We start from the raw sequence: 144,179 nt of genomic DNA on the forward strand, positions 1-144,179 counted from the left end.
TTCACTGTTACCACACAAGCGAGGTATGGCTATCAAATAACGAGACTGGTCTCATGAGAATAAAACCCTGTGGTTCAGTCACACTGAGTGTTATAGATTAAAGGTTGGGTATTAACGCACAACTGCTGTAAGTTTCCAATAAGTGACTTCTCTAGTTCACTGCTAGCTACTGACTGATGGGCACGTGTTTTTGCTAAAGTGTCAGAAAATGATTATCTTAGTTAGGCATGATCTACGACTCAGTACAAGAATAACAGCATAAATGGTCTCCATTGATAACGAGACAGTTCAGCAAATTTTGTATGATAATTTGACAAAAGTGGGTACCAAAGTTGTCCCAAAACTTTTGACTGCTAATCAAAAAAAAAACAAAAAACGAAAAAAAAAAAAAAAAAGAAATGCAAGAAAATCATCTAAGACATTTTGGAATAAACTGAAGGAAAAACAATTTTTTTAGGAGTGATTACATGCAATAAAAATTGGGTCTTTTAAGTTGATCCTAAGACAAAATAGCAGTCAATGCATTGGAAAACACACCATCACCACCAAGAATGAAGAAAGCATGACAAAGCAAGTCCAAATTCAAGCCCATGTTGATTGTTTTCTTTGACATTAAGGGTCTAATTTTGGAGGAATGGGTTCTAGGAAACTGCAAGAAAGAGTCCAAAGAAAGAGACCAAAACTGTGGAAAAAATGCTTTCTTCACTAGGCAATGCGCCCGCTCACACTGTGCTCTCAGCAAAGCAGTTTCTGGTCCAACAACAACGCTAGCTTGATCACCCTCCTATTCACCTGATCTACCACCATGTGACTTTTTCCTTTTTCCAAAGATCAAATCTTTTCTCAAAGGAACACGTCAGAGGTTCTGAGACAACTGTCTGAAGAAGACCTACTGCACTGCTTTGATCAGGGGAAGACGTGAATGCAGTGGTGTGTTGATGGGGGGTACATTGAAGGAGAAAGACATTGAAAAAGGTTTATGTTAATAACATTGTATTACTGCATTAGTCTTGTCTTTAATAGCCATACCGCATATATCAAATTATGCAAAGCATTAATGTAAAGGCAAGTCTCTTCAGCTTTGTCCAACCCATCTACTGAGGTATATAAGTGAACGCGCATCTGAGGGAGACTTGAGGTAACCTGACACATGAGATAGACTGTTCATCTGGGTAACAGTCCAAACATGGTGTTTGGGAAGGGCAGAACCTTTCAGCGTAATTGGACTGTCAGTCACATTCATTACTGGCCAATCAGAGCAACTAAACGTATGATGTAATAGATGTATGTGACTTTCAAATTAAATGACTTGGCTCTACTAGATTTAACTCGGCATAGCAGCCCAGCAAGGCAGGAGATTTGCTTTCCCACCACAACCAAGCCAAAAGTGTATAGAGCTGATGGCGCAGCATTTTCCAGCAACTATGTTACATAGCTGTGCTTTAGTAAGCATTGTTTTGTTCAAGAGATGGCCATTGTCTCTACTCCAAATTTCCTTTTCTTCCTTCTATCGGTAATCTGGCAGGTATTTCAAAGTTTGATGGAGCTGTTGCTACTTAAAGACATTTGCAAGGCGTCGCTGGACAATGACGAACTGTTGTGAGGTCCCCGTGGTGCGCTTTGGCCCTACTCCAGAGTAGGACCATTCTGGGCGCCTGGCTTGGTGTAGCCCAGCACAGCCAAATGGGTGATAGAAAATAAATCAGCACTGCTTGTTTGGATTGACATGGCCAAAAGTCAAAGTGGAAAAGCCCTAGAACTCTACTTACATGAGTGCTCCACTGTTTACTATCAGTGGAGCCAGTTAGTACGTCAAACTCATACTAAAGCCAGTCAATAGAAGAGCAAGAACCCAATTTTTCACCAAGAAAAAGCCTTCTGTGTGGTACTTTGCTCTACCTTTTCTAAAGAAATGTCATATAGTTCAAATGAAACTGCTATAGCTGGATTCATGCTAATCTCCTAACTGGCAGCCATTGTTCACAGATTGGCAGTACAACTAAACCACACTGTAGCAACTGCCTCATTCTACTCGAATGACACTAATTAAACAATTTTTTCCCCTTGACCAGAGCCAAACATTTTATATTGAAGGTTTGCAAGATAAATCTGCCTGATGTCAGACATGGAATCTAGCCAATTCCATCAGCTTTGCAAGGCTTTTTAAGAGTAGCCTGGCTGAAATTTTCCAGAAATGCATGTGTGCAAACAGATACTGTTTCAAAGGGCACAAGTACTGCCAGAGGAGTAAAACAGAACACGAACTGACAGGATTTCTCACTTTAAGAAAAGATTCTAAGCAAACATGAAGTGTTGAGCCACAGGGGCTGAGGGATGAAAGAGGCCATTTGTTTTGGCCTGAAAATCGGCACTGAAAGTCGCATAGAAAGCCTTTAAACTTATTTAAATGGTTTAATACAAACTTCAGCGGATCACGACTCGTTCATTCCCCATCTCTCCAAAAGCCTTTTCCTGCAGTATATAACTAATGTCGAGCAGGTATTACCACCTGGCAGAAGCTATGACACACCTCTCAAGCAGTAAGCCCTGAACACAATCACTTTCCTTAACTGTTGTCATCTTTGCATCTTCAGCAGGGATATCCACGCAGAGCCAAAGACACTAAAGCAGAGAAGAGCGACCAGGTGAATCTTGGACTGGCTTTCACTCTTTGGTGAGGTAGTGGATCGCAGAAGAGGTACAAAATCCTAAAAGATACCTGTTCTTGCATAATGTTTCCTTAAAGGGTGGATGGATAATCTTATGAGCCATGAAAATATCTTGAAGATATTCCAAGTGAGCCTCCTCTCTGTGACATCTAGGCTCAGCCTTAGAGATAAGGAGAGGGGCTCAGACGTCCAGGGGAGGAACTCAGAGAAGAGCCACTGCTCCGGAGGAGAGACAGTAGAGGTGATTAAGTCATCAGATCACGAGGTCAACAGGTTGCTTTCTGGTGTTTTTCTTCAAAGTTCAACTTGTTGGGACACCAAAACTTCATCCAGGGCACATTGGAGCGTTTATGTATCAAAGCTGGTTGGGATTAGCAGAGGGAAAAAACCTAACGATGGAAGAGTCATTACGATTTATTGCTTGTTATCTCAGCCTGAGTCCTTTTAAGTGCCTGCCAATACCAAAGTGTGAGCTAATAATTGATTGTATTTTTTGATTAATTGTTGAACATCATAAGCTGGACCATGCATACGGAGGTTACAGTAAGCTCACATCAAAATGTATATGTAAGATAGCTGCGCAGCTCTTCTTTAAGAAGATATGACCTCCATCACAGGTTTCCTTTGTTTCCTACAAAATAATATTCACCTTATTAAAAAATAATACTGTATTATATAATAATAAAAATAATAAGATCCAAGGTGTGATGTTTTTTGCCATTTATGCTATGTATAAAATTATACAAAAATTCAAAATATTCTGTGTTATTCAAAGTATGTTTAACGCATTAAATACATTTGTTCTTGAAGTCCATACTGATGAAAAATGTATTTGAAATAATATTCCTCAACATGTTGATTCTAACATAGGTTCACACACTTCATTGTTCTCATTTGGTTCCTTTAAGTTTTCCTCTGTAGTGTCATATTTGGTGTCATCTTGTGGTTGTGAAGAGTACTGAGCTTTCACATTAAAAACATCCCATTTCTCAGGAATCAGGCCTTTGTTGAAGAGCACAGATGCTAGGTAGGAGAAAAACAAGATGGACACCACGGCAGACAGCATGCAGATGGTCCTGATTGGAGAGTGCTGGATGTAAACACCATTTACCAGAGTGCATCCTGGGAATTTGATAATGGGTGGAATCCGAAGCAGCGGCTCCCCGCACAACACCCGCAAAAGCATGCCCACCGCACAGCCCAGAACGGCTCCGTAACCATTAGAGATCCTGAAGAAGAGGACGCATACGATCTGCGGGAGCATCAGGGTGTAGGTGAGATCTGATCGAAGCATCCAGATCATCAAGACGCTGTTGTCAAGGAAGGTGAGGGACGTACCGGCCAATCCCACAACTACAACTGAGAAGCGGATCACCCACTGGATCTCCTGCTCTGATGCCTGGAGGAAAACCAAAAAAAAAAAAACACATCAAAACCATTTTTTCCCCAAATCTAATCTGACTGACTCCTCTTCCCTGGACTTAAACTCTTTTCACTGTCTTTCTTTTCCTCACCTGTGTCCTCAAGATGTTCCTATAGATGTTGGAGGTGAAGATGGAGGCTGCGGACAGTAAGGCGGAGTCAGTGGATGACATGACAGCAGCAGCCACCGCCCCAATACCAATGATGGAGATGTAGGTTGGGGTAAGGTGCTGCAGGACGATGGGTAGGATGAGTCCCATCTCCCCACGTTCGATTGGAGATAGAGGACCGTAAGTGGTCAAGTTCCAGTCTGAGGAACATGAAGACAGTTTGACAAACAGGTGAGTGGAACAGTAACGGCACATTTTACATGCACTGACATGCAGACAAGTGACAGCATGTTATAAGAATTAAGTGTTTGGTTTTCATTTTCTGCCACACAGTCGTACTTGTTGATGCAGCCACTGCACCCAGCAGTATGGGTGGGATTCCTAATGTGGGAACAATGAACGCAGCAGCAAAGCAGGTGATCTTAGCTGTCGCTGAGGAGGCGGCTGACAGCGTCCTTTGGTGAAAGTTCTGAAGACCCAGATTCCCCAAACCCTTGAAAACAGACAAAAACAAGGAGAGAGAGTCAGTAAGCAGATTTTAATGAAATATACATTAGTTTATTTCTAAAAAGTAAATCTGACTGGAAAGTGGCTGTCCATATGTACTGGAAAAGACCAGTATGGTGATCTCTTCTCTTACTGTGATCAGAGGTGGAGTAAGTATCAGACTGCTGTACTGAAGTAGAAGTACAGTAACTCTAGTAAAATTTACTTGAGCAGAAGTAAAAGTACTAGTCTGTAAATCTACTCAAGTAAAAATAAAAAGTAAGTCATTTAAAATCAAAGATCAGTACTCAAAGTACTGAGAACTGAGTAGCTACTTTTGATACACGTTGCCTGGTTCAGACAGAAGCTCCGCTGCGGCTCAGTCCCTGCTGACAGGCCTGCTTGAGTCATTAACTGGGACACAACAACTCATTAGCCGTATACAACAACTAACCCTTTCCCCATAACTATCACATAGTCATGCCAAAGCGGGGTGGCAGAAGAGCGACAACATCGTTTTCTGTCGCAGAAAGCTTTCCGTGTTGCTCTCAGTGGTAACTGTGATGAAGAAATGTGTTGGTCTGGCTAAGACTGAGCTAACGTTCAGCTAGCAGGCTGTAAACACAAGCACTCACACAACAAGTAACCCTTTCCCCCTTTTACTATTACATATCATGCTGAAGTGGTTCGGCAGAAGAGCAAAAACATCCTTTCTGTAACAGGAAGCTTCTAGTGTTGCTGTCTTTGCTTGTTTTAATAAAGAAATGTCCAGTTTTGACTAAGTGCTGCTGTGATTAATTCAGAGCTAATCGCTACACGAACAGCCAGCGTACACAAGCATTCACACAACAAGTTACCCTTTCCCCCTTAACTATCACATAGTCATGCCAAAGCAGGTTAGCAGAGGAGTGAAAACATCTTTCCAAACATGAAAAGCTAATAAGGTTGTTTTTATTCTTTAGTATTATAATATTTAGAGTATTTACAGCAGTGGAGGCAGCCATTAGAGGGCTTTCAGCTCAAGTAAACCCCACCCATAGCGCAACTCTGAATCTTTGGCTCTAGTTAACACAGTGGAGACAGTCATGACCGACATCATTCAGTCCAAGCAAACACAACTCTGTATTCTAAGGCTTATAAATTAGCATCACTCTCTCAGTCAGTTACTTACTCAGACATAGATAGAGGCATCTGTACCAAAACATCACAGTCTAATTTCACAGTTAAACCATAGAAAATGCTAGAATAGTGAACTTTGTTCGGCGTTATGCTATCATTCAGTGTAAACCAGTTGGGTTTAAAACTGTTTATTGAGGTGCAGCTGATGATGTTTCCCGAAGTCACAGTAGCACCATTGCAGCAGGGCTAATAAGAGCTTCCTGACCGTAAATGTAACATTACTCATTTGTTTGAGACCAAGTTATTTCATTTTATTTAACGCAAACAACAGTGTTTAATGTCAAGTCTCTTATAATTGCATTGAATTTCTTAAAAATTTCTTAGCTAGTTCATCATTTAAGCAGGTGATTAAACAATAATGGACAAGTGTTTTTCTTTCACTAAACATATTAGAGTTTCCTGCTAACAGTAACGTTGCAAAAATGTCCTGAAGCCATTTCTGCTTATGTTAAAGAGATAAGGGGAATTCCTGCTAAAAAGCTAAATAGCTTATGTCTCGCTAAAAGTCAAGATTCTGCCCACAACAGTTGGATTGTAAGGTCAAAGTGTGGAGAAAACACAGAGAGTTCTATGCTGATTGGTGCACCAATAGAGTCACATCTTTTGGTGGAGGTAGTGTGATGGTGTGGGGGCGGCATCCCCCTCGCTGGAAAAATGAGGCTTCTCCTCATTGGAGGCAATCTCAATGCAGAGCTATTGAGATAAGATTCTGTAACCAGTAGCCATCCCATATCTCGACAGTCTGGAACTCATCTTCCAAGATGACAACGCTCGCCCCCACAGAGCGGGGTTTATCAGAGACTACCTCCAGATTCTGAGAGTGGAGAGGATGGAATGGCCTGCCAGCAGTCCAGACCTTAACCTCATTGAACATTTGTGGGATCAGCTTGGGTATGCTGTTCATGCCAGAGTGGCCAACACAGCCACATTGGCTGACTTGCAACAAATGCTGACTGAAGAATGGGATGCCATCCCACAGTAGTGTGTGACCAGGCTAGTTACCAGCACAAGGAGGAGGTGCCAGGCTGTTCAGTATGGTTCTTCCACACACTGCTGAGGCTCCTGTTTGTTAAATGAATAAATTGTTAAATTACCAATATGTATTGTTGTCTCCTTTAGGGCTGCAGGGGAAAAGATGAGGTACACCTAGTGATGCACGATAACAATTTTTTTTAACCGATACGATAACCGATAATTTCCTACTCCTGATGGCCGATAACTGATAATAACTGATGAATTTTTTACAGTTGTTGGTTTAACAAAATAAGTTTATTTGATGTTTTTATGCACATCTGGGGGTAAGAAGGGGTCACTATGTAGTGAGCAAAGATATTTATAACTAATTTTAACTAATATCACTCGTGTTTTTCAAAAACATAGAACTATTTTGACTTTATAACTGTTATAGTTAACTTTTTTTAGTTAAACATTTGTGTACCAAGTACAGCATACACAAACAACTGACATAGGTTTTCCCCCATAAAACCAAATGATAACAGGCTGTTATGCTTAACAAATGGAGATATTTGGGGGTCTGTTTTTTTTTTTTTTTTTTTTTTGCTTAAGCCAGAATTAAAGCAAGCTGATGTTTTACATAAAGATTGAAAAAATATGCACTGACATAAGTCATATCTGAGATAGGTTAAGAATGTAAAGTCCACCGTGGTCTAACTGAATGAAACCATGTCAAACAGAGCAGGCAGGTATATGTCTATGAAAGTAGCGATGGATCAGGAGACTGTCAGACTGATTTTGTTACTATAACGTTGCGCCTTTTGGCTCTCGCAAGCTTTCTGCAGTTTTCAATGCCTGCTTAGGATCAGAGCTCCGCTGACTCGGTCCTGATGCCTGCGGATGAGGCTAGTGGCTGCTGTCGCTTCGTTTTAACGTCTTTAGGATGATGACTCTTAAGTGACTTATAACATCCGTCGAGGACTTCTTTCTACTCTTTGCGACCATTGCAGGGCAAATTCTACACACACGGTCATGTTATCCTCCCCGTATATACTGAATAACGCCACCGTGTTGATAGCATTTTAGCACAGGGGATGCTGCTTTCTCGTCTTCGCTGGTGCTTTAACAGCGGGTCGTGTTCTGTGGCGCCACCTGCTGTTTCGGAATGTGTAGTCTCCTAAGAAAGAAAACAAACGCCAGCACTGCCATGCTGACAAATATTTATATATATATATATATATATGTTATCGGGACTCGTCGTCATGTTATCGGACCGATAAGTATGACGTAATAATTTCCTGTGCACCCCTAGGTACACCATAGAGTGGTGACCAGTCAATCACAGTGCTGACATGTAGAGACAAAAACTTAACTATGAGCAATTTAGGGTCACCAATACATAGAGTAAGGGACTGGGATTTCAGTCGGGATCCTTTTAGCTGTGAGGCAGCAACGCTGACCGCTGCACTACTGTGCAGCCCCATTTGCAACTCGGTCTTGTAAAAGTTCTTCAAATGACCTCAGTCTGCTGACACAGCTTTGCATGTTGGTGGCACAATATGAGTTAAAGTAATGCAATGATACAACTGAAACCATGACAGTTAACAGTGCTGATGGGAAAAGAAGAGAGCATTTCTCACACGTGGTTAACACTAGAAACAGTCAGTTTGGCAAGGTTGAGGCTTCAAAACTTCTTGCTAAGGTTAAGAAAAAATAGTACATTGGGTAAAATAATGTCCTTCAATCAATAACAACAAACTGTCCCTTTTTCCAAATATGACTAAAATCAGAGATCTTCTAGCCCTGGTTTCAAAGAAATTTAAGGAGAAAGGTTGTCTTACAACTAAGTACAGTATATACTTGAGCTAGATCAGGCAGAAATTTGAAGAGAAAAGGCAGCATACACTGCATTGTGCCAAGGTTACCCTCTGAAGGGGAGCATTTATCCCTGCACTAAGCATAGAGATACTGGATGTGTCTAAATAAGGATGTTCTTCATCCGGCATAAGATGTGTAAAGATTCTATTTGATCTTGGTTTTAAACAAGGAGTTATGTTCACCTAAGTTACCCTAAGTCACGTTGTTTGCCTTCAGGCTACATTTGGTGCATGTCATAGAGGAGACAGGGTATTAATGTGGAGACTGAGGCAAAGAAAAATAGAAATATTGCTCTGGTGAAACTACTAGGTTTTAACTGAAAGTTACCAGGACAATCATATAACCTAAAATAATCAGTGAAGGAAAATCCCTTACCATCTTTTCTGCCATCTTTGTATTAAACTGAGTCACGACTGGGAAACAGGTGACATTCAGTGCAGCAGAAGAAAAATATTTTTTTAATCTTAAACCGTGGTCTTAAAGGATCTGTTACCTAAATGTGAAAGGCACGAAATGGAGCTGGAGCCGCTCAGTCATCCTCACCTCAAAGCGTCTAACTCCAGACAAACTCTCAGGAATGCTGCGAGATAAAGTCCTTTAACCTTCTCCACCAAAGCTTATTAAAAGATTTAGCTAGACCTCTGTACAGATTGTCGTTATTAACAGCTGTTCTGAACTCGAGTTAATAAAGTTACAAAAGAACTCCATCAAGTTGCAAAAGTGGAGGGATTCTCATTTCTGCAGGTGCTATGCAAACATGAAACTGAAGGAGAATGTTTGTGTAACACCTGCAGTGCGGTATACTTCATTTCACAAGATGGATCATGGAGGGTGCATGAAATCCAGCCTCATAGTTGGATCCCGTCCAGTCCAAACCTGAAACTTGATCTACTGTACATGATTTAATAAAACAGTGAGGCAGAGGACATCCTTGTGGGCGTCCTTGACCAAACTTCACATTCAACAAAGAACCCCTCCAGACTTACCAGAAGTAGAAAGTTATCGATCCATTTCCAGGCTCTGTCCGCCTTCAGTGTACCGACCCACGGAGACAGGAAGGTGGAGTTGAAAGCTGTCTCAGTGATGTCCGTTACAGCAGGACTCATCATGGCGAAGGGTACACACAGCCACTGAGAAAAAAGCACTGAGTGTAAGCACACTGCTACAGTACTACAACAACGAGCCCTCCTGACCAACCACAAAAAGAAAAATATTTGCTGGCAGGTATTTCTCAACTCATATTTAATGGGCCCTTCTTTAAACTTGTGGCATTGCATGAAATCCATTTTTAAGTTCATTAGACTGTATAGAAGAATTGGATATTACCATAGACTTTATTTAACGCAGTCTCAGAGATATCAGTCTTTTTAAAAAGATGTTATGAAGCTCAAATAGAGCGGCAGCCATTTGGAAATGCTAACTTTAACTTTAGGATAATCCAAAAGCAGGCCAAGAAGTTGAAGCTCAGGTGAACCCAATGAATATATTGGTTGCTGAAATGCCCATCCAGCTTGTCAAGCTTGTCATCTTGCTAGCATATTCCAAATGATGGTAACAAGATGAGCAAGTGCCACAGTGTATGGTCAGTAGCAGGATATAACCAAGGTGAAGCCTAGCCTCCTGGCAAACTGCTACACTATGCCCGCCTGTCAGTCAACTCAGCCACATCTTTTTAATGCCTTGTCATGCATTACTCTTTGCCTTTACACGCTCAAAAAAGATGAGTTATAAAAACTTTAACCAATGAAAAAATAAGCTATTGTGACCAAAATCATTCTTCTCTTTAGTACCAGGCGGTAAGCCTGTTTATTATTGGTGTCAATGGGACTTGGTGGATTTTTGACATCCGCCTCAAATGGCCACTCAAGAAACGGCAGTCTGTGTTTGCATTAGCTTCAAATTTTAACACTGGAGCAAGTCAAATGAATATCTTGGTTGCTGAAACAAGATCATCTAACTTGGCTAGCTCATTTTCTGACTGGCATATTCCAAATAATGCCAAAGAGTTCAGCCATCTGTCAGGCAAATCAGTCACACTCAATGATAATGAAAAATGTTAAATGAACTGCAATTTATAATAAAAAACAGATGGTTTGAACAATTTCACCCCCAAAGAGTTTCAACCCATGAAGAGATGAGCTATAGACCTTTTGCAGTCAACAGTTATAGTGTCACTTACTACATTGGATGGTGGAGATACCGGTGTTGGCCATAAAAAGCTTTGCATTTAAGTTGACAGTTAAGTTTTAGGCACCAACAAGAAAAGCAACATGAAGACTGGACTGAAAGAGAGGGTTCTCCATGCAAAAAGAGTGATCTTAAAGCATACTAAAGCCTTGATTCCAACATAGCTGTCCATGCTAATGCCTTTTGATGAGGTTTTCATTTAAATGACAGTTAATACTCATCAGACTACACAGTGAAGTTGAGGTCTGCTTAACAGCAAATTTTGATGTGAAAAACTGCTGAATGGAAGTTTAGATGAAACCAGAGTTGTGTATTGGAAAAAGATGCTACTATCACAGATTCAAACTGTGGTTGTTAATCTACACGGGCAGAGTGCAGCAGACCTGGACTGTCAACAAAATGATAGCAACTAAGCTAACTAATGCAACCCTAAGGGGTTCACCAAAGTTTATCTCTGGGTCTACGAAGACCCATTAACAAGCTTCAAAGCAAGCAGTTTAAATTCTCTTTGCTGCAGATACTATTTTGTACTTGATGTGTTTGTCTCCTAGTTAAGTTTGCAGTTTATAGATATTACTGCTCAGCAACTAATAAATTGTAATTTACAAACCATTACAACTAAGTAAAAATATTAAATAAAACTACAGTTGACCATACTTGTACTTCTTTTATCTCAAACCAAAACTAAAGTAAATGTTTGCATTTTAAATGTAGAATTAATCATGATTAATCACTGCATATTTATGTGATTAACTTGATTAATGTTTTTAATTAATTATCAGCAATAATTCAAGGACATCTTAAAATGACATTTTAAGCATTTTAAATGTTCCATGTGCAGAATGTGCTCTACACAGATAACTATGGGAAATTTCTCAATAGAGGTATCTATTTAGTACTAGCATTCAGTAAGTAACATGCAGCTTTAGCCTACAGGCATGGGCAGGGCTGGATGGAAGAGACTGTGTGACGTTGGATGCAAAAGGTCTATAGAAAGTAGAGATTAATTGTAATACTTTATAAATTAAGGATGTGAGCAGTTAGCTGGCTAAACAAAGTCAAATCCTTTAGTTGTTGCCACTAAAATTACTGGAAAGTTCAACTAATTGCGAATATTTTTATCAATTCAGGCCTGCTACCCATCAAACGCCCTTTCTAAACTGTCACGCAGCTTCCCCCCTTAGTAGCCACTGTAGCTCCATTAAATGGCTACTGCCATGCTGCCATAATGCTCCTCAGCCTGGGTGTAAACAAGCACAGTGAATGTATTGCTTCAATAGCATCTTGTTTAAACCGCATGGTTCGGCAGAATTTTGTTCTGGAAAATGGAGGTCCAGTTGTATGGAGGCCATGTCATGTGCATACTAAAAGGCCTTCAATTGAGGTTCTTTGTTTTGAAGTTAAGCATTTCGCTGGCACCACCTTATATTTGACACCAGAGAAGACCATGTTGTGGATATGCATTGCTACTTGTTTACAGTTCTCTGAGGTTGAGACATGCTTTAGTGTCTTTACTCTTGATGGGACCCTGAACGCAATAACAAAATATCATGCTGTGCTAAAGCAGCCCAATAACTGCTGATTGAGACCATTTTTAATTTTTTCTAATAAACTTCTGTACAATTGGAAATGTTCAAACAACCAGTAAAGAAACCCCCAGCTGAAAATTAAAAATATGCAAGTTTAGGGTACTTCTGCATTGGCTTTACTTTTAAAACCAAGATGGTACATTAAATTCTCATACACAGTCTATAGTTCTTTCACTAAATAGTGTTTCTAATTATCATTTAATCACCTGTATAGATTCAAGATTCCCAGGTGTACAGACAAGCTTATAAAGACTGCCATTTTGTTCAGTGTTATGATATACAGACATACAGCCACACTCACATTCGCACATGAGTTTACAGTTCACCTGATTGGCATGTGTTTGGATGACACATGCTAACCACTGAGCCACCGGCGCACCATGTAAGACTTTTCCTGGACACCTAAAGATGAAATCATCAGGGCACACAATGGCTAAACAACAGAGTTTTAATTTAGTTTTTAGTTTTACAGAGATTGTTTAGAATGAATGACACCTTCATTCAAACGTCTTTATAAAGCATAAAAACAAACTCTTAAAGGAAAAGGTATTTTCCTCACAGAAATACAAAACAAGAATAGTTAAACAGTTTAAGAAATAGCCTTTTTGCTTTGTTTCCAAAAGTTAAAGGGCAAAATACACAAGACTCATGTCTGTGTTAAATTGAGACAAATCTGCTGACAATAATGTAGACTTAAAGCTCTAGTGAGGAGTTTTAGCTGGTTATGAAACATATTTATATTATTTCTGATACCATTTTATTACCTAAAAAAAATAATAGGCATAAAGACTGATAATTTTTCTGTAGTTTTATATATTGTCTCAAATTGCTGCTGTCTTGGTGTCACATAAAGTGAATAACCTTGATCTTTTTTCCACTCTAACCAGCAATGGTTCTCCAAAAATCTTCCATTAAAAGACAGCAGGGTAAGAAGTTTTAAAAACGTTAGTTTTAGATATGCCGGACAAAATCAGCACTGAGGTAACACGTAGACCTTACTCAGTACCAAAATCAATACAAACAAAACACGCCTCAAAGGAGCTTTAAGTTGTAACACTAAATGCTTAAACATAACTGTAGGATTTTTTTATACCTTGCATTGACACCAGCTGTCGATAACAGTGATACCCAAGCTGACTGCACTTAGTACATGCGTGCACACTACGTACATCTTCAGTGATGGCCTGCAAAGAAACTCTCACTTGCTCATCTTTTTGCAAGTCACAGCTCTTCTATCATTTCCATGATGTAGGTATCCCTGCATGCTGTGTGCAGTGAAGCTGCTGGCAGCACAAATTAATGGCAGTGAATCAGCCACAGGCTCAGAAGCTAGTGGTGCCTCTTTAACGTCTTTTTTGAGAGAGATCTGACTGCAGCGGTTAATCTGTAACGGCCACTGTCACAGATTGTTCATCTAAGACACCGTATATCCCAGAAAGGAAGTGCCGTAATTGCTGGAACAATATTTTCCAGTTTTATTTTCATTTTTTTTAATACAACTTGATTTGTAAACAAAAACACTACATGAAACACTACATTAAAAACATTCCAAACCAAGAAATATTTCAGAGGTAAAACAGATGAAACAGTCAAAGGTCTAATCCGGTATTAAATTAAACCTGTTTTAGAAGTAGTTACACTGATGGTGGCTCGCTTTAGCTATGTTAGCTTTACCTAAAGCTAACATAGCTGATAATAATTAATGTTACAACAAAAGCCAATGCATCTATGCTAGCTTTGGCAACATGAACTTTAGCAATGTAGCTAAAGCTCTCATGGCTACATAGTTGATTTAGCTACATAGTTAACATAGCTTGCTGTGAGCTTAGCTTTAGCTATTTTAGCTACATAGCAAAATAAGCTATGTGGCTCTGTTATCTATAACTAAGTTAGCTTTCTTGACGTGAACTTAAACAAACCTAGAGAAAGCTAATGTAGATACATGGGTTACGTTGCTGTTTTGTGAGCTTAGCCACGTTAGCTACATAGCTTCATCTGTTTCATAGCTATGTTGTCTGCTTAGCTTATGCAGGTTACAGAACTACTTTAGCTACATGGCTACCTTAAAATGTTTTTATGAAGGACAAGCTTTTTCCTGTAAGCAGACTGTTTACTCGGCTTTATTAAACGTTTTGTTATTAGGTTTTGCATGTAACACTTCTGACTTTTAACTTTTGGTATCCTAACAAAATTGTTATCCTAACCCCCCAACCAGAAGTTTAATCCCAATTCATTTTGAAAGTTTTGGCATGTATTTCTGTTCTGAGTAGGGATGTAAATCATTTGCACGTTACTTAACCGACCACTGCTATAATTAACGATCAACCAATCGATTAATTGATATTTGATTGATGTTAGAACATTAATGTTTTGCTTACACAAAAAAGAAGATATTTTCCCTCCTCTATAAAAGCTTTATTTCCACAGAAACACACTTTTATGACAGCACTAATCATGAAACATCAATATGCCTGTGTATTTAAAACGTTATTCCAGCCTCCTGAGTACCATGAGATGTATTACGTGCATTTATGAAAAAAAAAAAAAACATCTCGATAAAGCTGCATTTCCTTACAGAAAACATATTCTCTGACAACATCACATTAGAAAAACAACTGTTTAGCCTACAACATATCAAATAAGACATTAAAGTAAATATAGATTGGCACAAGGAGCACGGATTAAAAAAATATTTTAAGCTCGCTTTTAAACACAGGCCTTAACAGTGCAGCAACATATAATTGAAATGTATCATTTACAACTCATGGAGGCCGACTGCTGTCTGATGCTTGTTTTTGTTGAGGAAAAATAAGCATAACCACATGATCCAGGGTCAGACATGAATTATATTTAAACACAGAATCACAGTGCTTGCATGTGGCATTTTCTTCTTTCGGTTCGAATTGTCCCATTCGATTCGTCGCCTCGCTCGCTTCATTTTGAGATGAAGAGATGAAGAGATCAAGATGTTTCTACCTGGCTATACGGTGGTCCTCTTCACTGCCCCGACATGATTATCCTGCCATCATTGAAAACGTTGCGACATCTGCTGGTGAATGCCAGTAATTTTTACACACAACTGATAAAATGAGGTGAAACGTGGTTTTGTTATTGTAAATATCAATGGATCGAGTACATTTTTCACGCGTAAATTCTTAAGGACCAATCAATCGATCATCAATTAATCATTATCATCCCTAGTTCTGAGCTATACAGCGTCTCAGATGAACAACCTGTAGCCAGACTGTCTTGGCTTACTCCCCTCCTTTAGTCATGCTTTAGAAAGAATTGCTGACACATTATTTTTTAAATTACCTTAGAAGTGATGGGATTTTATAGTAGTTTCAGTTTCATTTGCAAAACCTTTTGAACAATAATGAGTACTTGCTAAATTATAGTGACTAAAACATAACAACTTTGTTTTCCGTGGTGTGCTGCTCATCCATAATTTAAAGCCTAGTTTTGAAAGAAATAACAGATAGTAGGTGATGTTTATGAGCTGTATGTTTACAGAAAACATCAACACAAAGCTCCGTAGTATGAATTAGACAGTGCAAACTGTTCCACAGACAAAACACACCACTCTGAGACAGGATGGCTTGCACAGTAACAGAGGGATCTGCTCACGTCTATAGTAACAGTCACTTTATCAACACGCTACTCTTCCTCATTCATCTATCCCATTTCGTACCTGTTGCTAGCTGTGACAGTGGCTTCACTCCAGTTCAGCAAACGTCATCACCTTGCTGAAGCCTTCTCCTTCCTCAAAACTGAATGTGAGCCTATCTCTAGCCACCAGCTCCGGTATCATTACAAATGGCATGTGCTAACCAGTACTAAAAAAGTCTTGTTTGAGTCATATGTCCCTTGAGAATTACAGTAGCTGTCATAAAGCAGTGTTTATTGCCATAATCCAGCTCACTGGGCAAAAACAGCTAAAGCTGCAACTGATGAAGTTATATCTCTGCGCACTGCTTATTATTTCCTTAACTCTGATTATTTCATTCTTTCATTATTTATTATTTAGCAAGTATATTCTCTGTCATGGATCCAGAAAGGGTGAGTACACATGTAGTGCTAAATCATTCAAAATTATGTGGCTCAAAACAGCATGTAGTAGTGTGCAAGGATCGATACATGACTCAAGTTACGATAGACACATCAAGTGCTTGAGTACGCTATAACTTGTACCCAGCATTACTGGTTAGATTGAAAGGACGACTCAATTCACCAGCGAGTACAGATGTGTCACACTGTAAAAAACCCCACTTGACAAATGTTGAGTGAAAAAATGATTAAGTATCAGGTGCACTTTTGATAATTTAACTAGTTGATACAACACATTATATTGAGTTACTTAAATAATGTAAGGTATATACCAAGTTAAAATAAGGATTTAGGTTAAGCCAACATTTTCTGAGGCTTCAACTTAAATAGTTGAAGCTTAATGGCAACATGAAGTATTAAGATTGGCCCCTCAACTCAAAAGCTGTGAAACTTGAGACTTTGTTTCCTTCCTTCCATTTTGGTTGTTGTGTAAAAGCCACAATGATACCAGATAAAGAGTCAAAACACCAGCTGAGCATAATGATCTGGATTTCTAAGAAGAGCTCCCATCACTACAAGATAGACTGGATGGACATAGTATGTTTTTTCTTACTAGTGGACTACTGCAGATTATGCCAGTTGACATGGCAGTCTTAAATGCATGCTATTGTATGCAAGCATCTAAACTACCAAACCAAACCACATGAAGGGATCCCAGACTGACTCCTTATGCAGTCTGAACTATCAGATAGCAAATCATCTCCAGCACACATTAAGGTGTGTCCACATCTAGTATCAAGGGTTACCAATTCGTATCGGATGGTAATACAAGGTATCTTTTATACTTGGGTGTGAGGTTACATTGGTGAAGAAAGACAAAGAGTCAATGACTGATTTTGTAATTTTCATTCAAACAGTAGTTTTTACATTAGATTTGTTGAAATTAGCACAAAGCTAATATGCTGCAAGCAAAACCAGACCAAGCAAGACTATAAAAGCAAAACTGAGCTTTTACGTGTTTAACAAAGTAAACAGATATAGTTTCTTCTATCGTCATTATTTTTATTGTTAAAGTGACTATTGAGGCCATTAGCCTAGCTTGGCATGAAAAGTGAAAGCAGGAGGAAATGACTTGTATGGCTGGCACGTGTCTTGTTCTCACAATTTGTGGCTTGACAGGAAGTTAGGTGTTGTGGCTTTATTTGAGTGAACAGCAGCTGCCTGCCATGACTTTTTTGTCACCATGAGGAAAATGCTAGGCATCTTTCAGAGAGAATGGATGCAGTGGTGTAGCCTAATCAGCATTTTCCACAAGGGATTGTTTCAGCACATTAAGCATTTTTGCTAAAGCATTTTTGATAAACTGAGTTTATCCCATTAAGAGACCTTTTGGTTTGTTTTTAAAAATGTACAAAAATGGTAAAAAAAAATGGCTAACCACCTCCGGTCAGTACCTTAGTGCAAAACAAACAATTCTCAGAAAGACAGCAAAAAGGCATTTGTCTTAAAATGCTAAACTATTTCTTCAAAGTCTTTTACAAACCCATTAACAACGGACACACAGCAGATATGAATACACAAGGAAGCTGGAGAAGCTGTAACTTACCAGGCTGATGAAGATGAGGATGAGCTGTATGATGTCTGTGTAGGCCACAGAGTAGAGACCTCCCAGCAGGGTGTATGTGATGGCCACAGCAGCAGAAATCCAGATGCTTACAGTGTAGGACAAGTCCAGGATCACACTCATAGTTACCCCTGTTAAACACACATATACAGATACTTTAATTGAGAAATCACATATTACTAATCAGATCTATTTTAAGATCAATATAACAGAGGTCTTAACGTCTCAGGGCTTGTGTCCATAGTCAGTGTTTCTTACACTGGCAGCACTCATTTTCAATTCAAAACCAATCTAGTCCAACGCGTAGCATCCTGAGCGCAGAAATGTCCTTGGCACAAGCTGTTTTTTTTTTTTCTTGGAAACTGCACTAACTTCCACTTTAAAATACTACAACTTTTGTAACAGTGCTGCGCTCATCAATGTCACTCCTCCCTCACTGAACAATCAAAATCAAGAAGGAACAGGAACTTCTGAAGTTGTCTTTGTTAGCAACATTGGCAAAGGAGAAACTAATCTGACACGGCTTTTCTGAGGATACAATTTCCAGGTAAAGAGTTGCTGCTCATGTCAGGACAGGATTACTTGCCATATTTTTTTTGTAAATTTCCTTGGAAAATAATACGCACCCAGACCTGTTTAAAACTGATCTCACTGATACCGCTAAGGGAAGTCAAAGTCAGCTTTTGTAACCTCAGAGTAATAAACTTTGGTAAGAAGTGCTCTGAAACTTACAGTGCCTAAAAAAATAATTACCCCCTTGGATGGTTTACCCTTTTACAATTTTCATAATCATTCACGGTCAATATTATTTGGCTTTTCTGACAGAAAACAACAATAAAATATAGCCGCAAGCTATTGGCGGGGTCTAACCCTTTCCGCCCTTTCCAACGGCCAAGATCAGCCCTATATTCAAACAGCCCGTGGGCTCCACGCCGCCCAGAAGCAATACGGGAGCGGTCCAGCACACGGTTTAGCCAAAAAGAAGCTGAGAAAAACACAAGTCTTGAGAACGGTCTCCAAGATCCTACAGTGCTTCAGAAAGTGAATGCAACAAAGTAGCAGTCCATGGTGTCAGCATGTTTGGATCAACATGTACATGTGAGTCAAGCTTCTCACACATGAACACAATAAAAAATGGCTGTCGTTGCTCCCACTTTGACAGCACTCTTCACCAGTGCCGTTGTAGTGACATTTTATGGGCCAAATGTCAGAAAAACAACGCCACTTCTCCCATTACGTGCTCCTAACTGTGACATACACATCTCACTTTATGTTGACATGTATCAAAGAAATACCTAATGATCACATGTTGTGATTTAACCCTATAGAACCCAGCGTAGGGTTGGCTAAGATACCACAGTAAGCATATCCATTTTTGATTGTGGATAGATTTGAAACTGCATGAGATACATCAATCATTCTTTTTGCATGTAAAACCTGGGGAGTTACACCAACATTTCACACATTCACCATGTTTCAGAGCAGAGGGGGTCATCACAGGCTCAGAGGGGGTTATTGCAGGCTCAGAAGGTCAAATCACAGGCTCAGAGGGCCTCAACACAGGCTCAGAGGGGGTCATTGCAGGCTAAGAAGGTCACATCACAGGCTCAGAGGGTCAAATCACAGGCTCAGAGGGCAACATCACAGGCTCAGAGGGGGTCACTGCAGGCTCAGAAGGTCACATCACAGGCTCAGAAGGTCAAATCACAGGCTCAGAGGGCAACATCACAGGCTCAGAGGGGGTCACTGCAGGCTCAGAAGGTCACATCACAGGCTCAGAAGGTCAAATCACAGGCTCAGAGGGCAACATCACAGGCTCAGAGGGGGTCACTGCAGGCTCAGAAGGTCACATCACAGGCTCAGAAGGTCAAATCACAGGCTCAGAGGGCAACATCACAGGCTCAGAAGGGGTCATTGCAGGCTCAGAAGGTCACATCACAGGCTCAGAAGGTCAAATCACAGGCTCAGAGGGCAACATCACAGGCTCAGAGGGGGTCACTGCAGGCTCAGAAGGTCACGTCACAGGCTCAGAAGGTCAAATCACAGGCTCAGAAGGTCAAATCACAGGCTCAGAGGGCAACATCACAGGCTCAGGAAATTGCTTTTTGAAGCGTCATAACAAATGAGCAAAACAAAACAAAAGTGATGATGGACAGTTATGTGGATGTTAAACTCATTCTTATGTTGACTTTTCGCTATTTTCTTTGGGAATAACTGATTGCCATCAAGATTCGGTTTCACATGTATGGCATTCAAGATATCTTAAAAATAAAAACTATTTTTTTCCAAAAAATGTTTTCAGTATTCTAAGTACCTTACAAAGATTGGGGGATTTAAAAAACATGTGAATGGACAACATTTTTTTTTCCGGGTAGTCAGGAGGATATGGCTCAGTTTTTGTTAAGGGTTAAAAAATTGACTATATCTCAAAAAGCAAGTTATGTAGAGACTCCAAATAAATTTCCTGTGGTTCCAAAGGATATTGTGCAACTTTTTTACATTGACAAATTTGAGGGATACAGCTGTGCAATTTCTGTATTTTGAAATATATGTGAAAAAAACAAAAACGATTTTCATTTTTTTTTAGGTTTATTGCACTTTTAAGCAATTTATTGCAGTAATTAAGACTTAAGTCAATACATATTATTACAATTTGGGATAAAGGGTTTTTTTTTATGTTAAGCAAACAAAAATACTCCCAAAAATGCCACTACAGTATGTAAAAATCTAAGAATATGTCCCGGCGGACTCGCATAATGGTGGGTTTTAAAGGGTTAATTCATCCTGTGTATATATGGTTGGGTTTTATGGTACAGGGGAGTTAACCATGTAACAAGATATTTTCAAAATAAATATTAGCCCACTTTTACACAAAATACACCACATTATGGCATGGCGACTCAAATGGCACTCAATACTCGGATTGACCCGGCTAAGTTTTTCAACCGATTGTGCTCATTTATAATAGAAATGATCTCGGTCCCCCGATGCCACATACCACTACATTGGTGTGGATAGCATTAATTTTTCAAAAGTTCTATTCATTTGACTGTTTTTAGCATTATGCATATTAGCCAAAAATCCGTAATAACGGCGTTGGTAGTGCAAGAGGATTTTTTGTAGAGACCTATCAGGTGAAGCTGTGTGAGAAATTTCAAGTCAACAGCACTTGCGGTGTGTGGGGGCGGGGCTTTTGAAGTTTTGCACTCTATGTTATAGCGCCCCCTTTAGGCCGATTGGGCTCAAATTTTAGGAGCAGTATTTAGACATCATTTATACTTGACGTACCAAGATTGGTGTCTCTAGGTCATTCCAGCTCACCACAAATGAAGAAAAGGTACTTAATGATGAATAGGCCAAGCCCACTTTCACCAATAAATATGCTGCTCAGGACATTAGTTAATACTTGCCCCTAGAACATGCACAGCAAATTTGGTGAAATTCCAACCAATGGTCTTTGAGATATAGACATGTGGTGTTTATGGTGCCCCCTATGGGTTGAGCTCAAAATGCTTTCACAGGCAGCTTCCCAGTCCTGTTGTGAACCTACATACCAAATTTGGTGATGATCGGGCAAAAGGTGTGGGAGTTCTGACCAATCATTAGTTGGCTCCGCCCAGTAGCAGAGATATTTTGGGGTCTAGCGGCCATGTTTTTGAACGGATCAGGCTCATTTATAATAGAAATTTCACGTTTTTTCCCCTGAGGCCATGTACCAAATTTGGTGCCTATAGGGTAAATATTTCCCAATTTCTATTCATTTGACTGTTTTTCAAATTATGCTAATTAGCAAAAAATCTAATTAGGCGGACTTTAAGGGTCCAATTGGCTTCTTTGTAGAGCATATTGAGCTGCATCTGTGGACCGATTTTCAAGTCAATCGGACTCACGGTGTGAGGGGCCTTCCCAAAAAAAAGATTTTAGGCCTTAATTGCAGCGCTACCATGTGGCTGACTGGGCTCATGATTTATGGAAAGTTGCTGCACATCATTTCCAATGTTTTGGCCAAGTTTCAGCTTTCTAGCGCATTCCAGCTCACGGGAATTTTAGCTCGAGCGGCAGAACGGAAATAATAATAAACCGGCAGGAAAACAATAGGGTTCTACCCCCTCCGGGGGTTAGAACCCTAAAAACTCTTTAATGTCAAAGTGAAACATTATTTCTACAAATCATGTAAATAACTGACCCAATTCAACAGTGGTACAGCCAAGTGGTGCTAGAAGTCTCAAAGTTACTGAAATGGGGATCACTTGAGTGCAGTGAATATTAGGTTGTCAACGACTAAAGTTTTTCATAGTCGAATCTGATTCGTCAGATTTTGCCTTTAGTCGACTAATAGTCGAACAGTGTTTCCGCTAGACTTTATTGTCCCCGGTCAAAATGACCAGCAGTCCTCGAGAATTCCGGCCATTTAGAACAACTACCAGACATTTGCTTTAACATTATTTTGCTGCATTAACAGCAGCAAAACACATAAATCTCTCTCTTATTTTTTTTGTGTAAGTGGTTTAAAGTAGCAAAATGAAAGCGTCACGCTTTTCCTTACACACTCAGTCAGTTACATAATATACGCCCACATTAAACACATAAACAACAACAGTTAGCTTCACATCAGCAGCATTAGCCTGTTAGCACATTGACCACTATCATAACTTTGCAGCTTACAACAGCTAAATATCATCCTCCTCCAACAACAACGAAGCATCTAAACACATAACAAAAGTGCTCTCTTAACTGGACACTGCATTAGAACTCTACATTTCAAATGAAAAATGAGTCTTACCATCAGCTGCTAAAATCAGTCCTCATGATGATATAACTGTAAACTCTCTGAAGAGAGACAGAGCCTTCGTTATAAGCTCTAAGTGGTCCATGCCATTCTGCACGATGTGATTCTGTGTTGACTACAATCCAACTTTATCTGAGGATTGGTCATACACATGTGGACAAAATTTTTGGTACCCCTCTGTTAATGAAAGAAAAACCCACAATGGTCACAGAAATAACTTGAATCTGACAAAAGTGATAATAAAAAAAAATTCTATTAAATTTAACCAATGAAAATCAGACATTGCTTTCGAACTGTGGTTCAACAGAATTATTTTAAAAAACAAACTCATGAAACAGGCCTGGACAAAAATGATGGTACCCCTAGAAAAGATTGAAAATAATGTGACCATAGGAACATGTTCAACCAAGGTGTGTCCTCTAATTAGCATCACAGGTGTCTACAAACTTATAATCAGTCAGTCAGCCTATTTAAAGGGTGACAAGTAGTCACTGTGCTGTTTGTTGACATGGTGTGTACCACACTAAACATGGACCAGAGGAAGCGAAGGAGAGAGTTGTCTCAGGAGATTAGAAAGAAAATTATAGACAAGCATGTTAAAGGTAAAGGCTATAAGACCATCTCCAAGCAGCCTGATGTTCCTGTGACTACAGTTGCACATATTATTCAGAAATTTAAGATCCACAGGACTGTAGCCAACCTCCCTGGACGTGGCCGCAGGAGGAAAATTGATGACAAATCGAAGAGACGGATAATACGAATGGTAACAAAAGAGCCCTGAACAACCTCCAAAGACATTAAAGGTGAACTCCAAGGTCAAGGTACATCAGTGTCAGAAAGCACCATCTGTCGTTGTTTAAGCCAAAGTGGACTTCATGAGAGACGGCCAAGGAGGACACCACTGTTGAAAACAAATCATAAAAAAGTGAGACTGGAATTTGCCAAACTGCACGTTGACAAGCCACAAAGCTTCTGGGAGAATGTCCTATGGACAGACGAGACAAAACTGGAACTTTTTGGCAAGGCACATCAGCTTTATGTTCACAGACACAACAATGAAGCATACCAAGAAAAGAACACTGTCCCTACTGTGAAACATGGAGGAGGCTCTGATATGTTCTGGGGCTGCTTTGCTACATCTGGCACAGGGTGTCTTGAATCTGTGCAGGGTACAATGAAATCTCAAAACTATCAAGGTATTCTAGAGAGAAATGTGCTGCCCAGTGTCAGAAAGCTTGGTTCAGTTGCAGGTCATGGGTCTTGCAACAAGATAATGACCCAAAACACACAGCTAAAAACACCCAAGAATGGCTAAGAGCAAAACATTGGACTATTCTGAAGTGGCCTTCTATGAGCCCTGATCTAAATCCTATTGAACATCTGTGGAAGGAGCTGAAACATGCCGTCTGGAGAAGGCACCCTTCAAACCTGAGACAACTGGAGCAGTTTGCTCATGAGGAGTGGGCCAAAATACCTGCTGAGAGGTGCAGAAGTCTCACTGAAAGTTACAGAAATTGTTTGATTGCAGTGATTACCTCAAAAGGTTGTGCAACAAAATATTAAGTTAAGGGTACCATCATTTTTGTCCAGGCCTGTTTCATGAGTTTGTTTTTTAAAAAAATTCTGTTGAACTACAGTTCAAAAGCAATGTCTGATTTTCACTGGTTAATTTTCATAGAATTTTTATTTATTATCACTTTTGTCAGATTCAAGTTATTTCTGTGACCATTGTGGGTTTTTCTTTCATTAACAGAGGGGTACCAACAATTTTGTCAACGTGTGTAGGTAGTTTATCGAAGTCCACTACAAATCTGCTCGGCCTAAGCCTCTCCCTCTCTGCTGCTGCATCGGTGTTTACAATGCTCAGCTATACAATTCCCTTTGTTTCAGCCTCTTCATTACTCGCAGCGATGACATAAAGTCCCTTCATACCGCCTATGATATTAAGCCTTTGGTTAACCAGGAAAACTTCACTTAGATAAAATTCCGCTTTATGACAAAGCTCTGGTCAAACTTTCCCATTTTCCCTGCATAGTCCCCAGCAATACTGAGCACCCACAGAGAGATAAATTTGCTTTGACGTCATCATGCATACATAATTAGCCATGTGCTTGCCGTCTGAGGAGATATACAACCCCAGCACCGCAGGACAGTAGATGTAGTAAGATTAGGCAACTTTTAGTTTATACTAACGCATTCTCGCAACATGTCTTCTAGGTTACACAAAATATAATATGCAAGTATTCAGTATTTACTTATCTAGTCATTGGCATGTTTTCTGCCAGACATTTTGACCGGTTATATTTTTATCTGCTGGACTTCTGCCCTTTTTACCGGCCAATGACCGGCAAATGCCAGCTAACGGAAACCCAGACGTAGCAGCCCCATGGAGTCAGATTGGTACGATCTTGGTTACATAACAACATGTGACTATGAGGTTCATAGTCGAATCAGACTCCTCCAAATCGAATCGTCGAATCACAGACTATTCCAGGTCACCCCTGGTGAATATATCTCAAGAGATTGTGGTATGAAGAAACCTGTGTCTGGAAGGTCAAGTCACTGGTTAATCAGTATTCCTAGCCACCATTACACCATGAGGACAAAAGAACACTCAGAACAACTCAAGAAAAAAATGTGATGGAAAGTATAAGTCAGAGGATGCAAAAAAAAAATTCAAGGCACTGAACATCCCCTGACTCATACTTAAATCCAACCTCAAGAAATGGAAGGAATATGGCACGTGTAAATCTACCTAGATCAGGCCGTCCTCTCAAACTGAGTGGCCAAGCAAGAAGGAGACTAGTGAGAGAGACCAACAAGACACCTATGACTTCTCTGAAGGAGTTACAGGCTTCAGTAGCTGAGATGGGAGAGACTTTGTGTACAACAACTGTTGTCCAGGTTCTTCACCAGTCAAAGCTTAACAGGAGAGTGGTAAAGAGAAAGCCACTGTTGAAGAAAACTGTCTAAATCTGGACTAGAGTTCGCCAAAAGGCATGTGAGAGACTCCATAGTCAAAGGGGAGAAAGTTCTTTGATCTGATGAGAACAAAACGGTGCTTGCCCACCAGAAAAGATGCTATGTTTGGGGGACACCATACACTGCACATCACCAAAAACACACCATCCCTACTGTGAAGCACCTTGGTGGCAGCATCATGCTATGGGGATGCTCCTCAGCAGCCAGCCACGGAGGTCTTGTAAAGGTCTTGTAAAATCCAAGATACAAGGAAATCCTGGAGACAATCTTTTTCAGTCTGCAAGAGAACTACAGCTTAGGAGAAGATTTGTTTTCCAGCAAGACAATGATCTGAAGCATACAGTGAAAGCTATGCAGAAATGGTTTACAGACAACAAGGTGAATGTTCTGGAGTGGCCGAGTCAAAGCCCAGACCTCAATCCAATAGAGAATTTGTGGCTGGATTTGAAAAAGGCTCTTCATGCTCGATCCCTGTGCAGCCTGACAGAGCTTGAGGAGTTCTGCATAGGAGAATTAAGTAAAATTGCAGTGTTCATGTGTGCAAGCCTGATTGAGACCTTTCCACACAGACTCAGTGCTGTGATTGCAGCCAAAGGTGCATCTACTAAATACTGGCTGTACAGAAGCTGTGTATAGCTCTGTCCAAAACCTACTACAGCAATTTCAGGCATAAGAGATTGTACCTCTTTTCTAATTTTACTAGTTTATTTATCATTATCTACCATTAAATAAATACAATAAATAAAAAACATAATGTTACATTTAGATCAACAACCAGCAGATGTACAGGGAAGAGGGATCATGTACATTTATAATCCACTGAAAATGGCAAAAAAAAGGGGCAAGTCAATGAAAGAGCTTGAGATTTAATAAAAAAAAAAACAGGCAAACAAGGATTATATTGTCTTAATTCCCTGGATCACCACAGCACAAATATTATGCATGAATAAGCAACTAGAAATGCCTCACAACCCTAACCCAAGCATTCTCTCCCAACCCCAAGGGCCCGATGATAGAAAAAACCTGTTCATACCTGTTCCATGCTGGCAACATTAATAAAATACAACCGATTCCGTATGGTAGTGAATGGGGAGGATTTCATCAACCAGCTATGAGTCTTTTGGTAGTAGTGAGGCCATAGCTCTGTTTAAGGGACATCTCTAAGTTTGAGTTATCATTAAGGGAGAGAGCATTTGGTAAATGATAAGTTAAATTCATTTTGTCTAGGCTTTTCTTGCCATCTGGCAATTCAAAGCACTTTTAGCATCACAGATCACTTTGACCTGTTTACAATCATTCACTCCATATTCACACACTGATGGTGAAGACTGTTGGTAGAGTAGCCATCAGTACTTACTATTGCTCATACAGTAATCTGAAGCTGGTCATATTTTTCCTTTAAAAGAGGTCAGAATCTAAAAGAACCTCTCCATGTTTTGTAAAATGAATATTTTTTATTTAAATAACGCTTAATGTGCAAGTAAAAATGCATTGGACTGGACTATATTGTTATTTCTTTTCCATTATTATCATGTTAATTTGAAAAAATGTTATGGATTTATTGATTTTAAACCATAAATGTGCAAGAAACCATATATGGTCTCTTCGTTGACCTTGATTTTCACCACAATGAAAAATATATATAGGTGACAAAAGTAAAAAAGCATTGGGATGTCCACCAATGACTTAAATGTCAAATTTCTACGTCTTGCAATGACTGTCCTATAAAGGGTTAAGGGTCTTGCCCAAGGACACATAGATTTTGCAGGGGATGGAGATCAGGCACCAGACCTTGAGAGATGACCAACTCTACCAACGGAGCCACAGTCAACCCTTGGTGAGGTTTGAATAGCTAGGACAAGATACTAACTGTCCTCCAGAAATTTGCAACCACCACATTTTCTATTTATCTTCTTCTCTGTGGTGATCATGTTTACTGAATTGCCCTTTTGGGGTAAATAAAGTTGACTAAAATGAATCAGCTTTTGATGCATACATCCCAATTAATTTCAGTCTATTTCAAAATCCAGTAAAAAAAATCTCACTGAAGCTTTCTTTCAAAATTAAAGATTTTTTCTTGTTGATGTCATTTGTTTAACACTAGGACCCAAAACATTATCTTCAATGCAATAAAAAAAGCAAAGAATCATAGAAACAATAAGAACAATAGTATTCTTCATTGAAGAAATTCGGCATATATTGGTTAACAATATGAGACATACTGTATATAAAATCGAGAAAAACATGAAAAAGATTATAAAAGACATAGAATACATGACATTAGATGGAAGGAAAACTATCCCAACCACCATGAGAAAGATAGGGAAATATAATAGTCAATATTTATACTTAACCTATGACTAACTTACTAATTTTAAAAAAACTTTTAAAACAAATAACTGAATGGAACATACACACATAAACAATTTAAAATATATATTTTTTTTTATGTGGAAAAAGTCAAATTTTCCTAAGAAAAGTAGACAATAAACTTGCATTTCTTGCTAAAATTAAATCATTTTTATACTGTTGTATAAAAAGTAGAAAATAACGTTGCTGCTCACGTTGCACAATCGCTTTTGTATTTGAGTTTTAGCAGACTGGATGGGATGGTGTCACATGACTAGTACTTCTTCTTTTCTTGGGTTTCCAGCAGGTTATGACTACTCAGCCAGTATTTTGTTTTTAAGGGGGTGTTGCAGCATTAGTAGAGGTAGAATCACAAGGGAAAAAATTGAAATAATTGACATGGCAGGTTTACATCGGTTAGAGGCTCTAAATGTCGCTTTGATTATTTTTCGTTTAATTGCCCAGCTCTAGTATGCTGCATGTTTTTTTTTCCCTTTAGTTTCTGGGAACCTTCGATAAACCAGCCAAAGATAATCACACAGTGTTCCGTAAGACATTGAATAACAGGGAATTAGCAAAATAGTTTATTCACAGCCCCTGTAGTGCTTAAATCCTATGTCAAATGTTACAGATGCAATGCAAGAGAGAGATTCTAAAATTTGTTAGATTATAAGTACACATGGGGTGTAAGAAGGACAAACACAGTTTGTGTCGTATGCTTACTGTTCAGCATGAACAATACTGATTAGTTTTGATAAAAGACACTTTAAATATTCAGTGATAATCCATCTGCAGCTATTATTTATTATATAACGTCATAACAAAATACTACTGATAAGAATCATTCAAATGTGATTTAAAATAAATTGTAACAATCTTCCTTACCACAGTGTTTGATTATAAAAATGTTGATTTTAATTATTCACCACCACATTATTGACACATCACTCCGGTGGTAACTAGTGTGATTTAAGCTCCTGTTCCATTGATGAGTTATTTCAGAGCAACTGTACAATCAGACAAAGGCTTGTGTTTCACTCACCTCAGCCAACGGCTACGATCAACAGCTGCTCTGCTGCCAGAGTCAACGTCCAAGTATCAGATGCATCACACCCACACAGAGAGGCATTCTTACCTAATCCTATGAGTGTTCCCGTCACCCACATAATCTCTGATACGAGCGAAGCCAGCGAGAGGGCCGCCGTCGGTACTTTTCCATATTTGATCTGGAAAGGATCCATCATGGTCACGTATTTATTGTTTCTCATGGGCTCAGCGAAGAACAGGCCACCTTCATGACGGAAGAGAGAAAAAGACATTTAGATTTATTGTCTTTAAATGCGTTAAAGGGATCATAACCAACATACATACTAACGGAGCTGACTAGACTGAAGATTTTTTATCTAATAATTCAACTTTCAGCTTGAATGTCCTTTTCTGATGCTTCGGATAAAATTAGATTGTGTATTTTGGTTTAAAAAGAATCTGAATCAGAAGTGATAAGCCTCTCAGATCTTATTGGATCTTGTTTATATTTAGAGAATAGACTGCTGCCTAAAGATAAACAAGTACAACAAAAAGAAAATTAATGTTTCTGTCAGGGTTATCTTTCCATATTCCTCAATTGTCTATTTTCTGACATGTGAGGATTTTTTAAAATCTGTGAAATCAATAGGGTGAAAAATTTCAGGCTCAGTGACTGACTGTATATAAAGAATAGGAGCTGTTGGTTGGAAGCCAATATTGAAGTGCTTAGATGCAGCATCCTGTAATGGCCAGTAATGGAGAGCTTAACTGTTAGAAATGTCTGATTGAATGGAAAGAGATGAGATGTTTACCCTTCTTCTCTTTTAAATTAACTAAGTTCAATTCAGTTAAATTTGCATAGCACATACAAATGTAAACTCAATATGCTACAGAGGAAATAAAACAAACAAAAAAAAAGAGAAAAAAAGGTCATTTTGAGATTACCAAGGACAATTAAGACATAGAACTGTGTATCATCAGCACATGAATAATATGAGACTTTGTGTTTCTGGATGACTGAACCACATGGGAACATGAAAAGGCAAAATAACAGTGGGCCAACAAGTGACCCTTGTGGAACCCCACAATCCAAACTGAAAGTTTGAGGAGAGAAGTAAAACTGAGAATTTTCATTCCTGTGTTATTTGGACCATTGGATGACTGAGTCTGAAAAAAAAGTCTGACTGAATGGAAACAGATGAAATATTTGACCTTCTTCTCCCTTAAATGCATTTAAAGTAACTCAATTTTATTTGTATAACAAATTTCATACAAATGTAAGCTCAATGCGCTTTTAAAGAAGATAAAAACAAAGAAATAAAAGCAATAAACAAGTTAAACAATTTACGGTAAAACAGAGATTATCAGGTAAGAGTGAGACATAGAACTGTGTATCATCGGCATATAAATGATGTCAGACTCAGTGTGTCTGAATGATTGAACCAAGTGGGAGCATGCAAAGGCTGGATATCAGTGGGCTGCAAACTAACCCCAAAATTAGGGCTGGGCGATATATCAAGTATACTTGATGTATTGCAGCTTTTGCCACGCACGATGTATAAAATTACTATATTGCGAACATTGAGTATAAATTATGTGGAAGCTTTGAGCCGTCAGCGTGAATTTCTCGCTGGAGTTTCGCTTCTCCCATTGTCCCTGAACACATCTCTCCCAGCAGAGCACTCTCTCTCTTTCTCTCTCCCCTCCGCGAAGCGAGAGAAGCAAGGGAGAGGAAGGTAAACAGAGTAGCGTGGCGAGTTAGCGGAGAGCTGCATTCACATACATACGAGAAGCAGCGCTGGATCTGCAGCGTTGAGCAGTCGTTCAACTTTGAAAAGGAAGAGGTCGAACTCACTCTGTATTTGTTAAAATACTCCACAAGATGACTCCAAGATAACGGCGGTAGTAACACAACACGTCGCCAAAGACATGAGCCCAGTGTTGTTGAAAAGCCAGGATTTAAAAATCTCATAAAGACACTTAACCCAGAATACGTGATTTGCCTGGGCGCGTTTTTTGCTGAAAACTCCCTGCAAGAGTCGTATATCTAAGAGAGAAGATGGCCCAGCAGCGGACAAATGTGATCCACTTCTCCACAACTACGTAGCCTTATCGCAGCCTAACAGTTCAAAACATCGACAACACAGAGTTGTCATGTTCTTGCCTCCAAACAAGCTCTGTTTCCCCCATGATCACACAGGACAGTTTCTTGAATAAGGTCTCAAGACGCTATCGTGTTATGAACTTGTCAGAAACTGCTCCAGCGTCCATCAGCACAGATAATGGACTAACATGATCACAGCTGTGAGCCTGAATGGAGGACTAGACTGCAGGATTTTGGCCTTTGGCTGCATGCTGGATTGGTGAGTTCTGTGTAGGTTTGCTTCACCCTTAATGAGGAATATAATCATTTTATAATCAGCAAGAGTAAACATAACACAGATAACATTTCAGGACTTTCCATACACTGTAAAAGACTGAGTATTTCATGATTTGTGTATTTTTGATTTATTAGTAAAAGATTGATTGAAGTCCTTTTCAAAATAAAACTAAATTTGACTTTATATTGATTTTTACCCTTTCTGCATACAATTTTATTAAAAATCCAATAGAACAGTCTATTTTAATCACCAAACTAGTGCCATTTGGGGATGAATTAAACATTACACAGCTGCATTAAACATTATACAGAGGCCATTTCAAAATATCGCAATATATATCATGTCTCAGGATATAGCAAAAATATATCAGGATATCAATTTTAGGCCATATCGCCCAGCTTTACCCAAAATCCATAATGGAATTTTCAGAAGTACAGTAAAATTGCGAATGTTCTTTTCTGCAGATATGATCTGAACCACTGAACGACAGATCCCAAGACGCTGGTGTAATTCTAAAGTCTATGTAGCAACATGTTATGGTCAACTGTGGCAAAAGTGGAACTTAAATCTAACAATACTGGGATTGAAAGTTTGTTTGAATTATTTTTGAGTTTTACATCATTGATAACTTTGACCAGTACAGTTTCAGTGTTGACTGACTCTGAATCCTGATTGGTAAACATCATACAGATTAGTATGGGTTCGGGAATCATGTAGTTTTCTTTAATTTTACTGATAAAAGCAAGGTTGGAAATGGGCCTCTTATTGCTAATCACTGAAGGATCTAGTCGTTGTTTTTGAGTAATGGGGTATTAATGGCATGGTTGAAAGAAGCAGTAAAATCCCCAGATTAATAATGACATTAGTAAATATTTTCAAACATAGTTGGAATAAATCACTAGTTCTCTTCAGCTTGGTGTTGATCTTCTCCATTAATGTCCCTTTAGACCAAACCAAACAGTAAAACAGGGCATGCTCTCTAGCAGTAATTGACAACCCATTACCAAGGAAACCTTTAAACAAAATAGAGGAACAGAATAATGTATTCTACATAAGCACTAAGAGAAAATGATCCATCCATTTTCTCGGTTCCCCTGCGATTTCTAAATTTTCATTGTTTTTCAAGATCTAGACTTATATATCACCAAACCCCCAACAATCTCTATATACCTAAAACAGTGGGTAAAATTTACCTATTATAAGAATGCATTATTTTCATTTACAGCACTGATCAAGATCAATTATTTTGCCAATTATTTTGCCACAGACAATGGACAGTTCTTCAACCACAGAAAGAGAACTAGATCACAAACAGAAGATGATCCGTTATGTCTGAAGTTCCTGTAGTTCCAGGACTGATTGCTCAGTCCTGAAACTTCCCACCATTACATTCTTCTTCACTCAAAGCACTGAGCAAATCTATTGACATTTCACACTCATTAATACATTTTGTTTCCTGCGGTATCCATGTTCAAGGTAGACATATGATTTGTGATTAAGCAGTGCAGTTAAAGAGAAAATGTGTTTTCATGGTAGCATCTAAAATCAAGCTTTCTTGAGAGGTAAGTTTTACCCTCATGGGGGTTCTAGGTATAAATGGCCATTTATAAATTTTGGATATATGCTATACATTTTTTATGACACAAGTCAAGGAGTTTTTCTTTGTCAAAACAAAGTTAGACACAACTGAAGAACAATCTCAGGTAATTTTTACTGATGGCTGTTGTAGTCATAAAGGGTTGGGTATTATTTGGATATTGTCCAGTTCCATTGCTAAATTGGTACTTTTGAAACTGAACCAATTTACCTCAAAAGGTGCCTCAATACTTTAAAGAGAAAAGAAAGAAAAAACTAGATAAGGGTCAACAACAACAAAAAGTACCTTACAATTGCAAAGGAAAATTTAGTCTTCAAATGAAAAGGACCTAACCCAACCATAATGAACTATATTTTCTTGTAACTACTGCAAATTTACCTTAACAGTTGTTTTTACATTTTATTTGCTTGTTTATATGAGTCAATTAAATATTAAAGGTGCAATGTGTAAAATCTGTAACATCTGACAGTCAGATTTAAGATTGTGATGCTGACTCCGGTGCTGACTGTTGCAACCAGTGGAAATTTCAAAAAGGGGATTCTGTTTTTTAGTCCCCTCTGTGGTACAGCAAGACCCAAAAAAAAAAAAAAAAAAAAAAATGCAGGCCATGGAGGGGACCCTCCCAATTTTTGAATAAAAACATTTCCTAAATTAATAAAAATAAAACAATTTTCATATATTCATGTGATTAAACACTAATTTAGATAGGCCTTTTTATGAGTATTGTGTTTCATTTTTAACCAAGTTTGTCCTGCTAAATGCTACTAGGCTAAATATTATACACTGTACCTTTAAGGACAGTATGTATATTTAAGCTGTTTTGGTATAATTAACCTAAATAATTCAGAAAAATATCTTTAGAGGATGCCTTTAGAGAAAAAGGACAACAAAAGTTGTGACTTAAATTCATATACTGGTGGTGTGTCAGAGACATTTCTATAGACAGTGAAATGAATAAAAGACACTTATGCCTTGCTGAAATTAAGTAAGTGTATATTAATTATGTTAATTCCGTACTGTATTTTTTGTCTGACATTTGGACTATCACAGGGTCGCATTATAAAGAAGAACTGAAACGTGTGTTTTAATTCAGCCTATTAGATCAAAAAAGTTGGTACAGGTACCTTATTGTTACTCATCCAAACTTATACAGGAAACTGGCCATTGCCATCATGGACCCCAGGGCTGGGCAATTAACTGTAATTTATATTAAATTGCAATATGGCCTATAGAAGATGCAATATTCGTTTAACATGAAATGTGTGTAAAAATACCAGTTTCAAACTTTTTTTCACAGCTTTCCCCATTTTTGAAGATGTTTCTTATAATCAAAATGAGAATGTCATTAAAACAACCCCCTTCAATACAACAATCGATATTGAATTTGCAATTTGAGTCAAATAAATCACAATTAGATTTTTTTCTAGTTTCATATAGCTAATGCTGTACTGGTTGTAACATAGAATGATTTATTTCTTGTGTTTACTGAAAAATACATACGATGAAGATCTGAAAAAGTAACCTCATTTTACATTGCAATCACACTGTTTAGGAAAAAACTGCAATTAGATTATTTTTCCGAAACCTTTGGCCCTGATGGCCCCTTAACTTTGGAATGGCCTACATTAGGAGACAAGGTATGCTAAATCTGTGACAATATTAAAAAACTTTTTTAATCTCATTTTTTAGACTTTTTATGTGGTGTTGTCTTGGAATTTCCCTTTTAAGTACTTTTTTACTTTCTTAGTCTCTCAAATCATATTATTGTTCTATTAACCTTATGTCTCTCAGATCCTCAGATACTTTCATGGATGTGATGTCTTTTATATTTAAATGTTTTCTTTTCATTGCTTTTGTTTTACTGCTTTTCTACTTTTACAGACTTTCTCTTCTCATTTTTAGCTTCTACTTCCCTTTCATTGATTGTATCTCTTCCTTATGGTTTTTGTTGTTGTTTAAATTAATCTGTTCCGTCTAACTGAATACTTCTACCTTCCTTTAATTGCTTGTATGCCTTATAATTGTTCTCATTTCCTTTTGTTTTTATTTATAATTGCTTTTATCATCTTACATCTTTGGTCATCACTTCTTGTGTTGCCTTGTTTCTCATGATTTATTTCTTGTGTTCTTGCAATGTTTGGGTTATTTATATAAAATAACCCATTATTACTTGAACATAAAGCAAAATAAAGTGCTTGCATATACATCCACTAGGGCTTCCATAGTGTTCAAGTTTTCATCTAAATATAATCATTTCTGATCTTCAAAAAGCAATATGGTAATGGAAAACAGGACAAACTTAAAAACGTGGCACACAAATCAAGTCAAAATGCACCAGTGTCACCAACAGAAGTGAAAGCAAAGTGTTTATTCTGACGATGAATTTTTCAACTGTTATGAAGTCATAAACACAGATGAGAGAAATAAATGTCATTATTCTTAAAAAATGGGTCATCAGAGTTTTTCTCTCCTCGCTTGCTTTCCAAGGCTACTTTAGAGATTTTTTATTTGTGTCAGCGTAAATTCATCAGGGTTTAAGAGGATAAATCTTTCTTTTCCCATGGGATTTTCATGAGCAAGAGGAATGTTGCTTTTCTCTGCTAATCTCCAGACAAGGGGAAAAGTAAGGGAAGTTTTGTAACCGCTTGTGTCTCAGTTGATTAAAACAAGTCAAATAACCTGAATGTTTCTTAATGAAGGAGGAAATCCGTCCTGAGGTGAAATCTCTGTGCTGGACACTTGGACTTTGCTGGTGTGTGACAATTTTAGGAGTTAATGTAGAATAAAGTACTGGAATTAACTGCTGTGGGAAAATGTCTTTGTTTTAATCTGTTTATTTTGCTTATGCTTAACTGTTTGATTTACTAAGGTTCTCTGGAAACGGAATCTAATCCCTATGTATCAGAAACATGACTCGAAATTGCAGTAAAAGAAAGCAGTAGTCCATTACGGAACAAGTTAAATATACTCCTTAATTTCTGGCAGATAATATTAAGAGCAAAGTCAGTACAGGGTGACACTGAAACACTGTGCTTAACAAGTACAAGGTCACAACTGAGTGAGAAATTAAAGGTTAAAGCGAAGACATACATCAAACAGCGCCTAAGGGAATCAATCCAGCAGCCAGTGCATTAAGGTCTATAACCTTTGTAAAGGGGCACCTGCTCTACCCACTGAGCTAAACCAGCACCCAGGAATTTTCCAATTTATGCAGGGCCATGGTTAATCTGAGAGGCCTCACAGGCTCCTTCACTGGAATGCATTATTATAGGAGACTTTTGTGCCCTGATAAGGTGGGACATTGTTATGTTTGAGACTCCTCTGAAAGTCAAGTAGGAGGAGGAACAGTGCTGACTGTGGGTGATTGTTTGCCTTCTCCTAGGTTGTCTGTTTCTTCAGGAATCTTGGTTTCAAATGATTTTGTACGAAATGTCCTGAGGTGCAAGTATTTGGTGTCTGGCTTTGTCTCTGAATACATGATATCTCTGATAGAAAGTTTTTATTTCTTTTAACTTAAGACTGGTCAGTGTTTAAGACCTGTGCCCTGTAAATATCATCCAACATTAAACTTTAGACCATCAGAAAATAAAAGGAAACATAATGTCAATGAGGGTTAGGTGACTTTGGCCATGAAAGAGAAACTAAAACAGTTTCATTTTGGGGGCAGGCTGGATGTGAAGAGTGATCTTCTTTGTGAAAGTGTATTGTGCTCCACCATGAAACTTCTGCATGTAGCCAGAATGGCATTTGGCCACTTATTTGTGTCAGCGTTTTACAGATCGCCTATGGAATTAATTAATCAGAGTGTGCAACTTTGGCTCTGCTGTCTTTTGTCTTCCTCTGGGCCTGTTTTCATGCTCCACAGTCTACCTGAAGTCCCATCCATAACACCATCAGATTGGCTTGGCATCATAAGTAAAAGCCATAATTATCCACAGTAAAAAGTAATGAAAACTGCCCTAAAAAATCACTTACCAGTCAAATCTTTGTCACCAAACCAAGATTGTTAACTTTTATATAATTTGCAGCAAATAATAATTATCCACAACAAGAGGGTTCCTGGTTTAAATCTCCATCAGGGGAGTACAGTATCCCCCCTGCATGCATGGGTTCTCTCAAGGTCTCTGGCTTCCTCCCACAGTACAAAAACTTGCTAACCATATCAAATAGTTACTCTAAAATGCCCATCAGTATAATGTGTTACTGCTTCTTTGTCTGTACATCAGCCCTGTGACTGACTAGCAGCCAATTAATATCTTTAACTAACAAGACTTGCTACAAAATAGGGGTCAACCAATAATGTGTCTCGCAGGTATGGGCTTTTATTCACCAATTTATGATTCAATCAGTAACATTTAAGTGATGAAAACATGAATGCATTATTAGTTATAATCCAGTTGTTCTGTTTTGTTTTTATTGCATTTTAAGATTTTGACTTATACTTGTATTTGGACAGTTTTACACAGTGGTTTTGCTGCTTTTACTTGAGTTGGATAGACTTACAGTGCTTCACAAATTTATTAGACCACCCTAACCCTAACCAAAGTAAGGTTTATGCCACAGCTGCCCTAAATTAACAGCACTGGTAATTACCAAAATAATTTTTATGTTTCTGCAATGGTTAATACATCAATATGTAGAAGCTCTTTAACCAAAATGATATTTCTAATGCTAAAATTAAAATCCTTTTTTTCCATGAATTTTCAAATTTACTGATTTACAAAAAAACTGAAAAAATAGTAAAGCACATGAATATTTCTTGATTAATATGCCAAATTAGAGTTTTTTACTTGCATTCCTGAACAGAAAAATAGTTTAAGTGGTTGAATGTTATGCTTGATTAGTTTCTGACTTCTCAGAGAAGCCCAGTGAGCTGGTTCAAATTTGGGTGAATTCAGTTTGAAATTCCTCATTCCTGTTCAAATGGTAAACGTGGAGAGCTCACTGAAAATGAAAGAGTCTGCATCAAAGCACTTCATGATGCTGGATGGTCTTTGAGACAAATATGACAGGTGGTCTAATAAATTTGTTAAGCACTGTATATTATTGGTTAATACAAAAATGAACTGTAAAAGGTGTACAGTCTTCCTAGATAAAAGCTCACCTTTATCACTGTAGTACTTATTTATCTATACCAATTCAAATTCAAAATTTTCACTTAAACTTTTCTTTTTTTGCAGTTTCAAATATTGGTTATTGGTTTCATAATCAACTAAAAATAAATATCTGTCCCAAAAATTAAAAATAAATCAATATTAGTCAACAAAGAGGTCATTTCAGCACTGACCCTAGCAGATGAAAAAGAAATTGTTGTTATGACTGCATCCTACTCCCAGTGCAGCAAGAGTATGTTTTTCTGTTTGCCAACAGCTGAAGGTACCACATTTAGGTTTGATTTGATTCACAATGCAGATGTACTCTGAGCGTATACTCCCCTCTGCAAGAACTGATGTATGTGTGTATGTCACAGAAAAAACTAAAATTGAAAAATTGAAAACTAAAATTTCAGTTTTTTTAATGATGCAGAACCTTCACATACCTGGGTTTCTATCTCCATCCCTAGATGGGATTTGCTCCAGCACCCCTGCAACTCCACAGGGGATCAGCAGTTTAGGGTGGATGGATGAATATGATTGAAGAAAAATTTCTGTCACTTCTTGGGAAGACAATATAATTTATTTATCATCTGTCTAGCTATCATTGAGCAAATACCAAACTATATCCATACCTCTTTTTAGTACCGTTGCATCAAAAACAGAAGTCATAGGCACCCAGTTTTGGGCAGTTACTTGCATTTTATTACCAAAATCTAAGGAAAACTAATGCAGTCCATCTAAAATAGGGGCTGATGCATATTGTTTTTCAGGGCCGATACCAATTAGTAGTAGTTCATGAGACTAATAAATGATTTTTGGATCCAACGTGCAGTTATGATTACAAACAAAATGTTCTTAACGTGAAAAAGTAAAACTGTATGATCAAAAGAATGGAGCACAGATGAACAGTTTAGCACCGGTGCTGTCGACAGCAGAAACAGCACCGAGTAACACAGTAGCTGCAGGAAAGCAGGAAGTGATGCCATATGCTCACTGTGTACGTGGCTCCTAGGCCATCAGATCACATTATGGGCCGGACATTAGAGAGACTGTGGAGAGTGAATACAAAGCCAAGAGAGGAAGACACATCTCACAATGGAGCCAAAGTAGCACACTTTTATATTGATGAATTTTATTGGAGATTGATGCATGTAATTGGCCAAATGCCTAATATCAGACCCAATAGCCAGCTAGGACAGTGATTCTCAAATAGTGTGGTATGGCAAACTGGTGTGCCTTTGGGCAACTTTAGGTGTGGCATGGGAATTTGTACACCTGTATTACTACAAATACACAGCTAAAGGAGCTGTAACACTTATTAAAGAGGCTATTTTGCATAGATAAGATTATAGTGTGCCAGATATTGGCTCGATCTTAGGTGTGCCTCGGGCAAATATAGTGTGAAAACCACTGGGGTAGGCTAATGACCAGTCAATCCCTAGTCTAAATTGCAGTAAAGCACTGCAATATTTGCCAACATATTACAAAACTGATACAAAATAAGGGGGTTAGTTGCAATTTCTGATGGACTTTTTTCCTCTTTTCTGCAACTATGGTACTAAATAGCTATATATATTATTTTATGTTTGGTATATTTGAGAAGTACAGAAAATGTTGACAACCTTATTCACCTGACAACTCCAGATAAACATCTTATTTCAAGGACTAAAGTAAGCAAAACATAGGTTAACTTGTTTGCTGCATGGGTAGGTGTTTTTATAAATGTCATTGTTCTTCTTGAACTGAAAATTCCCTCTGATCTTAAATGTGACTTTTGTGTGATTGAAACCAGCTTTTCTTTCGTTTTGTTGTTTAGCTTTTGAGCCTTGCTGTTCTTCTTTCAGTTTCTAGCATAGAAGGCAAAGCTCGTTTTTTTATAACCTGCACATATCATGCTTATATACACAGTTTTACCTTTGCAAAGTAACATCCCAGTATCAGAGCTAATGTTTCATGCATGCATGTGTTTTGTAAGATTATACAACAGCTTTGGTTTTACTGTATGAGAACATTTCATTTGGAATATAACCATATATAAGTGTAGTTGTTGCAGTTACTTTTTGTAGCAAATAAATTCCCAAGCCCCCTGTTCCTTGTAGATTTAAGACTTTTAGACAATCTACTCTGGCAGTAATGGAAAATCCTACAAATTACTTTACATAAGGCTGTCAAACAGTCAGCCTTTCAGGAAGTTACATTTAAGAACATTTAAGGGGTAGAGGCCTATGCAAGTTCAAAAACAACAATGCAATTTGAGCAGAAAATAATTATCTATCTATTCATTCTTGCCTGGATTATCTTGAAATGATATGTTTAACTGGGCTTGTCAGACACATCAGGTCAAAATTTTCAATCTATTTTAGATACAATTTTCATGAGCTGTTGTGTTGGGGAGGAATAAATGCATCAGTATTGTAGGCAAACTACTGCACATGTCACCATTTAGACAATGTGCAGGAGTTTGTCTGAAATTTTGATAACTGAAAGCAAATGATATAAAATATTGGGTGCCCATGACATCTTTTTTTGTTTCAGAAATACTGAAATAGTTATCAGTATCATTTGATTTTATTAGTATCACATCATAGTTTAAAACTCCGCTATTGTGACAACAGACGTCAGTGAGAGTGGTGTTGATCTTTTTAGGGATAACAAAGATCATGAGAAATCTTGTTATTTGTATCACACTTTTTAAGCTCATGACAGTATGCATGTTCCTCTTGTGTCGTGTTGATTTCTTATCATCTCGGTTATTTTCTGTACTAACAGAAACAACTAAGATAAGGCATTCACACGTTATCCTGCTGTCAGTCAGATCACTCCTGTTGTCATGTGCTGCTTTCTCTAAACCAGCTTAAGATGTGTACATGCATAACACATAACAAGGATTATTTAACTGTAGGCTCTCTTGTTTCTCTTGTTTTGACTTCTTTTAGAATCCCTCTGTCTCACACTTGTTTCTGACTCAACTAGGGTTGTGTTGAAAATAGCCTTGAGCCTGGCTTTGCTAAACACAAATATAACACTGATGTAAAAACTGAGCTAAAACAAAGACAGATGCTGTTTTACCTCTAACAAGGAGAGTCCTGGGCCAAATTGTTACCCTTTCGCCCCAGCACTGACATAGATACAGAAATAATTAAGAATTCTGTGTAAGTTTTATCCCTCCAGTTTGGGTGTGTGTATTAGGAATTGCGGTCTCAGGGGCCTACTTGTGTGGCTTTACACTTTCTTCTTAATCCAGTGAAAATGAAACCACTGACCCCGAAGAGCTCTGCTCTGCCTCTTACTGTAGAAGGACTTTAAAAGGAAATTCTCACCAATAATGAAACACATGGTTGCTGCGATCGGCATCACAGCCCAGATCAGTCCCATGGAAGGGTTGTACACTGCCTCTGCTGTGCCAACGATGAATCCACCTCCAACCCATGTAGCTGTAACACACAACCAAAACACACACATATTTCAAAGATAACACTAACATGCAAGGTGACAGTAGCAGGATGGTTTACCCCTGCACATGCCGGTAACTTGATAACAGAATCTAACCTCACTACTGTAACTTTAATAGGAAATTAAAATTGAATAGGAATTTACTGTAAATTTAATGACCACTCACTTTAAAACATCCTTATTCTAAAGTTGTTTGTATCAGATAAGCTGAAAAAAGGGATTGAAGCTGAGGGTCATTTTCATGAAATATAAAAGAGGTGGACATGCAAGAGGATAAAGCAGAGATATAAAAATATTCACTGACCCAGTTCGCTGCTATTTTCTGCCTCTGTTTGTGACTCAGCTTGTTTCAAATAAAATTAACTTCCCTTTTTTCTATCACCTTGTCCAAACACTTTAAATTTTACTGCCTATATACATGAAAAAAATCGTTTAAAACATATAAAAATCAATTTGTCCCATTTTAATCCACAAGATTTTTATCTACCAAACAAAAATGCGTTTTATTTGAAGAATCTGTAACCTAAAATGTAGGTTCTCATTTGCACGTTGGTTAGCTGGTATAAAAAGGCACGTTATCTTATTCTTTTCACACATTTAAGATTTTGTGGCTTATTTAAAGAGATGGTTAATGGTATGTAAGAAATGTGATGCTAAATCAATGGCCCGCTCACAGAAAAGCGGATGATACAAGGCAATAGCCACGCCGGCGGCACGTTATCATTTTTAGAGCACAATAAAACAGCAAGGTGACTCCATGTTGTTCCTGATCCGCAGTTACTCGCCTGTCATGGTGAAGATGCCGACCACCAGGTTGATGCCCCGGTTGCCCAGCAGCGCCATCTCCGTCTTATCCCCCCGGCCCTTCTCGGCTTCCTTTTTGGACTTGATGGAAGCCCAGATGCCGATCCCGAGGACCAGCAGGTAGAAGAACATCATCACGGATACGCCGGGGATGTTGAGAGCCATGATGAAGCTGCAGAGGATTCAGACTGAAGGAGCGAGCGCGTCTGCCGGTCTGCCGGGGATGATACTACATATCCCTCCCTGCTGCTGCGCGAGGAGACATGGAGGAAATGCAATGAGGCCCAGTGGAGGCGCGAGGAACTGCACATAACCCACAGCAGCCAGCCGTCAAGGTGACATACATCATTCTTACTTAGGAATACTAACGATAGAGTCTAATGCCTAGGTGTTTAATACAAGGGGCTAGTGTCTGCTTTTTCTAACTGTGTTGGTTGTGTTTCTTAAAATAATTGGCCTGAACGCAGTTTTTTAATCCCTACGCATTTTTTTCTTCAGTTGCAGGGTCCGCCATCACAGCTGAAACACCGGCATGATGGAGTCTCAGGGAGCGTGTCGCATGTATAGCTACAGCATGGTTATTTTTAATTTTTATCTCATCCACGTCCATCCCTTAGCATATATCAACGTATCGTACTTCCTGTAGGTATTCCTATAGCGGCTGTTTCACATTAAAACAACTATAATGATAAACTGTAGGGGAGCTTTTATTGTGAAGGAAATGTGGAAAGCTTTGTTTTATACATCAAGGTCGCTGGGGGAAACTCACTCTCCCTTTGTACAACCAGCTGCCATAAAGTGAATTAGATGTCAAACATGTTAAATGGGAACAACTACGCCTACAGTAAAATCTAGTCAGGAATTCGATTTGATCTATTTTTAAGAAATGAAATAGAAGTGGATCTTAGATGGTCTTGAAATAAACTTTTTCTCACGTATTAGACAATGACAAGGTTATTTGAGACTGATAAACACACGTCGTTTAACATTCAGTTCATTCCACCTCTTAAACAAGTGAACGTAACATGACATCAGCATCTCAGTAATCCTGGCCGTGGTCAGGGGTAGTAAATCAAACATGCCATGGGATTAGCTTCATGCTCTTTTTATATGTTGATGCACTTCTCCTCTATCATTAAACCTTCTCATAGATCTATGTTGGCACATTACTAAAACAAGACTGCTGTTGTACATCTTCAGCACACAGGTTGCGTTGTTGGATTGCGTTACAGAGTACATGAGCTTTTATTTTTATCTATGTGTGGAGGAACTGATGTGTTCTCTCACACACAGAGCCGGGGGAGGATGGGTGAGAGCGCTGCCCTTTCAACTGCACATAAATACACTGTGTTGGTTGTCCTCCACACTGTATCAAGAAGGCTGCACATCCTCTTGACTATCAGTGTGAAGTGCTGATAATTATCAGTGTTGGATGAATAGATGAGGAGAAAGGTTATGCTGACAGTAGAAATAAGTAACTTAAAATAATACATATTGCAGGACACAGAATCTGCAGGATTCATGTAGTGAGCAGACTTTTCAAACTGCACTACCAATAACATCATGCTGTTTTTCCCATGATGCAAAGCACCATGCCGGGGCCCCTTTACTGCAACAATAGCTCTGTTCACAGTATCTCTGAGCATCCTGCTGATCGTAGGTCAACTGTAGGGTGACCTGAAAAGATTTTCTGTAAAGACCATCTGAAAAGAGCCGAGGGGGGTGTAACGTATTTTTTAAAGTGCCCTTAAAGCTTAACATGTGCACAATGAAGAGAAAGGGCAAAGCCCTCGTGTTTTTTTCTTTACATGTCGGAGAAACTTAATAAACAGAAACCACTGATTACATCACAACTAATGAGCCCTGTCTGAGCAAATTTAAAGCTTTAGTTAATTTATTGTTCATGGACACTAAACCAGGATTATACTGACACGCTAGACTCATGTTGGGCTTTAATTCAATATCACATGTCTAGGATTTAAATCATCCACTTATGCTATAATTGTTCCTGATCACAGCGACAGAAAGAAACAATCAGAAAGTAATTTTCAGCTATTTATATATGTATCCTGCTTATGCTTAAAGGATCTTCATAAGGGCTGTAAAATGATTAGAGCTTTTAATCACAATACATGTCAGAATTTATATAATTGTGATTCATCAGGACAGACATGGAACCTAGCCAATGCATCTGCTTTGCAATGTTAATTTAAGAGAGCTTCTTCCTGTAAGGATTTATTGATTAATGTCAAAATAAACATTATTGATTTGAGTGTACCTTCCTTATCATAAAATCAAGCAAAACAAGCCTGCAACAAACAAAGAGAGGTTTTTAGAAAATGACATAAATGAGAAAATAATAGTTTGTTATTATTATTTACTGGTACATCCTGTAGTAATTATTCCAAACATTTATTGCAATGGTCTAACATGCATTATTTTAGGAGTGATGAGATGAGAGATCTTAAACCCCACATTAGAGCCTGCAGGTGAATGCCAGGATGATGGTTTTTGGATAGTAAGAGCATAGTACTGATTCAAAGAAGAGCTGGCAGTGGCAGAGCAGAGGAAGAGACCAGAAATCATGCAGCTTAAATAGGCCACCAAATTGGGAGGATGTTTGTCTGGTGTTTGGATAATGATGTGTGTCAAGTGTGAAATCAGTGCAGCTCAAGTTGTCTGCCTCAAGTAGATCACAGCCATTTGTTTGATTTGAACTGAAATGAATTAACAATCCATTTAATATGGATAATGCAATTTAACATAGTTAAGGGCATGAAAGGGTTGTGCAACACAGAGAATTCAAAGGTATTTCTGATTTCAACTTTTGTCTAAGAGTTTACATGATACAAAGAAGATTCATTCACTGATTAAAAAGAAAAAAACACATTTAAAAGTGAAGAGTTCATGGTAATGAACTTTACCTTGTATAGTGCTTTTCCAGCCGTCTGAACACTGAAAGCACTTTTAAAACACAGGTCACCCGTTGACACCACATTCTCAGGATGCTACGTATGCACATGTACACATGTAGGCTCTACATTGGGCCCCATTCTATTTTTGTTGTCTATGTTGTCTCCTCAGTCTAGCGTGTGCAGCTAGTCCAGAATGCAGCTGCTCACCTCTAACAGGCAGAAAAAGAGAGCACAGCCCAACTTTACTTTAACTGTTATTTTATGATGTTCTATTTCAATTGATTTTATTTATTTAATATTATTATATAATGGTGTACTCCTGTTTCATGTTTTGTCTTTTATACTGTAAAGCATTTTGATCAATCTTGGTTGTTTTAAATACATATAAATTAAATATATCATCCAAGGTATAAAGATGCTACGGCAAAGGCCAAGACGACAGGTCATTGTGGGGTTAGTTCATCATCACTCCCACCCATCAAGATTGGGTACCAAGCCCCAATAGCAGGACGGTTCAACACGAGGACAGTTGACCTGAGGGAGAAGATTTTGTCTACCTGGAGGAACTCAACTTCCTCCTGCTTGCCAAGGCTAAGGAACAAAGAACCAGAAGTACCATCTCTACGCAAGGATGTGAACGCAGCACTGCTAACTATCCCTACCAAAACTATAACTGAGACCAATCATCTTATATATGCAATGTGAGAGCATATACAGTAATTCAAGCCACCTCTTCATGAGCCACTACCCCAGTAGTGCTGCACTGGCAGATAACTTTACTTTTACAAAAAAATCAAATTTTATTTTCAGTTCATTTGATAAATGTAGTTTGAACTTTTATGAATAGAAATGGTACAAACTCACTGTTTTTCCATTATTTATTATTAAACAGAATGACAGTCTACGTATATCACATATTAAAAAGCAAAAAGGACTCTACAGCTGTAAAGCTAACATACACACTTACCTTTTCATTCCTTTATATCATGTCTTTGCTGTTGTCATTTATTTAGTCATTCATATTGTCACTCATAATGATTCAGTGTTTCTATCTGTATAATTACTGCACACTCTACACAGTCTGCTATGTACTGTATGTTTTCATGCCACTGTATGAGGACACTCGTGTCAGTGGCCATGTAATGCTCATCTGTCTGAGCTGCTCTGTCAACACAAACAGCTGTTTATTGATTGTCCTTGTTTTGTAAAAATCAGCCCGTGGGGCTGACTCCATGTGCATTATTCAGTTAGGAGGCCACCACTGGAAAGTCTTCCGTGGTTCAGTTGTCAGAAACTGAAGCTGACACCTACACTACTTCACCAGCAGGTCGCCACACTCAGCCCGGTGTCACATTCTTCCGATTGCAAAGTACTTTAGATTACAAAGCAGTATCCTAGCGGCACAGAGTTTGTCATGTTTACCATCTTATTTTTCTATGAAGTCATTTTTATGGATTAAATCAAACCTAAAGGTGCTTTGTACAACTTTACAGTAATCAGAAGGAATGTTTTTCTTTCCAAAAAAAAAAAAAGACATGTAGCATGTAGAGCTGAAAATATATAAAATATATATACTTTATGCATGTTGTGTTAGGGATTGTTTACTTTCATGTTTTTATAGAAGCATTCTTGAACACATATTACACATTTACTTCCTTTTACATTACTATAATGATATGTCACTCATGTCAAGCACTCATGGTAATGTGCCTGAAACCACTGCCAGTTTTCAGGCCCTTGGGGCATCCACAGCACAACCACGGACTCATGGCAACCCTACTTCCTGCTCAGATGGTACCCAAGACCATGCTTACTTGCATCATCCACTCCTTACTGCAGTGTTTCTCAAGTAGTCCAGCCATAGGACCCACCACCACCTCCATAAATTGAAATCATGACCCAAATTTCAAAATTTTTTGAACTACCAAAATAAATTCAATAAAGAAGTTGCAGTTAAGACTATAGATGGAACAATACATAACTAAACAAAGGCATTTCATTTTACTCTGTTCCCCATTAAAACATACATTTCAGTTGTTTTCTGAAGGTCCCCAAAAAATCTAGTTATTATCATAGAAAAACATCTTTCTTCCGGAAAAAAATCTACCCAAAAGAACAGGATAAATAAGTTAGGATCTCAAGAAGAAAAAAAAAAACAGATTTTACGTTCTTGAACTGCATACAGAGAAAAATACATACAGTGCTTAACAAATGTATTAGACCACCTGTCATATTTGTCTCAAAGACCATCCAGCATCATGAAGTGCTTTAATGCGGACTCTTTCATTTTCAGTGAGCTCTCTATGTTTTACCATTTTGAACAGGAATGAGGGATTTCAAACTGAATTCACCCAAATTTGAGCCGGCTCACTGGGCTTCTCTGAGAAGTCAGAAATGAATCAAGCATAACATTCAACCACTAAAACTCTTTTTTTCTGTTCAGGAATGCAAGTAAATAACTATAATTTGACATATTGATCAAGAAATAATGTGCTTTACTGGTTTTTCAGTTTTATTGTAAATCAGTAAATTTGAAATTTAAGGATAACAATAATAATTATATTTTAGCATTAAAAATATCATTTGGGTTAAAGGGCTTCTACATATTGGTGTATTAACCATTGCAGAAACATAAAAAATGATTTTGGTAATTACCAGTGCTGTTAATTTAGGGCAGCTGTGGCATAAACCTTACTTTGGTTAGGGTTAGGGTGGTCTAATACATTTGTTAAGCACTGTATATGGAAATCCTAGATATTTTTTCTCCAGGCAGCAATTTGCAACCAAATAAAAACACCCCCACGACCCACTTTGAGTCCTGACCCACTAGTTGAGAACCCCTGCCTTACTGTGCCCTAAAGGAGCTGCATTTTGCAATTTTTTCAACAGATTATTTTCTCATGCCCCAATATACAAGGACATCCAGAGCCCCACTGGTGTTCCCTCCTGACCAGTGATGCCTGCAGGTGGCTTATTCACCACATCTAAGCCTTGCTTTCGTCTTAATGTTTGGCCCGACCATGCCTAAAAGTTCTGCACAGTACTGTACACGTTTCTGTTTGGAAATTTCAGGTATAATAAGATATTGTATTTGTGTGTGTGTGTGTGGGGGGGGGGGGGTGTGTGTGTGTGTGTGTGTGTGTGTGTGTGTGTGGGGTTGTAGAAATAGGAAAAGACAGAAACTGAGGAGACAAACAGAGATTATGAAATGACAACAGGAAAGGGGCCACTGGCTGGATTTTAATCTGGCTGCCCTGAGGACAACAGCCTTTATATATGGAGCATGCAGAAGTAACCACAAGACCACTGGCACCTCAACATTTTCTTAATCTTTACACACATCCAATAAAATTGGTGATTCCATTAGAGACACATTTCAAAATAGGGCTGCAGCAGTATCTCTAATCTCATTGTCTGTATTTTAATATTATGTCAAATAGAATGTCAGTAACATTATAACCCTTCATTGGGCATGGGACCATGGTCATTGCAGTTGACAATATTCATAGGTCAATTTGATTAGTTTTATAACCTCATAACAGCTTTATTGCACTGACAAGGCATATATAAGTTTTATTTTTTACTGTCGGTTTTACTACTGCTAAAATTAATATAGTTATGCAATATTTGTATGGGTCTTTTTTTTACATTTCAATGGACTTTTAAGGAAAAAGATAACATAAATGATGAAATATGTGTAAGATTTGTCAGTTTTATAACCTTGGAACACTTTTATGTTATTTATGCGGTATGCATCAGTTTTTATTAGGAAGTCTTTGTTTTTTTCCTCATTATTACACTGATTTGTGGAGCTTTAACATACCCCAAAACTAACCAAACTCCCCATACATTGTCCCCCAATGGAGATTTTCATATTTTGGGGCATTTGTAAAAATGTGTTGCATAGGGGCTCCACAGAGGCCCCAAACACCAGTCGAGGGACTGGGTTAAAGCTACATGCATGAAAATTGGTTCACATCAGGGGCGTAGCACGGGGGTAAAAAGGGTACTGATTACCTGGGCCCACTGTAGGGAGGGGCCCTTAAGAAGCCTGTAATGAAAAAGGTGTTTTTACTTATTTTTCTTCAGCATTTTAGTGCCATTGTTGAATCAAAAGAGACTAAATGAATTAGTGAACAGACTGAAATTAGTATCAAACAGAGTAAAATACAATACTGGAGGCCCCTGCTCCTCCCTAAAAAATGTCCAAATGGTGTGGTCCAGTGCTGCAGGATAATACAAATAAATTTAGTAAAAATATTGCTTATAAATGGGGAAATTATGGTTCAAAATACATTAAAATGCAGAGATAATTGTAAAAAAGGGGCAAGATTTATTGCTTGGCTATCTGGTTAAGGGGGGCCCTGTGCAATATTCTTTCTGGGGGCCCTAAATGCCTAGCTACGCCCCTAGTTCACATATTGTATGAAAAGACAGGTAAAAAGTCTCTTGGGACAATCCTCTTAAATGTACAGGAAGCACATCACAAACAGCTAAAGGTCAAATTATCATGTTTCAGCTGATGGACATGTTGCACATTTTAACAAACTAGACCAAGTATATATACCTAATTAGCTTAAAAAATGTAGTTCATTCAAGATGGGAATCTAAAGTTGTGCACATCATGACTTTTCACCATAGGGTATTTGGGCTGTCACCCAAATTTGGCCTATTTTTTGTTACTTTTTTGCAGTGTTTTTTTCACAATAATGCCATTAACTTTTCAGCGCTTATGTAAATTATAATCAAACATAATCATGCATGTGTGATAATACACATTGATCCTGAAAACATTAATGCAATAATATCCTCACTTTGTCACAGTGCCCCCCTCTGCCAGTCAAAAATTTCCTCTACTGACTTTTGTTTTTTCACTCTAAAACAGCTTTGAACATTCAGCCCCAAGGAACCCTTCCACCTTGGCTAATTATTTTAGGTCTGCATATTGATCATCATTAGACCTACAAAAAAGCCTCCTCGACCCATACCCAAATCTGCACAGGAAGTCCACCAGCCTCCTCTCTATTTCAAAATAAGCCTCTTTTAAGGTGCCAATTGACTTGAACCTGTTGTAACTTTCGTATTATTCTGCATTCTACTGTACTGGCAAGACAATAGTCTCACACAGATCTGCCCACATGCACATTTCTCATAAAAGCGCCCCCTACTGGCAACACGAAGCAAAACATTATGGTAATTTTATAATCCCTCTCATTCTGTTAACCTATATAGCTCAGATTTCGAAAGGAATTCCTCCAGTCACGATATCTGTCCATGACACTGACATGTTTTATTAAGGGACACTTAAGTGGATATGGCACCATGTTGATATGAGCTGAACTGAGGAGGACAAAGACCAGGAAGGCTGCAAGACCGGACGGCCTCAGTTCCAGGCTCCTCCTCCTGCTCAGACCAGCTGAGTGGGATCATTGGACATCTGTTCAACCTGAGCCTGAAACTGGGAAGGGTACCAAGCCTCTGGAAGACGTCCTGCGTTGTACCCGTGCCAAAGACCCAGCATCCCAAGGACCCTAGCTGCTACAGGCCGGTGGCCTTAACATCCAACCTTATGAAGGCCCTGGAGCGGCTGGTCCTTGTGCCCCCTGGTGAGCTTGTCCATGGACCCGCTGCAGTTCTTGTACCAGCCTGGCATCGGAGTGGACGACGCCATCATCTTCCTCCTCCATCGAGCTCTGTCTCACCTGGAGTCGCCTGGGAGCTCTGTTCAGGTCCTCTTCCTGGACCTCAGCAGAGCTTTCAACACCATCAGGCCGGATATCCTGAGGGACAAGCTGGAGCTGTCTGGAGGGGACCAACACCTCACATGCTGGATTGTGGACCTCACCAACCTCCCACAGTATGTGAGGACCCGGGACTGTGTGTCAGAGACTGTCCTCTGCAGTGTAGGGGCCCCTCAGGGAACGGTGCTGGCGTCGTTCCTCTTCACCCTCTACACTGCTGACTTTTCCCACCTGTCACCCACCTGCCACCTGCAGAAGTTCTCTGACGACTCTGCCATTGTCGGCCTCATCACAGATGGGGACAACCGGTCGTACAGAGGACTCATACAGGACTTTGTGGACTGGTGCCAGTGAAACCACCTCCAGATTAACGCTGGTAAGACCAAGGAGCTGGTTGTGGACTTCCGTCGGCGCCCCCACTCCGCCCCATCACCAGTGAACATCCAGGGAAGGGACATTGAGATGGTGACATCTTACAAGTACCTGGGTGTTCATCTGAACACTAACTGGACTGGACTGATAACACCACTGCACTTTACAAAAAAGGTCAGAGCAGACTCTATCTGCTCAGGAGGCTGAGGTCTTTTGGGGTGCAGGGGGCACTCCTGAAGACCTTCTATGACTCTGCTGTGGCCTCGGCCATCTTCTACGGTGTGGTCTGCTGGGGGAGAAGCATCACAGTAACTGACAGGAAGAGGCAGGACAAACTTATAAAGAAGGCCAGCTCTGTCCTGGGATGCCCTCTGGAATCCATGGAGGAGGTGGGGGAAAGGAGGATGACAGCTAAGCTGTCCTCCATGATGGACAAAGACTACCACCCCCTCCAACACCACTCACTGCACTAAGGAGCTCCATTAGTGACAGGATGCTACACCCCAAGTGTGTAAAGGAGAGGTATTTCCTGGTCTTTCCTTCCTGCAGCCGTTAGGCTCCACAACAGAAACTACTCCAAGTAATTGTGCAATAACTAATTTATATGTATAATCTGTACACGTTTGTATGTATATATATATATACATATATATATATATATATATATATATATGTGTGTGTGTATAAAGGTGTACTTATTAATATCTCCACCACACCCAATCTATAATCTACCCAACCTGTACACTGTTTGTAAATACTATTTATAATTTGTAAGTTGACATCCTTATATTCCATATTTTTGTATTTTGTATTTTTGTTGCTCTTGCAACACTACTCTTATTTGTACTCTATTTCTGTTGTGTTTCTGTCGCCAATGGCCTGCTTTGTCTAAGATACATTTTGCTGCTGTAAATTGGAATTTCCTCTTGTGGGATTAATAAAGGAATATTTTATCTTATCTTATCTTATCTTATCTTATCTTATCTTATCTTATCTTATCTTATCTTATCTTATATCTCGCCAGTTAAACAGAAATTGATGTATGTGCCTCTCAAATAAAACCTCTAATTTACTTTAAATTTCATCTAAGCATCTAAATGTTAATTTCATGGATTTGCTGTAGCCCCACCGACTGGAAGAAGCCAGTAACACTTCAAATATAAGACTGTAATTTTACATGATAATTATCAGTCCTAGCCTGATCACTTCTACATATCAACCTCTGTCTTAGTTGTACTTCCCCCCTCTGATGATGAGCAATATTTCCTCATGGACAAAGTTCAATGTGTTAAATTTTTCCCATTTGATGACAGTCCTGGGAGGATCAACATGATCTCTCTGCTGTGCTGCAGCACACACTCTTATTACTACCAACCCATAGCTACGACACACCCTGGCATGGCGGGATGGCCAGTGCTGCTTGTAACCCTCGTTCAGTTATTAATATTTTATTATACTTATATGGCATGCATCCATTTCTATTTTTACTCCAAGCCTTTGTACTACTTAAATTAGTTTTGTTATCAATTATTTGTGACTTTTTTAGGCTTTCTGATGGAAATATAAAGGAAAATAGATCATACATTGCTACTTATGAGTTTCTTTGAGTCAGTCACATCCTGCCCCCAAGGATATTCATCATCAGGAAGCCACAACAGCTGCCCCATAGCCAGGAAAAGGCTTACATATGGTAACTTTGTTGACCTGTATTTACAGCCATGATGGGAAAAAAATAAGCAACAGGATTTTTATGCTCACAAAAACTGCTTAGGATTTACATTTTTAATTTCCAAGTATTTTAATGAATGCCCCATAAAGAAATAACCCTGACTGCATCACTTTGACATCAGCAGGATGGTTTTCTGAGCTGTAAGGACAAAAACTGTAGTTGGGATCCTTGTGAAAATTAAAGCATCTTATTTTCTTTTATTCATTGGTAGAGTTCCCTTCAATAAAGCCACACAAACATAAATACTGTTAAAATAAAGCCTATTGAAACATATTGATATCAGTCTTTCATGCAAATATTCACCCCCTGTTTTATCACAAGCACACAGAATGATTCTTTTAAACCAGTGAAGAATATTCAGCACATCCAGGCGTCATTCAAATCAGCTCTTTAGTGATATGGAGGCTCAACCCTGCAGCAATAAAAGATTTAAATAAACAGCCATGAACAAACACAAAACTCGACTTGAGCACGATCATTTATAGTCAGATGGACTGACTCTCTAAGCGGGATATGAGATATTTGAAGAGGAATCAACATAAATCCAAGATTTTTCAAATAATCTTTCAAACAAGTTGGATTATTGACCTGACAGCCTAAGAGGACTTTTCAGCACCAACTACAGGTATGATAATGATCCAATGTGATTATCATAAAGAGGTGAAAAAAATCATGAGGCTCTTTAACAGCAGAAGCCACATGCATCTGCTATGTTTCTGAGTCTTTTTATTCACTTGATTGTCTTTTTTTAATCCTGTTGTGTCGATAAATCACCAACTAAAAATATGAATCTAAACTGCACTTTTAATATCTTTTGAGCACAAAGTGTTTCTATTATGGCGCTGATACAGCTTGATGAGTTCTGAAAAATCTGAACTTAAAACAGCTTTCCTTTAATTTTTGATCAGCTGTTCCAGGACAGACCAGAGTTGAGGAAAATGAATTTTAGACTCACATTAGAAATAAAATGTAATGTTACAACTTAAGACTTTGTAAACAAAATTGTGTCAAGTTATTATTGGGATCTTCTGTTGAACTCATTTATTTGTGCCACTATTACACCCACCCAGTTTTGCCCCTTCCATTGATTTTGCACACTTTTTAAACATTTTTGCTTCTTTTAATCAATTTTTGCCACTATGAACCCCTATTCACTACTTTTGATGCCCATTCTTGTCACTTTTATTCGACCCTTCCATCACTTTTCAGCGTTTTTCAGCGTTTGTTTCTGTTAACCCATTACACCACTTCATGTCAATTTTTTGCATCTTATATTTGTCCCTTTCATTATTTTTCACACATTTTTACCAGTTTTTGCCTCTTTTTAACCCCTTTTGATAACTTTTTCCTGCCCATTTTTGCCACTTTTCCTTTCAGTATTTCACCACAATGTCTGCCCATTATCACCACTTAAAAGCCATTTGCCAATTTTTAAAGACTTTCTACCACTTTTTTTGCACCTTTCAACCCATTTTTGCCACGATGAACCCCTTTTCACTACTTTTATTCCCACTTTTTTTCAGATTTTATTGCATATTACTATGTGTTAAGCCCTTTTTGCCACTTTAAACCAATTTTTGCTACTTGTACCCCCCTTCTCTACTTTATCTGCCTTTTTTTGTGACTTTAACCCATTGTGAACTCTGTTTAAGAAGAGGTTTTGAAGAAGGCTATGTTCTACAGCATAAATACATTTAAAAATATATTGCTTTGATAAGAGTGGTTATTATTCAGTTACAAAAATAAAATAGGGTTATCACAACTTAACTTTACAATGGACCATGGTTTGCTGACCTCCATGGGCCCAATCCAGCCTTGCACTAAAGTGATGGTATATATTTTCCCTGAAACAATCCATGCCACTGCAGAATGTCGCTGAATATATATGGCACATGTCGCACCCCCTCGAGTAGCATGCCAGATGTCACTTGTCTTGTGTCCAGTACTGTCCTTGAAAGCACCTGACCCATAGGAAGGTGTTTCCTTAAGTTGGTCTGCAAAATATTTAGCTGATAATTATACATAACAAAAATGAAGAATATTGAAGACAATGCCAGAGGATTTTTGAAGATATTTCTCATGAAAGTCATGGGTTCATGACTGACAGATATGGATAAGCTCCCTGTTTACTGCTCAAACAATCTACAAATCAAAATTACACAGAAATAATTTTTAAAAGTTTCTGCTTATCTGGACTAATTTTGGTCTTTCTTAGACTGACATGAGACTGAGATCTTCATTATTGTTTTCCTAGCATCAGCTGCACGGCACGCTTTGAAGATCTCAATGCTAATCTGAACAGCTGAACACATAAATAGCCTGTGTGTGACCTCTTATGGCTGACAGCATCACGGAAACAACAACTGTCCCTGTCCTCGACAACGCCACCGACAATCAGACTGTGAACAGCACCACATCCCCCGCTGCTGCCCAGGTAGCCAAAGTCATCAGCTGGGTGACGTTCAGCGTTGGGCTGCCTGCCATTGGACTGGCTATTTACATGCTGAAGAATCTGTCCAGAGGTTTGTACCCACTCTGCTCTTTGTGCAATCAACAGTTAACAACTATAAACACTTTGCTTTCTACTCCTGTCATCCAAGTACAGAGGTGGGCTTTTCTTTATCTGTGACAGGCTGAAAACTACACAGGTACCCAAAACAAACCAATATAACTATTGCAGTCAGTCTTTATCAAATATTATGGACGCTCTATGAGAAGTGGATGTGTATAATGTCCTCATTCAGTGTGTTTAAATGGTTTCAAAACTAAGGTAGACTGGTGTCATTCATGGTTGTCTATCAGATGTTGTTTTGGGCATTTAATCCTAAGCTCCTTCAGTTACATGTTGATGTGACACTCAAGCCACTTAGCCTTGATTTGCTTTCGCTGTTGCATAGATGTGACTGAATGGAGTAAGCTAATAATGACTGACACCTTCCATAGTGACGTCTACCATCAGTGTGGAAATGGGTGAAAATGAGAATGAATGGGAAAGTGTGATCTGTGGTGTTTCACACATCCATCTGGAAAACCACTCATGCACAAGGTTTGGGAAAGGGCAGAGTCTTTGAAAAAAAACTTGGAGTGTGATTGGATGAAAATTCTGTACGTCACATCTTTACAGGCCAATCAGAGCAACAAAACACACAATGTTGTAGCTGTACCAAAGGAGTAAGCTCCATAGAGAACTGCATAACGCAAACCATGGCGACTGTCGACATTTTAGTACATGACCTATTGTTTTTGAAAAGAAAACAACTCAATGCTGTTCTTTGTTCTTTGAATGAAGAAATGTCATCAAGTTCTGATAAAACGGGCGCTTTAGCAGCATCCATGCTAATGTCTTCTGCCATTATTGCACTGGCCTCTTCTCGCTGCTTGCTTGTCACGACTCCACCGCACCCGGAAGTACTGCCCCTCGACGCTAATTGGTCCTGTCACTTTCTAACCCGTTCAGATGGAAGCTTTGCGAGATGGATTCACCAGTAAGAAACACGGAAATGGACGTATCCATCTGCTTTGCAAGGTTAGCTCCGAACTGCAACATACTCAACTAAACATGCCTGTTTCATTGAAACGCGTAGGCGCTTTAGCTCATTTATTAAAGGCTTTTTAACTTTTTCAAAACAGTGTACTTTAGTTTGACAAGTCTGGCCTACCCCCATTTTTTGGTATCATGAACCTTTCTTTGAGACCTAAGAGCACCTGTGTTACAACATGAAAGCAGCACTCCTAAGCCATCTTGGCTTTTTTTAATCAACTAAACACGCGCTGTTGAAATCTTTTTGGAAACTTGGGCTGTGATCTGTTGTAAGACAGAATGGTGGGTCCTGAGGCTGGACCAGTAGAGAACCACTGCCCTAGGGGCTAAGAAGAACTGTTTTCTTAGTGGTTTTATCAATGAAACAATTAAAATCTGTGATAATGTGTTTCTATATGAATTATTTTAAGGCTTTTTTCCCCTTTATTAAGGTCAGGTTATAATAGTCACCTAAAACAAGCTAAATGATTAAAACTAAAATGTAAAAATAACTTTAGTAAACTGAAACTAAATAAAAACTAAGCTTTCAAAAAACAAGAACTAACTAAAACATACATCTGTTCTTAAAAAAATAACAAATAAAATAAAATTAGGGACAGAATTTCCTTAGTTTGAGTTTTTGAAAGCAGCGCACTGACTGACATCTATGCTCAAGCATGGAGAGTGTAAAATGGTCTGATTTGATTGAAGACTTCAAAAATGGTAATTTTAGGTCTTAAATTGTACTTGAATATCAATTAAAAAAAAAAATTAAAATCAAAAGTGAAGAGTAGCCTGTTTTAATGTGTTTTGTTGTTTGTTTTTTAATCATATAATGTTTACTTCTTCTGACTCTTTTAGGTCTCACTATTAACAAGTATTGCTGAAAAAAAAAAAAACTAACTCTAAAGCTAATAAAAAATAAACTTAAGCAAAGCATTACTTTGTTACTCGCAGTGAAACTGATAACAATTAAACTGAAATTGAAAACTACATTTAGAACTAAATAAAAATATATACAAATGAAAATCCCAAACTACTATAAGCTTGATTCATACAGCTGAAGAGAAACAGGAAACATGGGGAGAGTGAATGAGGGAAAGATGCATCAAACAGCACCAAGACTGGTAATCAATCCTGCAACCAGTGGGATCTACAGCCTGTGTATGTACTGGCTCTACCCACAGAGCTAACTCTGAAAAGGTAATGCTTAACAGTCTTTAGCTTGTATTGCCCTTTTCTAGTCATCTGACTCATAGTGCTTTTACAACGTACGTCACACGCCGCTGGTGGCAGAGGTTGCTATGGAGAATTGGCCATCAGTATTAGCTAATTTGGTTCAGTTGCATCCATACACATTTATACACCACTGACTGTGAGAAAACTGAGGTTAGTGTCTTGCCCAAGGACACATCAATATGTGACTGAAGGAGATAGGGATTGAACCTACAGTTTTCCAACTGCAAAACAACCAGCTCTACCAGTGATGTCTCTTTTTTATTCATATGGGTCTTGGGAAGGCCTGGCCTTTCTTAGATACAAGTAGGGGGACTCCAACAAAAAAGGATGCGAGCCACTGCTCTAGGGGCACCCAGACCCCAGGTTCAGAACCAATGCGCTGGAGCAGTGGTTCTCAGCTGGTGGATTGACCCATAAGTGGGTCATGGAGCTATTTTTAACCAGCTGCAAATATGGGCGAGGAAAAATTAAAGATGTGGCTAAAAGGCTGTGATATACAGACGCCACCAGTGGACATGAATCCATATATGTTACTCACTTTGACTGAGAGAAGTACACTTTGGTTGTTTTCTAGAGATCTTGACTTATTTATATTTTTATCAAAGCAGGCTTTCCTATGATAATGAATTATTTCTTTTCAATAGCAAACATCTTAAATGTACATGTTCTCATGGGATAAACAACGTAAAATAAAATGCATGCATACAGGGCTTCTGTGAAGATGCAGGTTTTTAAACTCTTTTGTCCTTTTTCTTTGATCCATCATGGGGTTCATTCCTAACAGCAGCATTTTTCATTAAACAGACTTTAGAGAAAATATGTGGAAATTTGGGTTGTGATTTATCATTGAGGAGGAGATGGTGGATCCTGAGGCTAGATTAGTTGAGATCCACTGCTCTAGAGGATGCACCATGAGCTTGTTGCAGAGCAGGCATAAAGCTAATACTATATACTATAGCTATACTATAACATAGGTTTCCTCTAATAGACTAAACAGATCATTTGAGGGCATAACAAAATTGATGGCATGAGACACAGTGGTCTTTAGAGTAGTGGAGCCAGATATGACCACATTTCAACAAGAGAGCTGTTAGGGTTGTTACTTGGTAGGTGCTGGAGCTGTCCTTCACCATGACCATGACCTTAGACAAACTCTGCTTTATTGCCTTCTTTTACAGTAATTGGAGCCATAATTTACAAAACAAATATTATAATCGTATAATATATGCTATATTTTAGACCAAACCAGATAAAGAGCACATAAACTGATTTAATAAAATGTTGCCTGCAATAATAAACCAACCTCTGAAGTAAAGTAGTAAATGTGTGGTGCTGCCTCCCGCTGGCCATTACAGAATGGAGGTTAAAGGTACTTGTGAATGTGCCTCTTTACTGGAACCAAGACATCTGCATCCTCTTCTTTATTTGCCTATATAGGCTTGTTATATTTTTGGTATCAGTGATAATGGGTACATTTCTTAAATAGAGGTCATTAGTAGTCACATTTTTAGTAACAAATGTTTCTTTTGTTCTGTCCAGGTGAGAACAAAATCCCCATGCATGTCATGTTCCTCCTAATCTCTGACATCATCAGCTTCTTTGGTCGACCCCATGTTGAACCCGACATGGGAAGTGGGCCTGTCTTCTCTTCAAACCCCACCGACTTCATCTTCTACTTTGGTGTTGTCACCAACATCACCCTCATGCTATTGATAGCTCAGGAGCGCCATCTCCTGGTGGCCTACCCACAGTGTCTGGGCTGCTGCAGCATCATCAGAAAGTTTCCTGCAGTCGCCCTGCTGGCATGGGCTGCTCCGTTTGGTGCCCTTGCCCTGGCGGTGCTGCAGTACAACTTCTGGTTTGCTGTGTCCCTGCTCGCTCCTTTCCCCTTCCTCTTCTTTTTCACTGTGGACTCTTGGAGGGCTCTGTCCTGCTCTAGATCTAACCCTCCAACCCAAGAGAGGAGGAGAGCAGCGATAGGGATTGGTGCAATCTGGGCTAACTACACCCTGCTCTATGTCCCCTTCATCCTCACCATCCTCCTGGAGGCTTTGTCCTTTAAGGAGACAGTGTCCTACCTGGGCCTGGTGTCTCACCTGCTGCTCTACCTCAGCCCTCTGGTGGACCCTTTCCTTTACATTTTCATGACGAGAGGGATCAAAGAGGTGCTCCAGGCGCTGCCATGCTGTCACAACCCAAGTCTGAAAGAGCCTATGAGACCTAGTGTGGAAACTGTGGCTGAGACTGTGGAGACAAGACTTTGAGGACATGGAGAAAGATTTCTAAAACCAGTCATCAGTCTAGTTCAGAAAGCTCACTCCTGTCATACAGTCAGAAACATTTTAAAATAAATGTGATTAATCTTAGCATAAAGGAAGGATTCTGCCGGGAATGATAATACCAAAAGCTTTGAACATAAATAGATGTCTGGTTGGTAGATGAAAGAGCTTAGTGGTCAGACAGCCTTGGCCTGAGCCGAAAAGGGTCAGGTTACACTTACGTAACATGATTGGATGTTGCTAGTCAGCTTATTTAGATCACAGCTGATAACAACATATTCATCCCTGTAGGATCCCAAGCCCTTGTATTATGTCAGAGCCAATGGCATTACTTGAAAATGCAGCAGGTTTAAGTCTGATAATAATTTTGACCTTAATTTTTGAAATCATTAAAAAAGACGGCTGTCTTCAATAAAATCATGTGTTTAAACAAGGTATTGGTCATAATGATTCACTATGATCTAGTAGGGGCGTTCATTCCTTCACAACACAAAAAAAGCCTTAAGGGACAGGGTTTCAACCAGTCTTTCTCATATGAGAAACATGCTACAGTGAGGTTTAGTTAGTCCCTCCCTCAACCAGGAAGACAGAAAACACACACCCAACTTCATCAACAGCAGCTAGACATGTTTAAAAAAGGAAGAAATAACTTTTGAGGTATGAAAGTGATTTTTTTTTTCTCATATGGCCTATCACTTTATTTTAACATGAAATGTTAAGATCCTGTCTGGTCGCCCAGCAGGAATTGGAAAGTGTCGCTGGGGAAAAGGACGTCTAGGTGGACTTGCGACCCAGCTCTGGCGAAGCAGATGAAGATGGATTAAGATTTTAAATGGCCTTAATAATTTTTTTAAACTTGTTTTAAAAGGATCTGACATGAATGTCTTAAATTAATGATGGACTGGCATCTCTCATTACTTAGTTGAGTAGTTCTTGCCATAATATGGATCAGAACAGTAGCTGATTGTCATTCACCTAATGGAACTGTGTACCAACCCTACCCCTGCACACCACCACTGATGGTCTCAAACACATTAAGACGAGACAAGACATTTAATAAATTAATTCTTGACAAGGCACACCTGTTAATTGAAAACCATTCCAGGTTAAGCTAATGTGGTTATAGCTGAGCTCAAAGGCAGCTATGTAAGCTATAAATTTGTTATCTACGGTGAAGCAAAGTATTAAATATGTGGTGTTGCCCCCTGCTGGCTGTTACAAAGAATGGAGGTTTAAGGTACTTGTGAATGTGTCTCTTTACTGGAAACAAGACATAAATACGTTATCTACATTAGCTTTGGCTACATTTGCCAAGCTAATTTAGCTACATTGGCTTAGAACATTAATGCTGCGTCCCTTTTGCAGTAATAACACGTATATTCCAACTTCTTCTTCCGACTTCTGACCCTGTGGCAAATGAAACGTCCCCCTAGGTTATATTCACAACTCGTCAACACATTATCTCACAGAGCACCCAACCTCAAGGATGCAGCATAGCTGCACAGAGCATTAAGTTTAGTAAAAGCTGTGATTTTGACCTGTTTTCAGAACCTCAGGGCATTCTTAGAAATTGCAGACACAGCACTATACTATGGTTGCCTTTAGTATGTAGCAACATTCTTGAAACGCATGAAGCACTGTGCATTGTGTTGTTTTAATGACTTATCAGCTAGCAACTGGTCAATGTTGCTAAAAACGATGACTGGCTAACACAAGAATGGCTTTACCAGTCTTTTTCCATCTTGTCGTGGTTGTGACGAATGAAATGCAAACAACTGGGAAAACCAGGTGAATGTGACATCATCACAGTTACAACTTTATGACTACAAAAGGAACGCAGGGTAGTTACATAACCAGCGTTGCCATGTTTGCTCTAGCTAAAGCTAACAAAGCCAAAGCAAGCCACCATTTGTGTAACTACTTCTAACACATAATTTAATCCTGGATTAGACCTCTGACCTTTTCTCTATTCAATTTATGAAATGTTGATTAGTCTCTGATGTCTGCACTGTGGTTATTTCATGAATGTAACTACCAGACTTTGTTCCTGAATAAAGTTTAATTTTAAAAAATCAGATTAAAAATACAGTGCACTCAGAAAGTATTCAGATCCCCTTGACTTTTCTCAGTTTTGCTGTTACAGCTTGATGCTACAGTGAAAAAAATCTCGTTAGTCTACACTCAGTACCCAATCATGACTAAGTAAAAACTGAATTATAGAAATAATGCCAAATTTGTCAAGAATAAACAACTAGAATATCATTTTGACCTAAGTATTTAGACCCTTTACCAAAACACTTGAAATTAAGCTTAGGCTCTTCTCATTTCTCCTTGTCTTTGCTGAGATAATTCTACACCTTGATTGGAATCCACCTGTGTTGAATTCAACTGAGTGGACATGATTTGGAGGGGACCACAGCTCTCTATAGAAGGTCTCACAGCTGACAGTGTATACCAGAGCAACATTTCTCGCACTCATAATCCTTCTTAAATAAGCAATAAGTTATCAGTTTTGGCTTCAGCAAGATTTGATTTCCTGTGATTTGGTCTACTTATCTCTTATTTCAGATCTAAACTCATCTAAACACAGGCATATTTATGGGTGAAATGCTGGTGTCTTGCTACCCATTGGTCTGCATGGTTGACTCGTAGAGGTATATTGTGAATTAGGGATTTCTTCACTGAGCGCTGATCCTCTTTGTAAATCACAAGTATCTTGTGTTTTTTTTTTGTTTTTTTTCAGAGTGATAACCACAGGTTAGGATGCATGCTATTATTGGCCTGATATTGATATCAGCAGAAATTCGTAGAAAAAGGCAATTGGCAGACATCAACATTTCTGCTGTTATTTAAAACAGATATTTTGGCAGTGAATATCAAAATATATTGACTGTAAATTTTTGCCATTTCCACTAATAAGTTTAAGTTTAAATAAGTTAAGTCTTAAACACATGTTTGAATATAAGTATAGGCTAAAATTAATCTGTAAATATTGACATATCAGATATCTGCAAAAAATCCAATATGGTGCATCCCTACCACAGACATATTTAGCTGTAAGTCTCTAAACAACACGGTCAGTCTTTTAACCATAACACCAAGCTCTGTCAGCAGTTTTAATGTGACTCAGTCAGGTAATATTTCTTCAACATTAAATATAGTCATTAAAAAAAAAATCCACAATTCAAGAACAACAGTTATGTGTAAAAGAGATGACAAATTACAGTTCAAGAGTTTGAGTTTCTCTGTGCACATTTTTCTTCTATGCTTGTTTTAAGTCTATTCCATCACAATCAGTAGTGTCTTAACTACATACATAAAATTTTCATTATTTGGATTAAATAATCCCAGTTGTAGGTGAAGTGTTGTCAAGTGTAATTTCTCCTGTTTGTACCTTTTCAATAATTCCTGTCAGTATTTAAATTCCTGATTATGTTTGCAAAGGCAAAAAGAAATCCTTCTTCCTCATGTTGATGTGTATTAGCACACAAACAAAGTCTTTGTATTACGTATCTCTCTCCTCCTCGGTCTCTGTTGTTGATTTCATTGACTCCAGGCCAACAGCTGAGGACCCCGCAGTGTGAGAAGAGATGTCTTTATTCCTGAAAATGAAAATCACACAATTTTGTTTGGATTGTCTGAGTTTATGCACTCATTAAAATATAATACAGTCAAATAAAACACCTGTAGTTATATTAAACTTGACCTCAGTTGATAAAACTTTGATCTACATAAACAGAAATGAAAGGTTTCTCGAATCTGCCTGTTATATTTTTCTACCACTCTCTTTGAATGCACGTTAGGAAGTTACTGTTGCATTTCATCAACTCTGTGAAGCTCCTTCTTACAATTTTTTTTTACTTTAATCTCTTCAGATATTATCTCAAACTGTCAACATAAAATCCACTTTTTTAAACATAAATGTAAATCAGAATGAGCCTTATTTTTCAGTTTAAAAATCACCAGCAAAAATTCAATCAGCGTTCAGCATCTAAATGTTGTTCTCAACATTACCACCAGAGGTCAGTGTTGCTTAAGAAATATTTTCACCATTAAACATTGTTGATTAATCAACCTTGGCTTTTCAATGTCATCGATCATCTCTGGCAGCCTCATGTTCCTTGTTTCTGGAAGCATCAGAGCCACCAGGCCGGAAGTGATGGCCATGCAGCCGATGATGACCTGAGGAAGAAGAATCCACATGTCCTCCAGCAGCAGGATGAGAGGAGCCACTGAAATTCCCAGACGACTGATGAAGCTTACATAACCCATACCGTTTTGTCTGAAGAGACAGGAAAGGAAATCAGCTTAGACTGTATGTTTAAGCACGATCTATGACCACACATCCTCTAGTAAACTGGTAAAATCAATGTGACCTCACTGGAAGGTTTGCAATAACCTCAACATGTATCATAGCAGAAAAAAGTGGGAGGATCATAGTTTGAGCTGAATGTCAGTACTGGCCTGTTTACTCTCTGTCATATCCATCAGTTTTCTACACTGCTTAACCTGTCTGTGGTCACGAGGGGCTGGTGCCTATCCCAGCTGTCATTGGGCGAGAGGTGAGACAACCCTGGGCTGACAAATAGAGACAAATAACCAGGTACTCTCACACCTACAACCCATTCAGAGTCAACAACTGACCCTTCACTAAGCCCTGCGCCACCATTGGTTACCGTTACTACATCAGGCAAGCTTCACCACCATGCTGAATACCTAGTTTTCCACTGTCCAAGTAGGGGGTATTCTGAGGACTATCTTGAGTAACTACGATCAAATTTGTAGCGAAAAATATTTGAAAAGATCAGAGAAGATAGAAATGTCCACAACATGCTTGTGAAAGCTACATCCACGCTGTCTTTGATGACGAAGTGTGAGCAGATAAGTTAGCATAAGGCTAAATACCTAACACGAAAGCAAGCACATGGTTATTTAAGGCAGCAAATATTCATGAGATGGTGACCAAGGACGTCAGGCAAAATATCTTCTGTGACATCAAAACTACTGACCAACTGTCAAAGGCTCTGCCTTTTCCCAAACACTGTCTATGAGTGGTTTTCCAAATGGATGTGTTTCACACATGTTCTGTCGTGCCGGGTTAGTAGCAGCCTGTTTGTATGTAAGAAACAGCTGGTCACGTTTTCATTATGCTTGTTTAAACTAACACACAGATAGATGAAATTATTACTTTTGAATCGTCATTTTCATGCTCTGATTTTGTGTAATCTGCATAAACAGGCAGGTTGGAAAAGGGAAACAACAGCTCAGGAATCAGGCCCCGTTTTTTATGGTCTTTGACTCGGGTCAGAACTTGAACAAAAATATGTGACCCATCGTGAAAAACAGTAAAACAACACTGCTCTTGTACAGAAGAGTAATTTAAGATATGATCACTGTTAAATCACAAGTCTTCATTCAGCATCCCCATACATGTCTACCTTGCCACTCCTTCTCAAGCCACTCCCCCAACATGCTAAAAGCCTGTCAGCAGGCCTGCATTTGCTCTTTCCCTCAACCCATGCAGGAGCAGGAGAACAAAGAGATCCCAGAAGTGAGTGGAAAATGGACCTTTTTCAATGATTGAATCACACTTTGAAGATATTATTGCACCATTTAAGATGTAAAATATTGTTTAATGTTTCTTTGATAGATTACCTTTTGAAATTACCTTGTTTGATGAAAATTGAAGAATCTGTAGTGCATGCATTAATGATGTAAGTTTAAAGGCCCTCTTTTGGCATTTAATTTAACATTAATAGACTTTGTTTGAAATAGTTTAAGATCTTAATATTCCCTTTGTTCTTTGTTGTATATAGAAAAAATCATCCATTCATCTATCCATCCAAAGAAAGAAAGCAAAGAAATAAATGGTTAAAACGGCATTGGATCCTGTGTTTGAATGTGCACACAACATAGGTGTTCTGTGAACCAACGGCAAAACAAACTGAGTTTTTTCAATCACATTCGAAGCTAATGTTGAGTTAGCTTTTTGCTGCTGTTTAAGCAGTCCCAGTTTTCCACACCGTTTTATTCATATCTCACATCTTTCCTCTTGATTTTTTGGCTTCCTGAAAGCGAAAAATGAAATGCCCCAATGTAAAAATTAGTAGTAGGGCTGTCAAAGTTAAGGCATTAATATCGCGTTAACTCAAATTACTTTCAATGCCGCTATTTTTTTGTCGCATGATTAATGCATGCGTGCTCTGTGTGACCCTCGACCCATCCCGTAGTTTGCCAGATCAGGAAGCGGCGCCATCGTGATGCCGTACAAGCGAGCAGAAATGGATAAAGGACAGAGACTTTTGAATGGCAGGTTCAGCTTTCAGATCATGTCAGATAAGACTGAAGTTATTTTCTCCTACTGTCGACATGAACGGAGTTACAGGAAGTTCGTAGAGTCTTAAGTAGCCCCTACCATTCGCTAGCCGAGCACACCGCTAATGTGGAGAGCCGCCTCCTCCATGCTGGGTTTGTTTACAACGGAGACACTCAGACAACTCTGCAAGCAGGGATGGACTCGCTATCTGGCATATCGGACATTTTCCGGTGTGCCGACACACTTTTGGGCCAGTATGATTTATTCATTTATTTAAATCTGCTATGAACCGGCACTACAGCAGCGCTGACCCTTTATATTGACTGTTTACTGGTCCGATCACGTCTCTTAAAGGTCTGTTTACCCCCTGCTCCCATGCCCACTCAGCTCCTGCTTGAAAGTGAAAGTATTCGGAAAAAATGAAACTTTCTGAAACAATTGACTGGAACTGTAAATAAATGCCAAATTTAAAAAACAGTCAATCAAGATGCTGCAAAAGTGTCAAAGACTCTGTAGTCTTTATTGGAGATGGTCTGACGCTGGTGAATATACAGCTGCATCATGAGGAGGAGGAGGAGACAGAGCAGAACAGGCTGGTGTGTAACAGGGGAGCAGAGGTTACAGGTGAGCCTGAGAGTGAATGAGCTCTGTAGAGTGTCATAATATAAGCTAAAAGAATTATTAGACTATGGGTCTGCTTTATTTAGAAAGAAAAAAATGGTTTTAGATTAAAATTGTAGCTCTTCTATGATCTGAAGAATGAAAAGATAGTTAAGTCCTCTTACTGCACCTTAAAAGTTCGCAACTGACTTCTTTTACTTTGTGTGTTCATGGGTTTTGAAAAGCAGTTTCACATGTGTGTTTCCAGTAAATCTACTGGACTGATGACAGTCATTTCTTACTGTAAGCATTTGTTTTACATTTGGGCTTTTTTTAGTTTGAAAGTAAAAAGATGATAAATAATAGCAGAATTTTTTTAAGTAATTACTTGCTTTTTCTCTTGAGCAGGGCAGATGTGTCCACCTTACTCACATCAGAACAGTGAAACACCATTAGATGTGTTAGAGCAGAGACTTGACTTCTCCCAGTAATCTGTAGTGTAATTAAAGGGATGTTTCTGTGCGCCTGTGTTTCCCTCATTTGAGGCTGAAATTCTCTGCTTTAGGTGAAGGATCAGGAATGATCTTTGAGTGATTTAAACTTCACTGACCATGCTCTTTATATCCATGTGTGATGATGAGATCTGTTGTTCTGTGTTCAGCTGCTGAGAACAGAGGATTTAACTTAAAGTTTGACTCTACATTGTGGTATTATTCAATAATTTTACATTAAGGTCAGTATCCACATCTGTTGTGGGTTGTTGGGCTTGAGTTTACCATGTTATGCTCTCAGCATATTTTTGGAGCATTCAGTATCCTTGAGCTCAGACTAGAGAATTTTCTGGACTTTATCTGTTTTTGTTTTGGGTTGTTGACATGAACAAACATTTGCATAAAGAAAGCATTTTTGTCCACTTGTATTGATAAGGGTATTTAAATCTTGAGAAATAGTGCTGTAAGATACATTTAGAACAGACAAAAAAGTGTGATTAATTTGCGATTAATCTCTTGTTAACTATGGAATCTGTGAGATTAATCGCAATTAAAAAATTTAATCTATTGACAGCCCTAATTAATAGGTAAGATTTGACTGTAAGATGTTGTAAGCTCACCACTTTGGTACACAAGGGTCTGCTGAAAGCGTGTCAGGCCTCACATGCATAGTTACAGTTGCTAACGTTGGATTGGACACTGACCGTTTTAAGGAGGGGCTTAGCAAATGGTCAATTCACCGAACAATCATATTTTTGGTCTGTGGGATGAAGCCAGAGCACCCATGCATGCAAAGGGAGAACGTGCAAATTCTGCACAGAAAGGTCCTGGCTGCATTCGAACCATGAGCCTTTTTGCTACAAGCTAACAGTGGTAACCCCTACGCCGACAATTTTTACATGTGTCATGCAAAATATAACCTACACTTAGTGCATCCACTTAATTTTTTTTCAAATACAAAATATTTTATTTGAAACATATCCAGGTAGTTTCAATGCCCAATAAATCAAGCATATAGCGTTAGTTCAGGCAGGCCACAGAGTGAAGGGCTGCCATAACTGAGATCAGCTGATCTCACACAAGCCCTCATCAGCTAGCTGAATTGCTCTAAGTATGCTATTGGCTAATCACTCTCATACTGCCTTATCTAAACTGCTCTAGCCTGGCTTTCTCTGCAAGCTGGTCTTGCAACCCTCCTCCATCCCAGCCCCTCCATTTTTCTGCTTTTGACTAAATCAATGTCATTCTGTTGTCATTGATTCCTGCTCTGCTCTGGATTTTTGCTGCTTCTCCCTTATGCTTTATGTTTTCCTGATCTGCACAGGAAGAGCAGGAATGTGTGTTGGCACGAGTGACACATTCAGTCTTTGGAACTGTGCATTTCTGATATGAACAAAAAATGAACAAAAAATTGTTAATAAAAATCAACGACTTGGAGGGACGATTGAGACGGGATAATGTTATGATTGTGGGAAAACCAGAGGGTGGGGGAAAAGGCAGGGCCAGGGAGTTCATCACTGAGCTGATACCGAGGTTACTCAGCGTGAACAACTTTGTGAAGCCTATGACTGTGGATCAAGCACACCGCATATCTGTGCCAAAATCTACAGATGTTAAAAGGCCAAGGAGCATCATCGCCAGAATTCATTTTATCTGGAGAAAGAGCTGATACTTTGGCTGAGCCGGCAACAACAAATGACCTACAACAGCCAATGGGTGTACATTTACTCTGATTATACAGTGAAATTCACCTTATACTTCCTAGTGAAGCTTCATGTCCTCTACAATGATAAGGTAAAAGTCCTTACCACCCCAGGAGACATAATAACCTGATGCAATGAGAAAAATTGTGAGAAATTTTCTTAAAATTTTCAACCAAATTCAACATTTCTTTAAAACTCCGGATTTATCAGTTTACACACTGGCCCGCCATAATCATGCTTTTTTCCCAGCATTAGTGGGCAATACATTTTCCTTATGGTGTGCTAAAGGGTTGAAGTGTAGAGGGGAATTTTATTTAGACAACAACTGTATCATTTGAGCATTTAAGCTCCACTCCAGTTTTTTTGTTATGTGTAACTTAGGCACTTGGTGCTAAGCTCATCACCAAATTTGTGAATTACTTTTACTTTACTTTTTTCAGTACCTGACAACAGTATTAAGAAATCTTGGGAAAGAGAAATTGTTGTTTTCTGATAGACTATGGAAGACTGCACTCTCTCATAGCTGTTCAATACAGCTTAAAGTAATTCACCATTTTTAATATTCTAAAAACAGGCCTCACAAGTTTCACCCCTCTGTCTCTTAAATGTGATAAATGTAAGTGATGGTACATTGATGCATTTATTTTAGGACTGTCTGTTAATCTGTCAGTTCTTGTCTAGAATTTTTGTCTTTTTCTCTGGGGTTTATAAGAGGAAACTTGCTCCTGACAAAGCCTTTGCTCTTTTTGGAGCCTCAGAGGACTCATCAGTGCTCCCTGCACAGATTCAAACAGCTCTGTTAATGGGCATGGTGTTAGCAAAAAAAAAACTGATTGTAAAAAACTGGAAGAAACCAACTCTACCATGCTTCCTGGTTTCATGAACTGGGTTCAGTTATTCATGTAGAAAGAAGGTGAAATAATAATTCTAAGTGCCAACTCAAAAGGGAAGAAACGTGGGGTCCCCTTTTGCAACATCTGAAATCATCTTAGATGCATTTGCATTGATTGTGTTCTGTAGTTTTCTTCCACTGTTTGCTGATTATATCTCCATTGTGGAAAGTTTGTGTTCAGCAGGATCACCATAGACAACATAATATGTCCGTTTTTGTCATGATGAATTTTTCTTTTATATCTGTTACCCTCCTGTGTTCCTTGACAAAGTGTTGCTGACAGAACTGTAGTTTATCATCACATAAGAAACACTGCTTAACTTATGTTACAACTGCAAATAAACATAATGTCAGTATGAAACGTTAATAACCTCATTATTTATTAAAAAACGGATGACTGTATTTTTTCACAAAAAGTCTATAACCAATTCTTAGGCACAAAGTCCCTTTTTTCTTTTTTTTTGGGATTAGCATTGCTTCCAACGTGCCTGTGTAAAATGTTGAGGCTTTTTGTACTACATAATGTGTTCATTTTATCTTGGTTCTTCGGGACGAATATTTACCACAGCCGGTCAAATACAAGTCAGTGTTGGGCTGCAATGTTAGTCATTCCCCAGTCTACATCCCAATGACTTCAAACTGAAATAATTTGCTCAAAAACTGGCAGTTTGGCTTGTTTGCTCTGATAAAATATCACCTATCTGTGGTAAAATATTACCTGTCCAAGGACAGAGTTAAAATAATGATTGATTGAGTGAAGTAATTAAGCCAAAAATGGATTGATAAATAAACCTGTAAAAGGGACACTACACATGAAAGTATTGTTCTACTGATAAAACCAAAGAGCAAATAGAAATAAAACAAGCCAAAAAAATTCTTTTTACAAGCACCATTTACCAACCTGATAACTGTGGGGAAAAGCTCTGTTGTGTAGAAGATGACAGTTGTGAATGAAGCCTCTGATAGACCTTTTCCAATAATGGCAACAGCTGAACGCAGATTCCACAAACCTAAAAAATAAAGCACATACAATGTACCACGGACATATGTGCACACTCTGAGGTAATAAGTAACTAATAATCCATATGTTTTACAACAAAATCAACATGCATATGCTAAAATATACTAAGATTTAGATAAACTAAGGAACCCAATTTAAAAGTTCTAATTTACAAAACAGGACCTTAAAGTCAGCAGGTGGAAAAGACTGGATTAGAAAAGACAAGAAAAATGCCATTTTTATAAATTAAATGTTTCTGTGATTCTTTCAACACTTTATAGTTCGCAGTAGTCTAGATCCTCCCCAAAATGACGTGAAAGATGATTGTGTAGGGCTATTATTTCTGACAAATTTCAAAGAGACTTATTTAGAGACTAAATTTATTCTGTGTCCTAAAACACATGATTAAAAAAGCAGTAATGTGATGTGGATCCTGACTTTCTGGAAGAAAGATGTTAATGACGACGCAGGTTCCTGTCAGTAACAGAGTTCCAGCCTGACATTTCCTTCGCCCAATGGTGTTGATAAAGAAAAAGACCATCAGCTTAGCAGGGACTTCAATGGCAGCAAAGATGAAATGTGTGAGGTACATGTTTAAACCAAATCCACTGATGTTGAGGCTGATTCCATAGTAGGTCAAGGCCACGCCAAACCTGCAGGGTACAAAGAACATAGAAACATTATGTTATGTCCATGTTACTATTGCTATCACTGCATTCATAAATCTATGAATCCTGTTTGAATTTTGTACAAATGGAATCAGCTGAGTTTATTTGTGTTAAAGTTGATATTTTCTTAAGGTGATACCCACCAAACAACTGCAGACTTTAGAGACAGCAATCTCAACTTTGGGGTCTTGAAGAGGTCAAGGTAAGTGTAGTTTTTGTCCTGCTTCTCCTGGATTTCTACACTGGATAGTGCCTTTGAGGAGACAAATTCATGTTGAAATAGAGTTTTATATATTTGTATTATACTTGGCTTTCTTATCTGGACTCTGCAACACTTTTAATTTGACAGCTATTTTAATGTTAGTCTCATTCTTAGCCTCTGGATTAAATGCCTTTTGTTTTAGTCACATTCCAGTCATTTCAACCTTTTAAAGTTGTCGTCTAGTTTTAGTCGAAGAAAACTAAAAAAGTATTTTAGTCTAGTTTTAGTCCATAAAAGTTCTCACATTTTAGTCTTAACTTTTAGTCCAAGCATTTATTTTCTTGCTTGAATCTGGTACAAAACCATGGCAGTGTTCTCTGCACCCCACCAAACCTGGGGTCCCTGCTTTCTACAGCTGAGAGGCAGAAGAGCTGCAGATGCATTGTATTTGGATAGATTTACCCACATTGGAAAAATATCATGGATTTTGAATTTTTACAATTACATTTTAGTCTAGTTTTAGTCATTTTGACAAAAATAAACCTATACTTTTCATCAGTTTAAGTCATCAAAAAAATATATTTTTTGACAGTATTAGTCTTGTCTCTCCCATGGAAAAAGGCTGTCCACAAACATTTTTAGTCATAGTTTTGGTTGATAAAATTAACACTGCTCTGCAATTTCACTTCATTCTTCTTCACACAACTGCTCAAGCTCTGTCAGGTTGCACTGGATGGGGCATAATCTGTGTATCATTCATTCATTTAAAATTTGATTGAGAATTGAATAACAAATAAATGAAAATTGGCTCATTGTTCACTTTTCTGTTTTAAAAACCAAATCAAATAATGGAAGTAACTCTTCATTTTCTAGTTTTCAACTCTGTAACGAAATCAAATAAACAGAAAATGATGCGTCTTCTTGACTTTTGCTATTTGTGGTGGGATCACAGAATGTAATATGAAAAAATAGCTGTAAGCAGTCAGTGCGATTGCAATATTGATATGCATAACATCGTTCAGGTGTTGTGCTCAGAAAAGCATCCTGAGAATCCCATGCCCATTGCTGAGAAGTTCACACTTCCTGCATGTTATACGGGGACACACCGAGTTAGGGCACACTCACACTAGGCAATCTGTACTGTGCCTGGGTACGTTTGAGCCTAAAAGCCCAGTACATTTGAACAGCATGAGTACACTCTTCTGTGCTTGGACGTGGTGTGCTTCCCTGGCTCCAGCAAGGAAGGACAAGGTGGACCAAAGCATAGCACGAATGCAATTCACATTACATTCTCTGATCTCAACATTTATAGCAAAAGTCAAAAAGACTCATCATTTCTTGTTTATTTGATTTTGTTTCAGAAATGAAAACAAGACAATGAACCATTTTTCATTATTTGTTATTCAAATTAAAAATGAACCAATGATACACGAATTGGGCAAGAACATTGGGCAGGAGCATTCTTTTGTTTTCATGGTGTAATGGTAGGTAGGAATACTGATTAACCAGTGACTGGATCTTCTAGCCAAACGGTGTCTTTATACTACAATCACTTGAAATGCATTCACTGCACTCAGGTGATCCCTGTTTCACTCATTTTGAGTTTACTAGCACCAACTGGCAGGACCTCTGTTGTATTGGGTCAGTCACTTTGAAGGGGGTGAATATTTCTGCTGTCACTTATTTTACGTCACGTATGTTTCTTCAATTGACACAACTTTTGTAGAGATCTGTTTTCACTTTGACATTTAAAGGGCTCTTTGGTAAATATTCTTGTCAAAAAAGCCATATTAAATTTATCTTGACTGATTTCTAAAATCAATGAAAGGGTAAAACTCTCAAGGGGGTAAATACTTTTTATAGGCACCATAGTTGACTTTTCAGATGCCTGATCATTAATTGTACTTAGTAACTCCAAAAAATCCTTCTCCAGTAAAGTCAGATAAAATCCTGTCACTTAGTAAAATATTAATCTAAAGTCCAGCTAAAGAAAACATGATTATTCAACAGCCTTTGTTGATCAAAAGGTATTATGTAAATTAAGAGTGTCTTAGTTCAATGTCCTTGTTTATTCTCTGAGCTGGTTTTCTTGGTGAACTCTGCAATAGTTCATGCTGGGCAGGAACCTCTAAAATAAATCCAGATGGTTGTTGTTGTATACTTGTTGTTTACATGTGGTTTTATTGAACAAAGAGTAATATGCACTAAATGTTATAGTGAATATAGAATTTATATGTTTAAATTTGTATTTATTGTTGTCATAATTGTTTGTCTTTCATGGCAGTAAATATCATTTATCCATGCTCAAAATATTGCAGCTGATAATGCCCCCCACACAGCTCTCTCCAGACATAAGCAGGTGGACATCAGGGTAAAACAACACAGTGTACCAAATATTTCAACCACAGAACACAAATTTCTTCATAATAGTTATAATCTTATTTAAGCCAGTATCAAATGTGCTTGCATTTTTGTTTTCAATGAAGTCCTTAAAAATCAAGCTCAGCTTACCTCTAGTTTCATTTTGCTTGAGAGTTTGGGTCTTTTGTTGAATGACGCACATTTATCAAGATAAAACTGGGCTCTCTCCACTTTACCATTGGCTAAAAGCCAACGCGCTGACTCAGGAAGCCACCTGCAATTTCAATTCACGGAATTAACAATAATTAAATCAAAATGTTTTAGAGGCATGGTGGTTGGTGAAGCTATTTGTAATGTCAATTTATATCTCAATATGGTCTCACATTGCCAGTACTATTCACGCTACTTTTATTTATCCTTTAATGTATACCAATTTATACCTCAGGATGCATATTTTATTCTATGTAAAGGCATTTGGTTTGATTTGGAATAATACCATTTGATGTCAAACAAGACGATAGGATATGAAACGATGCTATTCGAAACGATGCGATACCAAATGATACAACATTATACAACACAACATGATACAACACAAAATGTTTTGACATGATATAAAATATATGATAATATATGACATGATGCAATACTGTACAATGCAACATAACAATATAATACACTTTATGATCTGATATGATGGAATGTGATACTATGTGATGCAATGCCATGGGACATGTTAAGATTCAGTATGAAATGGTAAGAAGAATATGACGTCCTTTACATGGCGAACTACAACATTATCACTGTTTTGTGATCATTTTGCTGGAAACAATAACAGATATCCAGTGTTCACCTTATTTGGATCTGCATTAAGACCTTATAATCCCTTATACTTGTCGAAGACTTTTTTTATTGAGGTGTGAAATGAAGGAAGACTAGATGCAGTATGATCTGATCTGATACGACTAGACATGGTACAATACTATATGACAGTGTTACTCAACGCGTGGCTCTCGAGCCCCATGTGGCTCTTAAGTGATGATTTGCAGCTCTTGTATGTCTTAATTTAAAATATTTTTTCCCCAGAAAACTTAAAAATAGAGACTTTGATCTCAGAAATTATCCATTGCAAGTCACATTAATGAATTTGTTTCCCATGCTTATACAGTAGGTATTAATAGTCAAACTTAATTGTCCAACTTTATTTTTTCTCTGTTTATATCCATTGACCTTGTTTGCCTTTTTTGTCCTTTTTTTTTTAAATTTTTTGTGACTTTTAATCCATTTCTGCTGCTTTCAGTTCATTTTTACCACTTATTTAAGCCACTTTTAGCTCATTTTTTGTCCCTTTTGCCCCGTTTTTGCCCTTTTTCATCAGTTTTAGCCACTTTCATCCTGCTTTTTTGAAAATTTTCCCCTTTGCTTGCCACTTTTCATCCATTCAAGATGCCTTTTGCCATTAAATGCCTCTTTTCCCCATTTTCCCACTTTTTTGCCCATTTTAGTCACTTTACACTCTTTTTTGCTGCATTTTTGACCACATGGAACTCAATTTCTTGTGACTTAGAACCGATTTTTGCCACTTTTCACCCAGTCTTGTACATTGTATGCCTATTTTTTCCCCTTCCCCCCCCCATTTTCGCTGCTTTTTGAACATTTTTGCCACCTTTCTCTTTTTTTTATTGCCAATTTAACCCGTTTTGCCACTTTTCACCATTTAGATTGTGGCTCTTGCAAAAGCATTTTTCAACAGTTTGGCTCTTTGGGTGAGCAGGGTTGAGTAACACTGGTATATGATATGATGCACTGTGCCATAAGGTATGAAACAAAATGATATGGTGATATGATGTGAAATGAGACATTACAATGTGAAACAAATCAATATGATATGATACGATACAATAAGATAAAATATGACGAGACAGTACTAAACAATACAGCATGACATAATATTAAACAATTTATGATCTAATAGTTTGACCTAATAAAGTGATCAGTGTACGTTTCTTTCACTTACCACCAGGTCAGTACTGCAAACCCTAGTGGGGCTGTCACAGTCAGGATAAGAGATCTCCAGTCGGTGACCAGGAAGGCAAACCCAGCCAGTAGCATGTTTCCCACAGACCAGGACAGAGTACTCATCACACCTATCAACGATCGATGAACAGTGTCCACCCATTCAATGTCTGCAGAAATACAAGCAAATGAGGTGACAACATCATTAAAACCAGAGCAGTTCTTAAAACTGATTTGTCTTACATCTGATTCATCAGAGATCATCTGCAACCCTAAAACATTATCTAAGGTATCAAAGTAGCTTACTGAGAACTGCTGCAGTGATGCTGATTCCTGAAAGTCCAACCCCAGTGAGGAATCTCAGCACAGCAAACAGGATGTAGGAGTTTGCAAAGGCACTGGAGAAGCCGAATACAAACGCCATGGTGTACGAGACTAAAAGAGAGTTTTTCCTCCCATACCTTCAGACAAAAATGGGGTGTAGATGTAAGACATGAATGAAACAGGGTGATAGGAATTTCAGAAATACTCTCCCTTAGAGGTAAGAACTTGATTCTGTAGAAAAAAAACAACAACTTTTTCCTCTGAAAAGAAAATTCACAAATGTTAAAGTCAAGATTAGTCTTCGGTAATGGAGGAAAGTCATCTTATACCTCCAACCTGAAATACTAACATCAGTCAGTTCTTTCTTATTCAGATGATCATAAAATGAGATGTTTGTCTTAGGTATTAATGTACAGTAAGTGCTCGAGTACTCAGTGGATGTCATTACTCATTACTCTGTTCTAAGCTACAATATTTTGACTTATTTTATGTCATTTGTGAACTTGAACTTTTTCGGTTTGTCTAACTAACTATACTTGGTAAGAAATAATAATAATGAAATAATGAACTTCTCCAGTCACGGCTCTGGCTTTATCAGCAGGTAATGCAGCAACTGCTTTATGACAGCTGCAGTAACTCTCAAATGATGTGCAGTGCTTATAAAAAGTATTCACCCCCTTGGATGTTTTAACCTTTAATTGAATTTATAAATCAATCATGGTCAATATTAAAAGGCTTTTCTTTGGCTATGAAAATTACAAAAAAAAAAAAAAAAAAATCTCAAATGTCAGTATTTAGAAGATGCACCTTTTGCAAAACTACTCAAGTTCTTTCAGAACATGGATCGGGTGTGAACAGACCTGCTGAGAACCATCCCCACAGAATGATGCTGTGCTTCACAGTGAGAATGTGTTTGTGTTGATGTACAGTTTGGTGTTCTCCATACATGTCATCTTGTCTTACTGACAAAAAAAATACTTCCTTCCACTTGACCATGGAGTCTCCCACATGCCTTTTGGTAAACTTGAGTTAAGATTTCAAGAGTTTTCTTTAACAGTGGCTTCCTCTTTGTCACTCTCCCATAAAGCTCTGACTGTCGAAGACACATTGAGACACATTCACTGCACTGATCTCCATTTCACTAATTGTGAGACTACTAGCATCAATTGGCTGGACATCTGTTGACTTGGATCAGTCACATTAAAGGGGTGGATATCTATGCAGTCACTTATTTTACATTACTTATCTTTATCTAATTTACATTGCTTTGTAGAAATATGCTTTCACTTTGAAATTAAAGGGTTTTTTGGCCAAAAAAAAAAAAAAAAAAAATCAAATTACATTGACCATGATTGATTTCTAAAATCATTGAAAGGGTAAAACCTCCAAGGGGGTGCATACTTATTATAGGCACTACATCCCTTGTAGGTCTAGAAGAATGAAAAGCACATGTTATTGACATCTAAATTAAAATAAATGCTATGCTGATTAATTTTCTTGGTTTGATTAAACTTTGAAAAGTGGCTGCATGGCAGATTCGTTGCAAGAAGGCCCTTGGTTCAAATGTCCTTGGGACAGGGCATTTCTCTGTGGAGCTTGCATGTTCTCCCTGAATGGGCTACTTAAAAGTGCATGCTTCCTCCTACATGTTCTCTGGGTTAACTGGCAACTGGAAATTGGCCATTGGATCTGAGCATGACTAACTTCTTGTTTGTTTGGGCTTGTCTGCCTCTCACACAATGATAGCTTGGATTGACTCCAGCCCCCCCAAGACCCCAACTTGGATAAGCAGCATGGACAGTCATGGATGATAAAAGTTTTATACACTTACTTATCACAAAGGTATCCAAAAGATACGGCACCTAACATCACACCAAAAAAGAAGATCGTGCCGATGGTTTTTGTCAGGCTTTTTCTATCACAGACGAGGTTTAACTGGAAAAGCAGAGAGAAAAGGTGTACCTATTAATGTTAGTCTTTCCTTTACGTTTGTGTTTAAGTGCTAAATTTTTATCTCAAAGTGACAACATTGCTTCTGTTAAAAATGCCTCTTAAAGCAGGCAACATCTTAAATCTGAGTTTAACAAGCTGAGACTATAAAAACTAATTTTGGAAAATATTACAGTCATTAACTGTGATTAGATATGCGAAACATTAACAACTCTGCTGCCGTGCGTCTTACACAAGCAGGTTATGTTTTCAAATATTACATTCATCAAACAAAAACAGGGTAAAAAATATGTTGAAAGCTGATGATTTGATGTGATTTTCAATGTTAAATTCTTATGAAAATGAACTGTTATCAGAGGAAAAGACTTTTTTTCCAAGATTGGAAAAATTTTATTGATGTGCATAAATCTAATTACAGAACAGTTAATTGTATATATATATATAAAGTGTAAAAGATAAAACACAAGAAACACTTCATCAGCTGATCATACCTCTGTTGCCAGGGTGGAGGTGAAGGTGGAGTTGTCATACACCCATCCACTCATACACTGAATTGTTGGTATGTTAGCGCTATCAGAGGAGTTAGATAAGAGCTGAAACTGAGGCTCTGCAAACATCTCACAGGATTTGAAGCTCCCATCTTCTTGTCTGGGAATACTGATGATCAGTTTCTGATCCTGAGTTAAATTCTCCCAGAGTTCTCCATAATCCAGGGTGCTGATGTCGCAGTGATGAGGAGGCTCTGCTGCGATGAAGATGATCAACAAGAAGTTACAAGGCAGGACTATTAGAGGGGTGTACAGCAGAATGAGGATGAAGATTTGGAAAGGCCCAAAACCGTTGATTTCCTGCAGGATGCTGTCAAACTTCATCTTTTCTGATTATGCCTCCTGAAAGAACAAATAATCTAAAGATGATGGATGTGAAACAGCAACAGATATAGGACTACAAAAAGAATTCATCTGAAGCACTTTTAACTACGCATCTTTGCAGGTTATGAAGTGATGTCTGCAGAGTTCTCTCAAAATGTAAAGAGTGGCACTGGATTTTACATCCAAGCAATCTGATCATTAACCTCTTTGTCACCTTTGGACATCCAAATGTTTGGAAATAGATTACCCATTAGACTTGTTTAACAACCACAGCTACAGATATTGTGACGAAGAGGAATTAAAAAGTGTCCTTTTAGACCTGGTTATGAAAGACAGTCGTGTCAACTGTCATTTTTTGGACTTGTAGTTTTCAGGAAGTTTTCTCCATTGAATTGAATCAAGTTTCCCGTAAAATGCTACACTTAATCTTCACACAATCTTTACCAAAGCATGTTAGATAAATACGCAGCTTCCAAAACCCCCAACTTTCTACTCTATTTAGCCTTACTTTTTACTTACACTCTCTTTTTTCATTGGTTACAGTTAGACCTCCACAACAGTTGTCTTACATTAGTGGTTTTCAAATGTTTTGCCCAAGGCAAACCTAAGATCAAGCTGAAATCTTATGTCACATCATTTTTATATGCACTATATGGACAAAGGTATTTGGCCAATACACCAACAAACACTGTAATGACATTGTATTCAAGACAAGATTGTGAAGTTTTTCTGTGGGAATTTGTGCTCGTTCATTCTGTAGAGCATTCGTGAGGTCAGGCACTAATGCTGGAAGAGAAGGCCTGGCTTACAATCTCTGTTCCTGTTAATTCAAAAGGTGATCGATGGGGTTGAGGTCCGGGCTCTGTGTGGGCCAGTCAAGTTCTTCCACACCAAAGTCATCTTTTTCTTTGTATGCTGAAGCATTAAGATTATCCTTCACTGGAGATAATGGGCCTATACTATTCTCCCTCCTCCACTGGACTTTACGGTTTGCACAGTGCAGTCAGGCAGGGAATGTTCTTCCAGCATGCGCCAAACCCCACAACTGACTGCCACACAGAGAAGCGTGATTCGTCACTCCACAGTCCGGTGTGAGTGTGCTTTACAGTCTTCCATCTGAGGCTCTGCATTGGTCTTGGTGTTAAAGGACTTTTATGCAGCTGCTTGGTCATGGAAACCCATTCCATGAATCTCCCACTGCACAGTTTCTGTGCTTACAAAATGCCCGTGGAAGTTGTGCCTAAGCAGTTATAGACCCCACTCTGTGATTTTACATGGTCTTCCCCTTTGTAGCTAAGTTGTTGTGTTTCCTGAATGCTTCCACTTTCTAATAATAGCACTGACAGTTGACTGTAGAATATCCAGTCTTTTCCAGTCTCTCCTCAACTGTCTTTTTACAAATGTGGCATCCATCATAGTACCATGCCTGAAGTCAGTGAGCTCTTCAGATGATTAATTTTGTATCACAAATGTTTGCAAATGGAGACTGCATGGCTAGGTGCTTGATTTTATACACCTGTAGCAATGGGTTAGATTAAAATAACTATATCCAATAATTAACAGTCGACAAATGCTTTTGTCCATAGAGTGTAAATGCAAAATAACCTCTTTAACATGTGTTAGGGTCTCTTTAGTTGTATAGTTGTATGGCTGTATTGTATAGCTGTACTAAAAACATTTGGTTGTACAAACTCCCATGGCTACCCAAGTTACTTTCACATGTGTATCCATCATCTGTTCATCGTAGGAATGTGCCAGACCAGTTTATAAAACAAGTAAACTTTATCAGCCGCGCGGCACCTGAATTGCTAGTCAGTTCAATGAATCATTAATATTTTTATGTTTGACCCACAATGCCAGTACAGTGTTGAACTTTAGCTGTTATGAGCCACCCACCACTAGCCGAGGCTGTAGCCGTTGACTGGCTGTAGCTCTGGCTAATGGACCTTTTCTACTGGTTCTACTGCATAGATGTAAACAAGCACAGTTAATAGATAGCATCTTATAGGTACATTGAAGTTTTTCAGCGTTTTTGTCTATAAAATTGCAATAAAGGCAGCAGTACTAGTGGTGCTAAAATCACCCACACTGAGCCAACCAGTTTGACATTGTTTACCTGTGAATGCTGTAACCCCTGTTTAGCCATGTGAGGAAAAATTGGTAGCACTTTATTTGGACCCTAATTAACCGTAGTATGATAACTGCCTTGTAATAAGTGGGCATTTTACCAAGTAATAACATGGAAAAATGGTAACATTAATGAAGTATGTGCAGAGTAATAATGTATTAATTATCAAATAAATCCCAATGGTGGCAATGCTTTGGTTATTAGGTGGTATTTTACCCTAACCCAAACCCAACCTAGTCCTACCCTAACCTTAAATCTAACCCTAAAAATTACTTGGCAATCATTCATGAAGGACTTGGTTTAATTTAGTTGGCCAAAATCAAGACATTTCCTGGGAGTTATCAAGATACTTAGATAGAAAATTATAATCTTTACCAGAGAATTGCCACAAAATTACAAGAAAGAACTTGTTGAAGAAATTAAAACATTATTACGAGATAAATGCGCTGCTGTAACATTACTGAGTTATTCCTTGGTAAAATGCCAACTCATTACTAGGTAACTGCACCGTATTCTTGAGAAATGACCAAATCATTACCTCATAATCCAATAAATTATGAAGTAATTAGGGCCCACTAAAATAAAGTGCTTCAAAAAATTGTGCTTTATTTTTAATTTCCTCCCATAGTCCACAGTTGGGTGAATTGATGACTCTAAATTGCCCATAGCTGTGAGTGTTAAAGTTTGCGTTTGTATCAGCCTTGTGAACCATTACCCTACCTCTTGCCTAATGACATCTGGAATTGAACAAAGCCCACTCTGACTCTAGTCCCCACCCCCATCCATACAGGATAAGCAGCATAGATAATGAATAGATGCTTTTAAGTCTATAGAAATAATCAGTCCCTGTGATGACCTTGCTTTTTACTGTAAACAGTCAAAAAATGCATCTGTATAGTTTTGTCTGTTTTAAAGCCAGCTGCAAAGTCCTCAAAAGGTTTCACAGCTGCAGGTTCTTGTGGAAATTTCCTGGTCTGCTTTCATCACAAGTTAAACTGAGGAGCAGCTCAGTTTATAGGGCATGAGTTAATCAATTATGTTGGTGGGATATCCTCTTCAAGGTCTTCATGTGGTGGAGAATATTTAACTTTTGTATTTTCCTATGCAGATGACAGCACAATGGTACCAACTGGATGAAGTTTTTATCAAAGCAAAGACCAGAGCTAAAGATTGTGCTGATTACATAAGAGAGGAAAGGTTGCTTTAAATAGGAGCCTGAATAAGGGACCAAAGATTTTTACTCATTAACCTGGATTAAATATACATTTATGGAAATCCAGTATTTGACATCAGAAAGACACACCCAGGTCTAAGAAAATGTATTTAAACATGGAAATTGACAATATCCCCGGAAAATAACTTCGTTTGAGAAGCTGATGAATATACAATGATTGGGAACCAAGACTGACAAAGATGCACCATATTATCTATATAGTACCACATGATACCTCTGTCAATCACTAGCATCATACTATGAGTTAGGCCATAGCACTACATTTCTAAAAATTAAAGTGATAATTCAGTAGTTGTATAATCACTTGTTATCATATCAAAAATGTCATTTTTGTGGCTTTTAACTGTAGAATTTACATGTGATTTTTATGACTTCTGCCTTGAACAAAGATCACACTTCTGCTCAACTCTGTCCTTAAATGTCTAAAACTTCACAGCAGCGGTGACTTTTGGTACTGTTTAATCACTAAATTAACTTTTTAAACTAGATTTAATCTGTTGGAAAACAAAAATTAGACAGTCCACACGTTTGAGGTGGAGTAAAGGGTGGATGTGGTGATTAAGGTAGTAGGATTTCCAGGAGTCCTTGATCATGTGTTGAATGTCTTTGAAAACTGCTGGCTGTTTCCAGGTGAATTACCAGGGGTAAATGAGATGCCCGACTTTGGCTTCCAAGCGACACACATGTCGATATGTGTCGAGCTCCTGCCCTGGGTTGTGGCACATTTGGCCTAATGATGGATTCTTAGTGCCTTGCATGCCTAAAACTTAGCATTAAATCAAACTCTAACTGAGATTCCTTTAAGAAAGTCACACCATTGAAATGTGTTTTATAAAGAAAAAGTGAAATATATTCTGACTTTTGTTTTGAAAGCTATTTGACAAGGGGCATTACCCTCGGTGGGACGTCCCCTTGCAAAATTCTTTAAAATTTATTTTACATTATAATGATGGTTCATTGTTTTTCCACAAAATATTTTTCTTTATTTTAATTAACAATTTAAAACGACTTGTCATTCAGTGTTTTTATGTATACTGTCATATCATTTACATCTTGACGATAATCTACACCAACAGAAGAGACAGAATGGTTGTCCAATCACCTGCCAAGTTTTGTGAAAATTCTTGCCTTTCCCGAATGTACGGTGGCCTGGAAGTGCAATACAAAATCTAAAAGTCTAAAACACAAATGAAATAAATTTACATTAACTGAACTGTTTTTACATTTCAAAAAACAAATTTACATCAGCAAATGACATAACAAATTTTCATTTTACATAACAAATTCACAAAAAGTGCAATACAAAATTACAAAGTCTGAAACACGTAGAAAAATTAAAAACAAATTTACAAAAAATCATACTTGATGTGTATAAGCACACAAACTAAGGGCCAATCCCACTACTACCCCTCAACCCTTCCCCTTGCCCCTTGAAACAGAGTGGTAAGGGGTAGGGGTGAAAACATTCCCGTAAGAAACGAGACGCCACTTGTTTGCAGTGTAGCCACTAGGCGGCGCCAAGGTAATGTTTAGACCTGTGAGCTACATATATTGTCAATACTAGATAATGCAAGTGAGTAGTAGAAAAAGACAACACTGGCTATATGTGTTTACTTACCTGCCGCACGGAGACATTAAAAAGTAAAGTTCAACAGGCCCACGTATCTTTCATGTTTTAAAGAAAAACATAACATGCAGTTCATCATCACGTATTGCCGATAAACAGCTGCGTCAATGGAGGTGACTGTAAAGCTTCGACCGTCTCGTTCACACTGCGTTGATCTTCTCTACTTATTTATATAATTAACAACCCTTGTTTACATGTGTGGACCCCCCAAAAAAATACAATAAACTTCAATCTTCAGTGGCTAAAGACTGAATATATAAGAAAATAAAATTGTTGTCTTTTCTATAATCATTTCGCCAAAAATATTTTTTTCATTTATGCGCATCCTTCGTAATATGTTGTGCCGTTTCGCAGTTGATTACAGTGAATGGAGGGGAAACTCATCATACCCCTTGGTTTTAAGTGTGGTCCTGAAAAATCTTCGTTTCAAGGGCTATGTAGCCCTTGGCCCTTAGCCCTAGCCCTCAATTCAGAGAGAATTAAGACACCACTTCACCTGACGTAACCGCGCAAAACCAAGGGGTAGGGCTAAGATAAGGGCTAAGGGGTAGAAATGGGATTCACCCTAAGCCTTTGTGTTACTGGTCTCTCTCCTCCTCAGTCTCTGTTGTTGATTTCTTTGATTCCTGGACATCAGCTGAGGAGCCCGCAGCATGAGAAGAGATGTCTCTGTTCCTGAAAAGGAAAATCACATTGTTTCTTTTGATTGTCTGAGCTTAATAAAACAGCAGCTATGGACTTAAGTTTGACAGTGAATAAAACCTTGACTTATATAGATAGTAAATTGAAATTCTAAATATCTCTCCTCTTTGCCTGTTATCATTTTTCTACCTCTGAGTTTGACCACTGTTAAGGGTGAATGCAACAAAAATGTGAGCATGTGAGCTGAATAGGTGATAACAATACATTTGATAAAAAAAAAAATGAAGTGATAAATTATTAATTTATTTGACATTTGTTTGATGAAAATTGTTGCAATTTGATTTAAATAGTGGTAATTTTTATAACTTTGATTTTTTTCATTCATCATATATCATAAGCAGCAGAAATATTTTCATTTATCATTGAAAGGGTGGAAGTCACAAAAAGTTAAGATTAAATAAGGTGATGAAAATGTATGTGATCTGACATATTAAGAATCAAAAATGTATGTGAATAAAAAGATTGGGGATAAAAATGTTTGTGACGTAAGAAAAAAAATTTTGCAATGAAATAGTCTTTTTACGATAATTTTCAACACGTTATTTTCTTTTTTGTTAACTTCTGGCTTAATAAAAATGCTCCCCTTCTGCTTATTTGTTGACCTGAGGGTTTAAAGCACTGATCATCAACTGGCGGCTGGGGGGCTTTATCAGGCCCACCAAAGCTTCCTGTCTGGCCCCCGAAAAATCCTTAGATACAGAAAAGGAGGAAAAGAAGATGTTGCGGTTTAAAGAGTACCCTTTGGATTTAAATCTTTGCAGCTGTTAAATCCATCCCACAAAAAATTAACATTGAAATAGTTTTAGAATTATTAACATTTGATCTGTTTTTACTGAAATTTTCTGTCATAAATAGTAGATATTTAAAAAAAGGGTTAAGGTTGGCAGAAGTGCAAAAATGACCGTTAAAGTGGTGAAAAGGGGTTAGAGAGAAGCAAAAATGGGTGATAAGTGGCAAAATGGGTTGTGGAGTGGCACAAGTGGACAACAATTGGCAGAAAAAGTTGTGAAAAGGGGTTAAAATGTGGCAAAAATTGATAAAAGAGGAAAAAGGGGCAAAAAGTATCAAAATTATGTTACAAATGGCAAATAATGCGAAAAAAGGAATAAAAGGGGGTTAAAAAGTGGCAAAAATAGAAGAAATGTGGCAAAAATGGATAAGAGTGGCACAAAGGGGATAACACATGCAGGAAAAGTGGTTCAAAGGTGGTTAAAATTTTGCAAAAATTGGGTTAAAGGGGCAAAAAGTGTCAAAAATGACTTAATACTAGTACTGAATCACAACTGTGGAGGGCCCATTCTCTGGGAATGTCAGGGACCCAGCCAGTTCTGTTGTCAGGCCTGTCTCTTTGTGGCCTTCTGCATTATAGATAATAGGGATAGATCTCACTGGTGATGTCTAAAAACGTCCTGCATTTTGAAAGAAAATACAAATTCTACGACAATAATACTTCTATCAGACCAAAATATTAATCTAATTGTTGTGTATTTGAAAGTCCGGCCCCCAGAGTTTCTGTCGAGACTAAATCTGGCCCTTGTGCAAATGTACTTGATGACCCCTGGTTTAAAGCTTCACAGCAGTAATGGAGAGTTTTGATGACTATTTCATCATTTAATCACCTTTTAGGAATATTTTTGGCAATAAATTGATGTTGGTGATTGCTAATATTTAAAGTTTCAAGAACTTTGACATCAAATTGAAAATTAGTTCCATTGTTTTGGAGCTGAGAAGCTCCAGGCTCAGCCATGTGAAAGAAAAGAGCAAGCTGTTCAGAGACGCCTCCTGCCCACCAGCACAAGCATCCTGGATCTCAGGCAGAAGTTTGTTTTTCTGGTATTTTTGTAACCATGAAAACATCACTCATTTCGTCACAAGAACTTTAGTTATATCGAGTGTTGGAAGGATTCAAACAGTTTCATGGCACAGACCTTAAGTCTGATTAAGTCATAACACCTACACATTAATATAATCTCAAGATTCTAACAACAAAAGCAGTGATGCCCTAAAGGTTAGAAAATAACATAAAAATACGCCCTCTGCCCAGGAGCTGGAGGATCCGAAGGGTGTGTCTGCTGTGGTCTGTATCACTGCAGGATTAATGTTGTTCTAAAAACTACCACTAGGGGTTGGTGTTGCTTAAGAAATATTTACACATTAAACATTGTTGATTAACCAACCTTGGCTTTTCAATGTCATCGATTATCTCTGGCAGCCTCATGTTCCTTGTTTCTGGAAGCATCAGAGCCACCAGGCCGGAAGTGATGGCCATGCAGCCGATGATGACCTGAGGAAGAAAGATCCACACGTCCTCCAGCAGCAGGATGAGAGGAGCCACTGAAATTCCCAGACGACTGATGAAGCTTACATAACCCATACCGTTTTGTCTGAAGAGACAGGAAAGGAAATCAGCTTAGACTGTATGTTTAAGCACGATCTATGACCACACATCCTCTAGTAAACTGGTAAAATCAATGTGACCTCACTGGAAGGTTTGCAATAACCTCAACACGTATCATAGCAGAAAAAAGTGGGAGGATCATAGTTTGAGCTGAATGTCAGTACTGGCCTGTTCACTCTCTGTCATATCCATCAGTTTTCTACACTGCTTAACCTGTCTGTGGTCACGAGGGGCTGGTGCCTATCCCAGCTGTCATTGGGCGAGAGGTGAGACAACCCTGGGCTGACAAATAGAGACAAATAACCAGGTACTCTCACACCTACAACCCATTCAGAGTCAACAACTGACCCTTCGCTAAGCCCTGCGCCACCATTGGTTACCGTTACTACATCAGGCAAGCTTCACCACCATGCTGAATACCTAGTTTTCCACTGTCCAAGTAGGGGGTATTCTGAGGACTATCTGAGTGGCTACGATCAAATTTGTAGTGAAAATTATTTGAAAAGGTCATAGAAGACAGAAACGTCCACAACATGCTTGTGAAAGCTACATCCACGCTATCTTTTGATGATGGAGTATGAGCAGATAAGTTAGCATAAGGCTAAATACCTAACACGAAAGCAAGCACATGGCAAATATTCATGAGATGGTGACCAAGGACGTCAGGCAAAATATCTCCTGTGACATCAAAACTACTGACCAACTGTCAAAGGCTCTGCCTTTTCCCAAACACTGTCTATGAGTGGTTTTCCAAATGGATGTGTTTCACACATGTTCTGTCATGCCAGGTTAGTAGCAGCCTGTTTGTATGTAAGAAACAGCTGGTCACGTTTTCATTATGCTTGTTTAAACTAACACACAGATAGATGAAATTATTACTTTTGAATTGTAATTTTCATGCTCTGATTTTGTGTAATCTACATAAACAGGCAGGTTGTAACAGGGAAAAAAACAGCTCAGGTATCAAGCTCCTTTTTTTGGTCTTTGACTCAGGTCAGAACTTGGACAAAAATATGTGACCCATCGTGAAAAACAGTAAAACAACACTGCTCTTGTACAGCAGGGTAATTTAAGATATGATCACATTTGAAGCTAATGTTGAGTTAGCTTTTAATATACGTTTGTTAATGTATAATTGCAGCTGCTGTTTAAGCGGTCTCAGTTTTCCACACTGTTTTATTCATATCTTACATCTCTCCTCTTGTTTTTTTTTTGGCTTTCTGAAAGGGAAAAATTAAACGCCCCAATGTAAAGGTTAGTAGGTAAGATTTGACTGTAAGATGTTGTAAGCTCACCACTTTGGTACACAAGGGTCTGCTGAAGCGTGTCAGGCCTCACATGCATAGTTACAGTTGCTAACGTTGGATTGGACACTGACCGTTTTAAGGAGGGGCTTAGTGAATGGTCAATTCACCGAACAATCATATTTTTGGTCTGTGGGATGAAGCCAGAGCACCCATGCATGCAAAGGGAGAACGTGCAAATTCTGCACAGAAAGGTCCTGGCTGCATTCGAACCATGAGCCTTTTTGCTATGAGCTAACGGTGGTAACCCCTACGCCGACAATTTTTACATGTGTCATGCAAAACATACCCTACACTTAATGCATGCACTTAATTTTATTTTAAATACAAAATATTTTATTTGAAACATATCCAGGTAGTTTCAATGCCCAATAAATCAAGCATATAGCGTTAGTTCAGGCAGGTCACAGAGTGAAGGGCTGCCATAATTGAGATCAGCTGATCTCACACAAGCCCTCATCAGCTAGCTGAATCGCTCTAAGTATGCTATTGGCTAATCACTCTCATACTGCCTTATCTAAACTGCTCTAGCCTGGCTTTCTCTGCAAGCTGCTCTTGCAACCCTCCTCCATCCCAGCCCCTCCATTTTTCTGCTTTTGACTAAATCAATGTCATTCTGTTGTCAATGATTCCTGCTCTGCTCTGGATTTTTGCTGCTTCTCCCTTATGCTTTATGTTTTCCTGATCTGCACAGGAAGAGCAGGAATGTGTGTTGGCATGAGTGACACATTCAGTCTTTGGAACTGTGCATTTCTGATATGAAAAAAAGAATGAAAAACTGTTAACAAAAATCAACGACTTAGAGGGACGATTGAGACGGGATAATGTTATGATTGTGGGAAAACCAGAGGGTGGGGGAAAAGGCAGGGCCAGGGAGTTCATCACTGAGCTGATACCGAGGTTACTCAGCGTGAACAACTTTGTGAAGCCTATGACTGTGGATCAAGCACACCGCATATCTGTGCCAAAATCTACAGATGTTAAAAGGCCAAGGAGCATCATCGCCAGAATTCATTTTATCTGGAGAAAGAGCTGATACTTTGGCTGAGCCGGCAACAACAAATGACCTACAACAGCCAATGGGTGTACATTTACTCTGATTATACAGTGAAATTCACCTTATACTTCCTAGTGAAGCTTCATGTCCTCTACAGTGATAAGGTAAAAATCCTTACCACCCCAGGAGACATAATAACCTGATGCAGTGAGAAAAATTGTGAGAAATTTTCTTAAAATTCTCAACCAAATTCAACATTTCTTTAAAACTCCGGATTTATCAGTTTACACACTGGCCTGCCACAATCATGCTTTTTTTCCCAGCATTAGTGGGCAATACATTTTCCTTATGGTGTGCTAAAGGGTTGAAGTGTAGAGGGGAATTTTATTTAGACAACAACTGTATCATTTGAGCATTTAAGCTCCACTCCAGTTTTTCTTTTGTTATATGTAACTTAGGTACTTGGTGCAAGAAAACATCCCTTTGAGTCAAACTGTGAGAGACATACTCTTTTTGAATGGTTTTCTCTTCGCCAAATAGTAAGAAGCTCATCACCAAATTTGTGAATTACTTTTACTTTACTTTTTTCAGTACCTGACAACATTATTAAGAAAGCTTGGGAAAGAGAAATTGTTGTTTTCTGATAGACTATGGAAGACTGCACTCTCTCATAGCTGTTCAATACAGTTTAGAATAATTCACCATTTTTAATTTTCTAAAAACAGGCCTCACAAGTTTCACCCCTCTGTGTCTCTTAAATGTGATAAATGTAAGTGATGGTACATTGATGCATTTATTTTAGGACTGTCTGTTAATCTGTCAGTTCTGGTCTAGAATTTTTGTCTTTTTCTCGGGGGTTTATAAGAGGAAACTTGCTCCTGACAAAGACTTTGCTCTTTTAGGTGCCTCAGAGGACTCATCAGTGCTCCCTGCACAGATTCAAACAGCTCTGTTAATGGGCATGGTGTTAGCAAAAAATAACTGATTGTAAAAAACTGGAAGAAACCAACTATACTATGCTTCCTGGTTTCATGAACTGGGTTCAGTTATTCATATAGAAAAAAGGTGAAATAATAATTCTAAGTGCCAACTCAAAAGGGAAGAAACGTGGGGTCCCCTTTTGCAACATCTGGAATCATCTTAGATGCATTTGCATTGATTGTGTTCTGTAGTTTTCTTCCACTGTTTGCTGATTATATCTCCATTGTGGAAAGTTTGTGTTCAACAGGATCACCATAGACAACATAATATGTCCGTTTTTGTCATGATGAATTTTTCTTTTATATCTGTTACCCTCCTGTGTTCCTTGACAAAGTGTTGCTGACAGAACTGTAGTTTATCATCACATAAGAAACACTGCTTAACTTATGTTACAACTGCAAATAAACATAATGTCAGTATGAAACGTTAATAACCTCATTATTTATTAAAAAACGGATGACTGTATTTTTTCACAAAAAGTCTATAACCAATTCTTAGGCACAAAGTCCCTTTTTTCTTTTTTTGGGATTAGCATTGCTTCCAACATGCCTGTGTAAAATGTTGAGGCTTTTTGTACTACATAATGTGTTCATTTTATCTTGGTTCTTCGGGATGAATATTTACCACAGCCGGTCAAATACATGTCAGTGTTGGGCTGCATGTTAGTCATTCCCCAAACTACATCCCAATGACACAGATAGGTGATAAAATATCACCTATCTGTGGTAAAATATTACCTGTCCAAGGACAGAGTTAAAATAATGATTGATTGAGTGAAGTAATTAAGCCAAAAATGGATTGATAAATAAACTGTAAAAGGGACACTACACATGAAAGTATTGTTCTACTGATAAAACCAAAGAGCAAATAGAAATAAAACAAGCCAAAAAAAAACATTTTACAAGCACCATTTACCAACCTGATAACTGTGGGGAAAAGCTCTGTTGTGTAGAAGATGACAGTTGTGAATGAAGCCTCTGATAGACCTTTTCCAATAACGGCAACAGCTGAACGCAGATTCCACAAACCTAAAAAATAAAGCACATACAATGTACCACGGACATATGTGCACACTCTGAGGTAATAAGTAACTAATCATCCATATGTTTTACAACAAAATCAACATGCATATGCTAAAATATACTAAGATTTAGATAAACTAAGGAACCCAATTTAAAAGTTCTAATTTACGAAACAGGACCTTAAAGTCAGCAGGTGGAAAAGACTGGATTAGAAAAGACAAGAAAAATGCCATTTTTAAAAATTAAATGTTTCTGTGATTCTTTCAACACTTTATAGTTCACAGTAGTCTAGATCCTCCCCAAAATGACGTGAAAGATGATTGTGTAGGGCTATTATTTCTGACAAATTTCAAAGAGACTTATTTAGAGACTAAATTTATTCTGTGTCCTAAAACACATGATTAAAAAAGCAGTAATGTGATGTGGATCCTGACTTTCTGGAAGAAAGATGTTAATGACGAGGCAGGTTCCTGTCAGTAACAGAGTTCCAGCCTGAAATTTCCTTCGCCCAATGGTGTTGATAAAGAAAAAGACCATCAGCTTAGCAGGGACTTCAATGGCAGCAAAGATGAAATGTGTGAGGTACATGTTTAAACCAAATCCACTGATGTTGAGGCTGATTCCATAGTAGGTCAAGGCCACGCCAAACCTGCAGGGTACAAAGAACATAGAAACATTATGTTATGTCCATGTTACTATTGCTATCACTGCATTTATAAATCTATGAATCCTGTTTGAATTTTGTACAAATGGAGTCAGCTGAGTTTATTTGTGTGAACGCTGATATTTTTTAAGGTGATACCCACCAAACAACTGCAGACTTTAGAGACAGCAATCTCAACTTTGGGGTCTTGAAGAGGTCAAGGTAAGTGTAGTTTTTGTCCTGCTTCTCCTGGATTTCTACACTGGATAGTGCCTTTGAGGAGACAAATTCATGTTGAAATAGAGTTTTATATATTTGTATTATACTTGGCTTTCTCATCTGGACTCTGCAACACTTTTAATTTGACAGCTATTTTTAATGTTAGTCTCATTCTTAGCCTCTGGATTAAATGCCTTTATATTTTAGTCACATTTCAGTCATTTCAACCTTTTATAGTTGTAGTCTATTATTTCAGTCTAGTTTTAGTTTTAGTCAGTACAGCTGAGAGGCAGAAGAGCTACAGATGCATTGTATTTGGATAGATTTACCCACATTGGAGAAATATCATGGATTTTGAATTTTTACAATTACATTTTAGTCTAGTTTTAGTCATTTTGGCAAAATAAATCTATACTTTTCATCAGTTTAAGTCATCAAAAAAATATATTTTTTGACAGTATTAGTCTCGTCTCTCCCATGGAAAAAGGCTGTCCACAAACATTTTTAGTCATAGTTTTGGTTGATAAAATTAACACTGCTCTGCAATTTCACTTCATTCTTCTTCACACAACTGCTCAAGCTCTGTCAGGTTGCACCGGATGGGGCATAATCTGTGTATCATTCATTCATTTAAAATTTGATTGAGAATTGAATAACAAATAAATAAAAAATGGCTCATTGTTCACTTTTCTGTTTTAAAAACCAAATCAAGTAATGAAAGTACTGTTCATTTTCTAGTTTCTATTTCTGTAACGAAATCAAATAAACAGGATACAGAAACAGAAGCGTCTTTTTGACTATTGCTTTTTATAGTGGGATCAAAGAACATATGAAAAAATAGCTGTAAGCAGTCAGTGTGATTGCAATATTGATATGCATAACATCGTTCAGGTGTTGTGCTCAGAAAAGCATCCTGAGAATCCCATGCCTATTGCTGAGAAGGTCATGCTTCCTGCATGTTATACAGGGACACTCACACTAGGCAATCTGTACTGTGCCTGGGTACGTTTGAGCCTAAAAGCCGAGCATTTGACCACACTCTTCCGTGCTTGGACGTGGCATGCTTCCCTGGCTCCAGCAAGGAAGGACAAGGTGGATCAAAGCATGGCACGAATGCAAATGAAGGAGCACAAGTGCGGGAACGTGACTTAACTCGTGTTTGTGTTCCGTATATCATTCCAGGAAGCGTGAACTCCTCAGCGATGGGCATGTGATTCTCGGGATGCTTTTCTGAGCACAACACCTGCACCAGGTTATGAAAATTAATACTGAAATACTAACTGCTTCCCCCGTTTTTTTCACATTACATTCTCTGATCCCAACATTTATAGCAAAAGTCAAAAAAGACTCATCATTTCTTGTTTATTTGATTTTGTTTCAGAAATGAAAACAAGAAAATTAGCCTTTTTTTAATTGTTTGTTATTCAAATTCAAATGAATGAATGATACATGAATTGGGCAAGAACATTGGTCAGGAGCATTCTTTTGTTTCATGGTGTAATGGTAGGTGTAATGGTGTCTTTATACTACAATCACTTGAAACACATTTACTGCACTCAGGTGATCCCTGTTTCACTCATTTTGAGTTTACTAGCACCAACTGGCAGGACCTCTGTTGTATTGGGTCAGTCACTTTGAAGGGGGTGAATATTTCTGCTGTCACTTATTTTACGTCACATATGTTTCTTTAATTGACACAACTTTTGTAGAGATCTGTTTTCACTTTGACATTTAAAGGGCTCTTTGGTAAATATTCTTGTCAAAAAAGCCAAATTAAATTTATCTCGGCTGATTTCTAAAATCAATGAAAGGGTAAAACTTTCAAGGGGGTAAATACTTTTTATAGGCACCATAGTTGACTTTTCAGATGCCTGATCATTAATTGTAATTAGTGACTCCAAAAAAGTGCTTCCCAGTAAAGTTAATCTCTCTACAAACTGTTCATTTATACTGAAATTCTGTTTATGAAATAAAAAGTTGAGGTAAACACTCTCAGTCTAATGTTAAAGAGAGTTTTGGTGGGCCCCAGAAGACTTGCGGCTTTCAGATAGGCAGCATCATACGTACAGCTGAGTTTCTGTTAGCCGGCATTGGCCGGTAAAAAGGGCAGAAGTCCAGCAGATAAAAATATAACCAGTCAAAATGTCCGTCAGAAAACATGCCAGTGACCAGATAAGTAAATACTGAATACTTGCATATTATATTTTGTGTAACCTAGATGATATGTTGCGAGAATGCGTTAATATAAACTAAAAGGTGCCTAATCTTACTACATCTACTGTCCTGCGGTGCTGGGGTTGTTTATCTCCTCAGACGGTAAGCACATTGCTAATTACGTATGCATGATGATGTCAAAGCCAATCTATTTTTCTGCATGTGCTCAGTACTGCTGGAGACAGAATTTTAATCTAAGTGAGGTTTTCCTGGTTAACCAAAGGCTTGTAGCGGTATGGAGGAATTTTGATTATGTCATCACTGTGAGTAATGACAAAGCTGAAACAAAGGGAACTGTATAGCTGAGCGTCGTAAACACCGATGCAACAGCAGAGAGAGAGGCCTACGCCAGTTAATTAGCAGAAGTGGTCTTGGATAAGCTGTTAATGAGAGGAGAAATAGACCGGACGATAACCTGTGGAGCTTTTGTCTTTTCGGTACAAGTACAAATAAACCAGGATGGTTGGATTCCCAGCTTTAGCATAGGTTTCAGTCATATCATCATGAATCACTGATATTAGACAACTGATGGTAAGACTCATTAGGCCCCGAGCACCACCCCGACCTCGGAGCGAGGACCCTATTGTATTTCGTTTGTCCAAAAAATTATAATTTTCTGACACTTCGTGCTCGACTTTGGGGCCCTTAAGCCCCCTAAAAAAGTCCTGGATTTTTGCTCATCTCGTCAGGACCCTCAAAAAATTTCATATTCTGGTGTTGCCAGACTTCGCCCTCAAAAAATGGCCGCTAGGGGGCGCCAAAACCGACAAATCAGCAGCCCCGCCCACAAGTTTGTCCGACATGCAGGAAAATCAGTACACATATGTATCATGACTACACGAACAAAAAAATCCTCTTGGGGCCATCCTCAAAAATGCACAGGAAGTGATATAATCAGCAAAAACTCATTTCTGCCCATTTTTGGCAAATTTGCAGACCTTGCATTTGAACGAACTCATCCGAGGGGACTTATCTCCTGGACTCCAGACTGGTATTTCCTGAAACACCATATTTTTGAGAAAAAATATGGTGTGCTTTTTAGTGCTTACACCAATCATCACCAAACTTCCCACAGATGATCACCCATGGAGGCTCTATCAAATCATGCATTGACATCAGAAATCAATAACTCCGCCCCCTTATGACATCACAATATTGAATTTGGCACTTTACCCACTTTTCTTACTTTAAAAATTCACCAAAAATACACCTTTGAACTTAGGCAGATGGTCTTTGGTGTGTACACACATCGTGATCCCACCTACAAAAAGCCTCTTGGACCCATGCCCAAATCCCAACAGGAAGTCCACCAGCTTCATCGCAATTTCACAATACAACTTTTTTTTCCCTCTCTCCTGAAATGGTTTAACAGTCATAACTCTGGAAAACATCGTTCTATCATACACAAATATTATGTTCTTGATAACAGTCTGGGCTAGAACACATTCATGTTTTAAAATAAAAAAAAATCTTATAGCACCCCCTCTGGCAAGAGAAAGTAACTTTCACATTCCAGTTCCTGCATGGTTGGCCAAATCATGCTGAAATTCGCTCAGGTTGTTCCCAAGGAGTTGACATTACACATATGAAATGGAAAAAAACTTACGCGAGAAGGTGTAGCCCTGGCAATTTTTTGTTCACCGTAAAACAGGAAGTAGAATTTTCAGGGGCTTGTGATACTCGTAAAGCAATAAAACTTGATGGGAAAATTTTCTAAGGGATGCTTAGATAATTGATGGGATGTTTGTTGGTGGGCGTGGCCTATTGGCTCAATGGCGCCACCTAAAAATTTTCAAAAATTCAGCTCCCCAGCTGGTTCAACCCAGGCTTATGAATTTTGGTGTGCATATAGGTCATCATCAGACCTACAAAAAAGCCTTTTGGACCCCTGCCCAAATCCCAACAGGAAGTCCATGTTTCATTAGATGAAACAGGAAGTAGAATTCTCAGGGGCTTGTGATATGTGTAAAGCAATCAGATTTGGTGAAAACATTCTCATTAGCATGCTGAAATAATAGATAGGCTGTTTGTTGGTGGGTGTGGCCCATTGGCTCAATGGCGCCCCCTACAAATATTAAAAACTTCAGCCCTCTCAGCTGGTTCAACCCAGGCTTATGAATTTCGGTGTGCATATAGGTCATCATCAGACCTACAAAAAAGCCTTTTGGACCCATATCATAAATCAAACCGGAAGTTGGCCATTTTGGTTTTTTAAATTTGCTTTTTGTAAATTTAGGGATGGTATGTGAACGAACTTGTCTGAGGGTTTTTATCTGACTCCAGAATTTTTTTACTCAAACTAGACAACCTTGAGACCCCGGGTTGAGTTTTCACCATAGGGTGGTGACAATATCGGTGCCCAAACTTCTCTGCGTTATGCTCTATTTTTTGCTGTGAAATTACACCATTATTGCCTTGTAACTTTTTAGTGTTTCATTCAATCATCACCAAACTTCAGAAGGATAATTGCACATTGGTCCTGAATACAACTATGCATCAATATCATCTTTTTCCCACAGTACCCCCTTCTGCCAGGTGAACATTTACACCATTGATGTTTCAAGTGTATTTTATGGGTTGCCACAAAAAATTCACCAAAAATACACTGTTCATCCTAGGCCTATGATTTTCACTCTGCATGTTAATCATTATCAGAGCTACAAAAAAGCCATTTGGACCCATGCCAAAATCCCAACAGGAAGTCCACCAGCTCTGCCCCAATTTCAATATACCTCAATTTTTTTTAGGACAATTATATACTGAAACTGATGTAACTTGGGGGGATATCATTCTATGGTCTTCAAAATGTTATAGCAAAACAACAGTATCACATTGAACAGCCTACATGAAAACAGCTCATCATGGTGCCCTCTACTGCCAAAAGGAAGTGATGCAAATGGGTCATTTCTGCATTTGTAGTAAATACGCTCAAATATGGATCGCCCTGGTCTCTTTGCTGTGCTGCAGCACACTTCACAAGTTCGACTACACCCTGCTGTTGCTACACAGTGGCGGTTGCACCACAACCCGAGTTGCACCAGGGTGCGAGAGCCCTGCAGTACTGCCTGCAGCCATAGATTTTCATTTGAAATGTAGAGTTCTAACGCAGTGTCCAGTTAACAGAGCACTTTTGTTATGTGTTTGGATGCTTCGTTGTTGTAGGTGGAGGATGGTATCTGGCTGTTGTAAGCTGCAAAGTTATAGTAGCAGCCAATGTGCTAAGAGGCTAGCAGTGTTAATGTGAAGCTAACTGTTGTTGTTTATGAGTTTAACGTAGGCATATATTGTGTATCTGACTGCATGTGTAAGGAAAAGCATGCAGCCTTTATTTTGATACTTTAAACCACTTACACAAAGAAAAATAAGAGAAAGCTTTTGTGCAGTAGTTTCTAGGGTCTAATCATGTGTACATGTCTACCCGTTTTTAATAGCGGGGTAATAATTATTAGGTTTACTGTTGGCTTGGTTTCTACTGCCTCGGTTTTGGGTCAGGTTTGGAAATAAAAATGTGTCCTCAGTCCCGTTTTTCAGCAGCGTTTTGCTGCTGCTAATACAGCAAAATAACGTTAAAGCAAATGTCCGGTAGTTGTTCTAAATGGCTGGAAACTTTGAGGACTGCCGGTGATTTTGACTGGGGACAAAAAAGTCTAGCGGAAACACTGACGTACAGTATGCAAGTTTTGGAAGGGCTGACATAACCTGATTATGCTTTTAATCATTGTTTATTCTTTTTCAACCATGAGTGCAATTTATGTCAGAATTTATGGTTGTTGTTGTATACTTGTTGTTTACATGTGGTTTTATTGAACAAAGAGTAATGTGCACTAAATGTTATAGTGAATATAGAATTTATTTCAATTTGTATTTATTGTTGTCATAATTGTTTGTCTTTCATGGCAGTAAATATCATTTATCCATGCTCAAAATATTGCAGCTGATAATGCCCCCCACACAGCTCTCTCCAGACATAAGCAGGTGGACATCAGGGTAAAACAACACAGTGTACCAAATATTTCAACCACAGAACACAAATTTCTTCATAATAGTTAGAATCTTATTTAAGCCAGTAGCAAATGTGCTTTCATTTTTGTTTTCAATGAAGTCCTTAAAAATCAAGCTCAGCTTACCTCTAGTTTCATCTTGTTTGAGAGTTTGGGTCTTTTGTTGAATGACGCACATTTATCAAGATAAAACTGGGCTCTCTCCACTTTACCATTGGCTAAAAGCCAACGCGCTGACTCAGGAAGCCACCTGCAATTTCAATTCACAGAATTAACAATAATTAAAACAAAATGTTTTAGAGGCATGGTGGTTGGTGAAGCTATTTGAAATGTCAATTTATATCTCAACATGGTCTCACGCTACTTTTATTTATCCTTTAATGTATACCAATTTATACCTCAGGATGCATATTTTATTCTTTGTAATGGCATTTGGTTTGATTTGGAATAATACCATTCGATATCAAACAAAATGATAGGATGTGATTCAAAATGATGCGTTATGAAATGATACATTATTCGACACAACATGATAGACAATGTTTTGACATGATAAAAAATATGATACGATAAAATATTACATTACACAATACTGTACAATGCAAAATGAAAAATATAATACAATTTATGATCTGATTTGATGGAATGTGATACTATGTAATGCAATGCCATGGAACATGTTAAGATTCAGTATGAAATGCTAAGCAGAATATGGCATCCTTTACATGGCGAACTACAACATTATCACTGTTTTGTGATCATTTTGCTGGAAACAATAACAGATATCCAGTGTTCACCTTATTTGGATCTGCATTAAGACCTTATAATCCCTTACGCTTGTCAAAGAATTTATTTTATTGAGGTGTGAAGTGAAGGAAGACTTCAGTATGATCTGATAGGATACGACTAGACATGGTACAATACTATATAACAGTGTTACTCAACGCGTGGCTCTCAAGCCCCATGTGGCTCTTAAGTGATGATTTGCAGCTCTTGTATGTCTTAATTTGAAATATTTTTCCCCAGAAACCTTAAAAATAGAGACTTTGACCTCAGAAATTATCCATTGCAAGTCACATTAATCAGTTTGTTTCCCACGCTTATACAGTAGGTATTAATGGTCAAACTTAATTGTCCACCTTTATTTTTTCTCTGTTTATTTTCATTGACCTTGTTTGCATTTTTTGTCCCTTTTTACATTTTTTGTGACTTTTAATCCATTTCTGCTGCTTTCAGTCCATTTTTACTACTTCTTTTAGCCACTTTTCGCACATTTTCTGCCACTCTTGCACTCTTTGCCCTTTTTCATCTGTTTTAGTCACTTTTATCCTGCTTTTTTGAAAATTTTCCCCTTTTCTTGCCACTTTTCACCCATTCAAGAAGTCTTTTGCCAATAAATGCCACTTTCCCCCCAGTTTACTACTTTTTTGCCCATTTTAGTCACTTTACACTCATTTTTTGCTGCATTTGTGACCACATGGAGCTCAACTGCTATATGATATGACGTACTGTTACTTGAAACAATACAATTGGACGTGATCTAATCTGTTACGAAAAAATATGATACAACACAAAATGAAAGGGCACAACACAAAACAATACGATATGATACAAAATGTTGGTGGTGATACGATTTGACATGATACAGTACACTGAAAAAACAGATTTTGACCCTTAGTATTTGTAACGTATAATTATTAAGTTTGTTTCACTGATTTAAATGTGTAATTCAATCCTTCTTATATTTTTTGACTAATTTCAAAATGTGCTGTCTCCATTTCAAATGAATTGATTCTAATTGTGTGAAAGTAACATAATAAAACTTTTTTCAAATAAGTTGGTTTGAAATGTGTTAAAATAACGTTAAAAAATTGTGTTAAACTAAAGTGATTTTAATTATGTAAAAGTAATCTTAAAAACGTGTTCAGGCTAGTTGATTTTAATGTGTACCAGGAACATAAAAAATTGTGTTAAACTAAAGTGATTTTAATTATGTAAAAGTAATCTTAAAAACGTGTTCAGGCTAGTTGATTTTAATGTGTACCAGGAACATAAAAAATTGTGTTCAAATGAGGACCACATACTGCCCTATCTGAGCATGTGCAGGGAGAAACCGCCATTTTGTCCTTTCCTGGTTAGGATTTACACTTTTCCAAGGACATTTTCAGCCCTGCAATTACCCACCTGTTTGGGATTTACTGTTTTTGGTGGTGAAGCTTGTGTCAGGAAGTCAAATGAGTTTACGTTCTAAGTATTTTTTAAACACATATTGCTGTTTTTATAAGGTTATAGCCATAGGTATCAAGACGTAGTCAACACTTGGTTATTACTCAAATTATTTGAGTTATGACAAATCTGCAGTTTTCCCAGAATGCCTTTGGGCACTAAACCTCTATGCATGCAGTTTGCTGCTGCTGTTGTGGCCAGGACACTCTTGAAAAAGAGATTTTTAATCTCAATGAGGTTTTCTTCTGGTTAAATAAAGGTTAGATAAAATAATTAAATAGAATGCACCATGAGTGAAAGTGCTGTCTCAATTAAAGAGGTCCCGCCTATAGGGGGCAATGTTGTTGTTGTAAATGTCAACACCTGTTAGATGGCAAATTGATTTTGATGAAACTTAAGCTATTGACTCAGTGGATTACCAACAATCACTGCCGCAAATGATTGTGCAGGTTGATCCCCTTTAGATGAAATGATGACATAAAAAGCTTTTGTAAGTGAGTGCTATTTGACATCGTAAGGCAAGCAGATACCTATGATGATAAATATACCTCTAATTTGTTGAGCTAAAACTACAGGTAAATTAATTTGGAATTACTTAAAAATAATAAGTTGAGTCAACTTAAAAAACCTATGTGGAACCGAGGCAAATTTCTTTTGTGCTACTGCTAAAATTGATAAAATTGAGTTCATTCAACTCCATTCATTTGAGTCTGGTTAACCTAGGTTTAGTTGGCTTTTCTTAAAAAAATTTAGCACCTTCTACACAAAATTATTAAGTTAAACTTACCTGTATTATTCATCTGAGATTACTTAAAAACATTAAGTTCAGTCAACACAAAAAATATATTGAGATCTAAATAAACATATTGCGTGCAATCTGTTGCCTCAATTTTATTGAGTAGTTATGGTGTATCTTTTTTACAGTGTACAAAACAAAACAATACAACATCATATAATGTGAAATGATACATTACAGTGAGAAACAAATCAATTTGATGTGATACTTTACAATATGACATGGTACAGTACTAAACAATACAGCATGACATAATATAATGTGATTTCTGATCTAATAAAAGGATCAATGTATGTTTTTTGACTTACCACCAGGTCAGTACTGCAAACCCTAGTGGGGCTGTCACAGTCAGGATGAGAGATCTCCAGTCAGTGACCAGGAAGGCAAACCCAGCCATTAGCATGTTTCCCACAGACCAGGACAGACTGCCCATCACACCTATCAACGATCGATGAACAGTGTCCACCCACTCAATGTCTGCAGAAATACAAGCAAATGAGATGACAACATCATCAAAACCAGAGCAGTTCTTAAAACTGATTTGTCTTACATCTGATTCATCAGAGATCATCTGCAACCCTAGAACATTATCTAAGGTATCAAAGTAGCTTACTGAGAACTGCTGCAGTGAGGCTGATTCCTGAAAGTCCAACCCCAGTGAGGAATCTCAGCACAGCAAACAGGATGTAGGAGTTTGCAAAGGCACTGGAGAAGCCGGATACAAATGCCATGGTGTACGAGACTAAAAGAAAGTTTTTCCTCCCATACCTTCAGACAAGAATGGGGTGTAGATGTAAGACATGAATGAAACAGGGTGATGGGAATGTCAGAAATACTCTCCCTTAGAGGTAAGAACTTGATTCTGTAGAAAAAAAAAAAAACTTTTTCTTCTGAAAAGAGAATTCCCGAATGATAACGTCAAGATTAGTCTTCATTAATGGAGGAAAGTCATCTTATACCTCCAACCTGAAATACTAACATCAGTCAGTTCTTTCTTATTTAGATGATCATAAAATGAGATGTTTGTCTTAGGTATGAATGTACAGTAAGTGCTCGAGTACTCAATGGATGTCATTACTCATTACGCTGTTCTAAGCTACAATATTTTGACTGATTTTATGTAATTTATGAACTTGAACTTTCTCAGTTTGTCTAACTAACTATACTTGGTAAGAATTAATAATAATGAAATAATGAACTTCTCCAGTCACGGCTCTGGCTTTATCAGCAGGTAATGCAGCAACTGCTTTATGACAGCTGCAGTAACTCTCAAATGATGTACAGTGCTTATAAAAAGTATTCACCCCCTTGGATGTTTTAACCTTTAACTGAATTTATAAATCAATCATGGTCGATATTAAAAGGCTTTTCTTTGGCTATGAAAATTACAAAAAAAAAAAAAAATCTCAAATGTCAGTATTTAGAAGATGCACCTTTTGCAAAACTACTCAAGTTCTTTCAGAACATGGATCGGGTGTGAACAGACCTGCTGAGAACCATCTCCACAGAATGATGCTGTGCTTCACAGTGAGAATGTGTTTGTGTTGATGTACAGTTTGGTGTTCTCCATACATGGCATCTTGTCTTACTGTCAAAAAGAAGCACTTCCTTCCACTTGACCATGGAGTCTCCCACATGCCTTGGTGAACTTGAGTTGAGATTTCATGAGTTTTCTTTAACAGTGGCTTTCTCTTTGTCACTCTCCCATAAAGCTCTGACTGGTGAAGAACCCCAGGCAACAATTGATGATGAATTTAACTGAACAGAGAGATGTTCAGTACCCTGGAATTTTTTCATGCTTTTCAATAACCTTATCTCTGAGTTCTTTGGAGTGTTCTTTTGTCTTTATCAGGAATACCAACTAACCAGTGACTGGACCTTTCAGACACAGGTGTCTTTATACTACCATCACATGAGACACATTCACTGCACTGATCTCCATTTCACTAATTGTGAGACTTCTAGCATCAATTGGCTGGACATCTGTTGACTTAGGTCAGTCACATTAAAGGGGGTGGATATCTATGCAGTCACTTATTTTACATTACTTATTTTTATCTAATTTACATTGCTTTGTAGAAATATGCTTTCACTTTGAAATTAAAGGGTTTTTAGGCCAAAAAATAAAAAATAAAATCAAATTACATTGACCATGATTGATTTCTAAAATCAGTGAAAGGGTAAAACCTCCAAGGGGGTGCATACTTATTATAGGCACTACATATCCCTTGGAGGTCTATAAAAAAGCATACTTTATTGACATCTAAATTAAAATAAATGCTATGCTGATTAATTTTCTTGGTTTGATTAAACTTTGAAAAGTGGCTGCATGGAAGATTCGTTGCAAGAAGGCCCTTGGTTCAAATGTCCTTGGGACAGGGCATTTCTCTGTGGAGCTTGCATGTTCTCCCTGAATGGACTACCTAAAAGTGCATGCTTCCTCCTACATGTTTTCTGGGTTAACTGGCAACTGGATATTGGCCACTGGATTTGAGCATGGCTGACTGCTTGTTTGTTTGGGCTTGTCTGCCTCTCACACAATGATAGCTTGGATTGACTCCAGCCCCCCCAAGACCCCAACTTGGATAAGCAGCATAGACAGTCATGGATGATAAAAGTTTTATACACTTACTTATCACAAAGGTATCCAAAAGATACGGAACCTAACGTCACACCAAAAAAGAAGATCGTGCCGATGGTTTTTGTCAGGCTTTTTCTATCACAGTCGAGGTTTAACTGGAAAAGCAGAGAGAAAAGGTGTACCTATTAATGTTAGTTTTTCCTTTATGTTTGTGTTTAAGTGCTAAATTTTTATCTCAAAGTGACAACATTGCTTCTGTTAAAAATGCCTCTTAAAGCAGGCAACATCTTAAATCCGAGTTTAACAAGCTGAGACTATAAAAACTAATTTTGGAAAATATTACAGTAATTAACTGTGATTAGATATGCGAACATTAACAACTCTGCTGTCGGGCATCTTACACAAGCAGGTTATGTTTTCAAATATTGCATTCATCAAACAAAAACAGGGTAAAAAATATGTTGAAAGGTGATGATTTGGTGTGATTTTTAATGTTGAATTCTTAAGAAAATTACCTGTTGTCAGAGAAAAAGACTTTTTTTTTCCAAGATTGGAAAAATTTGATTAATTTACATAAACCTGATTACAGAACAGTTAATTGTGTATATATACTGTATACTGCTATCTCATGTGCTAACACTTAATGATAATCTATAAAAAAGTGTAAAAGAAAAAACACAAGGAACATTTCATCAGCTGATCATACCTCCGTTGCCAGGGTGGAGGTGAAGGTGGAGTTGTCATACACCCATCCACTCATACACTGAACTGTTGGTATGTTAGCGCTATCAGAGGAGTTAGATAAGAGCTGAAACTGAGGCTCTGCAAACATCTCACAGGATATGAAGCTCCCATCTTCTTGTCTGGGAATACTGATGATCAGTTTCTGATCCTGAGTTAAATTCTCCCAGAGTTCTCCATAATCCAGGGTGCTGATGTCGCAGTGATGAGGAGGCTCTGCTGTGATGAAGATGATCAAGAAGAAATTACAAGGCAGGACTATTAGAGGGGTGTACAGCAGAATGAGGATGAAGATTTGGAAAGGCCCAAAACCGTTGATTTCCTGCAGGATGCTGTCAAACTTCATCTTTTCTGATTATGCCTCCTGAAAGAACAAATAATCTAAAGATGATGGATGTGAAACAGCAACAGATATAGGACTACAAAAAGAATTCATCTGAAGCACTTTTAACTACGCATCTTTGCAGGTTATGAAGTGATGTCTGCAGAGTTCTCTCAAAATGTATTGAGTGGCACTGGATTTTACATCCAAGCAATCTGATCATTAACCTCTTTGTCACCTTTGGACATCCAAATGTTTGGAAATAGATTACCCATTAGACTTGTTTAACAACCACAGCTACAGATATTGTGACGAAGAGGAATTAAAAAAGTGTCCTTTTAGACCTGGTTATGAAAGACAGTCGTGTCAACTATGGCATTTTTTGGACCTTTAGTTTTCAGGAAGTTTTCTCCATTGAATTGAATCAAGTTTCCCGTAAAATGCTACACTTAATTTTCACCCAATCTTTCCCAACCTAGTAATAACAAATAAATATGATAATATTAATGAAGTATTTGCAGAGTAATAACGTATTAGTTATCAATCAATACCTAATGGCGGCAATGCTTTGGTTATTAGGTGGTATTTTACCCTAACCCAAACCCAACTCTTGTCCTACCCTAACCTTAAATCTAATCCTAAAAATTGGCAATCATTCATGAAGGACTGGGTTTACAGTTTTTCTCAATTGGTTTGGCTCATTTCTTGAAACAGAAATTACATTCTCAAAATAACATGGACAAAACTCCAAACCACTTGGCAATTGTTCACAACAGAATTGAATTTCTCCTTCATTTTATCAAATTACAAATGTCCTAGTACATGTTGCAAATGTCTTAGCACATGTCTCAATGTCTCAGTACATCTTTGCAAATGATTAAGTACAGATAGCCTGCATTTAGCACAATTTCCAAGTGAATAGATCTTGTTGATCTAAACTGATTGTTTACTTCTCAGTCTAATGGTTGTTCTCTCCAAAACATGTCAGCATCATTTCATTGTATAAGTCATCACATGCACAATAGTCTGTTCAATCGTCAAAATCAGCTAAGAACATACTGTAAAACCAGGAATACCATACATGAATTTCTTGAAACACTGGATAAATTGATTGATAGTCAGGTGGAACTAGAACTTGACTAACTAAAGAGGAGTTTCACACATCTCAGATGACCAATCAAACTGTGTTTAGTTACCTGACAGGTGTTGTCCATGATTGTGAATGCTGCCAAACATGTATATATAGAGCTTGTTTTTTGTTTGTGTTTATATTATGGAATGTTATGCTGTATACATTTTCTTTTTACTCTTATGTATGAAAGTTACTTACAGTAATGTGTGTGAATAAAAAGTTACAATTTCCAATCAAAACTAGCACAGTAACCACTGTCAATGAAGGACTGGGCTAAGACTGAGAGGCGGACATGAGGGATATTTCAATGTTCATCTGCCATAGTGACAAAACATCGAAACATTTTGACTTGCAGTGCTTACACAATGCCAAAGGGACAATGCATTTTCAGGGCACTGACTCTTTATATGAGAATAGAATTTAGTTTTGACAAATGAGTGAACTGTTTACGGAGAGATATGAGCTTTTGCAGGTGTCAACCACGGTGTGGTGCTAAACCATCCAGGTTATTTTGGCAAAAGCGCCAAGAGTGTTGAGAACGTCCGGTCTGTTTTAAGAAATGAGCCAAAGCAACTGAGAAGGATCTTTGCATTTTGGTGGCACTGACTATTTATATGGGAAAGGAATTTAGTTTTGAAGCATGAGTGAACAGTTTTGGAAGAGATATAAGCTTTTGCAAGTGAGCTATGGTGTTGTGCTGAACAGTAAGACTGTTTTGCCAAGTGATCTTAGAGTTTTGAGAATGTAATTTCTGTTTCAAGGAATGAGCCAACTGAGGAGCAGCTCAGTTTATAGGGCATGAGTAAATCAATTATGTTGGTGGGATGTCCTCTTCAAGGTCTTCATGTGGTGGAGAATATTTAACTTTTGTATTTTCCTATGCAGATGACAGCACAATGGTACCAACTGGATGAAGTTTTTATCAAAGCAAAGACCAGAGCTAAAGATTGTGCTGATTACATAAGAGAGGAAAGGTTGCTTTAAATAGGAGCCTGAATAAGGGACCAAAGATTTTTACTCATTAACCTGGATGAATTATACATTTATGGAAATCCAGTATTTGACATCAGAAAGACACACCCAGGTCTAAGAAAATGTATTTAAACATGGAAATTGACAATATCCCCGGAAAATAACTTTGTTTGAGAAGGTGATGAATATACAACGATTGGGAACCAAGACTGAAAAAGATGCACCATATAGCACTACATTTCTAAAAATTAAAGTAATAATTCAGTAGTTGTATAATCACTTGTTATCATATCAAAAATGTCATTTTTGTGGCTTTTAACTGTAGAATTTACATGTGATTTTTATGACTTCTGCCTTGAATAAAGATCACACTTCTGCTCAACTCTGTCCTTAAATGTCTAAAACTTCACAGCAGCGGTGACTTTTGGTACTGTTTAATCACTAAATTAACTTTTTAAACTAGATTTAATCTGTTGGAAAACAAAAATTAGACAGTCCACACGTTTGAGGTGGAGTAAAGGGTGGATGTGGTGATTAAGGTAGTAGGATTTCCAGGAGTCCTTGATCATGCGTTGAATGTCTTTGAAAACTGCTGGCTGTTTCCAGGTGAATTACCAGGGGTAAATGAGATGCCCGACTTTGGCTTCCAAGCGACACACATGTCGATATGTGTCGAGCTCCTGCCCTGGGTTGTGGCACATCTGGCCTAATGATGGATTCTTAGTGCCTTGCATGCCTAAAACTTAGCATTAAATCAAACTCTAACTGAGATTCCTTTAAGAAAGTCACACCATTGAAATGTGTTTTATAAAGAAAAAGTGAAATATATTCTGACTTTTGTTTTGAAAGCTATTTGACAAGGGGCATTACCCTCTGGTGGGACGTCCCCTTGCAAAATTCTTTAAATTTTATTTTACATTATAATGACTGGTCATTGTTTTTCCACAAAATATTTTTCTTTATTTTAATTAACAATTTAAAATGACTTGTCATTCAGTGTTTTTATGTATACTGTCATATCATTTACATCTTGACGATAATCTACACCAACAGAAGAGACAGAATGCTTGTCCAATCACCTGCAAAGTTTTGTGAAAATTCTTGCCTTTCCCAAATGTACAGTGGCCTGGAAGTGCAATACAAAATCTAAAAGTCTAAAACACTTACAAATGAATTAAAATTTACATTAACTGAACTGTTTTTACGTTGCAACTTTACATCAGCAAATGACATAACAAATTTTCATTTTACATAACAAATTCACAAAAAGTGCAATACAAAATTACAAAGTCTGAAACACATGAAGAAAAATTGGAAACAAATGTACAAAGTTCGTTATAAAGTCACCATGTCATGTGAAAGTCATGTGAAACACTTTTACAAAGTTCTTACAAAGTGTTTCAGACTCTAATATTTTGTATTTGTTTTGTTGTAAATTTGTTTTATAAAACATGAATGTGTCATTCGTAAAAGTTTTTTGCTGATGTAAATTTGTTTTAAGTAATGGAAACATTTTTTGGTTAAAGTAAATTATTTTAAAGTTTTGTAAGTGTTTCAGACTATGTATTTTTGCATGCACTTACAGGCCACTGTACAAATGTGTTGTATGGGAGGATTCCCAGATGAATGTGATAAATGTCCATGCAATGAATATATGAAACAGTCTATCTGGTGTATCAGGTCAAAAAATACTTAACAGATGTGTTGATATTGGAGTAAACGAAGCAGCAAAAATTAAGAAACCTGTCTTTGGGATCTATTGTTACTACCACAGACACAATTAGCTTCAAGTCTCTAGATAACACGGTCAGTACTTTAACCATAACACTGGATTCTGTTAGCAGTTTTAATGTGACTCAGTGAGGAATTCAGTAACATTTCTTCAACAATAAATTTAATTATTTAAAGCCAAATATCCACAATCCAAGAACAACAGTTATATGTAACAGAGAAGACAACTAATAACTGAGTTTGAGTTTTTTTCTGTGTACATTTTTCTTCAATGCTTTGTTTTAAGTCACCTGCACTACAGTTGGAAATGTCTCTAAATACACACATACAATTCTTGTTATTTGAATCAAATAAACCCAGTAGTAGGTGAAGTGTTGTCAAGTAGTTTGTAACTTTCAGTAATTCCTTTCAATATTTGTTTTCATAATGATGTAGAAACCAGACACACTGATAAAAATATTCTGCTAGATCTACTTCAAAAAATTAAGGCAACTTTTTGCATTATTTATTTATGTTAAAAAAGCAAGACTGTTTTTTGTTTAAACTACTTACTTATTTTTTTACATGAAAAATAAAATCCAAGTAAAGTAAACTTAATTTTGTCATGTAGATCAAACAAAACTAGTCTTTGCATAAATTACTTAATTTCTTTAATGTAGTAAATGAAATCTGCAAGTATAACCAACTTGATTTTATTATGTAGTTCAAACAAAGCTAGTCTTTGTATAAACTAGAAAAGCACTCAGAGTGTGCAGACCTCCGCCATCAGCCCTACCTCCCAACAGTGAGGAATCTAATGGGTTCTTCCGTATGCCATTTGTGACATTTCCTGAAAATTTCATCAAAATCCATCCATAACTTTTTGAGTTATGTTGTTAACAAACAAACTAACTAACTAACAAACCCACCCATTCATGTAACCTCCTTGGCAGAGGTATTATATACTTATTTTTGTCAGTGTGGAGTGTTCTATGCACACACTGGAGACTAATGGGCCTATCACCCCATTCACAGACACAGGCTGGGAAAATTGTATTAATTCTGTTTTTCTTTCAAATGGCTTGGCATCAGGGAAGAGGCAGTAGTACATATCAAGCTGTATGGGGATAAACAGACCCCTGCAGCTATACCAGCTAGCACTAGTTATCACTTTATCGAAAACTGATATAGGACACACAGGCAGGGTAGTCTGCAGCATTAACCGTCTCACTCATGGTGTCATACTAAAAAACATTTTCCTCTAAAAACATGAACCAATAAACAAAACATGCATAGTTATATCTTTGCAATGAAACATGAACATTATAGAACAGTAGAAGAGTGAATTCTTTTGCACAAAACAATCGCAGAAGTCCCTGCTCCAGGTAACTGCTTCCTGGATCACCACAATATGATAATGAGTTACTTAATTTAATGCTCTAGGTTAAAAGATTACCTTTTTATTATATGAAAATGAACATAATAGTAATTATTCAGAAAATAAGATGTTTCTGACACAGTATTTATATATTCAGCAATTTAATGAATTCTGATAAAACACTCAGTAACGAAAAAAAATCATCTAAAGTGCAGAAGAAGACAGTAACTAACTGTTGATAACAAATCAGCACCCTTATTGTTTTCTGTTTGATGGATGATAAAGGATTAAGCTTAACTTGTTCCACACGTGATGTTTCATCTCAAGATGAATGCTCCTCGACTTTACCAGGGAGGGGGGAGGGACACACCTTTTACCATGGCCATGTAACAGACACCCAAGTTGGTTTTTTTGAGTGCAGCAGCACAACTTTTAGGTCACTGATTCTGCAGGTATAGGTGTACCGACACCGTCCTCCAGTGTTGAACACCAGTTCTCAATGTAACGTGCTCTCTGATTGGCCAATAGTGCCCATCTCCACCAGTCAGGTATGGAAAAGGTAATCCATGCGCTCATTTTTTCCCGTCTGGACAATTGTAACTCTCTCTTGTCAGGTCTCAGCCAAAAATCCCTCTCTCGCCTTCAACTGGTTCAAAATGCAGCAGCTAGGCTTCTAACCGGCTTTGACAGATGACATCACATCACCCCGATTTTAGCGTCTTTACACTAGCTACCCATTAGTTTTAGAATTGATTTTAAGATTTTACTTGTCACTTTGAAGGCACTGATGGGCCTGGCTCCAGATTATATTACAGAGCTTTTAATCCCCTATGTCCCAACCCGCAGCCTCAGATCCTCGGGTGGGAACCTCCTGGTCGTTCCAAAGTCAAGACTCAAATCTAAGGGTGACAGGGCCTTCTCCATCAGAGCCCCTCGACTTTGGAACGACCTACCCGAGTAGATAAGGCATGCAGAATCATTGCCATCTTTTAAATCATTCCTAAAACTCATTTTTATAGACTGGCTTTTATGTGATGTTGTCTTATTCTTATTTGTTTTTTTTATCTTCTCACAGATTCTTACATATTTTAGTTTAGTTTAATTTCCTCTTAATCTCACCTTTACTCCCTGTCAACCTTATTTTATTTCCCTGCCCCTGGCTGTTTTTAATCATTACTTTCTTCCTCACTTTATTGATTTTATATCTTTATTGCTTCCCTTTTATTTACCTCTGTTTTAATATTTATAATTTTACTGCTTTTACAGTTTTAGAGCTTGTTTACCCTGTTTTAATATCTGTTTTTGCCTTTTTATTTACATTTTACTGTTTCTCTTTTAATTTCTCATGGCTTTAATTTTGGTCCTCTTGGTCTCAGTCTGTGTAGCTGGGTTCCTGCATTGCCTGGGTTCCTATCATTTTATGGTACTGTCTGTGTCTTACCTGCATCCTGATGATGTACATGATGTCTTAGTTGTGTAATATGGTTTCATGTCTGCACTCTGATTGATATCTGTGATGTCTTAGTTTGCATGGCATCACCCGACAGCTAGGTTTTGATGTATTTGGATGTTGATGAATTATTATCTTGTCCTTATTTTTGGTTAGTTTCTTTAAATGTTTGAATTCTGCTGATGTTGTCTGCATGTCACGTTCTGTCTTCTTGTCTTCTGTTTGGGTTTGTTGCTTTGTTTTTCTGCTTGCTTCTGCACTTGTCAAAGCACTTTGTAAACCCATGTTTTTAAAAGTGCTATACAAATAAAGTTATTATTATTATTATTATGAATTGTAGCCTGCTATTGGCCAAACGTTATAGTAGGCAGCAGCGTTTGCCTGAAAAAATAACAAACTTTAGGTTACAATATTAAAAAAATGTGCAAGTATTTCAAGTGACAACAAACAGAATCTGATTAATAGTAAAATAATCTTTATAATTTGAGAAATCTGGCTCCTCCCTCGGTGCAGATAATTATTTTCAAAAACTAAAGCAGATAGGCAGCCTTGGCCCACCACCTATTGGTGTTTTGAAATACATGAAGGAAACATACTAAAGATAACAAGATAGTTTTTTTTTGTTGTGTGGAGGAACTTAAAAAGACTGGCACTCATTACTTAAATTATTCGTGTTCCGAAAAAAATCACAATGTCTTGTATTTTGAACAAATATTTTTTACTTCAATACTAGATATATATTTGTGTAAAGAGACTAACTTGATTTTTTTATTTTTGATTTTACAGATTCAATTAAGTTAAATTTACTTCTCTTCAGTTTTATTTTTTCCCAGTGCACAAACTTATAGAGCTTGACAGAAAGCTCTCTGTTTCTGACTATGTCTGCAAATGGTAAAAAATCACACTCGATGTGTATAAGCACACAAACTAAGTCTTTGTGTTACTTGTCTCTCTCCTCCTCAGTCTCTGTTGTTGATTTCTTTGATTCCTGGACATCAGCTGAGGAGCCCACAGCGTGAGAAGAGATGTCTCTGTTCCTGAAAAGGAAAATCACATTGTTTCTTTTGATTGTCTGAACTTAATAAAACAGCAGCTATGGACTTAAGTTTGACAGTGAATAAAGCCTTGACTTATATCGATAGGAAATTGAAATTCTAAATATCTCCACTTTCCCTGTTATCATTTTTCTACCTCTGAGTTTGACCGCTGTTAAGGGTGAATGCAACAAAAATTAAATGCTAAAAGTGGTGGGGATAAAAGCTCATGTGAGCTGAATAGGTGATTACAATACATTTGATAAAAAAAATGAAGTGATAAATTATTAATTTATTTGACATTTGTTTGATGAAAATTGTTGCAATTTGATTAAAATGGTGGTAATTTTTATAACTGATTTTTTTCATTCATCATATATCATAAGCAGCAGAAATATTTTCATTTATCATTGAAAGTGTGGAAGTCACAAAAAGTTAAGATTAAATAAGGTGATGAAAATGTATGTGATCTGACATATTAAGCATCAAAAATGTATGTGAATAAAAACATTGGGGATAAAAATGTTTATGACATAAGAAAAAATTTTAGCAATGAAATAGTCTTTTTACGATAATTTTCAACACTTTATTTTCTTTTTTTTAAACTTCTGGGTTAAGAAAAATGCTCCCCAAAGCTTCCTGTCTGGCCCCCGAAAAATCCTTACATACAGAAAAGGAGGAAAAGAAGATGTTGCGGTTTAAAGAGTATCCTTTGGATTTAAATCTCTGCAGCTGTTAAATCCATCCCACAAAAAATTTACATTGAAATAGATTTTTCAGTTTTTTACTGAAATTTACTGTCATAAATAGTAGATATTTAAAAAAAAGGGTTAAGGTTGGCAGAAGTGCAAAAATGACCAGATAAAGTGGTGAAAAGGGGTTAGAGAGTAGCAAAAACGGGTGATAAGTGGCAAAATGGGTTGTGGAGTGGCACAAGTGGACAACAATTGGCAGAAAAAGTTGTGAAAAGGGGTTAAAATGTGGCAAAAATTGATAAAAGAGGAAAAAGGGGCAAAAAGTATTAAAAAAATATGCTACAAATGGCAAAAAATAGTTCAAAAAAGGAATAAAAAGGGGTTAAAAAGTGGCAAAAATAGAAGAAATGTGGCAAAAATGGATAAGAGTGGCACAAAGGGGATAACACATGCCGGAAAAGTGGTTCAAAGGGGGTTAAAATTTTGCAAAAATTGGGTTAAAAGGGCAAAAAGTGTCAAAAATGACTTAATACTAGTACTGAATCACAACTGTGGAGGGCCCATTCTCTGAGAATGTCAGGGACCCAGCCAGTTCTGTTGTCAGGCCTGTCTCTTTGTGGCCTAGAAAATAAAAAGTAAAAAAAAAGGTTAGAAAATAACATAAAAATACGCCCTCTGCCCAGGAGCTGGAGGATCCAAAGGATGTGTCTGCTGTGGTCTGTATCACTGCAGGATTAATGTTGTTCTAAAAACTACCACTAGGGGTTGGTGTTGCTTAAGAAATATTTATATCATTAAACATTGTTGATTAACCAACCTTGGCTTTTCAATGTCATCAATCATCTCTGGCAGCCTCATGTTCAACGTCTCTGGAAGCAGCAGAGCTACCAGGCCGGAAGTGGTGGCCATGCAGCCGATGATGACCTGAGGAAGAAGGAACCACACGTCCTCCAGCAGCAGGATGAGAGGAGCCACTGAAATTCCCAGACGACTGATGAAGTTTACATAACCCATACCGTTTTGTCTGAAGAGACAAGAAGGTAAATCACCTTAGACTGTACTTTTAAAGGGATACTTCAAAATTTTGGCAAATTCTCCCATTGCCATAATTCCTACAGTCTTAGTAATAGTTTAGTTTCCTTTTGCTGTCTGTGCAAGCTGTTTCTAGATCTGGGGGGACCGTTAAGCCAGCTGCACCGCGAACGCTATACTAGCAGATGGAATTTTTGCTTTCTCTCATCAATCTCATCAAATACACAATCCAACAACTCCAAAACGCTCTCGTGGACAAGTTGTGACCTGTACATTCACCACACTATGAAATAATAACGTATAATTTTGTGACATTACGACACATGAAGCAAATACTCTGAACTATTTCTTGAGTGAACCACTGGCCGGAGTGACACAGTGCAGCAGCCATGTCTGGAATGTAGTTCCAGCTTTGCATTTAACTTTAAAACATCTTCGTCTCATAATGTTTCATGATTATTTCATAGCGTGGTGAATGTACAGGTCACAACTTGTCCACGAGAGCGTTTTGGAGTTGTTGGATTGTGTATTTGATGAGTTTGATGAGGGAAAGCAAAAATTCTGTCTGCTAACAAAGCGTTCGTGGTGCAGCTGGTTTAACGGTCCCCCCAGATCTAGAAACAGCTTGCACCGACAACTAAAGGAAACGGACCTATTACTAAGACTGTATGAATTATGGCAGTGGGCGAATTTGCCAAAATGTTGAAGTATCCCTTTAAGCACAATCTATGACCACACTTAAAAGTTTGAGGATTTTTTAGTGATCCTCTACTGGACTGGTAAAATTAATGTGACCTGACTGGAAGGTTTGAAACAACCTCGACACATATCACAGCAGAAAGAAGTGATATTGGCCTGTCCCCTCCCTGTCATATTTATCGATTTTCTACACTGCTTATCATGGCTGAGGTCGTGGGAGGCTGGAGCCTATCCCAGCTGTCACTGGGCAAGAGGCAGAGTACACTTTAGGCTGGTTACCAGTCAATCACAGGGCTGTCATATTGGGACAAATGACCAAGCGTCCATAATTTTTTTTTAAACATTTTTAATTTGAAAGTATTGAGACTTAGTATCAATAACAGAATTAAAGATCAATTTATACAACTGTCTCCATAGCAAAAGGGTATCAAACATTCCCTCCCAGTAAAGGGGAAAATTATCTGGTATATTGTGAGCTTGCAAGAAAAATGTATACATAAAAGTAATTATCTTATTTCCTGATTTTTCATGAAAGGTCTGAAAAACCACGCCTTTTTTTCCCTCACAACATATGTACATATGATGGAACTGAACCATACCATTCATTGTAAAGTGTTATCAGCAGAATTTGGTGGAAAATACTGGAATTTTAACCATGCTTGTATCATGTCTTCAAAAAAAGGGGGAATCATTAGTACAACATTTCCAAGGATACTGAAAAACAGTGGTGGCAGCATCATGCTGTAGGGATGCATCACAGCAGCCACCCCTAAAATGCTTCTAAAGGCAGATAGTAAAAGGAATGCTTTAAAATATATCTACTGGTAAAAACCAAAGTGCAATGAGAAATTAAACAAGCCATCTTTGACAAACTCTGAAACAACAATAGCAGTGTTATCCAAAGAAATCTCAGTCCTTTCACAAGCACCATTTACTAACCTAACAACTGTGGGGAAAAGCTCTGTTGTGTAGAGAAAGACAGTTGTGAATGAAGCTTCTGAGAGACCCTTTCCAAGAATAGCAACAGCTGAACGCAGATTCCACAGTTCTAGAAAGTGAAGCACATACAATGTACCACAGATATCCAGTATGTGCAACCTCTCAGGTATCTATAAACAGCATAAATTTGTCCACATTTTTACAACAAAACAAAACAACATGTAGATATTATATTCAAATAAACAAAGAACAATGACATAAACAAAGCAACTGAATTTGAAAAATTCTGATTTTTATTTGTAATATCAGACTTTTTCTTTTTGATTTGGTTCAATTTATTCTGTGTCATTAAACACAAGATTAAAAAAGCATTAATGTGATGTGGATTCTGACCTTCTGGAAGAAAGATGTTAACAATGATGCAGGTTCCTGTCAGTAATAGAGCTCCAGCCTGACATTTCTTCCGTCCAATGGTGTTCACATAGAAATAGACCATCAGCTTAGCAGGGACTTCAATGGCAGCAAAGATGAAATGTGTGAGGTACATGTTTAAACCAAATCCACTGATGTTAAGGCTGATTCCATAGTAGGTCAAGGCCACGCCAAACCTGCAGGGTACAACAAACATATAAACATTATGTTATGTCCATGTAACTATTGCTATCCCTGCATTCATAAATCTATGAATCCTGTTTGAATTTGGTACAAATGGAATCAGCTGAGTTTATTTGTGTTAAAGTTGATATTTTTTAAGGTGATACTCACCAAACAACTGCAGCCTTTAGAGACAGCAATCTCAACTTTGGGGTCTTGAAGAGGTCAAGGTAAGTGTAGTTTTTGTCCTGCTTCTCCTGGATTTCTACACTGGATAGTGCCTTTGAGGAGACACAAAAATCATAGTGAAATAGAGTTTTACACATTTTTGGTATATCCCCCGCAGAGTTACTGTAGGTATCACAGGTATCACAATGAATAACAACCATGTTATTTTATACACAGTCACCTTTTAAATGGTTATAAATTACTTCATTTCATTTTAATAGTGCCAGTAGTACGGAGAACCGGTACCTGGTTTACCTGGTTTTGGACTAAATGGTGTCACTGATGTTAAACATTCTACTATGCCACCCACCTTCCTATTTTAAGAATTGATTAGTGCCTTAACATTAACATTATGAGAAAAGGTTTCCAGAGGAACAAAGTAAAGACAAAAAATAAAAGAGATGTACAGTGCCTATAAAAAGTATTCAACCCCTTCTATCTTTTACTTTCATTGGTTTAAAGACAACAATCAAGGTCAATATAATTTGGCTTTTTTGATGACCCCCCCCCCCCAAAAAAAAAACCTCTTTAATGTCAAAGTGAAAACAAATTTCTACAAAATTATGCCAGTTGAGTGAAAATATGTCATATAAAACAAGTAACTGAATAAATATTCAACCCCTTCAAGTTTGAATGTTGTAGATGCACCTTTGGCTGCAATCACAGCACTGATTCTGTGTGGATGGGTTTTTATCAGGTTCGTACATCCAGACATTTTTTTTCCATATTTCTTTGCAAAACAAGCAAGTCAAGATTTAATATAAGTTTTCTTAAACAGTGGCTTTTTTTCTTTGCCACTCATATTAATCTCCAGCCAAAGAAAACAGGATATTTCAACATTCTTCGTTGATCAAAAGGTATGTAAATTAAGAGTGCCAGCAGGCGCTGGTCTGAATCACCAACAACAGACTTGAATGACTCTGACTGCTTTGGAAAAGATGCAAAAAATTAAGGGATTCTGCAAAAGTCATGTTGGAAAATGTTAACCATATTAAGCACAGCATGAGCTTGGTTGTGGCTCAGTAGGAAGAGTCAGTTGTTCTGCAATCAGAAGGTCGATCCACAGCTCCTGCTGTAACATGTTCGATGTGTCCTTGGGCAAGAAAAAAAAATTTGGACAAAAAAGACTCGTTGTGCAAAAGCCTAAAGAGAGTGACAATGTACAGTCTGAATGAGGGCATAGTAATTCCTAGAGAAGAACCAATGTATCACAAGTAAATGGTATTATTTGAAGTAGACACAGGCTGTGGATACACTATACTATCAAGGAGGACATTTTACCAGTTATCCATGATAGCTAAAAACCCATGCTTGCTTGATTTTAGCTGAAACGGTAGTGAAAGGCTCAGGAACCAGTCTAGTTGCATTAAATACAATTTATGCTTGCTCAAAACAGTGCAGCTGATAAATAGCCCCACACACATCTCTCCAGACATAAGCAGGTGGACATCAGGGTAAAACTAAAGAACACAAATTTCTTCATAATAGTTAGAATCTTATTTAAGCCAGTAGCAAATGTGCTTGCATTTTTGTTTTCAACTAAGTCCTTAAAAATCAAGCTCAGCTTACCTCCAGTTTCATTTTGGATGAAAGTTTGGGTCTTTTGTTGAATGACGCACATTTATCAAGATAAAACTGGGCTCTCTCCACTTTACCATTGGCCAAAAGCCAACGTGCTGACTCAGGAATCCAACTGCAATTACAATTCACAGAATTAACGATGATAAAATCTGAACATTTAGGCGCATAGTGGTTGGTGTAGTTCTTCTTTAAAATGTGTAATATAAATCTTACCATGGTCTCACATTGCCAGAACTATGTACACTTCTATTATTTATGCTTTAATGCAGTGGTTCTCAAATGGTGTGGAAGACACACTGGTGTGCCTTGAGCCAAGGCTAGGTGTGCTATAGGAATTTGGACAACCACACGTAATTACTACAACTATACAATATACTATACAATAACTTAAGTTCAGTCAGGACCACTTTGTCAAGAAACACAAATGATTTACAGTTACAAATATCATTTCTTTTTAGCAATTATAAATTTGCACTTGTACTTAAGCAGGAACATCACATGTTCTTGTGCTTGTCTCCCTGCCTCAGGAAAGCCTGAGGCAGGGAGAGAAGCAGCAAAACAGCAGAGCAGGCATCAATGACAACAGAATCCCACTGATAACGTCAGTGGCAGAATAAAGGAGGAGTTGGGGTGGAGGAGGGTTGTAAAAAGTGGCTTGCAGAGGGAGCACTAAGGCTTAGCCAGGCTAGAACAGTTTAAATATGGCAGTATGAGTGCGATTAGCCAATAGTGTGCTTAGAAGTATCAGCTGGTCGTCAGCTAATACAGGCATGCATGAGATCAGCTGGTCTCAATTTTATGGCAGTGCATGACTCTGTGGCCTGCCCTACCTAATGCTATACGCCTGATTTACCGTGACATGTTTTAAAGAGGTTATGTTGTATAGATAGGGATAAGGTGTGCCTTGAGATTTTGGCTTAATCTTAGGTGGCCTTGGAAAAATAAAGCTTGAAAACCACTGCTTTAATACAGTTTAAATCTCAGGATGTATATTGTATTCTTTTTAATGTCATTGGTTTCATAGACATCTAACAAAATAACAGATATAAGCCAGGAATGGAAAACAAATCAATACATTTTCATAATTGTTTAACTGAAAACAACAACAGATATCTAGAGTTCACTTTATTTGGACCTAAATGAAGACCTGATACAATCCCATACGCTTGTCAAGCAATTGATTTTAATGGGGTGTGAATAATAGGTAAACTCACATGGCAAGGGATATGATACAATGCAATATGTTATACCAAAAATGATGTGAAACAGCAGGAAATGACAGAATATGATACAATAGGATACAACATGAAACAATTGATGGGATGCTGATACAATCTAATACCATACAAAATGATAGATGTCATGATATATGTTTTGATATAATATGATAAGATATGATATATGATATGATTTGATATGATATGAAAGGATAGGATATAATATGATATAAGAGGATATTTTATGATATGATATGATATGATATGATATGTTAGGTTATGATATGATATGTTAGGTTATGATATGATATAGGATAGGATAGGATAGGATAGGATATGATATGAAATCACAGAATATGGTATGTTAGGATAGGATAGGATAGGATAGGATATGATATGGTATGGTATGGTATGATATGGTATGATATGGTATGATATGGTATGATAGGATAGGATAGGATATGATATGACATGATATGATATGTTTTAATATGATATGATATATGATATGATATGATAGAATAGGATATGATTTGATATGAAATGATATATGATATGATGTCATTGATATGATATAATATATATATATTATATGATATGATATGATATGATAGAATAGGATATGATTTGATATTTTATGATATGATATGATAGGATAGGATATCTTATGATATGCTATGATATGATATGATAGGATAGGATATGTTATGATATGATAGGATATGTTATGATAGGATATGTTATGATATATGATATGATATGATATGAAGTGATATGATATATTATATGATATGATATGATATGATATGAAATGATATGATATGATATGATATGATATGATATGACATGATAGGACAGGATATGTTATGATATGATATGATATGACATGTTATAATATGATGTGATATGATATGATAGGATAGGATAGGATATCTTATGATATATGATTGATATGACATGACATGACATGACATGACATGACATGTTATGATATGATATGGTATGATATGGTCTGATATGGTATGATATGTTAGGATATGATATGATGATATGATATGATATGACATCATATGATACAATATTATCTATGATATAATATGATATGATATAATAAGATACAATATGATATGATGTGTTATGTTAATACATGATATATGATATGATATGTTATGTTTGATAAGAAATGATATGATATATGTTTTGATATGATATGATGATATGATTTGATAGGATAGGATAGGATAGGAAATGAAATGATATGTTATTATATGATATGTTTTGATATGATAAGACATGATATGTAGGGATATGATATAATATGTTAGGCTAGGATATGATTTGATATGTTAGGATAAGATAGGATATGATTTGTAATGATATGATATGAGACATGATATGATATAATATGAAATGAAATGATATGATATAAATATTTTGATATGATATGCATGACATGACATAGCGTATATGATACGCTATGTCATGTTATACCATGTTTTGGTGAATACGCGATTCTGATTGGCTCTGGAAATTCCATTGGTGTCAATTAATTTCTGATATACGGACACCTTTCAAACTCAAGTAGTCCCGGTCAAAAAATCTTTTCACTGTTCCAAATTAATGCACAGCAACCATTAGCCGTTACTCCGTTGGGAGTAACTATATCAACCTAAAACAGTGAAGCCGGATAAAGTTCCATCAAGTCGGTATTCCGGTGGTTGAGAAAAATTGATACAAAGTCGTTTTCTTCAAAATGATCATTTTTCGTTTTTTCTTATTTTATGCAAGTCCAACATTTAAACTACTCATTTGATGAAAAAAGTAACACAAATGTGATATTTAAAAGCGTTAATTTTGTGTTTTAAAATGCTCTATTCTCGCAGTTGCTGCAAGGATATTGAGGGGAGGGGAAAGCAAAACTGCAGGGTGATAATTGGTCGGTCAGTCTGCCATTGTTCCCAGTTTCGCCCATTGAGATGGACAATAACAAACACCGCATGGCTCAAACGCCACCCCCCTCGGCACGTAACTACAGCTGTTTCTAGTTATCACCTTTAACAACAAGCCTCAAAATGTACCCTGCAGCGAAAAAAAGTAGAAGAGACGATGAAGAAGCAGCAAGAGTTATCAACAGACTACGGACAACTTCAAGATCACTCGACAGGGCAAGTTTGAGGACGACGGATTTCCTGTAGGAATATTTTGTAAATGTGGCACTATTGTTCACGCCCATCTCCCGGCCTGCCTGAAGATAGGAGAAGTCCTGAAACTTTGAGCCTGTTTTTCTCAGAACAAACAGGAACTAGAATTTAATATTCATATGAGCATATCTTTGTAAAATATGATCAGATTAAGGTGTATGATACACCATTTGAAAGCTTGGAATCTACACTTTCATAATGTGTAAAAAAAACTCAAAAATGACCTTGGACGACTTGCAGGACTTTTTACCAGCTTTGGTCACATATTTCTGAGCAGGGAGTACAATGCTGCCAGTCTAAGAAGCCTATGGACCATCATCAACAGTCACTTTACTGACATAAATAAAATGAAAGTCTCTAGGTTTAAGACCTGTAACCTAAGAAGGTCTTATCTTTTATATCCGACGTTGTTGACACAAACAAGACTATGTGCTCTCAGTTGTAATGAGAGGTTCTGTTCTGTGTTTACTTATGTAAATGGGCAGCGACAGTAGCCAGTGATGTGCGCTGGATATATGTGACAAAATGCGCATGTGCTGTGTGTCTATTGACGTGTGTCAATAAAGTTTTCTCCCTCTCAGAGAGAGCGCGTGAGATCCAGTTAGAGCAAAGCTGATGCTCCACTGTGTGGTTATTCCTCTAAACTATTGTCGAAAGATTCAAATAACACAAACAAAAGAAAAGAAGCCATTATTTCTGTATAGAGCCAAAGGAAATGCTTCTGATAAACCGACATGATAATATCTGATAAATATTGACGTGTCTGACGGACAATCAGCACCTGCAGGGCGTGGACAGCTCTGTTTCACGTCTGTGACCTCATAGTGCTGAAGGAGGAATTATTCTGTGTATTCAAACAGCTAAAACTGAGATTTTTATCAGATGACTGTTCATGTTAACTTACAGTTTATAGTCTGATCACATGACTCTCCGTCTCACTCATCTTCATGTCATTTCATTGATAAATCCATTCAGAAAGTGTGCTGAGCGGACTATACTTTTGTTCCATTGTGACTTCATATCTATGGCCCGCCTATTTACTGGAGTAATGAAAAATGTTTACATTCCCTAAGAACGTTATGGGATTGGAATGGCTATTCCAGTTATTAGTCAAGCCTTCAGGCGTTGCTAGGGGAAAGAAGTTGTTGTCGTTGTAAAACTTTCTATTTTGATCACAAAACGTATAAATCATAAATTAGTAGTATTATTAATTATTTTTGTTTGCCAGTGACCATGGTATAAGCGGGTTAATGCCCTTCAAGGTGTCCAATTATCAGGGATTAATGGACGACGCGGAGGTGTGAACCGTCCGACGCTTGCCTCTGCGGAGTCCATTAATCCCTGATTATTGGACACCTCATCGGGCATTAACCCTTACTTATGATATGTTATGATATGATATGATATATTATGCAATGTTATTTAATGTTATGATGATTTAACGTTAGTGAAACATGTTTATAAATGGTTACACATATGTATCATGACTAGACAAACAAAAAATCCTCTAAAATGCACAAGCAAGAGTATAAAGGAAAAGTGTTTAGTATCAGCCCTTTTTGGTCAATTTACAATCCTCGCAATTGATTGAACTTGTCTGAGGGGACTGAACTGATTGACTCAAAAATGATTTCACCTCAAACTAGACAAGTGTGACATCTTGTGGTCTGCAGGAGTTTTCACCACAGGGTCGCCAAAGTTGGGCGACAATTCTTGGCCCTGTGCCAAAAAGCTTTTTCTTAGTAAGTCAGCAGTGGTGATGTCAATATGTATGAAACTTTACAGGCATATTAATACCTGCACTCTGAATACATCCATGCTGATTTTATCTCATTTTGTCAAAGTGCCCTCTGCTGGAAACACAAAAATTATTCATTGAAAACTGATTTAACTATGGGGAGATCATTCAAAATTTTGCTGCAACACAACAGTAGTACACTGAACACGCCCACAAAAACAAAAATTATCATAGCGCCCTCTACTGCCAACAGGAAGTGACTCAAATGGGTCATTTCTGTATTCCTTACTATGTTGAACCTATCATGCTCTGATTTTGACCTGAAGTTCTCAATATCTGTCCCAACAGTGACATTTCATTGATAGATGCACCTGTGGCCATGGAGGCCATTTTGATCCTTCCCCTAAGACAGGAAGTGGGTGTAACTCTCATACAAAAACTTCCAATTTCCTTCAAATTCTATGTGATTATGGTCTGCCTCTCTACATATTTCAATGTTAATTTCATGGTTTTGCTGTAGCGCCCCCTACTGTAACACGCCAGAAGCACCTTGGACATAAAATGTCTACTCCTGTTTCAGTTTTACACAATGAATTGTCCTTCTCTGATCACTTCTACATAACACCATGCACCTTTGTCATTCTGCCACCTACTGTTGAGAGGCAGTACTACCTCATAAACAAAGTGCACTGTGCTTATTTTTTTTTTAAAGGGACCACGCTCAAAGGACAATTTACGTGGTCTCTCTGAAGTGCCGCAGCTCACTGCATGGGTTTGCTAACGTCCCACTATTACCGCACACTGGCAGTTGTGCCACACACCGACCTGCGCTGCGGTGCGAGAGCCCTTCAGTACTGCTTGCAGCCATAGTTCTATGTTATGATATGATGTTATGATATGTTATGATATGATGTGGTATATGTTATGATATGATACAATATCCACCGGTGTGATACGAAACAATCCAATTTGATATGGTACAATGCAAAACAATCATATACGAAATGATATGAAACAGTATGATACCAAACCTTAACAGTTTTCTTCTATCATATAGTTTGAGCTAATAAAGTGATCAGTGATTTTCACTTACCACCAGGCTATTACTGCAAACCCTAGTGGGGCTGTCACAGTCAGGACGAGAGACCTCCAGTTGGTGACCAGGAAGGCAAACCCAGCCAGCAGCATGTTTCCCACAGACCAGGACAGACTGCCGATCACACTGATAAATGATCGATGAACAGTGTCCACCCACTCAATGTCTGCAGAAATAAAAACAAATGAGGTGACAACATCATTAAAACCAGAGCAGTTCTTAAAATGTTTTATTTTACATGCGGTTCCATCAGAGTGTTATGGCAACACTCCTGATGGGTTGTATGGCATGGCTGTCAAGCTTGATTGGGGCGGGCCTACCGGCTCTCACAGCTGGTAGCTGATGAGAGGCGGGGGACCACTGTGTTGATTAAGCTGAGGTGGGCAGGTGTGCTGAAGGAGTGTGGAACAATGCAATGCCGAGATCTACCTCGTGGAGAACGTTTTGGAGCAAACCATAGACTGTCCCCGGTTTAATTTATGTTTCGAAGTTTATCTCTAAGTTTTGTCACGTTTTCATGTTATAAACAATGAACTGTCATCCGTCACCACTCTGACGAGGAAGGTGTGGGGTCTGAAGCGGAGCGAGCTGGTCGAGGCGGAGTCGCATTGTGGCGGAGGTTAAGCTGCAACAGGTAAGGTCCGTCTCCCTTTCATAGAGTTTGGCAGCCACATGCTACTATGGCACGGGCAGCAGGCGCCTGGAAGCCCTAGACCAACGTTACGTTGCCCAGGGTCGTGTTTGCCATGACATAAAGTGGGGTGCTCGTCCGAGATATGAATTCAAATGTATGCAGTCTTTAGTTTGTACCAATAGCACGCTAGGTAAACAGCTAGTTTAATGTTTGTGTAGTTACGTGGCCAGCTGCTTTGTTACTTTGGTATTGTTAGCTCTGTCTGTGTTTGGGAAAAGACACGGAGTTGTATTCAGCTCGTCAAAAGTGTACATAGCCAGGTTTAATTAGAAGTGCATACAGCTGCGGGGCAGACAAGCTGCTCAGTCTGAGTACTATCACGGACAGAGTTTTAGGTAGGTAAACAAATCTAATGGGCCGAGATAGCAACTAAACCACAGTAAAGTTCGAGTGTGTTGTTATTGGAGGTTTAGATGTATGGTGGGGTTACTCTCTTAAACTGATAGGTTGATGTGTGTCGGCTGTGTCAGCTGTGTCGGTGTGTCCTGTTGAGGTCGCATTCGGTGTTAGCAGTCTGTTTTGTGAAGTCAGGGTAGCGGTTTGGTGATGGCTACTGAGGCAGCTAACGTGTCATTGTCGGTGAGTGATATGACAAAAAGTCAGTTTTTGAGATTAAAGAAGGCTGCACTTGTTGCTCTGGCTGAGGAAGAGGAGGTTCAGCTTGAAGAGGGCATGGCTAGGTCAGCTATTGCAGCCAGGCTGATAGCAGAGTTTCAGCTGGAAGAGTTGTGGGCAGAGCAGGAGAAGGAGAGAGATCAGGAACGGGAGAGACTAGAGAAAGAGAAGGACAGGGCTTTTAGGGAAAAGATGGCAAGGTTGGAGGTAGAAAAAGCGGCTGTTGTGGTAAGTAAGGAGGGGCAGAGATTTGATATCAATCGAGCTCACAGTTTTATGCCATGTTTTGATGAAAGTGCTGTTGATGTTTTCTTTGAAATGTTTGAGAACCTTTGTAGGTTTGGAATATGAGCCATTGAAGAAAGCTGTTTTGGAGGCATATGATAGTGTGCCAGAGGCATATCGACGCCAGTTTCGTGACATGAGACTAGGGCAGGCTGAATCTTATTTGGACTTGTGGTGTAGACAGGAAGTTGCTTTTGATCGCTGGATAAATTCATGTGAAGCTTTTGGTTTCCAGGATCTGAGGGACTTAATGCTACTTGAACAGTTTAAGCTAAATGTTCCCAGGGAAATAGAAGTTTACCTTAATGAGCGTGATGTGGCTAGCCCGCGATGTGCAGCAGAGCTGGCTGACAGCTATGAGGTAGCACATGGAGGTAAATCTGGTGGGTTTATAGGAAGGAAAAGACACAAGGAGAGGCAGGGAAGTCACCAACTAAAGTGGCCAGGAGAGATGAGTGTAGGTCGCCCTCCAGTGGCAGAGGTGAACCCTCCCTTGTTGTCTTGTCAGCTTAGGCCAGGAGGTCTGGGTCCCCCCTCTGGCCGCGGTCCCACTCCTGTAGCCGAGCTGCAGTGTTATTGGTGTCGCAAAATAGGCCACAAGAAAAGTCAGTGTCTGAAGCCAGTTGGCTTAGTGTCGGTAGATAGGGAGGCTAGAGATGACCTTCATGGCTATGAGGGTTTCATCTCCAAAGGCTTTGTCTCTGACTCAGCTGAAAGTCTTCGTGTACCAGTTACTATACTCAGAAACACTGGAGCTAAGCAGACTGTCTTACGAAAAGGGGTGGTGGAACTCCCAAATTCTACTTTCACTGGACAGTTTGCTGTGGTGCAAGGAGTAGGGGGTGGATATGAGACTGTGCTTCTTTATCGTATCTACTTAAGGTCTGAGCTGGTGTCGAGGTATGTAGATGTGGCAGAAGTACAGACTCTGCCGTTTGATGTTATTGATCTTGTAATGGGAAATGATGTTGCGGGTAAGAAAGTGACTCCAGAAACCTCTGAGACCCAGGCTGCCTTCCAGGGGCTTAGGCGGTTAGAGGAAGAGTATCCTGAGGTTTTCCCCACCTGTGTGGTTACCTGTGCTCGAGCCAAACAGGAGCCGAGGGCGTGTGATGTCACTGAGCCAGTGGAGCTTGAAAGTTGCGAGGACTCTGCCACTGAGCTGGTAGGTACAGTCTTTCCTCAGGTAGATCAAGCTGAAATTGTAGCAGTGGAGCCGGAAAAGAGGCTGGCTGTTAAGAATTGTGAGGAAGGTAGTGTGGAGGGTCCAGCTGGGGTTAGCCAGGACCAGGCTGGAACCCTTACAGCTGCGTTGAGGAAAGCTGATCCAGTGACCCCAGCGTCACTACCTCTTAATTGTCACTCCTTGGTGGAGGAGCAGCAGAGAGATCCTTTACTAGGTTATGCTTTGAAAATTGCCACCTTGTTTCAGAAGCTAACAAGGTTCCCATAGGCTGCTTTGTTAGAGACAAGATACTCTTTCAAAAGTGGAGGCCTTCTGCGGGGCCTGCTAATGAGGACTGGGCTGTTCAGGTGGTTCTTCCTCTGAGCTACCGTCAGGAAGTGATGCAGTGATGCATGATTCCTCTCTTGGTGGTCATCTTGGTGTAAGGAAGACAGACAGAGTTAGCCGGCATTTTTATCGGCCGAGTATCCGAAAGGATGTATGAAGATTTTGCCGTTCTTGTCATACATGTCAGTTGGTGGGAAAGCCCGGAGAGGCCCCACCAGTTGCACCTTTACAGCCATTGCCTGTTGAACATGAGCCTTTCGCTCATATAATGATTGACTGTGTTGTGCCTTTGCCTAAATCGAAATGAGGAAATGAATATTTACTTACCATTCTTGATGTAGCCAGGAGGTATCCTGAAGCAATACCATTGAGAAGCATTAAAGCTAAGACTATTGTAGATCATCTTGTAAAGATCTTCTCTTGGGCAGGTCTGCCATGTACTATTCAGTCAGACAGGGGTTCTAATTTCACCTCTAAACTGTATCAGCAGGTTATGACTGAGTTGAGGATATCACCAAAGTATTCTTCGGCATACCACCCTCAGTCCCAAGGAGCCATAGAACGTTTTTAATTCTACATTAAAAACCATGATAAAGACTTTTGTTGAAGCACAGCCTAAAGAATGGGACGAGGCCATTCCCTTTCTGTTGTTTGCTGTAAGCGATGCTCCAACAGAGTCGCTGGGTTTCAGTCCATTTGAGCTTATCTTTGGTCATCAGGTGAGGGGCCCTTTGCATTTGTTTAAGGAACAAGTGGTCAAGCCGACGTCTCCTGGAGATGTCCTTCAGTATGTGTCTTCATTTAGAGCCAGGTTGCAGTCGGCCTGCGAAGTTGCACGGAAGAACTTGGGTGGAGCCAAAGCGCGAATGAAGGCCAGGTATGACAAAAGGGCAGCAACGCGCACTTTTGACCCAGGTGATTTGGTTTTAGTTTTGGCTCAGGGGCCGCGTGATCAGTTGGATCCTGGATACGCAGGTCCATACAGGGTATTGAGAAAGGTTGGTGACCTAAATTACGTCCTGAGTACACCTGACAGGAGGACATTGCCACGACAATGAGATAATCTGCAATCCCAGAAAATTATTGAGGACAGCGGTTCCTGAACTTTTTCAGCTGACCCCCTTTGGCAAATACAAATATTTTCAGGCTCCCCCTACCCCTCACTGTACACATCATGTAAAATTGTGTGCTTGTTTTGTGCTACAGATCCTTTCGAGTCTTGGGTGCAGCTGTGAGACTACCAGTCAGGGTTCATTTTCAATGTTTAATTTTATTTTGTCTTGATTGAAAAGCAGAAAAACCTATCTCATACAGGCAGTAGGATGTTGCAAAAGGGAGGTGTGGCCAGGGCTGTTGGGCCTAGCAGTGGGTACTCCTTTTCCTCTCCAGTCTGAAATGCAGACAGTTGTCTTTAAATTTGAACTGCAGCCTCATCGTTGACTCTGAGGAGACAACAAAGAACTGCTCCTCTTCTGCAGTGCTGAAATCATCAGCATGTGTTGCTTAGCCTTGACCCCCCCCACCCCACCCCTTAAGGGAACCACTTATCTAAGGTATCAAAGTAGCTTACTGAGAACTGCTGCGGTGATGCTGATTCCTGCCAGTCCAACCCCAGTGAGAAATCTCAGCACAGCAAACAGGATGTAGGAGTTTGCAAAGGCACTGGAGAAGCCGAATACAAACGCCATGGTATAAGCAGCTAAAAGAGTGCTTTTCCTCCCGTACCTTCAGACATAAATGGGTTACAAATGTAAAACATGAATAAAACAGGGTTATAGGTGTCAGATATAATTTCCCTTTTAGTTTAAAACTTTCCTCTATAAAAAAAAAAAAAATTTCTTCTGCAAAAAAACCCACAAAAATCTTAATGTCAAATTGAGTTTTAGTATTTCAGGTTAGAAGTATAAAGTGACTTTCCACTATTGATCCCTATCTAACACCAGTCAGTTTTATTTTTTTATTCAAATGATCATAGATGAGGTATTTTTCTTAGGGACAGATAGGGGGACTCAAGTACTTGATGTGGCCGTCGTTACCCATGTAATGTTTCATTACTCACACACTGTGCCAACGCTGTTCTAAGCTGCAGTATTTTTTAAGATACAATGTCACATGTGAAACCACAATTTCTCAGTTTGTCTAACTAAATATACTTGGTAATAAATAATAACACTGAAATAAAGAACTGCTCCAGTCATGGCTCTAGCTTTCAGCAAATTCACTAGCAAGGACAACACCACAACAGAATATGTTTGAAGGTTTAATGAAGATTTATGAGTATATGCTGTGAGACTGTTGTGTGTTGTGATGAAAGATGAGGGATGTGGGTAAGTAGTTTTAGTCTAGTCAGGGAGATGTGTGAAGGCTCGGCAGAGGGAGACTCATTATGGGGGTCCCATCTCATTCTGCCCGAGCTGATCTCGGCCCAGACTGTAACTAGATTTAGATGAGACTTGGGTGAGGGAAATAGTTGAAGGAGGAGATTGACGAGTTAGAGAATGGAGGCGGGATGGGTTGAAGACTCTCAGACAGCAGCGTGACGTGGGATGGCTACGTTTAAGGAGTCTTGTCAGGTGATTGAGGGTGTGTTTTTTTTGGTGTAGCCCTGCTCCCAAACTTAAGTTAATACATTAACTACATTTATGCAGCAACTGATTTACGACAGCTCTCATAAACAACTACTCTCAAAGGACATGTAGTGCCCATTAAAAGTATTAACCCCATTAAATGTTTGACCATTTTACTGAATTAAAAATCTGTCTGATCTGGGAAAAAAGGCTTTATAAAACATGCCTCTGCAAATAACGGACCCAATGTGTGACGGTCTTTAAAATCAAAATTGTGCCGTTACATCTTCATGGTTGAATTAAACTTGGTGGTGCAGTGGCTAGCTCTGTAACCTCCCAGCAAGAAGGTTCTTGGATCAAATTTCCATGGGACAGGGCCCCTTCTTTGTGGAGTTTCCATGTTCTCTCTGCACATGTATGGGAAACAAGTACTTCAGCTCCCTCCTACAGTCTAAAGACATGCTCACTGGGTTAACTGGAAATTTTCTGTTAGGTCTGAGCATGACTGTCTGCTTGTTTGTTTGGGCTTGTCTGCCTCTCACACAATGATAGCTGGGATCGGCTTCAGACCCCCACAACAGTACCTGTCTGCAGGCTCACAGACAGCAGTTTCAGGACCCCACATTCAGGACCGTAGAACTAAGACCCATGTGTTTTGCAACTGTGCTACAGAGCAATGTAGAGGAGTATTGTAATTAAACAAGTTGCAACAGTTTCAGGTTGGCAGGTCCAGGACTGTAGAACTACTCATGTTTTTCTTTAGAGTTGACTTCAATAGACAGAAATTTGAAGTTCACTTGCAGTACTTTTTGTGATGTAGTTAGTGTTTTTCTGTCATTTTCTAGAACTGTTTTATACATGTTTTGATGTGTAAGCCATTTTTTTCTAACATTATGACTGCTTGCTGAGGACAAGCTAAATAAGCAGTTTTTTGGGGGGTACAGACTGTATTTTTTTACAAATTCACCTAATATATATATCTGTGCTTTCAATATAAACAGATGCCTTTCCCAGTATGAACTTTACATTCATTTTACTTGTTTTAGTTTTTTTCAAGATGTATTTTGGGCTTTTTGTGCCTTACTGATAGAGGAAGACAGTGGATAGAGTCAGAAACAGGGACAATCGAGTTGCTAGAGGCATGCGGGAAAGAGCCACAGACTGGATTTGCATCCGGGCCGCCCATATACATGGGGCGCACCGGATGAAACTGGGCCATCTGCACCCATCACCTGTTTTAGTTTAACAAGTTTTTGTTCTAATTACTTTATTCTTTTTGATTGAAACACTTCATTGTCCAATTCAAATAATAGTTACACATTTAAACATGTATACATGTATTTTTTTTAAAGGATTTAAATTTAAAAGGGCCTATCTTAAATTAGAGGATACAATATAAAACATAATATTGTATATATATATATATTTCAGCACAATAAAAAAAAACAGAAGCACAATATTAAAAACAGAGCAACTTTTTAAATAACACTAAATACCTACCATGCGAGTAATATAAGACATAATAGATCATGTCAAGGCTTAACTATTTAATTCCAGATAATACGACAGATCATGATATGCACAAATCTTTGGAAGTTCAGTTTGGAAGTTAGATAGAATTAACTTAATCATCCTTATACTGCAGTGTTAACATTTAATAAACAATTAATACAGTTGGGCTATGCAAAAGTGAGCCATGTTTTCACTGAACTGTAAGCTATTGTTTGGCTAACAGTTTGTTTTGTATGGCTACAAGCTAGCCATGCTGCAATGTGATGTTCATTTTGCTTAAATTTTCTAAAATGTATATCTTGTTTTCAACAGACCAAACTCATTGAAATACTCTGATTGTTGTCCAGCACTGTAGTGAAAAGTAGCAATAGCAATTGCTTGCTATCAGTATTTTTTAAAAAATGTCTAATAAATGACGTGCATGTGTGCAAGGGTCCTAGTTCTACGGTCCTGGATCTGCAATGCTGAAACTGCTGACTGCAAGACTGTAGTGATGGGAATTTTGTCTCTTTTCAGTGATCCAGATCATTTGGTTCAGCTCAGCAAGAAGAGCCGGCACTGTCAGCTCCCAAACGGCTCTTTATTCAGGCACCAGTTTGGTACATTTGACCTTCCAAACTTAGAAATGCCATGACCTATGATTGATATTTTTGCTGGTATTTTATTCCAACTATGCTAATTTTTTGAATGGATGAAAATATCATGTAATTATTTTTTTAAATGTACTGTCCTCCGAAAACACCTTGCAGGTCAGATGAAATCTGCTCACTGGCTGGGTCATATGACATACCTGATAGAAAACATAAATGTTACACCATAAAGCTTCACACACAACATACACAAAATAATAAATAGTTACAATGATATAAAATGGCTCTCAAACGGGATCCGGCTCTTATCTTTCACATAAAAGAGCAAGCTCTTTGAACTGGTTTATTCATGATCGTCCCATCACTACAAGCCTGCAGATTCACCTTCCCGCTCCCCAAGACCCCAACTTGGATAAGCAGTGTAGACAGCCATGGATAATAAGGGTTTTATACACTTACTTGTCACAGAGGTATCCAAAAGATATGGCACCTAACATCACACCAATAAAGAAGATGGTGCCGATGGTTTTTGTCAGGCTTTTTCTATCACAGACGAGGTTAAACTGGAAAAGCAGATGAATGTTGGTTATGTTTGAAGATATTGCATTCTCTAAGCAAAAACAGGGTAAAAAAAATATGTTTAAAGTTGATAATTTGACCTTATTTTGGATGTTGAATTCTTGGGAAAATGAACTGTTATCAGAGGAAAGGACATTTTTCTGAGACTGGAAAAATTTGATGAATTTACAGAACAGTTTGTACATATACTGTCAGCTCATGTAGGAACACTTGATAAAAATATATAATGTTTAAAATCCCTATTGTTATTAAGCAGCAATGTTTTCTATTTTGCCCTTTTATCTTGGCTCTATTTAGAGGGACTTTCCCTCAGCTTCTGCTTGTTATAAAGGCCAAAAAGTGCAAATGGAAAAAAGTAAGTAACACTTCATCAACTGATCTTACCTCTGTTGCCAGGGTGGAGGTGAAGGTGGAGTTGTCATACACCCATCCACTCATACACTGAATTGTTGGTATGTTAGCGCTATCAGAGGAGTTAGTTAAGAGCTGAAACTGAGGCTCTGCAAACATCTCACAGGATCTGAAGCTCCCATCTTCTTGTCTGGGAATACTGGCGATCAGTTTCTGATCCTGAGTTAAATTCTCCCAGAGTTCTCCATAATCCAGGGTGCTGATGTCGCAGTGATGAGGAGGCTCTGCTGCGATGAAGATGATCAGTAAGAAGTTACAAGGCAGAACTATTAGAGGGGTGTACAGCAGAATGAGGATGAGGATTTGGAAAGGCCCAAAACCGTTGATTTCCTCCAGGATGTTTTCAAACTTCATCGTTGCTGACTATGGCTCCTGAAAGAACAGATTATGAGAAATGTGAAACAGTAACAGATATAAGACTCATCTGCATTGAAAACTGCATAAGGCCAAAGCACTTTTAACTATTACTGTAGTACTCAAGTAAACAATTGTAACAAGAAGCTGAAACACAATCAAAAACTTAAAAAAGTGAAGGGGTTCTGAATCTGAATGCACTGCATGTCACTTTTTTGGACTTTTAGGTTTCAGGAAGTTTTTCTCCATAAAATGGAATCAAGTGTGTATTGCTAGACCTTCTCTTCACACACTCTTTTCCACAAAATGTTATCCAGATAAATAACAGCTTCCAAAAAAAAAAAAAAAAAAACATTTTTTCCCCACTCTTTTTTAACAGAACTTTTTACTTACTCTCTTTTTTTATCAGTTAGAATTACATCTCCACCAACACTTGTCTTACATCAGTGGTTTTCACACTTTTTTTGCCCAAGGCCCACCTATGAATATCATGGCACACCATAAATAAATTCTTCCCTCACCCACTTGGGTAGTATTTTGTTCAGTGGCGGTTCTAGAAATATTTCTCTGCGGTGGCCAAGGGTGGTGAAGGGTTGTGCAGAGGTGGCCACGATGTATTAATGTGCATGAAAGACGTGCAAGATTTTTTTAGTATGCATTATAGTCAACTAATATACTCTTAAATTGCTATAAAGTTATACATGTCTTTTTTGATAAAGTGATAATGAGAAGAAAATGACAATGCAGCATCTGTAGTCTGTAGTCATAGATCTGTAACAAGCCATCCAAAGAGCTGATAAGGCGGCCTTTTACTAAAAGGTAAGGTACTTTGAAACAAATTATAAAGGCCTTTAAGCTAGCATCATGACACCTCATCTAACTGAAAAATCTTACAAACATGGCAAAATGTGGTTCATCATTTCACATTGCACTGACCATGATTTTAGTAGCTGTGTTTTGGCTACACACACATACACACACCAATTCCTCGATGCACACTTTCATACCACACTATGACATGCCTAGAACACACCCAAGTAAGTTTTCTTCTAAATATTTATTTTATTAGCCTGCAGTGCTTGATATGATATGATAATGTAAAAATGCTGACAAGGCCTCTCAATGGTGGCTATACAGCATATGAGAAAATATAACCACCTGGTAAAAAACAATGAAAAATAAAAATTTGAAGGGATTTCAACACCAAGGAATGAAAAAAATAAAAATAAATCACACTGCAATGGTTAAACTAAGGAGCAGCTCAGTTTATAGGGCATGAGTAAATCAATTATGTTGGTAGGATGTCCTCTTCAAGGTCTTCATGTGGTGGAGAATTTTTAACTTTTGTGTTTTCCTATGTAGATGACAGTACAATGGTACTTACTAGGGGACGTTTTTATCAAAGCGAAGACCAGAGTTAAAGATTGTGCTGATTACATAAAGTTTGCTTTAAATAGGAGCCTGAATGAGGGACCACAGATTTTCACTCATTAAACTCAACGAACTGTACGTTTTTGGAAATCCAGTAATTGACACCAGATATATGTAAAATGTGTTTAGACATAGAAATTAACATTATATTTGAAAAATATTTTATTTGAGTTTAGGAAAGCTGATGGATATACAATGACTGAGAACCAAGACTTTCAAAAGGACAAAAAGATATAGCATGTCATCTAACAACAGACCCACATGATACTTGTTATGTCAATCACAAGCGGTGTACTATGTATTAGGCCATGCTGGCCATAGCACCACATTTCTTAGAATTACAGTGCATGGCACCAATTTGAAGTCCCATGCAGTCTGCTCTTCCAATGGTTTTTTCCATGTTATTTAAAGTTAAAACATTGGGATGATCATTTATGAATAAATTGTTATAACATTAGATATTTCATGACACTAATCAGCTGTCAGTGTAAATTTAATCCATATAATGAGAATTAAAAAAACAACTATAACAGCAGAAAAACTACATGTTGTCAGAATAGTACAAATCTGGTTTCTCTTACTATGTTAGCAATATTAAAATGAAAGTCACACATCTGAAAGGGCTGTAATGACAATTACATCATATTGTTGAACTGCTTAAACACAGCAGAGTTTCTGCACAACTTCACCCACAGGAAAATTGTGCTGAAGACAGCAACCTCTGAAGGAAAACATTAACCCCAGCACAACAGTGTTTATGTGAAATGTGGCTGAATGTGTCGAGATAAGGCTGACTACAGTCCATTACTTTTAAAGAGAAGAAGAGACTGAGGAATGGAGTTACCAACTACTTTGGCCTAAAAAGATCAAGGATTAATTGTTGGAGATGGCAGATCATAATATTTCCTTTCAAATGTTTAATTCTGAATCATAGTTGCATTGTACTTGGCCAAGCAATTTGGGAATTTCACTGGAAATTCCTCGTCATCTATTTTCTATTTCAGTTGTGGTGTCCCTCAAGGTTCTATACTGAATCCGTTACTTTTTCCATAAACATGGACCTTCTTGGTCAGGCAAACACCTGTTTATACATATAAATTTGTTGCATGCTACTCTTTACAACGGTCCAAGCAAACTGACCCTTTAGCCCTTGTAACCCTTTATGGTGCAAGGAACCGTATGCCCACTTTGGTCGACTTTCTTTATGGCCCTCCTCCTGACTCTCCGTGATACAGTAAAACCAGTATGATTTGATAACATCTGACTAATCAGCAGTGGCCCATTATAAGATAAAACTGGTGGTGCCACCATTACCTATACAGTATTATGAAGCCAGTCATGTCTTCCCTCCAAAAAAGGTCAGAATCTAAAGGCAACCTCAACAACTCTAATGTCCCAAACCCTGTGAAAAGACACTGCAACTATCCTACATGACACCGTAAGGTCTGGCTTGTTCCACACCCCATGTCCTAAGTTTTATTGAGAGGCAGCATTTTGATTCCTCTTCATAGTTCCCTTGTGTAGCTTAAAATATTTATGTGTATAAAATGAGTATTTCTTTTATTTCTTTGTTTGTTTGTTTGTTTGTTTTTTTGTCTGTTGGACCATTTGGCCTCTTTTTGTTCAAAAGTATGCCAACTGATCACCCCCCACCCCCCTTGTTTTTATCCTTTTTGAAAAATTGTCATTTTTCCCCACATCAAATTAAACTTTTTCTTTCTACAATAGGAGGAGAGCAGATCAGCTGAAACCAGAGGGCAGCAGAGTCCTACAAACAGGATAATTGTTAAAAAGCTCAGTCCTGCAGCTACAGACTGGTCAAACCTGAACCTGCGTTCAGCAAGGACAAGCACAGTTATGACACGTGCAGAGTTGGAAATGCATGCACGTACAAAATAATGTTGATCTCTCACACAAAAAGTTGTGGAAGAGGTCTGAACACATTCTCATGAGAAAGCTGACAAAACCCACCCTCGGATTTCACACTTTACTCTGCATGTGGTTTTCAGTGAAACACACATTCCCACATAAACCACCCTCATGTCTTTCTAGGTGCTTCCCCTTTACACAGGAAGTGCTCTGAGGAGTTGAAAAGGCAGACAGACTAGAAGTCAAAAAGTCACCCACACTCAACACAAGTTCACACAACATTGCCTAGTGGTTGTACTGTAAGTCTGGCAGGAGCCCAGCAAAGACTAGTCCAATGTTAATTAGGGCTGAACAATTTGGTAAAAAAAAAATCAGCACCATTTGAGGAGAGGCGATAGCTATTAGCTGAACTCAAAGTTACTGAAGAATAAAAAAGGATAAAAACAACTCTAAAAGTGTTTCATGATGTGAAAGATGTTTTTTTCCCATCTACAGACCTGCTGCGGCAGGAGTTTGTAAGAGTTACCTCCAATTTCCACATACAGCGACTGCGCCACGATCCGCGAATTGTACTGCGGAGCACATCGCTCCCTCTCTAGTTTATCTAGTCTAATGCCGGTGCTCCCTGTCTGGAGTGCCGGCATTTTGTAAGCTGGCAGTGTATGCCCGGAGCGCCACTTTGCTCTGCTTCGTTCGAGATAAGCTGCAGGTTTATTTTTAGCGCTGGCCACTGCCAAACTGCGTTAGTACCAGTCAATCAGAAAGCTCCAAAAAGGAAGTCACAAGCGTGAATATCTGGTTCTTTCAAAATAAACATAATGCATGGACTCCCAGTTGCAAATCATCACTATATCAACATTACATCTCATCCTGCTGCGAGAGCATGGGATCACAAGAGGTCAGTGGGTCACAGAGCTACAATGGCGCCATTGTCGAGGAAAAGTTAACTTTTGAGGATATTTAGCCAAAGAATTTTACATAAAACCACAGATCCTTTAAGCAAACCTTTTAACTTCCTAATGTACTTGCGCAATAGTGGAAGCAATAATATCATGGTCTGATACCGGAAAGGATGATAAATTAAGCCCAAAAGGTAAAATAGTCCGCTGTTGACATACTATTCCTGTGTCAACTTGCAGTTCTCCCGAGATCTCTGCCTGCTGATCAGGGCTGCGTGCCACGGCGCAGCGCTCTAGACATGCTTCCAGTGGGCGAGGTTGCTTGCCATAGGTCGGACCAAACCCGGTGCGCGGTGCAGACGTCCTATGTGGAAATTGCAGGTTACAAGGGGGAAAGGGGCTAGTTGTTGTGTGAGTGGTTGTATGCAATGGTTGCAAGTGGAGTAATTAGCTCAGACGTAGCCACAGTGGCACAACTGGACCACATTTCTTTTTTAAAACAAGGGCAGAAAGCAACACTGAAAGCTTTAAATGATGTAAAGATGTCTTCACTTTCCTCTTGGTCTGCTTTGGAATTGGTTTGTGATTATTATGGGTGTGAGTCACTATTTTAGTATTTGTCAATAGTAGGGGGATTTTTTTAATGAAATTTTGAAATTCAACCTTTCAGTAATAACAGGGCTATAACACAATGTGTAGAAGAAAAAGTTCCACCTTTCACCCTTCAAACTTTTTTTGCACCATTGACTCCTATTAAAACATAAATCTTTGATCCTTCTGTAATTTTAGCCGGAAACAGTGTTTTACATGTGACTACCTTTTCAATCCAAGCTTTTGTCTTGAGTTGGTCAAACAATTTAATGCAGTGAAATTGAAAAGAAAAAAATCATAGTTAATATTTTCATAGAACTTTTTAGGAACTGAACACTTTTTGCATGAAGGGTAAAACATCATTTTCTGAAGGGGTGCACAAGGGTTAAGAATGCAATGCAATTATGACCCGAAGAGACCAACTGCTTATGGACACAGTGGCCTGTCCCTTAAGTTATACCTCAAATTCATAAATTAAATCAGCGTCCTACTTTTGATCACCAACTTGCTGTCCCACATTAATCCAGTGCCATGCATGGAATTTCTGTTTTACTGTATCACACAACTTACAACTGAAAAAATAATTCATGCCTAAAAAAGTCATTTGCACCAGAATGTATTTTTGACCATTTTAAGCGTTGCTGCATTTTGCATTGGTATGTTGATCTACAACAGCCAGTCTTCATCCTCGGACATAACAAACACAGAAATACTTTCCATAATCAATCTATTGAAAATGACATACAGCCAGAATCAACCCCAGATCTCCCCACTTGCACTAATTCTTTCTAATTCAATTGGCGTGATCTGCATTAGCTAGTAATGTGATGGCAAGTTTAAAGATTTAAGTACCATTATAGCTAAAAGAATTCAGAGATGCATCAATAAGATAATCAAACCAGGTCAAACTGGGTTTATACCTGGAAGACAGGGAATAAACTTTGTTAGATGAACCCTAAATCTAATTTCTGTTGCAAGACAAAATCAGCAGTCCTCAATACTTCTCAGCTTGGACGCTGTAAGCATTTGATAGAGTGGATTGACTGTATTTGGAACACGCACTTGGTAAAATGGGATTTCATTTGGACTTTGTTGGTTTGATTAAAGTGCTTTACTGGGTTCCTTTATCAAGAGTTTGAATAAATGGACACTCTTCTAATCTGAGTTTAAAAAGTGGAACCAGACAAGGGTGTCCCCTTTCTCCACTGCTATTTGCAATCAGCATAGAGCCCTTGGCTGAAATTATAAGAGAAAACCCCCAAATACTGGGAATATCACAGGGAAGAGAAACCTATAAAGATAAAGATGCTATAAAATCTATCCCAGTACTCCTAAATTGTTTAAATGAATTTGGAAAAGTATCCGGTTATAAAGTAGAGTGTTATGGTCACTACTTAAACCTCACAGTTGTACAACGCAAACTATGGTAAATTGGGTCATGGTCTTGCTGGAAAAAAGATCTTCTCCCAAGACATAGTTCTTTTGAAGACTGGATGAAAATATCCTCTAGGATTTTTCTTTATTTTAAGGAATTCATTTTACCCTCTACCCTTACAAGCCTTCCAGGACTGGCGGTAAAGAAGCATCCCCACAACATGAGACTGCCACTACTGTGCTTCACAGTGAGGATGGTGTGTTTGTGGTGAAGTGCAGTGTTTGATGCCTGCAGAGCTTCTTCCATCTCAGCTGCTTATTCTTGTAACTTCTTCGGAGTAGTCATAGGTGTTCAGGTGGCTTCACTCACTCTCTAGTCTCCTTCTATCATGGCCACTCAATTTGCGAGGACGGCCTGATCTAGACAGATTCACACATGTGCCATATTCCTTGTTCAGTGCCTTAGAATTTTTTGGATCCATCCCATGTATTATGCTTTTCAATAAACTTCTCTCTGAATTGCGTGGAGTGTTCTTTGTCTTCATGGTATAATGGTAGTCATGAGTACTAGTTAACCAGTGACTGGACCTTCCAGACACAGGTGTCTTTATACTACAGTAACTTGAGGCACATTTACTGCACTCAGCCGATTTCCATTTCCCTAATTGTGAGACTTATAGCACCAATTGACTGGACCTCTGTTGAATAAGGTCAGTTACTTTAAAGGGTTGAATATTTATGCAATGACATAACATATATATGTTTAATTTACATTACTTTATAGAAATCTGATTTCACTTCAGCATTAAAAATGTTTTTTTGGACAAAAAGCCAAATTATATCGTCCATGATTGAATATTCACACTAAATGAAACACTGTCGGGAGTGCAAGGTTACTGAATTGTGGTGGAAGGGAATTTCTAACATGTATTTTTAAGGACAAGGCTTTTCAATGTTATTTAGGAAGACCATTTGTGTAGTGAGTTGCAGCTTTGACATTGGAAGATGTAAGGAAGCAACAAGGGGAAGACTGAGTAGTGATGCTGTAAGGGTAAGGGCCTGGTATAAAAGAGTAGTGTTTTGTAAGAGAGAATACTGTTTGCAATGTGCAAACACTTTAAAACAAAATGGAGGACAGCAGTCGAGATGGCACTAGTTACACAAATATTAGCATGTTACTGATTATTGCATCAATAAATACAAGTCTAAACTTTAAGATCTGTAAATCATCGCTTGGAACATTCCTGTCCCACAATTATGCAGCAGTTACATAACTGCGGAACAGGAACAGAAATAATAAACGTTTGCGTCTATCTCCGTGTATCCCAACAAGAAGAGGCATTTTTGAGAGAATCTGTTTATTTGCTTCAATGGAGGATGTCCTTTCCTCTCAATTTGTATGTTTTTCTATTTATTAATTATGAATCACTCAAATTCTCTCCACCCTGTCCCATCAAAAGGATTATTTTTGTCTTTTTTTTGATCAAGCCAAACTGTGCTCCAAAGGGGTCAAACAGAGAGAAGGGTTGAGTAATTATTGCATAAGCTCTTTGTGTTCGTGCTTCCTCGATCAGAACAATTGCTGAAAACACAATTCTGGGTTGGAGAGGTCGGATTTGGCCAAGAATTGTGTTTCTGGATGAACTCCCTTTGGAAATACAAAGATGAGGGACAATTAGACCGTTCAATTCTTATATGATGTAAGATATGCATTGTGCTGCCATTGCACAGAAGGGCCAAAGTAGTCTGGCTCCAGTTTAGTCCACATCACTGACTCAGGTCCTCTGATTCATGCCTACTGATCCATCCAGATGGAGACTCAGCGGTACAAGTTTGTGGTGTAACAGGACTAAATGTTGAACTCAATATCTACACACATTCAAAACAAGAGGTTAAATTTTTTATATTAATTTGTATTGTGATTAACTTATAGTGTGTTACCCAAGTGGAATTTATCTCAAAGACTTAACTCTTAGGCATCACTAGGGACATTTTTGTCCGTTTGGGCAATTTAGGTCAGGGGAACACTGTGAAACAATTTTACTACACTTTAAAGTCATATAGGACAAAAATGTCCACTTCCAAATAACTGCTATAAAAACTTAACAGGTTAATATTTTTTCTGCTTTTTATGCATAAATCTCTTAAACAACTTCACCTGTGCTCAAAACTACCAAACATTCAATCAGTTTGAGGCTTTTAAACCTTTAAATGTCAGTTTGAATACTTTAAGTCAATGTTGTTTTTTTTAATAAAAAAAACAAACAAACAAACAAAAAAAAACCAAATGTTGGATGGCTGGGGCATTATTTCTAAATCCAATTTGGATATGTCAATGATTAGCCAAAATATTGACTTTGATGCATTTTTAGTTTTTGTGTAGCATCCGATTTAAAATTTACTACCCTTTAAAGTCATTAAGGACAAAAACATCCACTTCCAAAAATGTCAAAAAAAAATAGTATACATACATTTTTTTTCCTGTTTTTTTGGGTCAAATCTTTTAATCAACTTCAGTTCTGATCAAAACAATTAAACATTGAACATTTTTTAAGATTTTAACCCTTTAAATGCCAATTTGATTACAGGATGGTCATATTTTTTCTAGAAACACACCAAACATTCATTATTTTCCAGATAGCAAATGTTGGGGAGTTGAGGGGTGTTTTTTAAATCAGTCCTGGGTATGTCAAAGATTAGCCAAAATATTGACTTTTATGCATTATTAGTTTTTGTGTATTATCCAATTTAAAATTTACTATCCTCTCGAGTCACTATTGGTCAAAAACGTCCCATTGACTCCCATTCAAACCACATTTTTTGATCTCATGGCCATTGCATGATATAATCATGACAAATCTGGCCCAATTGCCAATAAAAACTAGCCTAAAACCAAGCCCAATGCCAAAATTCAACTTAAGCCAGTAAAACCTCTGCCACCCCACATATATAGCTTGCGTGTGTTCAGGTGCGCTACTTCTGTGTGTGGGATGTATTTCTATGTGCCAGTGTGGCACCGCGGATCTTTGGTTATGTGCCATGTTCTTTAATAGTAGTTAATTTGGCTTTGAATATTAAAGACAATTACACAAGTTATCAAAACTGGGTCTGCTCAACCCGTAAACAAAAAAATCTACCTGTAGAAGTGCGTAAAAGTAGCCCAATTCTGTGAGAAACTGTGGACCTGGCAACCCTGCTCTTCATCTTGCTCCTTAGTGTAGAAGAATTAAAATGACCAGATAGCCAAGCCA

General features: G+C 38.1%; 4 protein-coding genes across 4 annotated transcripts; all 4 read right to left on the reverse strand.

Annotated features, from left to right (window-relative positions):
- Positions 1 to 332: 332 nt before the first annotated feature.
- Positions 333 to 42,788, reverse strand: LOC121510728 (high-affinity choline transporter 1-like). The gene is made up of 8 exons (XM_041788916.1): positions 42,604 to 42,788; positions 41,686 to 41,799; positions 29,401 to 29,556; positions 18,128 to 18,276; positions 9,685 to 9,828; positions 4,541 to 4,694; positions 4,184 to 4,401; positions 333 to 4,068 (listed from the first exon to the last, which is right to left on the reverse strand). The coding sequence occupies exons 1-8, from the start codon at positions 42,785 to 42,787 to the stop codon at positions 3,517 to 3,519; spliced, it is 1,671 nt and encodes a 556-aa protein (XP_041644850.1). The 5' UTR covers position 42,788; the 3' UTR covers positions 333 to 3,516.
- A 21,134-nt stretch (positions 42,789 to 63,922) lies between these two features.
- On the reverse strand, positions 63,923 to 82,210 carry LOC121511245 (solute carrier family 22 member 7-like). Its single transcript, XM_041789848.1, has 11 exons — positions 82,202 to 82,210; positions 79,432 to 79,812; positions 78,822 to 78,925; positions 76,973 to 77,127; positions 76,668 to 76,836; positions 74,801 to 74,924; positions 72,231 to 72,340; positions 71,858 to 72,072; positions 71,321 to 71,429; positions 64,493 to 64,699; positions 63,923 to 64,019 (listed from the first exon to the last, which is right to left on the reverse strand). The coding sequence occupies exons 2-11, from the start codon at positions 79,810 to 79,812 to the stop codon at positions 63,923 to 63,925; spliced, it is 1,671 nt and encodes a 556-aa protein (XP_041645782.1). The 5' UTR covers positions 82,202 to 82,210.
- A 3,169-nt stretch (positions 82,211 to 85,379) lies between these two features.
- Positions 85,380 to 105,972, reverse strand: LOC121511246 (solute carrier family 22 member 7-like). The gene is made up of 10 exons (XM_041789849.1): positions 105,592 to 105,972; positions 104,937 to 105,040; positions 102,918 to 103,072; positions 102,613 to 102,781; positions 99,409 to 99,532; positions 93,012 to 93,121; positions 92,640 to 92,854; positions 92,103 to 92,211; positions 87,681 to 87,887; positions 85,380 to 85,476 (listed from the first exon to the last, which is right to left on the reverse strand). Exons 1-10 carry the CDS (start codon positions 105,970 to 105,972, stop codon positions 85,380 to 85,382), a joined length of 1,671 nt encoding a protein of 556 aa, XP_041645783.1.
- Positions 105,973 to 113,530: 7,558 nt separating this feature from the next.
- LOC121511248 (solute carrier family 22 member 7-like) lies at positions 113,531 to 134,764 on the reverse strand. The gene is made up of 10 exons (XM_041789850.1): positions 134,384 to 134,764; positions 133,880 to 133,983; positions 130,322 to 130,476; positions 125,642 to 125,810; positions 119,381 to 119,504; positions 117,755 to 117,864; positions 117,383 to 117,597; positions 116,990 to 117,098; positions 115,137 to 115,343; positions 113,531 to 113,627 (listed from the first exon to the last, which is right to left on the reverse strand). The coding sequence occupies exons 1-10, from the start codon at positions 134,762 to 134,764 to the stop codon at positions 113,531 to 113,533; spliced, it is 1,671 nt and encodes a 556-aa protein (XP_041645784.1).
- Positions 134,765 to 144,179: the final 9,415 nt, after the last annotated feature.

Source organism: Cheilinus undulatus, linkage group 6, assembly GCF_018320785.1.
Source record: "Cheilinus undulatus linkage group 6, ASM1832078v1, whole genome shotgun sequence".
NCBI classification, from domain to species: Eukaryota; Metazoa; Chordata; class Actinopteri; order Labriformes; family Labridae; genus Cheilinus; species Cheilinus undulatus.

What these genes read in the sequence shown, in the direction of transcription:
- LOC121511246 (XM_041789849.1), bottom strand. Translation starts at nt 105,972, where the DNA reads ATGAAGTTTGACAGCATCCTGCAGGAAATCAACGGTTTTGGGCCTTTC. An exon ending in CCTCACTGCAGCAGTTCTCA is followed by an intron (nt 102,782 to 102,917) that starts GTAAGCTACTTT and finishes GTATTTCTGCAG; the next exon opens with ACATTGAGTGGGTGGACACT. An exon ending in CTTTTCCCCACAGTTATCAG is followed by an intron (nt 87,888 to 92,102) that starts GTTGGTAAATGG and finishes CTGTCTCTTCAG; the next exon opens with ACAAAACGGTATGGGTTATG.
- LOC121511248 (XM_041789850.1), bottom strand. Translation starts at nt 134,764, where the DNA reads ATGAAGTTTGAAAACATCCTGGAGGAAATCAACGGTTTTGGGCCTTTC. An exon ending in CCTCCACCCTGGCAACAGAG is followed by an intron (nt 133,984 to 134,383) that starts GTAAGATCAGTT and finishes CTGCTTTTCCAG; the next exon opens with TTTAACCTCGTCTGTGATAG. An exon ending in GATGACATTGAAAAGCCAAG is followed by an intron (nt 113,628 to 115,136) that starts GTTGGTTAATCA and finishes TTTCCTTTTCAG; the next exon opens with GAACAGAGACATCTCTTCTC.
- LOC121510728 (XM_041788916.1), bottom strand. Translation starts at nt 42,787, where the DNA reads ATGGCTCTCAACATCCCCGGCGTATCCGTGATGATGTTCTTCTACCTG. An exon ending in TCCTCATCTTCATCAGCCTG is followed by an intron (nt 9,829 to 18,127) that starts GTAAGTTACAGC and finishes CTTTTTTCTCAG; the next exon opens with TGGCTGTGTGTACCCTTCGC. An exon ending in TGCAGTGGCTGCATCAACAA is followed by an intron (nt 4,402 to 4,540) that starts GTACGACTGTGT and finishes CATGTTCCTCAG; the next exon opens with ACTGGAACTTGACCACTTAC.
- LOC121511245 (XM_041789848.1), bottom strand. Translation starts at nt 79,812, where the DNA reads ATGAAGTTTGACAGCATCCTGCAGGAAATCAACGGTTTTGGGCCTTTC. An exon ending in CTAAAGTCTGCAGTTGTTTG is followed by an intron (nt 72,073 to 72,230) that starts GTGGGTATCACC and finishes TGTACCCTGCAG; the next exon opens with GTTTGGCGTGGCCTTGACCT. An exon ending in CTTTTCCCCACAGTTATCAG is followed by an intron (nt 64,700 to 71,320) that starts GTTGGTAAATGG and finishes CTGTCTCTTCAG; the next exon opens with ACAAAACGGTATGGGTTATG.